The sequence below is a fragment of the Ahaetulla prasina genome, chromosome 3 (genome assembly GCF_028640845.1).
Source record: "Ahaetulla prasina isolate Xishuangbanna chromosome 3, ASM2864084v1, whole genome shotgun sequence".
Classification (NCBI taxonomy): domain Eukaryota; kingdom Metazoa; phylum Chordata; class Lepidosauria; order Squamata; family Colubridae; genus Ahaetulla; species Ahaetulla prasina.
In genome coordinates, this window is record NC_080541.1 from 225,023,103 (window position 1) to 225,128,872 (window position 105,770).

General features: G+C 45.4%; 1 protein-coding gene across 8 annotated transcripts; it reads left to right on the forward strand.

The window, feature by feature from the left end:
* Positions 1–468: 468 nt before the first annotated feature.
* Positions 469–74,516, forward strand: UCKL1 (uridine-cytidine kinase 1 like 1). Of its 8 annotated transcripts, none has more exons than XM_058175335.1 (15): positions 469–593; positions 21,256–21,449; positions 21,709–21,815; positions 23,175–23,345; positions 25,698–25,769; positions 26,952–27,141; positions 33,307–33,368; positions 52,092–52,111; positions 57,360–57,458; positions 62,331–62,424; positions 63,719–63,781; positions 64,912–65,034; positions 66,083–66,190; positions 72,082–72,238; positions 72,888–74,210. In XM_058175335.1, exons 1-15 carry the CDS (start codon positions 520–522, stop codon positions 72,989–72,991), a joined length of 1,638 nt encoding a protein of 545 aa, XP_058031318.1. In that variant the 5' UTR covers positions 469–519; the 3' UTR covers positions 72,992–74,210. The 8 variants fall into 8 exon arrangements, with proteins under 8 accessions (XP_058031318.1, XP_058031317.1, XP_058031316.1 ...); XM_058175334.1 differs by lacking the exons at positions 469–593; positions 52,092–52,111; positions 72,888–74,210 and adding exons at positions 2,028–2,080; positions 38,696–38,712; positions 74,237–74,516; XM_058175333.1 differs by lacking the exons at positions 469–593; positions 72,888–74,210 and adding exons at positions 2,028–2,080; positions 74,237–74,516.
* Positions 74,517–105,770: the final 31,254 nt, after the last annotated feature.

Consider the following 105,770-nt stretch of genomic DNA (forward strand, 5'->3'; position numbering starts at 1 on the left):
ACTCCCAGAATCCCTCAGCCAGCAAAGCTGGCTGAGGAATTCTGGGAGTTGAAGTCCACAAGTCTTAAAGTTGCCCAGGTTGGAGACCCCTGTGTAGACCCTCAGATAAACGCTGAGGAAGCTGCACACAAAATGCCTGGAGTCTTGAACGGTCACTAAACAAGCCGTTTTAAGTAGAGGACTCTGTGGTATTTCCTTTCTTGGGCGTCCCCATCCCGCCAAAGCGAGGCGCGGTCGTTAAGCGGGGACGGCCCGGCTCTTCCCCGCCCTCCTTTCGCTTTCCTTTCCTTGGCTCCGACCCGCCTTTTCCCCAGCCGGACCGCAAGACTACAACTCCCGTCAGGCCACAGGCCGCGAAGCTCCCTGGGCCGCGTAGTCCCATCGAGGCGCCTCTCGGCGTCGGCCAGAAGGGGTTTTCTTTCCGCGGGCGAACTACGAATCCCAGAAAGCCGCGCGGCGGAACGCGGCTCCGCCCCCTCCCCTTCGCCGCCTGGCTCTCAACAGCTGATCGGAGCGACCATGGCTGCAGCTCTCGCCGCCGCCGAGCAAGGAGCGACCGACGGGGCGGGCAGAGGCGACCGAGGGGACGGCAGGTCAGAGACCCCGATGGGCTTTGGGGCGGGGGGAGGGGGCGCGGCGGTGTATGTGGGGGGGACGCTCCGAGGGGCTTCCGCTTCGGGCTCTGGGTGCGAGAGCCTCCCTCTTGGACGGGACGGGCGCGGCGCTCCGGGACGCCTGTTGCTCGCATTGCTTCCTCCGGGGCGCGGCGGAGGCGCCTTTTTTTTTTTTTTTTTGGCTGCAACTCCGGTTTAGGTTCCTAAAATCCAGGGGGGGAAATTCTATTCTATTCTATTCTATGCTATGCTATGCTATTCCATTCCATTCCATTCCTATTCCTATTCCTATATTCTACACACTGAGAGCATATGCACCAAGACAAATTCCTTGTGTGTCCAATCACACTTGGCCAATAAAAAATTCTATTCTATTCTATTCTATTTCTATTCTTATTCCTTTATTCTATTCTATTCTATTCTATTCTATTCTATTCTATTCTATTCTATTCTATTCTATTCTATTCTATTCTTATTCCTTATTTCTTTCCTATCCTATCCTATCCTATCCTGTCCTGTCCTGTCCTATCCTATCCTATCCTATCCTATCCTATCCTATCCTATCCTATCCTATCCTATCCTTATTCCTTATCCCTATCCTATCCTATTCTATTCTTATTCTATTCTTATTTTATTCCTTATTTCTATCCTATCCTATCCTATCCTTATTCCTTATCCCTATCCTATCCTAAAACGCCTTTCCTCATTGGGGAAAAACGCCTTTCCTCATTGAGGTTGCAGGGTAGACTGCCCCTGGAGGTGGAGGCTCTACCTCGGGGAGGGGGAAGCGAAGGGGAAAGAAAAGAAAAAGCGGGGTTGGGATGGAAACCTATCGAGGAGAAGAGAGGAGAGGAGAGGAGCAACCTGAGAATGAAGCAAGGAGAAATTTCCTGAGGGGGAGAACCAGCGGAACAGCTTGCCACCAGAGGTTTGTTGGGGGGCTTAGCCTCCATCACCGGAGGTTTGCGAGAGGGATTGGACCGCCGTGGTCAAGAATGTCTCTATGGAGATGCTCGGGCATCCGCGTCATGGGGCATTTTTGGCAAAAGGCAACTGGACTTTCTGGGATTTTTTTTTCTTTGAAGATGTTTCGCTTCTCATCCGAGAAGCTTCTTCAGCTCTGACTGGATGGTGGGGAACGGAAGGATGTATAAGCTGGTTATTTGCATTCTTTTAGAGGGTCGTTGGAGATTTATCTGTGTCCTCAGGGTCACCTGTGTACAAGTATCATTTGTCAAAAAAGGGTATAGTATAGGGTCTCCTGCTTGGGCACAGGGTTGGACTAGAAGGCCTCTAAGGTCCCCTCCAACTCTGTTTTTTTTTCTTCTGTTCTGGGCTTTTCTGTTCCTCCTCTCTTTTTTTTATCCCTCACCTCCTAGAAGCCTCTCATCGACGCAGGAGGACAGTGAAATTGTGGTTTGGCGCCTGATGCAGCTGGCCTGGCTTTTCTTTAACAGCAAATCCGTGTGAGACAATAGAGGATTAAAATAGTTAATGTGTTGAGTTTGGCATGTTGTCTCTTGGGGTTGTGTGGATGTCTTGTCAATTTAGGTGTTTTGGGTACAAAAGTCCAGAGGGGGCTGGGAGGTGTGGAGTTCTTGTTTGTGGAATTATTCCTGTTGTGTCCCCATTCATTCATTCAATCAATCAATCAATTTATTATATTTCTTTATTAGGTTAATTTAAAGGTAATCCTCAATTTACAACCAACATGTGTTAATGACCGTTTGAAATGACAATGGCATTGAAAAAGTGACATGACCGGTTTTCATTCAATAGTTGCAGCCCATTCATTCATTCATTCATTCAATCAATCAATCAATCAATCAATTTCTTTATTAGATTAGTTTACGGGTAATCCTTGATTTACAACCATTTGTTTAGTGACCATTCAAAGTTACAGTGGCAATGAAATAAAGCAAATCTGCCGTGATTCGCTTAACAACTTGTGGCAAAAAAAAGTCGTAAAATGGGGCATAGCTCAGTTAACAACTGCCTTGTTAAGCAACGTAAATTTTGGCCTCCATTGTGATCATCCCTTGAGGACTACCTGTATATTTATTTTGTTCGTTTTGGGAAAGGGAAAAAGGAGGTGTGAAGTTGTGGTTTTGAGTCAAACTCTTCCCTCCAACCACAACAGAAGCATGGATTTGCGGGCACTTGTTCTAAACGTTTATATGATTCACTGAGCATTCAATTAATTCATTTTTTTGAGTTTTCACAACATAAGACAGTGGTAATCAACCTGGTCCCTACCACTCACTAGTGGGCGTTCCAGCTTTCATGGTGGGCGGTAGGGGTTTTGTCCGATAATGAAGCACTTTCCTTTTTTTTAATTTAATTGACTTTTTAAAAAAATTTCATAGCATTATTTAATAACATTTTCATTAGGTTTTCATAAAATTCCCCGTGACAATTTAAATTTCTGAAAATATACTATTTGTATCGCCCGCGCATAAGTTTAGTTCACGTTGCGTAAGTGAAACTAAATGGCGCTATAGTGCGACCGCAAACAAAAGAGCCTCGTCCCAGAATAGCTCGCGCGTCTCCCCCCACACCACCCAGCTGTAACAGACAAGCAGAGCTGGTAGCCGGCGCGCCCCCCCAAACCTAATCCACGATGCGCGAGAGGCATGCGCAGACGATACACGGTGCATTACTATGGAACCAGTGGGTGGTTAGAAAATTTTACTACTAACAGAGATACAAAAGTGGGCAGTAGGTATAAAAATGTTGACTACCCCTGACATAAGAGATCCATCAATCCACTAAGCAGTGTTTGTGTGATATGCAAAATGAAAATGAAAAGTTATTGAGATTTGTCCATTGTTCATTTGAGTTACTAATTTGGAGCCAGTTTTCTTTAGTGGTTAAGGTACAGGGTGGAAAGCAGGAGACAGTCAGTTCTATTCCCGCATTAGGCACGAAAGCCAACTGGGTGACTTTGAGTCAATCACCAGCAGATGATGAATTCTAGTCTTGTCTTAGGCGGGAAAGTCAGGTGACTTTGGTCCAATCACCAGGAGACAGTGAGTTCTAGTCCCACTTTAGGCTTAAAAGCTGACTGGGTGACTTTGAGCCAATCTGAAGACACATCTTTTCATTCGCGCGGGGCTGGCTTGAATTTTATTGAATTTTATTGGTTTTTTAAATTTTTAAAATTTTTAATATTAATCTTAAATGGGATTTTAGTTTTTATATATTTTAAAGTTTCGGGCTAATTATAATAAGTTTTTTAATTCACATTTTAAATTGTACATTGTATTGTCTTTTTTACTTTTGCCTGTACACCGCCCTGAGTCCTTCGGGAGAAGGGCGGTATAAAAATCAAATAAAATAAATAAATAAATAAATAAATAATCACCAGGAGAGTTCTAGTCCTGCCTTAGGCCTGAAAGCCAGCTGAATGACTTTGGGCCAATCACCAAGAGATGGTGAGTTCTAATTCTGCCTTGGGCTCAAAAATCAGCTGGATGACTTTAGGCCAATCACCAGGAGACCGTGAGTTCTAGTCTTGCTTTAGGCATGAAATTTTGGGTTCAATCGTGGTCGTAAGTCGAAAACTACCCATATATATTTATTGTTGTTATTCTTTTGCCTTTCTCCATCGTCAAGTTTTTGTGTAATTTCCAGATTCTGCAGAACACGGTTTGAAATCCCGGTTTACGCCTTCCTCCACCGTTCATTGCCGCGCTTGATTTATGACACCGCATTAGCTTAATACAAGCTGTGGCCTGCCACCCCTGAATGGAACAAAGTGCATTTCTTTTCTACAATTACAGAAAAACAGAGGAGGTAGAACAGCCGTGTTGGCACTCCTGGGAATAGACAGACATCGTGTTTTTTTTTCTGACGTGTTAAATTTCGCTCCATGCTGTATAGTTTCCAACCGGAATTAAATTTGGCCTTCTTGGCTCTCTCTTGATTATGGCTTGTCCTCTACTGACGACCATAATTGAGCCCAAATTTAGGTTGCTAAGCAAGACATTGGTTAAGCCCGGTTTGGCCCCGTTTTCCGGACTTTTCTTGCCATAGTTGTTAAGTGAATACTGCAGTTCTTTAATTACTTCTTTAAGTTAATAACTAATTGGTTATTAGAACTGGTGGGATTCAAATAATTTAACAACTGGTTCTCTGCCTTAATGACCAGCTGGGTAGGCGTGGCTCGGTGGTCATGTGACCGTGTGGGCATGGCCAACTCAACATCACTCACGTCGATGGGTGCTTCGCCTTAGCTGTTACAATGTAACAAGGGTTAAGCAGAGAGGCAGTTTCTGTAAGCAGGGCAATAAAGATGAGGCTAGAAACACCAGAATGTTTCCTTCCTGCCTTCCTTACAGGATTACATTTTTATACCGCTTTATCTCCCGAGGGACTCAGGGCGGTTTACAGCCTATTAAAAGCACAAAAACACAAATATAAATAGAAGATAAAATACTAATTAAAAAACTTATTGAATAAGGCCGAATTTAAAATTATAATTAAAATACCAAAACCCCATTAAAAACTGAATTAAAATTTACATCCTAGCCCAGTCCTGCGCAAATAAATAGATGTGTCTTAAGCTCGCGGCGAAAGGTTCGAAAGTCGGGAAGTTGACGGAGTCCCGAGGGAAGTTCGTTCCAGAGGGTGGGAGCCCCCACAGAGAAGGCCCTTCCCCTGGGTGTCGCCAGTCGGCACTGCCTGCCGGACGGCACCCCAAGGAGTCCCTCTCTGTGAGAGCTGCACACAGTCCCCCCCGCCCCCGACTCTGTTTTTGCTAGCAGAGGGCTATCAAAACAACCTAAAAACAAAACCAAAGGAGAAACGTTTCCCCTTTTGCATTTTGAGCATCCAAGAAAGGACAGGAAAGGAGAAAAGGAAAGAGGAAAGGCGAAGAAAAAGAAGGGAAGATGGGAAGAGAGCAAGGAAGGAAAACGAAGGAAAGAGGGGAAGGAAGAAGAAAGGAGAATGAAGAGGGAAGGAAAAAGAAGAAAAGGAAGGAAGGAAAGAAGGTGTCAGGGTTCCAAGTATCACCCCCCCCCCTCAACGAAAGAAGACTCCGATGCTTGAAGTTCCTCGAAGTTCCATTTTATTAGAGATGTCATATTGGCACATCTGGGAAAACCCGAATCTGAAAGCTTCCAGGTTTTCCCCACCCAAAAGAAAGTCCAAGTCTCTTCCCCCTGCACCCACATGTCCATCAGGGACAGGAAAGGAGAAAGGGAAAGAGGAAAGGCGAAGAAAAAGAAGGGAAGATGGGAAGGAAGAAGAAAGAATGAATGAAGAGGGAAGGAAAAGGGAGGGAGGGAGGGAGGGTGAGAGGAAGAAAGGAAGGGAAGGAAGGAAGGAAGGAAGGAAGGAAGGAAGGAAGGAAGGAAGGAAGGAGATTATAACAGTGGTGAAATCCAATTTTTTTTACTACTGGTTCTGTGGGCCTGGCATGGCTTGGTGGGCGTGGCTTGGTGGGCATGGCAGGGGAAGGATACTGCAAAATCTCCATTCCCACCCCACTCCAGAGGAAGGATACTGCAAAATCTCCATTCTCACCCACTCTGGGGCCAGCCAGAGCTGGTATTTGCTGATTCTCCGAACTACTCAAAATTTCCGCTACCGGTTCTCTGAACTGCTCAAAATTTCCGCTACCAGTTCTCCAGAACCTGTCAGAACCTGCTGGATTTCACCCCTGGATTATAATGAGAGTGAGGGAGGGTCTCAGGAAAGTCGTGCCCTAGCACTTGGCCACCACAGGTGACCCCGACATGAGTACTGTGTCATGCCCACCATGGCCACGGCCCACGGCCCTCCGAGGTCAAGCACAACCCTGATGTGGCCCTCCATGAAATGGAGTTTGACACACCTGTTCTAGGCCTTTCTCACCTATTGTTAAAGGAAGTCCTCAATTTACAACCACAATTGACCCCCAACATTTCTGTTGTTAAGCAAGACATTTGTTAAGTGAATTTTGCCCAGGCGTGTTAAGCGAATCACTGCCGTTCCTAAATTAGCAACCTGGTCATTAGGTAGAATCCGGCTTCTCCCTCGCCCCCACCTCGTCAGAAGGTCACAAAAAGGGATCACGTCACAGGGACCGTCATAAATACGAGCCAGTTGCCGAGCGTCTGAATTGTGATTGCAAGGATGCTGGAGCGGTTTGTAAGTGTGAAAAACGGTCGTAAGTCACCTTATTTTTTTTTTCAGTGCCGTTGTTAACTTTGAACGGTCGCTAAATGAACTGTTGTAAGTCAAGGACTACATGCAGAGTACACCACTTGCTCTTTCTTCTGCTATGCCGTATCAGGGGCTGCCTGTATCTGCCACTAGGGGGCAGTTTAATCCTTCCACTGATTAGAAAGCAAAAGTGAATCGTAAAATGAAATAGAGATTTTTCTGCCACTTGTCCCAAATCCAGAACCTCAAAAGATTTTTATCAACCTCTCTTCCCTTCAGTTGTGTTGCCATGTTGTTGCCTTCGCACACAGGCCACACATCTTCAGGTTGCCAAGATTGGGGGGGGGGGGGAACTGGCATAGATTAGAATCCTGTGCTTGTTTTCTCCCCCAAAATACCAGGGAAGGGGATCATTTAGCAGTTGTAAAGATGAGTGCCGTTCTTGCTTCCCCGCTTCTCCAGTACAAGGTAGTCCTTGATTTACGACCACAATTTGAAGCCACACATTTCTGTTGTTAAGTGAGACATTTGTTGGGTTCTGCGGCCCATTTTATACTTATATTTTACTTCATTGGCATTGCACCTCGTACAACGAAATTAAATACCATCTTCAGTGTACATTATAGTTATAAAAATCAAACAAAAAGACACATCCGTCACCTTCTATGCCAGGGGTCTCCAACCTTGGCAACTTTACGACTTGTGGACTTCAACTCCCAGAATTCCTCAGCCCTGTTCTTTGCAATTGAATTGAAAAGCCCCTGATACTGCATCGATATTTTACTATACAGTAGAATTCAATATAGTTACTGCTCTGGGATAGAATCTGTTTTTCAGCCGATTTGCCCTTGTTTTTATTTGCCCTGTACCGTCTGCCAGATGGTAATAGTTCAAAAAAAAAAAAAAAAAGGTACGCAGGATGAGATGGATCTTTAAGTATGTTTTGAACTTTCTTAAGGCAGTAGGAGGTATAAAGCTCCTCCAAAGAGGGGAGAGGGCAACCAATGATCCTCTGGGGCAGGGGTCACCAACCTTGGCAACTTTAAGACTTGTGGACTTCAGCTCCCAGAATTCCTTAGCCAGCTTTGCTGGCTGAGGAACTCTGGGAGTTGAAGTCCACAAGTCTTAAAGTTGCCAAGGTTGGAGATCCCTGCTCTGGAGGGCAATGATGTTAACCAGTGGTGGGTTTCAGATATTGTTACCCCCAGTTCGCCTCATGCACATGCACATTTTGGGCACGTACACGCTTTCCACACATACGCCCGGCCTTCCGCTCATGAGCCCAGCCTTGAAAACGTGCCTAAATAGGATGGCATAGTGTCAGGGCAGGTGGGCAGGCCCACCCGCAATTTCCGCTACCGGTTTGGGTGAACCGATCCGAACTGGCTGAATACCACCTATGACCGTGATGGGGGACCTATTGGCACACGTGCCACAGGTGGCACGCGGAGCCATATTGGTGGGCACGTGAGCTCAGCTCCGCTTTTGGGCCTTCTGGGCCCACCAGAAGTAGGGAAACAGGCTGTTTCTGGCCTCTGGAGGGCCTCGGGGGGGTGGAGAAGGCTGTTTTTGCCCTCTCCAGGCTCCTAGAAAGGCTCTGGAGCCCGGGATTGGCGAAAAATGGGCACACGGTGGTATTGCGTGTCAAAAGCGGGGGGGGTCACGTGCACATGCGCGGGAGGGCCAGGTGCATAGAATTATGGGTGGTGTTCATGTAGGCACACGACACCCCCTCCCCCGCGCTCCCCCCTGCTTTTGGCACACAATGGCAAAAAGGTTAGCCATTACTGACCTATGATGCTAACCTTCTGGAGCGCTGTCCGATCTGCCACTGTGCAATTGGCAAACCGTAAACAGGTATGTATGTATGTTATGTGTGTGTTCCGGCTTTTCTTGTCACAGTTGTTAAGTTGAATCGCTGCATTCGTTAAGTTAGTAACCCGGTCGTTAAGTGAATCCGGCTTCTCTATTGACTTTGCTTGTCAGAAATTCGCGACCTGTGACCTCGAGGCACAGCGGCAGTCATAAATACGGACCAGTTGCCAAGAATCTGAATTTGGACCACGTGACCTTGGGGATACTGGCAAGGTGGTAACTGGGAAAAAACGGTCGTCAGTCGCTTTTGTTGAGTGCCGTTGTAACTTTGAGCGGTCACTAAATGAACAGCTGTAAGTCGAGGACTACCTGTAACGAAGGGCTAACTTCAGTAATCAAGTAATTGAAGTAATATTTAACTTTAAAGTATTAAAGTTTAAAATCAGTGGTGGGTTTCAACATTTTTTACTACCGGTTCTGTGGGTGTGGCTTGGTGGGCGTGGCTTGGTGGGCATGGCAGGGGAAGAATACTGTAAAATCTCCATTCCCACCCCACTCCAGGGGAAGGAGACTGTAAAATCTCCATTCCCACCCCACTCCAGGGGAAGGAGACTGTAAAATCTCCATTCCCTCCCCACTCCAGGGGAAGGTTACTGCAAAATCCCCATTTCCTCCCGATTACTGCAAGGAGTTCGATCCTGACCGGCTCAAGGTTGATTCAGCCTTTTGTCCTTCCAAGATGGATAAAATGAGGACCCAGATTGTTGGGGCAAATAGGCTGACTCTGTAAACTATCTTAGAGAGGGGCTGCAAAGCACTGTGATTCATTATATACGTGCTATCTCTATCGCTATCGGTCCATTGCCACTTGACTTGGAACAGATTACCTCCTGCCACCATATCTTTTAACGCCACCCAGCCTCCACATCTGCCAGGGTCCCAGGGAAGGACTCCAGAGGCACACAACATCTGGCTGACTGGGCAACGCGACAGGCTGTCCCCATCCTATCTCTAGCAGACGCCGCTCCCTTCTTCAAAGAGGCTTGCAAACAGCCGGTCCTCGGAGGAACGATGTGTCGCCCCGAGAACCGCGCGATCTGTTTGCAATGCCTTCCCTACCCGTATCCTTCCCCTCCGGCCTTAAGATCTGGTCTACATGCCCAAAGCAATCACACCTTGGTCTCTCTCCTTGGTGGTGGGTTGTTGGTTGTTGTTTTTTTGGGTGCCTCTGCTGCACCATAAGGGACTTCAGGCCGAGCTGCCTTTCTCTGGCTAAAGCCAGTGCTATTAATATATCAGGTAATGAATCTAATCTCTAGGTTAAAGCTATCCTCTTAGGCATGCTGGTTGATCCGCTTCTTGGTCGCTGCTCCGCTGACTCCCTTTTCCCCCTTCCGTCCTCGATGAGACAACATCGGGTCTCTTCGGGTATCCTGGCTGGGCCCTAAATTTGCACCCCACAAGAAAAAAAAGGACGGCGTCTAAAGACCCCGAAGGCTTCTAAGGCTAGGATGAGATCTCAAGGCAACGGGGTTAAGACCACAACCTGAATCAACCCTTCTCCCCCATAGAAGTTTTTTTCTCTACCAAACACCCCCCCCCATTCTCCCCCCCCCCCCCGTCCCTTCCCATCTCTCTGGGAATTAACCGAGATGAACCAATCGCCGGCGGCGTATTCAGGGGTCAGGATTTCCGGCTTTAGGGCTTTGGGAGCTGACGGTGGCGGGTGAGTATCGTGCACATCCAAAGCGTGGCTGAACCTCAATATGGTCGTGTTTTTTGTTTCCCTAAACTTGTTTTTCCTGGCTTTCTGAAAAGGAAATGCGTGCATTTTTTGGGTTGTTGTTGTTTTTAACAGGAAGTCTTGAAGCGGAGTGGGAGAGCCCCCCCCTCCAAAAAAAAAAGGAAATATAGGTTGTGGTGCTTAGCTTAAAGCTGGGGTTACATCAGACCAGGGGTTTTGAATCTTTGTATTTATTTATTTTATTTTATTTATTTGTCACAACAGTATATATAAGCATAAGCAAGAAATAACTACGATATATAAGCATATATATAAGCATAAGCATGAAATAACTATACAAATTGGATACAATCAAAGGGAACATTAGGACAGGAACGGTAGACACATTGGTGTTCTTATGCACGCCCCTTACAGACCTCTTAGGAATGGGATGAGGTCAATAGTAGATAGTTTTTGGTTAAAGCTTTGGGGATCACAGAGTCAGGTAGTGCATTCCAGGCATTAACAACTCTGTTACTGAAGTCATATTTTTTGCAATCAAGATTGGAACGGTTCACATTAAGCTTAAATCTATTGTGTGCTCGTAGTATTGTTGCGATTGAAGCTGAAGTAGTCTTCAACAGGAAGGACGTTGTAACAGATGATTCTATGAGTTAAACTCAGGTCATGTCGAAAGCGGCGGACTTCTAAATTTTCTAAACCCAGGATTTCAAGTCTGGCATAAGGTATTTTGTTGTAATCAGAGGAGTGGAGAACTCTTCTTGTAAAATATTTCTGGACACGCTCAATTGTTTTAATGTCCGAAATGAGCTGCGGGTTCCAGACAAGCGAGCTGTATTCAAGAATTGGTCTAGCAAATGTTTTATATGCTCTGGTTAGTAGTGTAATCTTTCTGGAGAAGAAGCTACGCAAGATTAAGTTTACAACTCTTAAAGCCTTTTTTGCGATGTAGTTGCAATGGGCTTTGGCACTTAGATCATTTGATATGAAAATCTTTTTGGGGATCTATGGCAGAAGGTTGAATGTAGCCGTAGTTTTGGGGCGTACCGGAAAGTTAATAATCGTAGATTTTAAAAGTGTAAGATAGGAGCTCGGGGCAAGTTATAATCATATTTCTTTCTGGCTTCTGCGTTTATTTATTTTATTTATTAAATTTATTTTAATAAAAAATAAATTTGCATTGCATTTGCATTGGAAATAGGGATTATAAATAGTCTTCGAGTTACGACCACAGTTGAGCCCCGAATTTCTGTTACTCAGTGAGACAGTGAGTGAGTTTTGTCCACTTTTCTGACCTTTTGCCGCTGTTGTTAAGTGAACTGCTGTAGTTGCTAAGTGAATCATGCGGTCGTTAAATGAATCTCACTTCTCCCTTTGACTTTCTTGTCGGAAGTCAGTTGCCAAGTCCCGAAAGATTGATCACAGTACCACGGGGATGCTGTGATATCATAAGTGCGAGGACTGCTCGAAAGTGACTTTTTTTCTTTTTAGTGCCATTATATCTTTGAACGGTCGCTAAATGAATGGTTGCGAGTAGAGGAATATGGGTAGTCCTCAACTTACAACATTTCCTTTACTGACCATTCAAAGTTGCAACGGCACTGAAAAAAGGGACTTACGACCGTTTTCCACATTTACGACCGTTGCAGGTCACCTGATCAAAATTCAAACTCTTGGCAGCTGACTCATATTTACGACGGTGGCAGCGTCCCTGGGATCATCTGATCCCCTTTTGCGACCTTCTGATGGGCAAAGTCAATGGGGAAGCCCGATTCACTTAACAACCCTGTCGCTAGCTTAATAAGTGCAGAATTACGGGTACGGGTCTGGATGGGGAGAAACAGACTCAGGCTCAATCCCTCCAAGACGGAGTGGTTGTGGATGCCGGCACCCCGGTACCAGTCAGCTGACTGTTGGGAGGCGAGTTAGTGGCCCCAAAGGAGGTGGTTCGCAACTTGGGTGTCCTCCTGGATGGACGGCTGTCCTTTGATGAACATCTGGCGGCCGTCTCCAGGAGGGCTTTCTACCAAGTTCGCTTGGTTCGCCAGTTGCGTCCCTTCCTTGACCGGGATGCCTTATGCACAGTCACCCACGCTCTGGTTATGTCTCGGTTGGATTACTGCAATGCTCTCTACATGGGGCTGCCCTTGAGGTGCACCCGGAGGCTACAGTTGGTCCAGAATGCGGCTGCGCGAGTAGTAACGGGAGCCGCTCGTGGCTCCCACGTAACACCACTGCTGCGTAATCTGCACTGGCTTCCTGTGGTCTTTCGGGTGCGCTTCAAGATTTTGGTTACCACCTTCAAAGCGCTCCATGGCTTAGGACCCGGGTACTTACGAGACCGCCTGCTGTTACCTTATGCCTCCCACCGACCCGTACGCTCTCACAGAGGGGGTCTCCTCAGGGTGCCGTCCGCCAAACAGTGTCGGCTGGCGGCCCCCAGGAGTAGGGCCTTCTCTGTTGGAGCATTGACGCTCTGGAATGAATTTCCCCCTGGCCTACGTCAAGTGCCTGATCTTCGGACCTTCCGTCGTGAGCTAAAAACATATTTATTTATTCAAGCGGGACTGGCATAATGGTTTTTATAGTTATAATCTTAAATTGGGGGTTTTATTGGGTTTTTTAAATTTTTTATAATTTTAAATTTAAACTTTTAATTATCAGCCTTTTGAAATTTGCTTGGTTTTAATTGTTGGTTTTAATTGTATATGTATTGTGTTTTATCTTTGGCTGTACACCGCCCTGAGTCCTTCGGGAGAAGGGCGGTATAAAAATTTAATAAATAAATAAATAAATAAATAAGAATTTAATAGCTTGCGGCCAGAAATGAGGCCAAATTCACTTAACAAATGTCTCACTCAAGTTGGGCTCATTTGTGGTCATAAGTCAAGGACTGCCTGTACCTGCAGAGGGGGTGGTTTCGGCCAAATGAGAAGACTCCTGCAGTTTTTATTAATTTAGGGGCATCCCACTGAAGAACTGTTGGCTGTGAGTTGCGTTAGGGCAAGAAGATGTTGTACGTTTGTAAGCTGTTTTTCAAGAGGCAACGGGACTTTCCGGTTTTTCTTTTGAAGACGTTTCACTTCTCATCCGAGAAGCTTCTTCAGCTCATCCGAAGGGATGATATACCGAGCTGAAGAAGCTTCTCGGATGAGAAGCGAAACGTCTTCAAAAGAAAAAATCCAAAGAAAGTCCAGTTGCCTCCTGCAAAAGCACCTTCGGGACAACCGTGACCTGGATGACTGAGAATCTCCATAGACTATTTTGGATGTCTTTTTGCTGAAGTGGTCCTTTGCTTCTCTGCTCTGCAACCTTACCCTGGGAACAGAAACTTGGCATCCGAATCTCTAAGCCAACTCAAGGCTGCTGTAAACAAATATATCCTTAAGATACTCGCTGAAATGCCGGGCGTTGGCTTGCTACTCTTTTCCAACCTGGTACCCTTCAGCTGGGGCTTGCAGATTTCCCGGGAATTTCACAAAATTCAGGATTTTGCTAGGCCCTGAGTCCCAACTGAACTGGGGAAAAAGGCTGAGGAAAGAAAATCTTTTACACATGCATAGCATGTACCCGATTAAAATAAAAGTTGCCCGTTATGTGCAATTCTGCATCTTTTAGGAGTTTATTCCTCTTTCTGTGTGTACACACACGCACATCTTCTTTGATTCGGCTGTTGCACACTTGTATCAGGCCCATATTTGACCTAGTGGGGAATGTGATCGCCTAGAAACCAGGAGACGGTGACTTCTAGTCCCGGTTTAGACATGAAAGGTGGCTGGTGATTTTGGACCAATCACCAGGAGACAGGGAATTTTAGACCCGCCTTTGGCATGAAAGATGGCTAGGTGACTTTGGGCCAATCACCAGGTGACAGTGAGTTCTAGTCCCACCTTAGGCATGCAAGCCAACTGGGTGACTTGGGGTCAGTAGCCAGATGACGGGGAGTTCTAGTCCACCTTAGACATGGGAACTGCCTAGGGGACTTTGGGTGAATCACAAGGAGAAAGTGAGTTCTAGTCTTGCCTTAGGCATGAAAGCTATATAACATAACATCATAACAGAGTTGGAAGGGACCTTGGAGGTCTTCTAGTCCAACCCTCTGCTCAGGAAGGGCTACACCATTTCAGACAAATGGCTATCCAACATTTTCTTAAAAATTTCCAGTGTTGGAGTATCCACAACTTCTGCAGGCGAATTGTTCTACTGATTAATTGTTCTCATTGTCAGGAAATTTCTCCTTAGTTTTAAGTTGCTTCTCTCCTTGATTAGTTTCCACCCATTGCTTCTTGTCCTGCCTTCATGGGAGACATTTTGTTGAATACCAGGAGACAGTGAATTTTAGACCCGCCTTTGGCGTCAAAGTTGGCTAGGTGACTTTGGGCCAATGACCAGGAGACGGTGAGTTCTAATTCACCTTAGACATGTGAGCTGCCTGAGTGACTTTGGGCCAATCACCAGGAGAAAATGAGTTCTAGTCCTGTCTTAGGCACAAAAGCTATATGGGGGATTTGGGGTTGATCACCAGGAGATGGTGAGTTCTAGTCCTACCTTAGACACGAAAGCTGGCTGGGTGACTTTGGGCCAGTCCCTCTCTCTCCGTCCAACCCACCTCCCAGAATTATTGTTGTGGGAAAAAGAGGAGGAAAAAGTATTAGGTATATTTGCCACCTTGAGTTACTTACGTAGTGAGTTTAAAAAAAATCTAATTTATAAAATAATAAATTACACACAAATGGAAAAATCAGAGCTATTTATAAACAAAACAAAACAAAACCGGGCCCCACAGCAGCGTGCATAAATTACCTGTAGATATTGGTCTAGGCCAGAAGTCTCAAAGTCCCCTTTGCAAACTTAGTTGGGTTGAAAATCTAAGCAAGCATCTGGTGCATCAATAAGTCACAAATATTCCGGGCACCGATTTGTTCGCGGCATCGTTTGCTCTTCTTTGACGTCACTCTGGGAATAACAGACGGTTTGTTTACTGGTCGTGGAACAATTTAAAGCATTTGGGGGTTTGGCTTTCGCTCTCCAGTTCTCCCTGGGGGACTTTGCTGGTTGCTAAATACTTTGCAGATGAAAAAGGAAAATAATCATTGGATCGCTTTTTCTCCCAGAAGGGATTTTGATTTGTGTTGGGAATGGCGGAAGTTTTCCCAATTATTTTTCCCCAAGTTGTCGCCTTTGTGTTTGGTTTGCTGAAATTTAGAAATTTTAAAAGATTGTGTCAAAACGTAGCGGGTTTTTTTGGTTGCCTGTTTCTCCTAGTGCGCTCATGGCAATTGCATTTGTGATGGCGATTTAGCGTGTCAAGCACAGGTTTTGCAAATATTTTCCTTCAAAGAATATAGGAAAAACAGAGTAGGAAGGGACCTTGAAGGTCTTCTAGTGACTAGTCTAATACCCTGCTCAAGCGATGCCATTTCAGACAAATTCTTCAAAACTTCCAGTGTTGGAGCAGTCACAACTTCTGGAGGCAAGTTGTTCCACTGGTTAATTGTTCTCACTGTCAGGAAATTTCTCATTAGTTCTAGGTTGCTTCTCTCCTTAGTTAGTTTCCATCCGTTGCTTCTTGTCCTGCCCTCAGGTGCTTTGGAGAATAGCTTGACTCCCTCTTCTTTGTGGCAGCCCCTGAGATATTGGAATGCTACTATCATGGCCCTCCTAGTCCTTCTTTTAATTAAACTTTTTGTTGTTGTTAGTCGCAAAGTCGGGTCCGATCAGGGGTGAAATGTAAAATTTGTTACTACTGGTTCTGTGGGCGTGGCTTGGTGGGTGGGTGGGTGGTATGTTTATGTTTATGTTTATGTTTATTTAAATTTTTATACCGCCCTTCTCCCGAAGGACTCAGGGCGGTGTACAGCCAAGATTAAAACAATTAAATATACAGAATTAAAATAGCAATTAAAATACATATTCAATAAATGGTCGAATTAAAACCGTCAAATTGACCGATACGAAAATACCCCAATAAAATTATTAAAAAATCAAAAATTTAAAAATTTAAAAATCAAGCCAGTCCCGCTTGGGTAAACAAATAAGTTTTCAATTCACAGCGAAAGGTCCGAAGGTCAGGTAATTGACGCAAACCAGGGGGAAGTTCGTTCCAGAGGGTAGGTGCTCCAACAGAGAAGGCCCTACCCCTGGGGGCCGCCAGCCGACATTGCTTGGCGGACGGCACCCTGAGAAGACCCTCTCTGTGGGTCACATTACTCTGTGGTAATGTGACTGGGTGAGCGTGGCCAACTTTTTTTTCTTTTTTTTCAACTTTTAAAAGCATTTTTGTACAACCTCTTTGACCAAAGAGGTTTTAAAAGACTCTGATGAGCCCAGCTGAGCCACACAATCATCAGAGGCTTTTTTTTTTTACATTTAAAAGCATTTTTTCAGCTGAAGAAAAAATGATTTTAAAAGTAAAAAAAAAAACCTCTGATGATCGCGCAGCTCAGCTGCGCATGGGGTGGGCAGGGATTTTTGCTACCGGTTCTCCGAACCACCTGCCGCCATCGCTACCAGATCAGGCGATCCGGTCCGAACTGGGAGCATTTCACTACTGTGTCCGACCCATCGCACCCCCATGGACAACATTCCTCCAGGCCTTCCTGTCCTCTACCATCCTCTGGAGTCCATTTAAACTCATGCCGACTGCTTCAGTGACTCCATCCAGCCACCTCGTTCTCTGTCGTCCCCTTCTTCTTTTGCCCTCAATCTTTCCCAGCATGAGGCTCTTCTCCAGTGAGTCCTTCCTTCTCATTAGGTGGTCAAAGTATTTGAGTTTCATCTTCAGGATCTGGCCTTCTAAAGAGCAGTCAGGGTTGATCTCCTCTAGGACTGACCGGTTGGATCGCCTTGCAGTCCAAGGGACTCAAAGGAATCTTCTCCAGCACCAGAGTTCAAAGGCCTCGATTCTTTGGCGCTCAGCCTTTCTTATGGTCCAACCTTCACAGCCATACATTGCAACTGGGAAAACCATAGCTTTGACTATACGCACTTTTGTTGGCAGGTGATGTCTCTGCTTTTTAGTACGCTGTCTAAATTTGCCATAGCTTTCCTCCCCTGGAGCAAGCGTCTTTTAATTTCTTGGCTGCAGTCCCCATCTGCGGTGATCTTGGAGCCCAGGAAAATAAAATCTGCCACTACCTCCATTTCTTCACCATCTATTTGCCAGGAATTGAGAGGGCCGGATGCCATGATCTTAGTTTTCTTAATGTTGAGTTTCAAGCCAACTTTTGCACTCTCCTCCCTCTCCCGCATCAAGAGGCCCTTTAGTTCCTCTTCACTTTCTGCTATTAGAGTGGTATCATCTGCATATCTGAGGTTGGTGATTTTTCTCTCGGCAATCTTAATTCCAATTTTTGATTCATCTAGCCTCACCTTTCTCACGATGTTCATTAAATTAGACATACCAAATTCCATCAACCGTTCTTCATACTTTTTAGCCTCCAGTCTCCTAATCATCTTTGTTGCTCTTCTCTGCATTCTTTCTAGAGCCTCAACATTTTGTTTAACACCATGGGGGCCCACAACTGGATGCGGTATTCCAAGTGTGGCCTTACCAAGTATAAAGTGGTATTAACACTTCAAATAATTCATTTGTTTCACTATTGTCATCCACATTTTTATGGTCAATAAATTTCCCGTAATTTCTTTCTTTTTTTTTTAATTGTGTTTGTAAAATAAAGGAAATGGTGAATTTGGAAGAACTTAATTTTGCTTTGGGTATTTTACTTTGTGCACTGAAAATTGAAATGCAGACTGACTCTAATATCCAACAAGATGCAATTCAATGGTAAGACTTGTAAGAACATGGATTTAGGCACGAAAAACCAAATGTACAGGTGTAGAATAGGTGGTACTTGGTAACTGTGAGAGGGAACTTGGAATCCTAGCAGACAATCAGTTAAATATGAGCCAGGAGTGTGTTGCAGCTACCAAAAAAGCCAACACAGTTCTAGGCTGCATTAACAGAGGGATAGAATCAAGTATGGCTAATTTAATGAAAAGGAGGACTAGGGGTGACTTGATAGCACTGTTCCAGTATCTAAAGGGCTACCACAAGAAAGAGGGAGTCAAACTATTCTCCAAAGCACCTGACGGTAGAACAAGAAGCAGTGGGTGGAAACTAATCAAGGAGAGAAGCAACCTAGAACTAAGGAGGAATTTCCTGACAGTTAGAACAATTAAATCAGTGGAACAACTTGCCTCCAGAAGTTGTAAATGCTCCAACACTGGAGAGTTTTAAGAGGAGATTGGATAGCCATTTGTCCAGTCTTCTTCTCTAGCAGGGGGCTGGACTAGAAGACCTCCAAGGTACCTTCCAACTCTTGTTATTCTGAATTCTGAAGAGCCTCTGTGGCAGGAAATTTTGCAGGCAAGACTTTTGGGTTCAAATTTCCACAGTGACCTTGTTTTGATCTCTTATCCTGCCAGCTGGCCAGAACCCAACCTGTGGTCAGACCTTAATCTCATTTTAGCTGGGTGGAGGTTTCCTTTTTTATTTGGGTCTCCATCTGGAATCGACAGATAAGAACGACCTCGCTTAAAAGCAACCCAGAAAAAAACCCATTTCCTGGTTTTTAACTGCTGTTCTGTCTTTAATAACCCAACAGCAAGCAGACTATTTAAAACAGAAATAAAGATAAAATTGTATGTCTAAAAAAAATAAGAAGAAGAAAGGCTTGACCAATGCAAATTCTATGTAAGAGGTAGCTATTAAGAAATCCCCAGCAAGTAACTAATCCTAAAAAGGAAAATTTGAGTCCATTTTGAGGTCTGTAATCTTTTAAAACCTAAGGGTTTTTTTTTCCCTTTCGTTCACGTCCAGTTGAAATTCTTGAATTAGAGGCACATTTAGCCATTGAAATCCTGAAAGGATACAATTTCACTTATCTTCCATCGATAAAGGAAAGATTTTTACCAGGAAACATGACATGTTTGTTGCTTTTACAAATGTTTCTACTTTTTTTTTTTTACATTTTTACAAAACGTTTTGCTTTTACTGAAATGTTTTTTTGTTTTTTTGTTTTTACAATATGATACGTCCGTTGCTTCTTGTCTTGCTTTCTGGTGCTTTGGAAAATAAGTTGACCCCCCTCTTCTTTGTGGCAGCCCCTCAAATACTGGAAGACTGCTATCGTGTCCCCCTCCCCCAGTCCTTCTTTTCTCTAGACTGGCCAAGCCCAAATCCTCCAACCAGTCTTCTTATGTTGTAGTCTTCAGTCCTTACTGCATGCTTTCTAGAGTCTCAAGATTTGTTTTTCCGAAAATGGCCTTCCCCACCCTCCCCCCGGAGGCCGGAAACGGCCCGTTTGCCAACTTCCGGTGAGACCGGAAGACCCATTTTTTGCTCTCTAGAGCCTTTCTAGGAGCCTGGGGAGGGTGAAAATGGCCTCCCTCCACCACCACTACCCCGAGGCTCTCCGGAGGCCGGAAGGCTGTTTTTAATAATAATAATTATAATAATAATAATAATAATAATAATAATAATAATAATAATAATAATAATATTTTAATTTTTATACCGCCCTTCTCCTGAAGGACTCAGGGCGGTGAACAGCCAAGTAAAAACAATACAATATATTACAATAAAAACTATTTAAAAAACTTATTCAATGTGGCCTAAATTTAAATATAAAATACATAATATAAAATAATCCCATTCAAAACTGAATTAAAACCCTATCAAGCCAGTCCTTCTTTTCTCTAGACTGGCCAAGCCCAAATCCTCCAACCAGTCTTCCTATGTTGTAGGCTTCAGTCCTTACTGCATGCTTTCTAGAGTCTCAAGATTTGTTTTTCCGAAACGGCCTTCCCACCTCCCGGAGACCGGAAACGGCCCGTTTGCCAACTTCCGGTGAGACCGGAAGACCCATTTTTTGCTCTCTAGAGCCTTTCTAGGAGCCTGGGGAGGGTAAAAATGGCCTCCCTCCACCACCACTACCCCGAGGCTCTCCGGAGGCCGGAAAGCTGTTTTTAATAATAATAATAATAATAATAATAATAATAATAATAATAATAATAATAATAATAATAATAATAATAATAATAATATTTTAATTTTTATACCGCCCTTCTCCTGAAGGACTCAGGGCGGTGAACAGCCAAGTAAAAACAATACAATATATTACAATAAAAACTATTTAAAAAACTTATTCAATGTGGCCTAAATTTAAATATAAAATACATAATATAAAATAACCCCATTTAAAACTGAATTAAAAACCCCTATCAAGCCAGTCCTGCTCGAAGAATAGGTACGTCTTCAGCTCGCGGCGAAAAGTCCGGAGGTCAGGAAGTTGTCGAAGTCCTGGGGGAAGCTCGTTCCAGAGGGTAGGAGCCCCCACAGAGAAGGCTCTCCCCCTGGGGGTCGCCAGCCGACACTGTTTGGCTGACGGCACCCTGAGGAGACCCTCTCTATGGGAGCGTACCGGTCGGTGGGAGGCATGTGGTAGCAGAAGGCGGTCCCGAAGATATCCCGGTCCTATGCCATGGAGCACTTTAAAGGTTTTGCCCTCCCCAGGCTCCTAGAAAGGCTCTGGGCCATTTCTGGCCTCCGGAGGGCCTCTGGGGAGTGGGAAAGGCAATTTTTGCCCTCCCCAAGCTCCTAAAACGGTTCTGGAGCCTGGGAGAGAGAAAAACGGGCCTACCGGGCCCATCGGGCCATCGCGTGACAGAAGCGGGGAGGAGTGGGGGAAAGTTGCATGCGCATGCACGGGAATGGGGCGCATAGAATTATGGGTGTGGGCACGTGACCCTCCCTCCCCTCGCTTCTGTCATGCGATGGCAAAAAAAGGTTAGCCATCACTGCTATAGGGTTTCCTGCTTGAGTAGGGGGTTGGGCTAGACGACCTCTCAGGGTCCCTTCCAACTCTGTTATTCTGCTATTCTGCCTGCTGACAATCAAGGACTGACCTCGATCTCTCTCCTCCTTTTTAGCAACCACAGTGCAGATACCTTAGACAGGCTGCTGCCCGCAATAGTCGGAACCAAATCCCCCCGGAAGCGCACCACCAGCCAATCCAAATCGGAGCCTCCCCTCCTACGTACCAGTAAAAGGACCATCTATACCGCAGGCCGACCCCCCTGGTACAACGAACATGGCACACAGTCAAAAGAGGCATTTGTTATCGGTAAGGGGCGCCAGGTTGGTTTGGGAGGGGGGCACTTCGGGACAGGAGGTGGTTAGGCCCCAATCCCAGGAATTCTGGGAATTGAAGTCCACAGGTCATAAAATCGCCCTAGTTGAAGCAACGGCAGCCAAGTGATTCAAGGTAAGGTTTACAGGTTGGAAAAAGTCTCCCTTTTCAGCGGGCTAGACAGCATTCTTGATCTGAGCCTACCTTGCAAGACTGTGGTCAACATTCTGCCTTGGGCTTCGCTCCTCTTCAGGTCTGGGAGGGGGCAGCGCTTCCGGGAAGACCACGGTGGCCAGGATGATTATCGAGGCCTTGGACGTGCCGTGGGTGGTCTTGCTTTCCATGGATTCCTTTTATAAGGTGAGAAGAGCCACAGAGATGCTCCGGGGTTTGAAAACCCAGGCAGGCAGGCAGGATGAAGGGGCCAGCAGTGAGAATCCTCCCCTTCAACAGCTCAGGTGTGGGTACCGAGGAGTCAGGTGTAAGGAAAGAACAAAGAGAAGAGCCACAAAGATGATTAGGGGACTGGAGGCTAAAACATGCAAAGAACGGTTGCTGGAATTGGGTATGGCTAGTTTAATGCAGAGAAGGACCAGGGGTGACATGATAGAAGTTGTGGCTGCTCCAACGCTGGAGGTTTTTAAGAAAAGATTGGACAGCCATTGGTCTGAAATGGGATAGGGTTTCCTGCCTAAGCAGGGGGTTGGACTAGAAGATCTCAAGGTCCCTTCCAACTCTGTTGTTCTATTCTAGTCTAGTCTAGTCTAGTCTAGTCTAGTCTAATCCAGTCCAGTCCAGTCCAGTCCATATCATATCATATCATATCATATCATATCATATCATATCATATCATATCTCATATCATATAATATCATATGATGGGTTCAATTGTGGTTGTAAGTCAAGGACTACCGGTACCTGTATAAGGCTGTTCATCATCCCTCTCCCCTAAATCTCATTTTTTGGGGGACAGATTCTATGCTATGCTATGCTATGCTATTCTTTTCCTTTATTCTATTCTATTCTATTCTATTCTATTCTATTCTATTCCTCTATTCTATTCTATTCTATTCTATTCTATTCTATTCTATTCTATTCTATTCTATTCTACTCTACTCTACTCTACTCTACTCTACTCTACTCTATTCTATTCTATTCTATTCTATTCTATTCTATTCTATTCTATTCCTTATTCTATTCTATTCTATTCTATTCTATTCTATTCTATTCTATTCTATTCTATATTCTATGCTATGCTATGCTGTGCTATGCTATTTTTATTCCATTCCATTCCATTTCATATGTTGGGCTCAATTGTGGTCGTAAGTCAAGGACTACTTGTAGAGGGCTGTTCAGCACCCCTCTCTCCTGAATCTCCTTTTTTGGGGGGACAGATTCTATGCTATGCTATGCTATGCTATGCTATTCTTTTCCTTTATTCTATTCTATTCCTCTATTCTATTCTGTTCTATTCTATTCTATTCTATTCTATTCTATTCTATTCTATTATTTCTTGTTCTGTTCTATTCTATTCTATTCTATTCCTTATTCTATTCTATTCTATTTTATATTCTATGCTATGCTATGCTGTGCTATGCTATTTTTATTCCATTCCATTCCATTCCATATGTTGGGCTCAATTGTGGTCGTAAGTCAAGGACTACTTTTAGAGGGCTGTTCATCACCCCTCTCTCCTGAATCTCGTTTTTTGGGGGACAGATTCTAACGAAAGAGCAGCAGGAACTGGCCGCCAGCAACGATTTCAACTTTGACCATCCGGATGCCTTTGATTTCGACCTGATGATCGCCACTCTCAAAAAGCTCAAGCAAGGGAAAAGCGTCAAGATCCCCGTTTATGACTTCACCAGCCACAGCCGCAAGAAGGAGTGGGTGAGTCAGGCTTCTGAGGGGGGGGAGGGCTTGGTTTTAGCCCCGCCCCTAGCCCCACCCCCTAGCCCCGCCCCCTTAGCCTGAAGAACCTCTCGGCTTTCTCCCTCAGCGGCTTTTATTGTGAATTCTTGGTTTCAAGAATGGTTGGCGATTCACCCAGTGTTGGCAGTTGGGCAGCATACAGCTTTAATTTAATTTAATTTAATTTAATTTAATTTAATTTAATTTAATTTATTTTTTTATTTTTTATTTGAATTTATATCCGCCCTTCTCCGAAGACTCAGGGCGGCTTACACTGTATTAAGCAATTTTATTTTATTTATTATTTTATTTTATTTTATTTATTTATTTTATTATTTTATTTTATATTTATATTTTTATTTTATTTTATTTTATTTTATTTTTATTTTTTACTTGTTTATTTTATGTTATGTATTTATTTATTTATAAAACAACAACAACCCTGTGAGGTGAATTGGGCTGAAAGGGAGACATTTGGCCCAGAGTCACCCAGCTGGCTTTCGTGCCTAGGGCAGAACTAGAACTCCTAATCTCCCAATGATTGGCCAAAGTCGCCCAGCTGGCTTTCGTGTCTAAAGTGGGACTAGAACTCCCATTCTTCTGGTGTTTGGCATAAGTCACCCAGCTGGATCTCATGCCTAAAGCGGGACTAGAACTCACAGTCCCCTGGTGATTGGCCAAAGTCACCCAGCCGGTTTCCATGCTTGAGGCGGGACTCGAACTCACAGTCAAATGATAATTAGCCAAAGTCACCCAGCCGGCTTTCATGCCTAAAGCGGGACTAGAACTCACAGTCACCTGGCGATTGGCCAAAGTCACCCAGCCGGTTTCCATGCTTAAGGTAGGACTCAAACTTCTCTTCTCTTGGTGATTGGGGAAAGTAAATCCAGCTGGATTTCATGCCTGAGGTGGGACTAGAACTCCCGTTCTTCTGGTGATTGGCCAAAGTCACCCAGCTGGATTTCATGCTTAAGACGGGACTAGAACTCACAGTCTCCTACTTTCTAGCCTGGGGACCTTATCCACTTGACAAAACTGGCTCTCTTGTTTATTTAAGAAAATTTATATGGCCGCCTACCTCACTCTTGGTGACACTGGGCGGCTTACAAGGATAAAAGCCGAATACAAGGACAATAGAAAAGCAACGACCTCCCATCTTCTTGGTGATAATCATCAAATGAACCACTTGGTGGGCTCCGTTCCACTCTGGGATCCCCAGGCCCCTTGTCAAAACCATGTCTTGATGGGAGGGAGCCACCATGGAGAAATCCCTTCTTCTTGGTCTCGCTAGATGGGCCTCTTAAAGAGAGGGGACCATTTCGCAGGATCACGAAGGGCCTTCTCTGTGGTGGCTCCTCCATAAAACATGCACTCTGTTGGCAACTAACAGGGAGGAGCTGCTTTCACCCTCTCTCTCACACACAAATTATCTGGCCTGAATTCTCTCTTGCTCCTCTGGAATGCAGCCCCTCCCTCCCGGGAATCCAGACTACATTCCATCACAGCTAGTGAGCCAGCTCAATAAAACAACTTTCAACCTTTCGTCGCATCTTCGGCTCCCGAGCCAGGCCTCCTGGCAGAGAGTGACTCCAAAGAGTGAGGGGGAAGAGCCGACAGGGCTTCCCTCTGCAGGACCTTCCTCTCTGGCTCCGCTCCAGGTCCCAGAGGTAGGCCAGGTGGAGGAGATGATGAGGCCTCTTTCTCCTGCACCTTCCCCCTCCCAGGCAACGTCTCAAGACCCAGCTGCTGACAATCAGTCCTGGTTAAATCCCAGGTATTGCAGAAAGGAGAGGCGGGAACAACAAAAGAAGGGGTGGGGCAGGCCTAGAGAGTGCTGAGTCACGGAGCCACACCCCACAGGGTATAAAAGCAGGAGGAGCTGCTCTATAGCTTCTTGTGACGGTCAAAAACTGACTCTTGGAAACTTTGGCTGCAATATTTCGAGACTAAGAATTTGGCTTCTGGATTTCTGTTTATTTCTGAACTCTTGGTTGCTCCAACAACGAACTGCAGTTACGCTGGCTTCTGAGGAGATAAGAGAACTTGGCAGGCAATCTCAGGTTTGTTGCCAGAACTGATATCTGTCGTAGGAATAAATTGCTGGCAAATATAGTCAGCTCGCGTGTCTTCTTGGTTGTGGTTGGTGGGGGACAGAACACTTTCGGCTAATGATCTCTCAATAAACCACATTAAACCAGTCTTTTCCTACATCCAAGCTAGGTTTATCTATAAAGTAATAAAGGCGGGATTTTTTTTAAAAAAATCAATCAATCAAACAAACAAACAAATCACATGTTTTAATCAAACTCTGTGCACAATTCTTGCTTTCAGAAAATGCTTTATGGAGCCAACGTGATTATATTTGAAGGGATTATGGCATTTGCCGATAAGGACCTCCTGAAGGTAAGTCTGGGTTTTTAGCCTTTTTCCCTGGGGGTTAGGATTGGGGGGGTTATTATTGGTGGCCCCCGACCAGGGGTAAAATGCTCCCAGTTCGGACCGGATTGTCCAATCTGGTAGAGATGGCGATGGGTGGTTCGGAGAACCGGTAGCAAAATCAGAAGTGTTTTTTTTTTTTACTTTTAAAAGCATTTTTTCTTTGGCTGAAAAAATGCTTTTAAAGGTAAAAAAAAAAAAAGCCTGATGATCGCGTGGCTCAGCTGGGATCGTCAGAACCTTTTAAAAGCATTTTTTTTTACAACCACTTTGGCCGAAAAAAAATGCTTTTTAAAAGGTTCTGGCGATCAGGCAACTCAGCCGAGATTGTCAGAACCCTTTAAAAGCTTTTTTTCCTCTGGCCATCCCAGCTGAGTTGCCTGATCATCACAGGCTTTTAAAAGCATTTTTGTACAACCTCTGCGGCCGAGGTTCTTTCTCCACTTCCCTTTCCTTCCTTTTTTTGTTCGTTTGTGTGTTCCTTCCTTCCTTCTTTCCTTCTTTCTCTTTCTTTCTCTCTCTCTCTCTCTTTCTTTTTCTTTTTTGTCTTTCCTTCCTTCCTTCCTTCCTTCCTTCCTTCCTTTCTTTCTTTCTTTCTTCTTCCACTTTCCTTCCTTCCTTCCTTTCTTCCTTCCTTCTCTTTCTTTATCTTTCTCTTTCTTTTTTTGTCCTTCCTTCCTTCCTTCCTTCCTTCCTTCCTTCCTTCCTTTCTTTCTTTCTTTCTTTCTTTCTTTCTTTCTTTCTTTCTTTCTTTCTTTCTCCCCTTTTCTTTTCCTTCCTCTTTCTCCTTCCTTCTCCCTTTCAGCAACTCTAGATAGCTCATCTAGCACGCCCTCTTCCTCATTTCCCAAATAACAACAACCTTGTGAGGTTGGTCCATGGGGGGAGGTGGGGAACTGGCCCAAAGTGACCATACCAGAAGTTCTGAGGCGAGGGGAGCAGAGTCCACTTCTAGTCCAACCCTCCCACCCCAAATCTCCTGGCATTTCCTAAAGCTTTAACATGCACGGACTTCAACTCCCAGAATCCCCTGGTCAGCTGTGAATTCTGGGAGTTGAAGTTCCATGTTAAAGCTGCCAAGGTTGAAAGACACAGCTCCACCCCCAAATGCTACTTGGCTTCCCTTGTTTTGTTTTTTTTCCTCCGCAGCTTCTGGATATGAAAATATTTGTGGACACTGATTCAGATATCCGTCTGGTTCGGCGTTTGCGCAGGGACATCAGTGAGCGAGGCCGAGAGATTGACGGGGTCATCAAGCAGTACAACAAGTTTGTCAAGCCAGCCTTTGACCAGTATATCCAGCCCACCATGCGAGTGGCCGACATTGTGGTCCCACGAGGTGGGCGTCCTCTTTCTATTGGCCGCTGGCCCGGCTGGATTCCTGACCTGGGGATCCCTTCGCCAGATCTCTTGCTCAAATTGCCCTGGCTTTTCGCTTGCTGAAAGTGTTTGGGAATCCGGTTCCAGCCACCCAGCAAAATAAAAAAAAAAATACTTGAAAGGATTTGGTCTCTGGGACATTAAGGTAGAGTGCCACTGAATCTGGAGGTTCTATTGTCCGCGTTGTGCTGGCAGCTGCCAACGGACCACTCCAGCCTGCCCTGGAATTTGCAAATTAGCCTTGCCATAATTTCAGGAATGTAATTTTAATATATATATATATTTATTTATTTATTTTTATTTGATTATATATCCGCCTTCTCCGAAGACTCAGGGCGGCTTACACTGTATTATTAATTTTATTTATTTATTATTTTATTTTATTTATTTATTTTATTATTTTATTTTATATTTATATTTTTATTTTATTTTATTTTATTTTATTTTATTTTTATTTTTTACTTGTTTATTTTATGTTATGTATTTATTTATTTATAAAGCAACAACAACTCTGTGAGGTGAATTGGGCTGAAAGGGAGACATTTGGCCCAGAGTCACCCAGCTGGCTTTCGTGCCTAGGGCAGAACTAGAACTCCTAGTCTCCCAATGATTGGCCAAAGTCGCCCAGCTGGCTTTTGTGCCTAAAGTGGGACTAGAACTCCCATTCTTCTGGTGTTTGGCATAAGTCACCCAGCTGGATCTCATGCCCAAAGCGGGACTAGAACTCACAGTCCCTGGTGATTGGCCAAAGTCACCCAGCCGTTTCCATGCTTGAGGCGGGACTCAACTCACAGTCAAATGATAATTAGCCAAAGTCACCCAGAGCGGGACTAGAACTCACAGTCACCTGGCGACACAAAGTCACCCAGCCGGTTTCCATGCTTAAGGTAGGACTCAAACTTCTCTTCTCTTGGTGATTGGCGAAAGTAAATCCAGCTGGATTTCATGCCTGAGGTGGGACTAGAACTCCCGTTCTTCTGGTGATTGGCCAAAGTCACCCAGCTGGATTTCATGCTTAAGACGGGACTAGAACTCACAGTCCCCTACTTTCTAGCCTGGGGACCTTATCCACTTGACAAAACTGGCTCTCTTGTTTATTTAAGAAAATATATATGGCCGCCTACCTCACTCTTGGTGACACTGGGCGGCTTACAAGGATAAAAGCCGAATACAAGGACAATAGAAAAGCAACAACCTCCCATCTTCTTGGTGATAACCATCAAATGAGCCACTTGGTGGGCTCTATCCCACTCTGGGATCCCCAGGCCCCTTGTCAAAACCATGTCTTGATGGGAGGGAGCCACCATGGAGAAATCCCTTCTTCTTGGTCTCGCTAGATGGGCCTCCTAAAGAGACCATTTCACAGGATCACGAAGGGCTTCTCTGTGGTGGCTCCTCCATAAAACATACACTCTGGTGGGAACTAACAGGGAGGAGCTGCTTTCACCCTCTCTCTCACACACAAGTTATCTGGCCTGAATTCTCTCTTGCTCCTCTGGAATGCAGCCCCTCCCTCCCGGGAATCCAGACTACATTCCATCACAGCTAGTGAGCCAGCTCAATAAAACAACTTTCAACCTTTCGTCGCATCTTCGGCTCCCGAGCCAGGCCTCCTGGCAGAGAGTGACTCAAAAGAGTGAGGGGGAAGAGCCGACAGGGCTTCCCTCTGCAGGACCTTCCTCTCTGGCTCCGCTCCAGGTCCCAGAGGCAGGCCAGGTGGAGGAGATGATGAGGCCTCTTTCTCCTGCACCTTCCCCCTCCCAGGCAACGTCTCAAGACCCAGCTGCTGACAATCAGTCCTGGTTAAATCCCAGGTATTGCAGAAAGGAGAGGCGGGAACAACAAAAGAAGGGGTGGGACAGGCCTAGAGAGTGCTGAGTCACGGAGCCACACCCCACAGGGTATAAAAGCAGGAGGAGCTGCTCTATAGCTTCTTTGATCAAAACTGACTCTTGGAAACTTTGGCTGCAATATTTCGAGACTAAGAATTTGGCTTCTGGATTTCTGTTTATTTCTGAACTCTTGGTTGCTCCAGCAACGAACTGCAGTTACGCTGGCTTCTGAGGAGATAAGAGAACTTGGCAGGCAATCTCAGGTTTGTTGCCAGAACTGATATCTGTCGTAGGAATAAATTGCTGGCAAATATAGTCAGCTCACGTGTCTTCTTGATTGTGGTTGGGGGACAGAACACTGCTAATGATCTCTCAATAAACCACATTAAACCAGTCTTTCCTACATCCAAGCTAGGTTTATCTATAAAGTAATAAAGGCGGATTTTTTAAAAATCAATCAAACAAACAAACAAATCACATGTTTTAATCAAACTCTGTGCACAATTCTTGCTTTCAGAAAATGCTTTATGGAGCCAACGTGATTATATTTGAAGGATTATGGCATTTGCCGATAAGGACCTCCTGAAGGTAAGTCTGGGTTTTAGCCTTTTTCCCTGGGGTTAGGATTGGGGGTTATTATTGGTGGCCCCGACCAGAGTTCGGACGGATTGTCCAATCTGGTAGAGATGGCGTGGGTGGTTCGAGAACCGTAGCAAAATCAAGTGTTTTTTTTTTACTTTTAAAAGCATTTTTTCTTTGGCAGAAAAAATGCTTTTAAAACTAAAAAAAAGGCTCTGATCGCGTGGCTCAGCTGGGATCGTCAGAACCTTTTAAAAGCATTTTTTTTTACAACCTCTTCGGCCGAAAAAAAATGCTTTTTAAAAGGTTCTGGCGATCAGGCAACTCAGCCGAGATTGTCAGAACCCTTTAAAAGCTTTTTTTCCTCTGGCCATCCCAGCTGAGTTGCCTGATCATCACAGGCTTTTAAAAGCATTTTTGTACAACCTCTGCGGCCGAGGTTCTTTCTCCACTTCCCTTTCCTTCCTTTTTTTGTTCGTTTGTGTGTTCCTTCCTTCCTTCTTTCCTTCTTTCTCTTTCTTTCTTTCTCTCTCTCTCTCTTTCTTTTTCTTTTTCTTTTTTGTTCTTCCTTCCTTCCTTCCTTCCTTCCTTTTTTCTTTCTTTCTTCTTCCACTTTCCCTTCCTTCCTTTTTTCCTTCCTTCCTTCCTTCTCTTTCTTTATCTTTCTCTTTCTTTTTTTTGTCCTTCCTTCCTTCCTTCCTTCCTTCCTTCCTTCCTTTCTTTCTTTCTTTCTTTCTTTCTTTCTTTCTTTCTTTCTTTCTCCCCTTTTCTTTTCCTTCCCCTTTCTCCTTCCTTCTCCCTTTCAGCAACTCTAGATAGCTCATCTAGCACGCCCTCTTCCTCATTTCCCAAATAACAACAGCCTTGTGAGGTTGGTCCATGGGCGGAGGCGGGGAACTGGCCCAAAGTGACCATACCAGAAGTTCTGAGGTGAGGGGAGCAGAGCCCACTTCTAGTCCAACCCTCCCACCCCAAATCTCCTGGCATTTCCTAAAGCTTTAACATGCACGGACTTCAACTCCCAGAATCCCCTGGTCAGCTGTGAATTCTGGGAGTTGAAGTTCCATGTTAAAGCTGCCAAGGTTGAAAGACACAGCTCCACCCCCAAATGCTACTTGGCTTCCCTTGTTTTGTTTTTTTTCCTCCGCAGCTTCTGGATATGAAAATATTTGTGGACACTGATTCAGATATCCGTCTGGTTCGGCGTTTGCGCAGGGACATCAGTGAGCGAGGCCGAGAGATTGACGGGGTCATCAAGCAGTACAACAAGTTTGTCAAGCCGGCCTTTGACCAGTATATCCAGCCCACCATGCGAGTGGCCGACATTGTGGTCCCACGAGGTGGGCGTCCTCTTTCTATTGGCCGCTGGCCTGGCTGGATTCCTGACCTGGGGATCCCTTCGCCAGATCTCTTGCTCAAATTGCCCTGGCTTTTCGCTTGCTGAAAGTGTTTGGGAATCCGGTTCCAGCCACCCAGCAAAAAAAAAAAAAAAAAAAATACTTGAAAGGATTTGGTCTCTGGGACATTAAGGTAGAGTGCCACTGAATCTGGAGGTTTTATTGTCCGCGTTGTGCTGGCAGCTGCCAACGGACCACTCCAGCCTGCCCTGGAATTTGCAAATTAGCCTTGCCATAATTTCAGGAATGTAATTTTAATATATATATATATATTTCCACATCGAATCGAATTTATATTAAACAATGCTTGGGAGGGCTTCCCATCCATTTTTATTTTTCTTGCTTCCAGTAGAAGAGAATTTTTACTTCCTGAGGTTTGCATTCCTATATTTACAAAATACTTTACAATGTTTTTGCCAAAAACTGACATTTACTTCCAAAATCGGCCCACAGTGAAAAATGGGTTCGTTTCATGACCGTGGCGGTTGCTTACGATCGCAATCCTTTGCTTAACAACCGCTGCAAAAATGATTGTAAAGTTGGGTTCTTCATCAGGGTGCCTCGTTTTACGGCCGCCGTGAATTACGACTGTAATGGACGGGCTCCATTATGGATGTAAGTCGAGGAATAGCACTGCAGGTCCTCCTCGACTTACAACCACAATCAAGTCCCAAATTTCTACTGCTAAGCAAGTTTCCTAACCTTTCTTGTCACCGTTGTTAGGTTGAATCACTGCTGTTGTTAAGTTAGTAACACGGTTGTTAAGTGAATCCAGCTTCCCCATTGACTTTGCTTGTCAGGAGGTCGCAAAAGGGGAACACGTGACCCTGGGAGGATGCGAGCGTCAGAAATACGAGTTCGTTTCCAAGCATCTGGATTTTGATCACGTCGTTAAGTGTGAAAAACGGTTGATAAGTGTGAAGAGGTTGGTCCCTTTTTTCAGTGCCGTTGTAACTTCGAACGGTCACTAAACGAACTGCTGTATGTCGAGAACTACCTATAGTTGCGAGCTTGTTAAGTAGGAAGCTGGTTTGAAAAAAAGTGCAACGTAATTTTGAACCAGGCTTCTTGCATAGGTTCTGTAGGCTGCTTGCGCCCTCTAGGGGATATCCTGGGTCATTAGAATAGAATAGAATAGAATTTTATTGGCCAAGTGTGATTGGACACACAAGGAATTTGTCTTGGTGCATATGCTCTCAGTGTACATAAAAGAAAAGATACGTTCATCAAGGTACAACATTTGCAACACAATTGATGGTCAATATATCAATATAAATCATAAGGATTGCCAGCAACAAAGTTACAGTCATACAGTCATAAGTGGAAAGAGATGGGTGATGGGAACGATGAGAAGATTAATAGTAGTGCAGATTCAGTAAATAGTCTGACAGTGTTGAGGGATATATATATATATATATATAATATTTGTTTTCTGAGGTTTTCACGGGTGTTTGTATATAGGTCTTTGGTTGTTCGGGTTTTCTCCCGTGTAAAATTGGAAGTGTCTTGGCGACGTTTCGACGAAGTCTCATTCGTCATCTTCAGGCTTCAGCTTCGTGCTTCTGGGAGCAATGTGTGATCGCAGCTGTTTCTTCCTTTTAACTGCTAGTGGGGGTTTGAACTGATTGGGTGGGAGCTTGGCTGTGCTCTGATTGGATGGGGTTTTTTCTGTGCTCTGATTGGCTGGGGGTGTGTCCTGTGTTGGTGGGGGCTTGGTTGTGCTCAGTCTAGTCTGTGCTGCAGGGGGATTTGAGCTGGTGAGCTGTATAGCTGTTGTTTGGCTTTGTGGTCGAAACGTCGCCAAGACACTTCCAATTTTACACGGGAGAAAACCCGAACAACCAAAGACCTATATATATATATAATATTATATATAATATATAATATATAATATATAATAATAATAATAATAATAATAATAATAATAATAATAATAATAATAATAATAATAATAATAATAATAATAATAATAATAATAATAATAATAATAATCAGAGTTGGAAGGGACCTTGGAGGTCTTCTAGTCCAACCCCCTGCCAAGGCAGGAAACCCTACACCATTTCAGACAAATGGTTATCCAACATTTTCTTAAAAACTTCCAGTGTTGGAGCATTCACAACTTCTGGAGGCAAGTTGTTCCACTGATTAATTGTTCTAACTGTCAGGAAATTTCTCCTTAGTTCTAAATTGCTTCTCTCCTTGATTAGTTTCCACCATTTGCTTCTTGTTCTACCCTCAGGTGCTTTGGAGAATAGTTTGACTCCCTCTTCTCTGTGACATTTGACTCTTTCTCTCTCTCTCTTATTTTTCTTTCAGGTAGTGGAAATACCGTTGCTATTGACTTGATCGTCCAACATGTGCACAGTCAGTTGGAAGAGGTGAGACCTGATGGATGTTCAGGGAAGACCCTGCATTGGGTGGTATCAGGTTTTCTTCTTTGCTCTAAAGCCCTGGTGGCGCAGTGCTATTGTATGCAGGCTAATTCTGCCGACTGCGGGCAGTTCGATCCTAACCGCCTCCAGGTTGACTCAGCCTTCCATCCCTTCCGAGGTTGGTAAAATGAGGTCTCAGGTTATTGGGGGCAAGAGGCTGACTCTGTAAACCGCTTAGAGAGGGCTGGAAAGCACATTGAAGCGGTATATAAGGTCTAAGTGCTATTGCTATTGCCATTGCTTGGATTAAGAGATGTAGCTGGAATGACATTGGGTGGTATATAAGTCTTAAGTGCTATTGCTATTGTGTTGACCACCTTGCTGCATAGTTCAGGATCTCTTCCAACTTTGTTATTCTTTTTCGGTCTCGCTTAGCAACACAAATGTTGGGCTCGGTTGTGGTCATAAATTGAGGATTACCTGTATCCCATGTTTTTTGGGGGGAGTAAAATTGCCCTATACTGTTAGCGGAGACCCTCTGTTTGGGGCCACACAATTTAAGAGCTCTAGGGCAAATTGGAAGAATTCTATCAGACAAAATTTATTTATGAGACAAATTAATACGGCCGCCCAAGCTCACACGTGAGTGAGTCTGGGTGCTTTGCAACATTTAAAAAACCACAAACTGGGCAACGTGGTATATGCGGTACAATGCAGTGAGCCATTTGCAGATCTGTACATAGGGGAAACAAAACAGCCACTTCATAATCTCATGGCACAACATAGGAGAACAAACCCATCAGGACTAGATTCAGCAGTCCATCTGCCTTTAAAAGATACAGGCCACTTTTTTGAAGACAGCAAAGTCCACATTTTGGACCGAGAGGACGGCTGGTTTGAAAGAGGGGTCAAAGAGGTTATCTATGTCAAAATTGAACGGCCCTCCCTCAACAGAGGGGGAGGGATATGATATCACCTATCTCCAGTCTACAACACAATCCTTTCAGCAGTTCTAAGAAGGCTCCACACCCATTTGCACCACTCGGGTGACCCTGAGGTCACAGATAAAGCTCCAAGCGGCCTCAATGTCTCTCTAAAAAGGATGCAAATGACCAGCTGTCTGCAAGGAGTAGAAATCCTTCCCTTCCCCACCATCCAGTCAGAGCTGAAGAAGCTTCTTGGAGGAGAAGCGAAACATCTGAAGATGGGCTTTTTTCAAGAGGCAACTGAATGTCCAGTTGCCTGTTGAAAAAAGGACATTTGGGGCAACCATGACCTGGATGACTGAGAATCTCCATAGGCATGAAAAAAAAAATCCCATCTCCACTCCCCACAACATTACAATCAAACCAACCCCTTGATCTCCCTTCAGGGTCCCCAAGGCCCGTTTTATAACCTTTCTTGTCACAGTTGTTAAGTGAATCCCTGCGTCTGTTAAGTTAGTAACCCGGTTGTTGAGTGAATCCGACTTCCCCTGTCGTCAGAAGGTCGCAAAAGTGGGATCGCACCTGAACCCAGGAACTGTGACTGTCATAAATATGAGTCAGTTGCCAAGCACCTGAATTTTGGGGATGCTGCAACAGTCGTAAGTGTGAAAAAAACGGTCGTAAGTCCCTTTAAACGATGTCTTTGGGGCCTTTCGTAAAAGTAGCAGGATGGGGGCCAATAGGGTGAAATTCAGACAGGTTCTGGAGTAACGATAGCGGAAATTTTGAGTAGTTCGGAGAACCGGCAAATACCACCTCTGGCTGGCCTGAGTGGGGTGGGAATGGAGATTTTGCAATATCCTTCCCCAGGAGTAGGGTGGGAAGGGAGATTTTGCAATATCCTTCCCCAGGAGTAGGGTAGGAAGGGAGATTTTGCAATATCCTTCCCCAGGAGTAGGGTGGGAAGGGAGATTTTGCAGTATCCTTCCCCCGCCGCTACCACCAAGCCACGTCCGCAAAGCCACGCCCACAAAGCCACGCCCACAGAACCGGTAGTAAAAAAAATTTGAATTTCACCACTGGGGCTAATCCTGCCTCTGTGGGAATGATGCTCCATAAAGAAGGGGCCACCACCGAGAAGGCCCTGTTTTGTGGTCCCACCAGGTGATAATCCCTAATCGATGGGACCCATAACCTGCCCTGCCTTCCCACACCTGGTGATTCAGTTATGAGATATTGACTGGGAGAAGACAGTCCTTCAAATAACCTGGCCCCAAGCCATGTAGGGCTTTGAAGGTGCCAAACAGCATCTTGACTTGGCCCCGGAAGCAGGTTGGCAGCCAGAGCAGTTCCTGCAAAAGTCCTAAAATTAATCTGTTGGACCCAAAACCACAAGAGGAGAAACCAGGCCTGGTGAGACGGAGGAAGAAGAGGAGGATAACCAGGAATAGAATAGAATAGAATAGAATAGAATAGAATAGAATAGAATAGAATAGAATAGAATAGAATAGAATAGAACGGGACCTTGGAGGTCTTCTAGTCCAACCCCCTGCTTAGGCAGGAAACCCTATATACCATTTCAGAAAAAATAATTTGCACCTTCTGAGATATATTAGAATTCTTCTTAAAATGTAAATTTGGGGAAAGCACCAAAACAGGAAAAAAAAACAAAAAAACCCGGGCAGTCCTGAACCCAGAATTTATGTTGCTAAGTGAGAAATTCCTTAAGTGAGTTTTGTCCCATTTTACGACCTTTCTTGACACAGTTGTTAAATGAATCCCTGCAGCTGTCAAGTCAGTCACACGGTTGTTAAGTGAATTTGGATTTCCCTGTAAACGTGACCCCGGGGCCCCTGTAACCGTCATAAATAGGAACCAGGTGCCAGGTGTTTGAATTTTGATCACGTGACCGCAGGAATGCTGCAGCGGTCATAAATGTGAAAAATGGAAATAAGTCACTTTTTTCAGTACGGCTGTAAGTTCAAACAGACACTAAACAAGCGGCTGTAAGTGGGGGACTAGTGTAGAGGAGGTCCTCGACTTACAACAGTTCATTTAATGTCTGTTCGAAGTTACAGCATCACTGAAAAAAGTAACTTGTAACCATTTTTCATACTTATGACCTTTGCAGCATCCACGTGGTGACGTGATCAAAATTCAAACGCTTGGCAACTGGTTCGTATTTATGACGGTTGCAATGCCCCGAGGTCACATGATCCCCTTCTTGCGACCTTCTGACGAGCAAAGTCAGTGGGGAAACCAGATTCACTTAACAACCCATGTGTCCACTCGCAAAGCATCCCTGACCCGCTCTTGAGTTGCCATAGGCAAGGGCATGGGAAACCGACGAAGCAGCACGGCAGCTAAAAATGGAAGCACATTCCAGACCTCTCTCTCTCAAGGCTGTCTCCCAGGGTTACCCACAGCGGCCGGAGGGGAGCGATCTGTACAACCTGTGAAATTGCTCCGTTGGCGAATGTGATTGATGACACACCCTGGGGGGAGGGGGGAACAGGGTCATGATTGGGGTGTAAATTAAGTGGGGTCACAGTTGGCTTCACTTGGAACCTGCCGACATGAAGCTCCTAATAAATAACTGGCTTTCTTTTGAAGCTTGGCTCGAGGGGCATCCATCGGCACCCTGACACCATGTTACTGACTTATAACTGCAGCCGTTCACTTAACAACTGCAGCGAGAAAAGTCATAAAATGAGCCAAAACTCATGTAACAAATTTCTCACTTAAAGATATACATTCAAGGCTCAATTGTGGTCGTAAGTTGAGGAGTTCCTAAAGCTTCATGAGTTGCATTAATCTCCAGGAGTCACTTTCAGACTAACAGCATGGATCAGTCGGGCATGGGGTGGATGAGAAGTGGGTTGCGTTGATTGCCCAGGTTTGCTCAGCAGGTATCTCAGCCAGGCTGCTCAGCCCCATCTGTGGGGTATCTTTGACCCTCACTTGAGATCTAGTCCACGCAGCTTCCATTGGGCCTTCAAAAAGCTCCTGAGAGCTAATTGGTCTAGTGTTAAGCCTCTAGGCTAGAAAGCGGGAGACCGTGAGTTCTAGTCCCACTTTAGGCATGAAAGCCACCTGGGTGACGTTGGGCCGAACACCAGGAGCCGGTGAGTTCTAGTCCCGCATCAGACATGAAAGCCAGCTGAGTGACTTTGGGCTGATCACCAGGAGATGGTGAGTTCTAGGCCCGCCTTAGGCATGAAAACTGGCTGAGTGACTTTGCGCCAGTCACCAGGAGACGGTGAGTTCTAGTTTACCTTAGTGATGTGAGCTGCCAGGGTGAAACTTTGCGCCAATCATCAGGAGCAAGTGAGTTCTAGACCCTCCTTAGGCATGAAAACCAGCTGGGTGACTTTCGGCCAATCACCTGGAGATGGTGAATTTTAGTCCCATTTTAGGTGTGCAAACAACTGGGTGACTCTGTACCAACCATCAGGAGATGGCGAGTTCTAGTACCACCTTAGATATACGAGCTGTCAGGGTTGCTTTGGGCCAATCACCAGGAGACTGTGAGTTCTAGTCCTGCCTTAGGCATAAAGGCCGACTGGAATGCCTTGGGGCCAATCACAGGAGACTGTGAGTTCTAGTCCCGCCTTAGGGATGAAAGCCGACTGGGTGACTTTGAGTCAATCACCAGGATACAGTGAGTTCTAGTCTCTCCTTAGACACAAAATCTGTCTTGAGTGACTTCGGGCCAGTCCCACTCTCTCAGCCCAACCTGCCTCACTGAGTTTTTGTTACGAAGAAAATAGGAGGAGGATGGTATGTTGGATATCTGCACCATCTTGAGTTACTTGTTAAAAATAATAATAATAATAGTAAAGGCAGATTAAAAAGGTAAAGGTTCCCCTCGCACATACATGCTAGTCATTGCCAACTCTAGGGGGCGGTGCTCATCTCCATTTCAAAGCCGAAGAGCCAGCGCTGTCCGAAGACGTCTCCGTGGTCATGTGGCCGGCATGACTCAACGCCAAAGGCACACGGAACGCTGTTACCTTCCCACCAAAGGGGGTCCCTATTTTTTCTACTTGCATTTTTTACGTGCTTTCGAAACTGCTAGGTTGGCAGGAGCTGGGACAAGTAACGGGAGCTCACCCCGTTCCACGGCAGCACTAGGGATTCGAAGGCAGATTACAAACAAACAAACAAATGGCAACCGATCGAATCCAACACTGAACCAAATGATTGCAAAACTGAGCCCGTGACTCCTTTAAGCAAAAAGGACTTTAAAAACCATGAATTTTGCAGGGCAGTGAATATGGAAGACTTATTCTTGTTTTATTTTGATTTTTTTTTAAAAAAAAATTAACTTCCTTCCTGGCTTCCTGTTTCCCTGCTGGTGTTTTAATAACTGATTTCACTGATTTCTTTGTTGTGTTATTCCCGCAGCGTGAACTCAGCGTCAGGTAAGGATGGGTGCCTGTTTTCTCCTTTGCCATGTCTCCTCCCTTCTGCATCCCCCTCGAGGCATTTGAAGCACAAGACGGAGGCCAGCTCAGTTTCCTTCTGGCTGCCAAAATCTAGCAACCTGTATAAAAATATATATATATTTCTCATACATTTTTTTTATTGAAAAAGTTTTACATATAACAAATTTTTAAACCATCATTTCCCCCCCCCACACCTTCCCCCCCTCCCTCCTCCTTCTCCCCGAGACTTCCCAGAACAAAATGCAGGGTATAACATTTTACAATCATAAGCTAAAATACCACAAAAATCTACCTCATATACACGCTCTCCCAACACCCCCTTAATTCCCCTTTCCCATTTAAACATATACGGTAATATATACCATTCATAACATTATGAACATTATAGACTATTTAGTCCAATACTTGTTTTGAACATAATCAATCCACCTTCTTCACTCCAATACATATTTTTCTTGTGAGTGTTCTTTCAAATACGCAGAGATCTTTGCCATTTCTGCTAAGTTTGATACTTTAAGTGTCCATTCTTCAACCGTAGGTAAATCTTCTCTCTTCCAGTATTGTGCAACCAAAAGTCTCGCTGCTGTTATTAAATTTAGAATCAACTTAGTCTCTATAACTGTACAGTCTCTAATTATACCAAATAAAAACAACTGTGGAGTAAATTTTATTTATGAGATATTTCTCATACATTTTTGAGGATACAAATCTTTGTCTCTGGGTCTACAAACCCCCTTGCGTACTTGGGTCTGGGGGGAGGTAGACTTCGCATTGACATTCTGTGGTCTGGCTGGGCGACAACTCATAGCCAGCCTGGCTGATTTCAAAAAGGAAATTGGAGCCGGGACCTGATAATTAACAGGATGGGAGACCACTAGGAAATGCAAAGTTTTAAGACAGGCAGATCGGAAAAAAAAAATATCCTGGGAGAAGAGAGTACAAGTAGTCCTCGACTTAGAGCCGCAGTTGAGTTCAAAATATCTGTTGCTAAGCAAGACAGTTGTTAACCGAGTTGTGCCCGATTTTGCGACCTTTCTTGCCCCAGTTGTTAAGTGAATCACTGCCGTTCTTAAGTTTATAACCGGTTGTTAAGTGAATCGGGCTCCCCCGTTGACTTTGCTTGCCAGGAGATCGCAAAAAGTTATCGCCTGACCTTGGGACACAGCAATGGTCATAAGTCTGAGTCAGCATCTGAATTTTGATCATGGGACCACGGAGATGCTGCAACGGTCGTAAGTGTGAAAAAACGGTCAGAATTCCCTTTTTTTCAGGGACATCGTAACTTCAAATGGCCATTCAGTGAACGGTTGTAAGTCGAAGGCTGCCTGTAGTTAAACACAGGAATTGTACTCGGCTCATCTTGGCTGCCCCCACCTCTCCCAAAACCAAGCAGGGCTGACCTTAGTTAGAACCTGGATAGGAGGCCACCAGGAAATCTTGCAGCTGTAGGCTAAGCTGAGAAATTGAGGACCAGCCTGTAAAACAGGCATTGGCGATGTGTTTTGCATTGCTGCCCTGAAGAGTTAATGTCATAAAATCATCAAGGAGGTGATCTACACATGAAAGAGACCTGCCTTTGATCTTTTTTCATCCTGTGAGGACTTTGATCATTTAATTGCAATCCTAGCTGGCGGCTGAGATTTTGACAAAAAAAAACGATTTAATCTCCAGAGATGCACCTCTGATTCCTGTGTAGCCCATTCTAGTCAGTATTATAATGAGGAGGGAGGGAGGGCGGAAGAAGAGAAGAAGAAAGGAAAGAGGGAAGGAAAGAAGAAAAGGTAGGAAAAGAAAAGAAAGGAAAGAGAAAAAGGAAAGGGAGAGAAGGAAGGAAGAGAGGGTGGGTGGGCAGGAGGAGGGAAGGAAGAAAAAGAAAGAGGGGAAAAATGTTGGAGGTGAGGGAGAGGGAAAGAAAAGGAAGGAAAGAGAAAAAGGAAAGAGAAAGAAGGAAGGGAGGGTGGGCAGAGGGAGGGAAGGAAGGAAAAGAAAGGAGAGAGGGAAAAAGAAGGGAAAGGAAAGAAAGAGGGAGGGAGGGAGAAAGGGGAAGGAGCGAAGAAAAAGAGGGAAGGAGGGAGAAAGAGAGGAGGAAGGAAAACATATTGTAGAAATAGATTTTCTTGGGATCCCCTGTCTCTTACTGTAGGGCCTTGAACGGTTCGAAATATTTTAGTTGCTGATGATTTTATCAGCTGCCTGTCAGTTTTGGAAGGCAATTTTCTTTTTGCTTCTTAACTGCCACTGTGTTTCTAGGATTGTTGATTTTAATGGGGTTTTTTTAAAAAACGCTTTTATTTTTATGTTGTAAGCCACCCAGAATCCTTGGATGTGAGCTGGGCGGCAAATAGATGTCATAAATAAATTTCATAATTAAAAACAAACAAACAAACATATATATATAAGTAAATAAATATAATATATGAATAAATAAATATAACCAATAAAATAGATTTCATGATAAATAAATATAATAAACGTAATAAATAAATTTCATCATAAATACATTTCATAGTAAATACATTTCATAACCAACGAGCAAAGATAATAACCGCCCTGGTTCAAAAGACGAGCCATCTTCCAGGCAGCCTCCGTCTTTGCTTGAAATGCCTCAGTCGGTCGACGTCGTTTTATCTCCTTGGCTTCGGGTTTTTTTTTTTTTCTTCCGTTTCTCTCTTCTTGCGATCAGAAGTCTCTTTGCTTGCACTTTCCGATTCAAACTTCGTTCTCGTGAAGGGAAGCGGAGGAGGGAGGACCGAACCGCCACTTTTCAAACGGGAAACTGAAACACCAAAGCAGAAAAAAAACAAAAAAAAAACCACAGGAACCATAGGGCCTCTGGTGGCTCAACAGACTAAGACAGTCTGTTATTAACACAGCTGCTTGCAATTACTGCAGGTTCAAGCCCCACCAGGCCCAAGGTTGACTCAGCCTTCCATCCTTTATAAGGTAGGTAAAATGAGGACCCAGATTGTTGGGGGCAATTAAGTTGACTTTGTATATAATATACAGATGGATGAAGACTATTGCTTGACATAGTGTAAGCCGCCCTGAGTCTTCGGAGAAGGGTGGGATATAAATTCAAATTAAAAACAAACAAAAAAAAAAAAAAACACCACACCAAATGACCAGAATTTTCCACCACCTCCTACCTCTCATGTATCATAAAAAGTGTTCCACGGTACAGGTAGCCCGCGAGTTACGACCACAACGGAGCCCAAGATTTATGTTGCTGAGTGAAATGTTCGTTAAGTGAGATTGTCAGGGGCTGGATAGCTCAGGCTGGTAAGGCCTGTTATTAAGAACACAAAGCCTGCAATTACTGCAGGTTCAAGCCCGGCCCAAGGTTGACTCAGCCTTCCATCCTTTATAAGGTAGGTAAAATGAGGACCCAGATTGTTGGGGGGGCAATAAGTTGACTTTGTAAAAATATACAAATAGAATGAGACTATTGCCTTATACACTGTAAGCTGCCCTGAGTCTTCGGAGAAGGGCGGGGTATAAATGTAAAAAAAAAATAATAAAAAAAAAATTTACGACTTTTCTCGCGATGGTGGTTCCTGTGAATCCTTGCATTTGTTAGTCACGCGGCTGTTCAGCGAATCTGGCTTCCCCGTTGACTTTGCCTGTCGAAAGGAGGTCGCAAAAGGAGATCACGTGACCCTGGGACACTGCGACTGTCATTCGTATGAGTCAGTTGCCAAGCGCCTGAATTTTGATCGAGCGACCATGGGTGGGATGCCGCAACGGTCGTAAGTCTGAAAAACAGTCGTGACTTCCTTTTTTTTCCAGTGCCGTTGTAACTATGAATGGTCGCTGAATGAACTGTTGTAAGTCGAGATCTACCTGTAACCTTCCAAAACAGTGATTGCAGGTATTCCTTGAGTTACAATCGTGTTTAGTGACTATTTATATAAACAATGCTGTGGTGGGCCCACCAGCTGCCAGCAGAGCTGGTGGGAGACTCGGATGATGAGGAGGTTGGGGAGGAACTTGGGCCTGTTCTGGAGTCTGGGGAAGGCTCTACGTCGGACACAGAGACACAGGTCTGGATGGGGAGAAACAGACTCAGGCTCAATCCATCCAAGACGGAGTGGCTGTGGATGCCAGCACCCCGGTACAGTCAGCTGTAACCGTGGCTGGCTGTTGGGGGCGAGTCATTGGCCCCAACAGAAAGGGTGCGCAACTTGGGCGTTCTCCTGGATGGACGGCTGTCGTTTGAAAACCAGTTGGTGGCCGTCTCCAGGAGAGCTTTTTACCAGGTTCGCCTGGTTCGCCAGTTGCGCCCCTTCCTTGACTGGGATGCCTTATGCACGGTCACTCACGCTCTTGTCACTTCTCGCCTGGATTATTGCAATGCTCTCTACATGGGGCTACCCCTGAAGTGCACTCGGAGGCTCCAGTTAGTCCAGAATGCAGCTGCGCGGGTGATTGAGGGAGCCACACGTTGCTTCCGGGTAACACCGCTCCTGCGCAGTTTGCACTGGCTACCTGTGGTCTTTTGGGTGCACTTCAAGGTGTTGGTTACTGTAATGTATCTTTAAATGGTTTTGGCGGGAAACAAGCACGTTGCTGATTGGTTAAAGCCGCTGGTAGAACTGTATATAAGGAGAGGTTTTTCCCCAGCCTGGTTGCTGGGTTCACCATATATTAAAGAGCTGTTGTCACTACCCTGGTCTCCAGCCTCGTTACTTCCCGAACTTAACACTGGCGACGAAGGTGGGATCTCGAGGCTAAGAGCACCAGGAACGAGCTGAACGCACGGAGAACCGAACCCAGCAAACTCAGGGCAGAAACGCGGAGATGGCCAGCTACACTCCGCCCGCACCGTTTGACCCAGCCAGGGAGAAATGGGGAACGTACATGACCCGTTTCGAAAGCTTCCTAGAAGCAAACGAACTGCAAGGAGTTCCAGACAACCGCAAAAGGGCATATTTCCTGAGCCACTGCGGTCCGAGGTCATCGACATTGCGGAAGCCCTGGCAGAGCCAACGCCGTACAATCGGTATCGTGGCAAACTCTGCAAAATCTATTGAAGAACCATTTCGCCAACACCGTCCAAATACGTATGGCGTTTTGAATTTGGAGCGCAGACAGCAAGAGGCGAATCCATCAGCGATTACATGGCCGCCCTGAAAAGCCTCCAAGGACTGTGGGTACCGAGACTTGGATGAGGAGCTGTTAGAGCAACTCATCCGTGGGGTCAGAGACATGCGTTTGCGGGCGGCTGCTATCAAAAAGCAATCTAACGCTGGCAAACGCTCTGGATGAAGCCAGAGCTCATGAGATGTCCACCCAAGCGCGGAAACCCTGCAAAGCCACTCACGCCAACGGCGAAGCGAAATCAACCCCGGTCCATAGTGAAGAAATCCAGCCCGAGTCAGACGGCGAGGATGAGGAAGGAGTTTGCCTCACCGAGAGAAGGGGAAAAGAAGACCGGGATGAATGCGGAAGTTGCGGAGGGCAACACCAGCGTCAACGATGCAAGTTCAAGGACGCTACATGTCGGCGGTGCGAGAAGAAGGGGCACCTGGCTCAAGTCTGTCGAGCACCCCAACCTTCCCGCCGAAAATTCAAACCAACCAATCAGAGCGCGGGATCGGCAAGGCGACCCGCGATTGGTCAAAACAAAAAGGGCGCGAACTCAAATCGAACGACCGTGATCATAGGCCGTGCAGCAACCCGCGTCGAGAAGAAAATTTTCACTAAACCGAAAATCGAAGGAGTGCCGTGCCGACTAGAAGTGGACACCGGGTCAGCGATCACAATCATGTCCTGGGACACTTTTGCAAAAGCTTTGCCGAGAATCGCCAAACGCAAACTGCAAACACAACGGCTACGAGTGCACGACTACCAAGGGAATCGCATCCCTGTTCGAGGGACCACCTCCGTCCGCGTCGAGTACGGACCACACAAGAAGACCCTGCCCATCACGATAGTCGAAGGGACCCTGCCAAGTCTGTTGGGACTAGACTGGTTCCGTGCATTGGGCATGGGAGTGACTGGCATCTACAGAAGTGACTTTAACCTAAAAGACACACTCATGAACGAGTTCGAAGATGTCTTCAAGGACTGCCTGGGCAAGTACAAGGGGACCCCTATTTCCTTCAATTTAGACCCCCAGGTAGCCCCCATTAGGTTAAAGGCAAGGAGAGTCCCTTTTGCCCTTAAACCTAAGATTGACAAGGAGATAGACAAGCTCATCAGTCAGGGGATTCTGGTGCCAGTCGATCACGCAAAGTGGAGACGCCAATCGTCACCCCAGTAAAACCAGATGGGTCAGTTAGAATCTGCGCTGACTACAAGGCGACGTTAAACAAAGCCTTGCAGAAAGCGCTTACCGGTCCCGTGGTGCAACATTTGCTGCACTCGCTGGGGCAAGGACACGTCTTTGCCAAGTTAGATTTGGCTCAAGCCTATCAACAACTGCCCGTGACGCCAACACAGCCAAGCCCAGACGATTGTGACTCACAGAGGTGCTTTCAAGTGTACCCGTTACAGTTTGGGGTGAGTGTGGCACCTGGTCTATTCCAAAATTTAATGGAGCGACTTCTGCAAGGGCTCCCGGGGTAGTCCTATTTCGATGATGTATTGGTATCAGCCGAAAATTTAGAAGAATTGGGGGAGCGTTTGAGAAAAGTTCTGGGCATTTTCCGGTCAGCCGGTCTAAAGGTTAAAGTGAACAAATGCCAGATAGGGGTAGAATCCGTAGATTTCTTGGGCTACAGAATAGACAAGGAGGGAATTCACCCCACTGAAAGCAAGCTCAGGCAATAAGAAAGGCTCCTGCGCCCAAAAACAAAACAGAGCTACAGGCATTCCTGGGTCTAGTGAATTTTTACGGTCTTTTTAAAAATAAGGCAACCGTTGCCGAGCCGCTACATAAGTTACTGGGAAAGAATACTGTTTGGTCTTGGGAAAGTCGGAAGCCAGGGCTTTCGAAGCAGTAAAAAACCTACTCTCGAGCGATAGCTTACTGGTTCAGTATCATAGCTCATTGCCATTGGTATTAGTCTGCGATGCTTCCCCTTACGGGGTGGGGGCTGTGCTCAGCCACAGGTTTCCAAATGGCACAGAAGCCCCAATAGCCTTCTACTCCAGAGCGATGTCCTCGACAGAGGAACTATAGCCAGTTGGATAAGGAAGCGCTAGCTATTGTGTCAGGGGTAAAAGTTTCACGAATACGTTTTGGTAGAGACTTTGAAATTGTGACAGATCATAGACCACTGTTAGGGATACTGGCTGGCGACCATAACGCCTGTGGCACTGTCGCCACGATTGACCCGATGGACTATCTTCTTAGCCGCCTATTCCTACAAACTGCAGCATCGGCCGGAAAGAGGTGGGGCATGCGGACGCATTAAGCAGATGCCCACTACCAGGGCGATCGAGGACCCCACTCCGGGGACACCCATACTGTTAATTGACTCTCTGGACTCTGGCCCAGTCACATCTAAGGAGGTGGCTCGGGCATCATACCGGGACATTACTTTGAGAACTGTACTCGGTTGGGTACAAAGAGGGTGGCCCGCTGTGCCGGGCGAGTGTTTTAAGGAATTTGTAAAAAAACGTGGGGAACTGTCGGCTCAAGGGGGGTGCCTGCTATGGGGGGATAGAGTGGTGATCCCAGAAAAATTGAGGAAAAGGGTGTTGGACCTCCTCCACGAGGGTCACCCAGGGATCGTTAGGATGAAGGGTCTAGCGAGAAGCTATGTGTGGTGGCCCTTAATGGACTCAGAAATTGCTGAAAGGGTAGGGAAATGCCAGGCCTGCCAGGAGTCAGACCGCTACCCCAACGGCCCCGGTTCGAATGGGAGAAACCCCAGGGCCCCTGGTCTAGAATACACATTGATTTTGCCGGCCCCTTCCACGGCCAAACCTTCCTGGTCGTAGTAGACGCCTATTCCAAATGGCTGGAAATCATCCTCATGAGATCCATGACAGCCGAGGCCGTGATCTCAGTCCTAAGGCACCTATTTGTAACCCATGGGTTGCCCGACACGCTAGTGTCCGATAACGGCCCACAATTCACGGCAACCCAATTTGAAGAATACTTGGCAGAGGAGGGCATCCGACATGCCCTCTCGGCGCCTTTCCACCCTGCGACGAATGGCCTTGCAGGCGTTCCGTCCGGGCGCTAAGAGGCATTGTCCAGACTTAAGCCAGGCGACTGGCAAACAAAATAGATATTTTCCTGGCAGTCCAACACAGAACCCCTGTGTCACAACCGCAGAAGCCCAGCCGAATTGTTAATGGGCGAAAGCTCAGGTGCCCCTAGACCGTCTACATCCAAACTATACGCCGGAGGGTTACAAGAGGAAATAGGAAAAACAAGAGAAATGGACATAGGCGACCGAGTGTGGGCACACAACTATGGTGAAGGCCCAACCTGGATAGCAGGACAAATCCTAAACAGAACAGGTCCCAAATCATACTTAGTAGAATTAAGGGACGGCCGAGTATGGAGGCGCCACATAGACCAAATACGAAAACGCATAGCTGAACAATCTGAATCAATAGAAACGGGCCCTGACTACACAATGTTTGATTCCACAGCTGACTCAAACCCGGAGAACTCGCAGGACTTAGCTGAAATTCCGGAGGTCCAGCGACGCCCACAGGTTCCAGTAGAAAACAGCAGGGACGACTCTGCTAATAATCCAGGGCCGGATGGCCTAGAGAAAGAGCTGAGAGGAGCAAACAGCCCCTCCGGTCAGCTCGACCCACTCCCAGGGAATGTACTGCGCAGGTCCGAAAGAGTCAGGAGATGCCCGGTCTATTTGCGTGATTACGTTGAAAAATAATATGTAAATATCATGTAAATAGGGGTAAAGTGTTTTCTGGGGGGAAGGAGTGTAATGTATCTTTAAATGGTTTTGGCGGGAAACAAGCACGTTGCTGATTGGTTAAAGCCGCCGGTAGAACTGTATATAAGGAGAGGTTTTTCCCCAGCCTGGTTGCTGGGTTCACCATATATTAAAGAGCTGTTGTCACTACCCTGGTCTCCAGCCTCGTTACTTCCCGAACTTAACAGTTACCACCTTTAAAGCGCTCCATGGCTTAGGGCCCGGGTACTTACAGGACCGCCTGCTGTTACCCTATGCCTCCCACCGACCCGTACGCTCACACAGAGAGGGTCTTCTCAGGGTACCGTGCCGCCAAGCAATGTCGGCTGGCGGCCCCCAGGGGAAGGGCCTTCTCTGTTGGAGCACCTACCCTCTGGAACGAACTTCCCCCTGGTTTGCGTCAATTACCTGACCTTCGGACCTTTCGCCGTGAATTGAAAACGTACTTGTTCATCCAAGCGGGACTGGCTTAATTCTTAATTCTTAATTTTTAAATTTTGAATTTTTTGAATTTCAATAATTTTAAATTGGGTATTCTGTTTTATTGGGTCAAATTTGACGGTTTTTAAATTTTTCGGCCATTATAGAATATGTTATTTTAATTTGTTTTTTTTAAATTGTATATTGTATTGTTTTAATTTGGCTGTACACCGCCCTGAGTCCTTCGGGAGAAGGGCGGTATAAAAATCTAAATAATAAATAAATAAAATAAAATAAATAAGATAGAGCCAGGTCTGCCCGACATTTCCCAGCCACCGGAGAGGCAGCTGTCTTTGGAGGCTGAGAGGAGTGAGGAGGAAGACCAGCTGGGGCCTGTTCCAGATGCATGTATGCGCAGAACAGTTAGGAGAGGAGAACAATGGAGGACAAGGAATCGACTCGGGAAGCAAAGCCCACGTGGACGCTGAATGGCCCCTCCCTGGCTGGGGAATAAATAGAAGGAAAGTGGGAGACAACAGTTTGTATTTCTGAAGATTTGGCTCATTGTGTTTCGTGCCTCAGAGGCTGCTTGCCAGAATTTAATTTGTGGCTGTCAAGCTCCGGCCTGGCAATTATCTCAAGGAACTGATAAGATCTGTTACTGCAGTTAACTCCTTGAAGGACTTTTGCCTGGACTTTTTGTGGGTGAATGCAAATAATTTGGAGTCTGTTTCTTGATTCTGCTAAGGCTGGGTCGGAACAGATGCCTGTTGTGGTCCGCCAGCAGCCTGCGGAGCTGGCAACTGAGTCGGATAGCGATGAGGCTGAGGTGAGGCCAGGGCATCAGGGAGTGAGGTGTGGACTCCAGAGCCTCCAGAGGCTGATAGTAGTGAGGCAGAGGAACAGGAGGAGCCTGTTCCTAATGCACGAATGAGAAGAGCTGCCAGAAGGCAAGAGCAGCTCAAGCAAAGAAGACGACTCGGAAATAAGGCCAAGAGATGATCGGCCCCTCCCATAAGGCTTAAAACAGACCAGCAACGGTGTTTGGGCTTTGCCGGAAAACAACATTGGTAGCTTCGTCTTCTGCTTTGTCTACGTCTTGCATTTATTTCTGTGACTTCTTGCCAAGAAAGGCCTTTGGCAGTTTGCCTAATTGGACCAAGGTTTGCGATAGGACTGAGGAATTTGTGTTGGGAGGAATTTGCTTTAATTTAGTTGAACTACGCTGGGAATGAAGTAATTCTCAGCTGTTTGAATAAAGTAAGTTTGTTTTATCACTGACTGAGTTTCCTACTATCTACTTGGGCCTGGGTCAGAACAGATGCTGTGCTTCAGTGCTTAGATGGCCCAGACCAGGGGTGTCTAACTCAAGGCCCAGGGGCCGGATCCGGTTCTGCGGGCCGCTCTGGAACTAGTGAAGGACCAGCTCGTGGTGCCTCTGCCAGTAAAACAGAGCTCATGAGGGCCGCGCGTGGCCCTCCCGAGCTCCATTTTCGCTGGCAGAGGGTTGCAGGAGGCCGTCCCAGCTGAAAACGGAGCTTAGGAGCCCGTTTTTGCTGGCAGAGCACTCGGGCCACCACGGGTGCCCCCCCCCGACACAAATGATGTCATGCTGGCCACACCCACCGTGGCCACGCCCGCCCACCCCGAGGTCAAACACAAACCTGATGTGCCCCTCAATGAAATCAAATTTGATACCCCTAGACATTGATATTTGAACATAGATTTTTTTTTTTAACATTTATATTTTATTGGGTTCCACTAATCTGCATTCCTAGTCCATGTAGGACATGCCATACGTTAATTAATAATAGGGATTCTTTGAAGTTACAATGGCACTGAAAAAAGGGAATTTTGACCACGTTTTACACTTAATGGCCATTGCAGCGTGGTTGTGGTCACATGGTCGAAATCCAGGTGCTTGGCAACCGGCATGTATTTATGACCGTTGTACTGTCGTGGGGTCATTGCATTCCCTTTTCATGACCTTCCCAGCCGGTTTCTGACAAGCAAAGTCGATGGGGGAGAAGCGAGGTTCGTTTAACGACCACATGATTCGCTTAACGACTGCAGCAATTTGCTTAACTGTGGCAAAAAGGCGTAAAATGAGGCACAGCTCACCAAACTGCCTCATTTAGCCGTGGAAATTTTGGATTCAGTTGTGGTCTTACGTTGAGGACTACCTATATTTGATTTTTTTGGCTGTGTAGCCGATGCTTCTGAAGGTTTGGCTGTCTTCCTAAAGTTCCTTAGGATACAAAATTCTTATCAGAAGCATCTTCTCTTTTTTTTTTTTTACATTTATATCCCGCCCTTCTCCGAAGACTCAGGGCGGCTTACATTGTGTAAGGCAATAGTCTCATTCTATTTGTATATTTACAAAGTCAACTTATTGCCCCCCCAACAATCTGGGTCCTCATTTTACCTACCTTATAAAGGATGGAAGGCTGAGTCAACCTTGGGCCTGGTGGGACTAGAACCTGCAGTAATTGCAGGCAGCTGTGTTTTAATAACAGGCTTCTTACAGCCTGAGCCACACCGCGGCCCTCTCAATCACAGATATTTTTGGATGGGAAGCTCGGTGGTGGAACCCCCAAAGTGCTTTTCTTCCAAAGGCAACTGGGCTTTCTTTGTTTTTCCTTGAAGACGTTTCGTTTCTCATTCCAGCAGCTTCTTCCGTTCTGTTCTTCCGTTCCGTTCTCTAGAACGGAAGAAGCTTCTTGGATGAGAACCGAAACGTCTTAAGCAGGGGTGACATGCTCCCGGTTCGGACTGGATTGCGCGATCCGATAGCGATGGGGGCATGTAGTTCGGAGAACCTGTAGCAAAAATCCCTGCCCACCCCCACCGCCCACAGCTCGCTGTTCCTCTTCTCTGTCCCTGAAGCTCTTGGTGGTGATATAGTTGCAAACGGCCTTAAATGACTGCCGCAGCGCTTCAAAGGGCTGCACTACAGCTGATCAGCGCTGTAGGCGGCTAGTAGACCGGTGCCCCTATTTTTAAAGGAGATAGACCGGTGCCTCCCAAAAAAAGGCAATTGGTAGACCGGTGCCCCTATTTTTAAAAGAGGTAGACCAGTGCCTCCCAAAAAAAGGCAATTGGTAGACCGGTGCCCCTATTTTTAAAAGAGGTAGACCAGTGCCTCCCAAAAAAAGGCAATTGGTAGACCGGTGCCCCTATTTTTAAAGGAGGTAGACCGATGCCTCCCAAAAAAAGGCAATTGGTAGACCGGTGCCCCTATTTTTAAAGGAGGTAGACTGGTGCCTCCCAAAAAAAGGCAATTGGTAGACCGGTGCCTCTATTTTTAAAGGAGGTAGACCGGTGCCTCCCAAAAAAGGGCAATTGGTAGACCGGTGCCCCTATTTTTAAAGGAGGTAGACCGGTGCCTCCCAAAAAAAGGCAATTGGTAGACCGGTGCCCCTATTTTTAAAGGAAATAGACCAGTGTCTCCCAAAAAAAGGCAATTGGTAGACCGGTGCCCCTATTTTTAAAGGAGGTAGACTGGTGTGCTCCCAAGTTTTGTGTACTTTTTATTATTATTTATTATTATTGGCCATGCCCATTCAGTCACCTGACCACCAAGCCACGCCCACCAATTAAGCCACGCCCACAGAACCGGTAGGGGAAATTTTTAGATTTCACCCCTGGTTTTAAGGGAAAAAAACGAAGTTAAGTCCGGTTGTTTTTTTTTGGGGGGGGGGGAAACACCTTCAGGACAAACCGTGACCTGGATGACGGAGAATCTCCATAGATGTTTGGTGGTGGAACCCTTCCTTCCTTATCCCGTCTAGCTTTCACGCCGGAAACTTGAACCCTGAACATCTCAACAGGACGTCGATGGCGAAGGTGGTGGCCTTGGTAGAACCTTCACGCCTCTACCTCTGTTTCTACCTACCTCGGATGCCAATTTTAGCCGTTCATTGGAGTGTTCTCATTTGACTTCTTTTTCCTTTGATTTTTCTCTCTCTCTCTCTCTCTCTCTCCTCCCACCTTCCCACCCCCCTCCCTAAACCTGAATTCTTTGGGATGGGGATTGCTCGGTCGGTTTTCCTACCTGGTTTCATCCCAAATGCCTCAATCCATCCTGACGAACAGAGGAAGCTGCGCTGGGATATGTGAGGAACCAGTTGGCATCCTGGTTTGATTTGAGTACTAAATTGTGTGAGCTTCTTCTGCTGGTGCTCAAAAGGATGCATGGGAAGGAGGACCCCGGGGCGTGGGGTCAGCTTGTCCTTCCTCTAACCCCCCCCCCCCGCTGGTGTGGTTTTTAGGGTTGGCTTCCCTAGCAAACACAGGAGGGTCTGCGCAGGGGTGAAATGTCAAATTTGCTACTACCGGTTCTGTGGGCGTGGCTTGGTGGTGGCGGGGTGTAATGTGACTGGGTGGGCGTGGCCAACTTTTTTTTTTTACTTTTAAAAGCATTTTTTTCTACGACCTCTTCGGCCGAAGAGGTGGTAGAAAAAAATGCTTTTGAAAGGCTCCTCTGACGATCCCAGCTGAGTTCGCCTGATCGTCAGAGGCTTTTCTTTTCTTTTAAAAGCATTTTTTTTAAAAAAAAGACCCCCCCAAAAAAAGCCTCTGACGATGAGGCAACTCAGCTGGGATCATCCGAGGAGCCTTTTAAAAGCATTTTTTTCTACCACCTCTTCGGCCGAAGAGGATTTAAAAGCCTCTGACGATCCCAGCTTATCCGGTAGTGATGGCGGCGGATGGTTCGGAGAACCAGTAGCAAAAATCCCTGCTCCCCCCCCAATGCCGAGCTGAGCTGTGCGATCATCAGAGGCTTTTTTTTTTTACTTTTAAAAGCATTTTTTTGGCCGAAGAAAATTAAATTATTTTTTTTAAAAAAAAGGGATTTTTGCTACCGGTTCTCCGAACCTCCCACCGCCATCACTACCGGATCGGGCAATCCAGTCCGAACCGGGAGCATTTCACCCCTGGTTCTACGTCTGTGGCGGGGTGGGCTGCTGGAGGTTCGGGAGAACCTCTAGCTAGGATTCTGTGCAGTCTGGAGAACCCCCAAATCCCACTCCTGGCTGGCCCCGCCCAACCCTTCCCTCCCAGGAGTGACTCGTTTTAGATGCAGGTAAATGCAGGGTGCACATAAAGGCTCGGGGAGGGCAAAAAATGGGCGTACCGGAAATTCAGGAAGGCCAGAAATGGACCCGTTTTCGGCCTCCAGGGTGCCTCCAGAGCCTGGGGAGGCCATTTTAGCCCTCCCAGAGGCTCAAGAAAAGCCCTTGGAGCCCAGGGAGGGCAAAAACACCCCACCCACCCTGCCACTGTGCAGGAGGCTGACTAGGCCACACCTAGCATGGCCACGCCCACACAGCAACCGGGCAGAGAACCCCTTGCTAAAATTTTTGAAGCCCCATCCCTGGTCTGTGGTCCTCTCCCCTCAACGAAGTAGACCTGCCAACGATGGTATCATTAGGAGTACATTTGGAGTAGGGTTCCGAGTAGTGGACCTAACCTCAACTTGTTTAGGTAGCTTCTGGAGACCCATCAACATGATGAGGCTATTCCATGGACCTCAGAAGGTCCGTTGACAGGGCTGGGAAGGAGAAGAAGGTGAGCAGGTCAGTGCTTCCATTCCAGATAGCCTCCATCTTACAGTAGTGGCCAAAATTGTGGAAACCTTTTGGGAAAAGTGTATTTTTGCGGTATGATGGCTAGTAACACCACTTTTTTTTTTTTGAGTTTCAAGATAATCCTCTTCCACTGCTGGAATGGCCTGGGAATAGCCCAGCCCTTCACCTAATTGAAAATCTATGGAGCCGACTAAAGAAGCGACCCAGCAATAAAACCCACTTAATAGAAGCCATCATTCAATCTTGGTTTCACATGATAACAGCTGCAGAACTCAAAGACTTGGTTCACTCCATGGGAAGACGTTGTAAGGCCGTCATTCATGCTTAAGGTTACCCAACAAAGTATTCACTTGACGTGGTGATCATTTTTGTATTTCTCCTTTTTTTTCTATGGTGATCATTTTTGTATATCTCGTTTTTTTTCTACGTGTTTCACTTTTCTTCTTTATATTGTAACTGCTATACTAATAGCAAATCCTTCATGAAAGGTATTGCGTTACAGTCTTTTTTTTTTTAATAAAAAAGTTTTATTTTTACATTCATATCCAACAACTCATCCAATGTACAGTCATATACAATTAGTCAGGCTTGCCCAGTCACCTCCCCCTCCTTTTAAATCTCTTCCCTCTTCTACCTTCTTCTACTTTCCAGACCTTCCTCCCCTTCTCTTATCTACATCCTCTCCTCCCTCCACCCTACACCTTCCTTCTCCCTCTTCTCCCCCTCTTCCTTCCTCTTCTCCCTCTTCTATCCCTCTTCTCCTCTTTCCTACCTCCTACTCTCTCCTCCTTTCTCCCTCCCCACCATTCTAAAATGGTAGCTGGACAGACCCGACCCTACATTAATTATATTTATACATCTTCAAACGTTACATTCTTGATTAAATTATCTTTCCGTTGATATATAATTTTATGATACTACTCCAAAAAAAAAAAAAGTGTTATTAGCTAGTTTTAGAAAATATACTTTTCCCAAAAGGCTTCTACCATTTTGGCCACTACTGTAGCTTCTGGCGACCCATTAACATGATGGGTTAATTCCATGGACATGGAATCAACATGATGGCAGCGTGTGGAAGCTTTCGGCTATGTTTGAACTTTGAAAGATGTTTGCTTTGGAGTCTTTTCTGCAGGAGGGGTTTTCTGGAACGCTGAAACATGATTTAGAAAGTCCATTAATAGGGCTGGAAAAGAGAAGAAACCCAAGTCAGCACTTCCATTCCAGATAGTCTCCATCTTAGGTGGCCTCAAACATAGATGTGATGTTCGTGGCTGTCTTTGAGAAGATTTAAGATGGTAGAATTCAGTAGAAGACCATGGAGGCTGTCCAGCAACCTTGTTTTTAAGGGAGTGATATCTTCACAGAGAGAGGGTGTAACATGTAGTTTGGCCCTGTTCTTTCCCTTGAAAACAAAGCACGAGAGGCTTTTGGTGAGGTGGAAACTTGATGTTATAGGGCAGGGGTCTCCAACCTTGGCAACTTTAAGACTTGTGGACTTCAACTCCCAGAATTCCCCAACCAGCAAATATTATCTACAGAACAGTGGTTTTCCTCAAACGTGGCAACTTTTAAGACGTGGGGACTTCAACTCCCAGAATTCCCCAACCAGCAAATATTATCTACAGAACAGTGGTTTTCCTCAAACGTGGCAACTTTTAAGACGTGGGGACTTCAACTCCCAGAATTCCCCCCCCCAGCTAGCCAGGAGGGAATTTTTAAAAACCGGTGATGCCAAATGGACCGAAATGCAGATCTTGATTCCCCCTCGTTACACGCTAACGCTTTCCGAGAATTTTGCAAATTTATTTGGGACTCCCGATTAATCCACGTGGTTGGGATTAATCTCTGTCTGTCTGTCCGTCTCCCTGCCTGTTGCTTTGAAACCAAGTCTGGCATCTGCTTTTGTTCTGTGTGGGTGTTGTTAAAAATCTTCAGCATCCTCTTTTCTTGCAAAACTCCGGGATTGAGCGATGCACGGGTTGTCCTTGGAGCCAGCCCAACCAACCACACAGAATTGGCCGGGCGGCTGACCCATTTCATTTTCCTGGTTCGGTTCCCGGTAACCACCTTTGAGGCAGAGTAGGGTGGGCAGCCCACAGATTTGAGGAGGATCAGAATAAGACTTTTACTCCTTGAATAAATTCTTGTAAGTTTTTCAAAACTTCTGGCCAGTCCCCTCTTCCGTTGGTCCTTGTTGTCTCCCTTCCCTCTATAATTATTGGCAGTCTGAATTCTTGCATGGTCTGGATTTCACCGTTGTTCTCGTAAAAATGATTTTTCCCACCTTGTGTCCTCAGAATTGCCATCTTCTGGAGAGCTGAATCTTGCTTTCCCCCCAAAAAATTTGGGGTCCTTGGTGCTCTCTGAGCTTGGTGGTTTTCTTGCAGACGTTTCATGACCCAACTACATAACGTAACATCATTCGTGCAGTGGTCTTCAAGAAAACCACCAACAACCGAGATCCCTAAGAACCCCACAGTTGTCATCTTCCTCCTCCTCTCTACAAAACCCCACTCCCTTCTAGCACTGATGATGTTACCTAGTTGGGTCATGAAAAGTTGCAAGATAACTACCAGCCTCAGAGAGCCCCAAGGATTCCAAATTTTGGGGGGGGGAAAGCAAGATTCAGATCTCCAGAAGATGGCAATTCTGTGGGGACAAGGTGAAGAAATGACCTCCTTCTCCTCCTCCTTCTCTTCCTCCTCTTCCTCTTCTCCTTCTCCTCCTTCTCCTCCTCCTCTTCTTCTCCTCCTCCTCTTCTTCTCCTCTTTCTCCTCTTCTTCTTCTCCTCCTCTTCTTCTCCTCCTCTTCCTCCTCCCCCTCTTCTTCTCCTCTTCCTCTTCTCCTTCTCCTCCTCCTCTTCTTCTCCTCTTCCTCTTCTCCTTCTCCTCCTCCTCTTCTTCTCCTCCTCCTCTCCTCCTCCTCCTCCTCCTCCTCCCCTCTTCTTCTCCTCCTCCTTCCTCCTCTTCCTCCTCCTTCTCTCTCCTCTTCTTCTCTTCCTCTTCTCCTCCTCCTCTCCTTCTTCTCTTCTCCTCCTCCTCTTCTCCTCCTCTTCCTCCACTTCTCTTCCTCCTCGCCTTCTTCTATTCCTCCTCCTCCTTCTTCCTCCTCCTCCTCCTCTCCTTCTTCTCCTCCTCCTCTTCTCCTCCTCCTCCTCCTCCCCCTCTTCTTCTCCTCCTCCTCCTCCTCTTCCCCTCCTCCTCTTCCTCTTCTCCCTCTCCTCCTCCTCCTCCTCCTCTTCTTCTCCTCTTCCTCTTCCTCTTCTCCTTCTCATCCTCCTCCTCCTCTTCTCCTCCTCCTCTTCTCCACCCTACCTAGTTGGGTCATGAAATGTCTTCAAGAAAACCACCAAGCTCAAAGAGCAGCAAGGATCCCACAGTCTTTCTCCATCTCCTTTCCCCCTTCTCTTTCTCCTCCTCTTCACTCTACCCCCTCCCCCTTCTAACACTGACTATGTTACCTAGTTGGGTCATGAAACATCTCCAAGAAAAGCCACCGAGCTCAGAGAGCAGCAACAACCCACAATTCAACCCTGAACTAGAAATACTCATTTTTCAAAATATATGACATGGAGCCATGTTGAATGCTTCCTACTTAACCTGAGTACCATGCGAGACTTAAACCTGTACTTGGCTCCAAGAAGGAACGGAGACTTTTCTTTGGATGGTCCGGGAAACGTGGCCAGAAATCTGTGTGGTTAGTTCGGATGGGGAAAAGGAGACCTCGGGGAGATCTGTCTTCAAGCTGACCCGTACTTCTCCTTCCTTTGCAGGGCAGCGCTGGCTTCTGCTCACCAGTGCCACCCCCTCCCCAAGACCCTCAGTGTCCTGAAGAACACACCGCAGGTCAGGGGGATGCACACCATCATCCGGTGAGTGTTCGGCCTCCGAGTTGGTGCAAATGCCCATCCTCTCCTTATTCTCCCTCCCTCTTGTTGTTGTTAGTTGCGAAGTCGTGTCCGACACATCGCGACCCCATGGACAACGTTCCTCCAGGCCTCCCTGTCCTCTATCATCCTCTGGAGTCCATTTAAGCTCACGCCGACTGCTTCAGTGACTCCATCCAGCCACCTCGTTCTCTGTCATCCCTCTTCTTCTTTTGCCCTCCATCTTTCCCAGCATTCGGCTCTTCTCCAGTGAGTCCTTCCTTCTCATTAGGTGGCCAAAGGATTTGAGTTTCATCTTCAGGATCCATCCTTCTAAAGAGCAGTCAGGGTTGATCGCCTCTAGGACTGACCGCTTGGACCGCCTTGCAGTCCAAGGGACTCCCTCCCTCTACTCCAGCGGTCCTGTTGTGTCTTGCCCGCTCTCACCGCAGCCGGGGTCTGCTTATCTGCTTCCGAACGCTGAAGAATGTCCTCCCGGCCCCAGCCCTGGCTCCATGCCCAGACAGGCTGAGGAGGGGGCATCTCCCGACCCCAGCCCTGGCTCCATGCCCAAGCAGGCTGCAGAGGAGGGAGCACCCCCCAGCCCCAGCCCTGGCTCCATGCCCAGGCAAACGGGGCAGCTAGACCCCTCCCCCTCCTCCACAGCATGTGAGCCTGAGGAAAGTTTATTTCCAACAGCTGCTGACCCTCGCATCAGAAGACTGGATAGGCGGAGGCAACAGAAGGAAGGGAGGGGCAGGCCTTAATGAGTGCTGAGTCATGGAGCCACACCCCATGGCCTATATAAAGGATCTGCTTTCTGGCAGTCTCTGAGTCAGGCAAAGTCGAACTTATCTTGCTGAAGTCACTTTCTGGTCTCCTGCCTGCTCTGAGGACTTTGCTAGGACTTTGGGCAGAGCTGCAGAGGCAAGCCTGATTCGGATTTCCCTGACCCGGCTGTCAGCGGAGGAGTGGGACACGACAGGTCCCCAACTGGTGGTCCATGGATCACTGGTGGTCCGTGAGAAAATTCTGGTGGTCCGCAGAAAAATTATTTGCATTTTTTATATTGCACTAAATCAGGGGTCCTCAAACTACGGCCCCTGGGCTGGATACATGCAATGAACGTTTGTGTTGCTGCAGAGAGTCTCCCCCTTTGGGGTCTTTTTGTGCGGGTCGGAGGGGGGCAGAAATTCCAACTTGGGGTCTGCTTCAGCCTCCTGGTGTGGGGCTTTGGGCAAAGGCTGGAGGGAAGTGCCGCTGGTGGTGAAGAGCCGGAGGGCCTCGTTCCAGTGGGACTGCATCATGGCCTGGAACCAGCCGACCATCTCAGCCCGCTGAGCCTCCAGGCGCCGGTACCTGGTCTTTCACTCCCGCAGGTCTTCCCTCTGCTTGGAAAGCCTATGCTCCTAGTCCTCAGTGAGATGCTTCTGCTGAGCCTCCTTCTCGGTCAGATCCAATTCAAACTGAGCTGTTTTGCCAACTCTCTCTCCTGGTGGCTGCTTAGCTCCAGCAACTGCTTCCTGTTGTGGGGCCCTAAGGAGCCCGGGCAGGCAGGCAAGGAGTAGCGAGTAGAGGCTGGCAAGATGCCCCTCGATGTGAGTGACATTGAGTTGGCCCTGCCCACCCAATCACATGACCACCTAGCCACGCCCACCCACCCGGTCATTAGGCAGATCATATTAGTGGTCCACGGGATTTAAAATTACGAATTGAGTTGCTCTAATCCGCTATAAACTCAGGTGTGTGGGAAATACAGGTAGGCCTTGACTTATAGCAGTTCATTTAGGGACTGTTCGAAGTTACAAAGGCACCGGGGAAAAGTGACTTAGGACTGTTTTCACACCATTGCAACACCCCCCCGTGGTCACGTGATGAAAATTCAGACGCTTGGCAACAGACTCATACATATGACATATTGTCGTGTCCTGGGGGTCATGCGATCCCCTTTTGCAACCTTCTGACAAGCAAAGTCAATGAAGTGAAAGCAGATTCACTTAACAAGCGTAATTGTGAAAAACCGTAGTAAATCACCTTTTTCAGCGCCGTTGTCACTTCAAGTGGTCGCTAAACGAACTGCTGTAAGTCAAGGACTCCCTGTAATCTCATTCTAATTTATTATCAAGCTGCATTAACCGAATCTGGCAAGTTTCAAAGTACAATTTGTCAGAGTACATTCATAGCCTGGAATAGACATGGTAACAGGACAGCCAATGGGGACTGTTTGGTAACTGAAACATAGTATTTGTTGTATGGGGCCACAAGAGACAGTTTGGAGCCTGGGCGTGGCTTAAGCTGTTCTGCATATAAGCTTTGAGGGCACTAGCTTTTTTTTTTTTTTTAATTTGCATTTATACCCCGCCCTTCTCCGAAGACTCAGGGCGGCTTACACTATGTTAAGCAATAGTCTTCATTCTATTTGTATATTATATACAGAGTCAACTTATTGCCCCCAACAATCTGGGTCCTCATTTTACCTACCTTATAAAGGATGGAAGGCTGAGTCAACCTTGGGCCTGGTGGGACTTGAACCTGCAATAATTGCAGGCAGCTGTTGTTAATAACAGACTGTTTAGCAGTCTGCGCCACTCAAGGACCCTTTTCCCTCCTCCATTTTCCCTTCTCCATTTTGTGCTTCCATTTTGTGCTGTGTTTTGTAATTCCTATTTTTTTTCCCTCTCTGCAACGTGGGAAAACCTACAATGGTTTTGTATATAAAGAGGAATCTGTAGAGGAATCCTGCAGAATTATTTAATTGTGTGTCTGATTGTGTTCTGTTGCAACAAACTCTGACTCAATTCCCTGACCATCAACTTTGCAGCAGGGGTGAAATGTAAAAATTTGTTACTACCGGTTCTGTGGGCGTGGCTTGGTGGGGGGCGTGTAATGTGACTGGGTGGGTGTGGCCAACTTTTTTTATTTATTTTTTTTACTTTTAAAAGCATTTTTTCTACAACTTCTTCCTCAGAGGAGCCTTTTTAAAAGCATTTTTTACAACCTCTTTGTCCGAAGAAAAAATGCTTTTAAAAGTGAAAGAAAAAAAAAACCTCTGATGATCGCACGGCTCAGCTGGGCATTGGGGGGGGGAGGGATTTTTGCTACCGGTTCTCCAAATCACCCGCTGCCATCGCTATCGGATCGGGCGATCCGGTCCGAACTGGGAGCATTTCACCCCTGCTTTGCAGCCCTCTAACTTGGAGCAGGGATCCACACACCCCAGGCTGTAGCCCACTATACCGGGCCTTGAGCCATTTGGAACCCGGGACATGGATATGGCAGGCAAGCGCATGCACGCACATCCCCACTTGCACGAGTAGCGGGAAGGCATGTGTGTGTGTGCACATACGCCACTCATCAGGAACCATCCCCTCTTCCCCCCTCCCCGGTCTGCAAAGCCAGGAACTCTGACTTTATCTCTTCTGAGTTTCTTCTTTTTTTTTTCTTTTTTTTTTAAGGGCAAAATTTTTATTTTCCATAATAATTCCCACAATTTGACCAGTGTACAATACAATCACTTATCTAACAATCAATCCTATACTCAAATTATACTCAATCAGGGCTGCTCGACTGCCACTCCCTCCCTTAATCCTTTCTTCCCTTCTCATCCTTCTTCAACTTTCCCCACCATCCTTCTCCTCACTTTCCTACTTCCCCTCCTCTTTCCCACTTCTCACTACCATCCTTTCTAACCCTCTATCTTCTCCTTCTCCTCCTCCTCCTATCCTTTCTTCTCCCTCCCTTCTTTCCTACCTATCTACCTACCTACCTACTTTCTTCCTTCTTTACTCCTCTTTCCTTACCCTTTCCCTTCGGGAGTGGTTACCAAGCAGTCCCGACTTTACACCATTCCAACTTGTTTAATTCTACCATTATTCCTGTACAATGGCAATCAATCAATTTATAATCTTCCCCTTCCCCCCATTTCCCCCCTCCTCCCCCCCCGAGACTTCCCAGAACAGAATACAGGGTATTGTAATTAACAAACATAATCTAAAATATAACATAAAACATATTCCATTTCACACCATCACACTATCAATTCCCTTCTTTCTTAAACTAATACATAGCAATTCCTAACTTCACTCAAAAACTAATTGATATTTTTTAATCTGATACTTATTTTGAATATAATCAATCCACTTCCTCCATTCCAAAATATATTTTTCTTGTGTATAGTCTTTCAAGTAGGCAGAAATTTTTGCCATTTCTGCTAAATTTGATACTTTACTAATCCATTCTCCAATTGTAGGTAAGTCTTCTTTCTTCCAATATTGTGCAATCAATAGTCTTGCAGCAGTTATTAAGTTCAAAATCAATTTTGTCTCTATAACAGTGCAATCTGGAGTTTCTTCTTATATCCATTATGCAGCTGTGGGCTAGATGTCCTTTTATCTGACCGTTTCATAGGCTAGCATGTCTTCTCTCTGTCTCCATTCTCACATACTGTTACCCCCTCCAATTGTCAGGGTTCCGACAGATGCCCAAATTAAATCATGAACCTCGAGCCAAGCTTCAAAAGAAATCCAGTTATTTATTAGGAGCTCCATGTCGGCACGTTCCCAAGGGAAGCCAGCTCTGACCCTACATAATTTAAGCTCTGATTATGACCCTGTTTCCCCCCTTCCCCTAGGGTGTGTCATCAATCACATTCGCCAACGGAGCAATTTCATGGCTTCTACAGATCACTCCCCTCTGGCCGCTGTGGGTAACCCTGGGAGACAGTCTTGAGAAAGATATGTCTGGAATGTGCCTCCTGTCTTTGGCTGCCCTGTTGCTTTTTCGGTTTCCCATCTGCTTTGCCTTTGGCAACTCGAGAGCAGGCCCGGGATCCTTTTACGAGCTGACACATATTTGTCCTGTCCCTTTTCTTCTTTCCAGAAACAAGGAGACAAGCCGGGATGAGTTTATTTTCTACTCCAAACGGCTAATGCGCCTTCTGATTGAGCACGCGTTGTCCTTTCTGCCCTTCCAGGTAAGTAACCCACGAGAGAGACCGAAGAAATGCTTTATAAGTTTTGGTTTAATGATGGAGGCCTGAATATCTTAGAACACTGGGCCTTATCCAACAAAATTCAATTCAGTGGTGAGAAAATTAAGGCTTTACTCTTAGCCAAAAAAAAACCCAAATGCGCAGGTGTAGAATAGGTGGTCAAAGGGACGCGGCGGCTCAGGAGCTAGGATGTTGAGCTTGTCGATCGAAAGGTCGGCAGCTCGGCGGTTCGAATCCCTAGTGCTGCCGTATAACGGGGTGAGCTGCCGTTACTTGTTCCAGTTTCTGCCAACCTAGCAGTTTTGAAAGCATGTAAAAATGCAAGTAGAAAAAATAGGGACCACCTTTGGTGGGAAGGGAACAGCGTTCCGTGCGCCTTTGGCGTTGAGTCATGCCGGCCACATGACCACGGAGACGTCTTCGGACAGTGCTGGCTCTTCGGCTTTGAAACGGAGATGAGCACCGCCCCCTAGAGTCGGGAACGACTAGCACGTATGTGCGAGGGGAACCTTTACCTTAGAATAGGTGGTACCTGGATCAATAATAGTAACTGTGAGAGGGATCTTGGAGCCCTAGTGGACAATCGTTTAAATATGACCCAGATGTGTGGAGCAGCTGCCAAAAAAGCCAACACAATCCTAGGCTGCATCAACAGAGGGATAGAATCAAGATCACATGAAGTGGGCCTCTGTGGCTCAGACTGGTAAGACAGTCTGTTATTAACAGCAGCTGCTTGCAATTACTGCAGGTTCAAGCCCCACCAGGCCCAAGGTTGACTCAGCCTTCCATCCTTTATAAGGTAGGTAAAATGAGGACCCAGATTGTTGGGGGCAATAAAAGTTGACTTTGTTTATAATATACAAATGGATGAAGACTATTGCTTGACATAGTGTAAACCGCCCTGAGTCTTCGGAGAAGGGCGGGATATAAATGCAAATTTAAAAAAAGTGTTAATACCACTTTATAATGCCTTGGTAAGGCTACACTTGGAATCCAGTTCTGGTTGCCATGATACAAAAATGATGCTGAGATTCTAGAAAGAGTGAAAAGAGGTATAAAAATAATGATTATGAAACTGGAGGCTAAACCATACGATGAGCAGTAAATAGAACTTTGAAAGATGCTTGCTTCCGAGTTTTTACTTGGAGTGGGGTTTTTTTTTCTGGAACGCTGACACAAGGACCTTATTTGGCATCCGTCGTAACTTGGAACTGTTGCTAAGACAAGGACCACCTGTATTTATTATTAATTTATGCCATTCTCCTTTTGGTTCCAGAGCTGCACAGTGCAAACGCCTCAAGGCGAGGACTACGAAGGCTGTACGTATAGTGGGAAACAAGTAAGCCCAAGCAGCAGCAAGAGATCCTTGAAAGGGAAATTGTGTGACCGTTTGTTAACATGGTTTTTTCTTTTTTGTGGATTGTTGGCACAAAATTTAGGTTCAATCTCATTTTTAATCCGAGAGCCTTGAGCAATTCTTAGAGCAGTGGTATCACAGAAAGAGAGAGGTGGGGGAGAGGGAGGGAGGGGGAGAGAGAGAGAGAAAAAGATTTGAAAACAGCTAATTTAGTTTGATATATCTTAAATTTGGTTTTTTGCCGTTGCCCAAAGTTACTGTATTGTGAGATGGGGAAGGGAAAGGGAAGGGAAGGGAAGGGAAGGGAAGGGAAGGAAAGGAAAGGAAAGGAAAGGAAAGGAAAGGAAGAATGGTGGGAGGGAGGGAAGGAGAGAAGAAGAATGGTGGGAGGGAGGGAAGGGGAGAAGGGAGGGAGAGGAAGGAAGGAAGGAGAAGGAAAGGAGAGAGGGATGGAAGGTGAGAAGAGAGTGAGGAAAGGAGGAAGGAAGGAAAGGAAAGGAAAGGAGAGAATGGTGGGAGGGAGGGAAGGGGAGAAGGGAGGGAGAGGAAGTAAAGGAGGAAGGAAGGAGAGAAGAGAAGGAAAGGGAGGAGGAAGGAAGGAAGAAAAGGAAAGGGAGGAGGGATAGAAAGGGAGAAGGGAGGGAGAGGAAGGGAAGGAAGGAGAGAATGGTTGGAGGGAAGGGGAGAAGGGAGGGAGAGGAAGGAGGAAGGCAGGAAGGAGAGAAGGAAAGGGGAGGGAGGGATGGAAGGTGAGAAGAGAGTGAGGAAAGGAGGAAGGAAGGAAAGGAAAGGAGAGAATGGTGGGAGGGAGGGAAGGGGAGAAGGGAGGGAGAGGAAGGAAAGGAGGAAGGAAGGAAGGAGAGAAGGAAAGGGGAGGGAGGGATGGAAAGGGAGAAAGAGAGGGAGGAAAGGAAGCAAGCAAGCAATGAACTACAGGTGTTGTTCTCTTTTCTTTATAAAAGTGACACTCTGGGGTTCCATAGACTAGAGGAGATGGTTGCCTGCCTGGAGGCGACAAGCAAAAAAGAGAAATATCATCCTCTGAGCTTTTACCGCAAAGAGCGTCTGGTTCTCTGAAGCGCTGTTTCAACGGCACCTTCTTTCTCTTCCAGATCACGGGGGTCTCCATTTTGAGGGCCGGAGAGACCATGGAGCCAGCCCTGAGGGCTGTTTGCAAAGATGTCCGGATTGGCACTATCCTCATTCAGACAAACCGATACACAGGGGAGCCTGAGGTATTATAAAGCGCTAAAAATTGGAAAAGACGAGGAAGCCCAAGGATGTTTCATGACCCTTTGAAAATACTGTTCACGATTTATTGGTTAGATTTATCCTCTCATCTTTTCTCAACCTCAGCAACTTTAAAATCTGTGGACTTCAACTCCCAGAATTCCCCAGCCAGCCATGCTTGGTCTGTTTAATGTTTCTCTGTCTGATAGCCTAATATCCTGTTTTTTAAAAATTTCAAAATTGTACACAGTATTTTCTGCTTGGTCATTAAGTCGCTTTTTTCAGGGCCGTCGTAACTTCGGACGGTCACTGAACGGACTGCCATAAGTCGAGGACTACCTGTACATAAATAAATACATACGTAAATCTGTCAGCCTCTCCTTGTGTCGTGTCCCACTCCCACTCCGACGAACGAGTCAAGGAAGTCCGTAACAAACTTGGCAACGAAGCCTCTGCAGCTTGCCAAGTTCCTTCGAGGTTTATCAGGGCAGGCAGGAGTCCAAGTTGTGACTTCAGTGATAGAGTCCGATATCAGCAAACTAGATAAGACTTTGCTTGACTCAAGGTTGGAATGCCAAAAGCAGGTCCTTTATATAGGCTGTGGGGTGTGGCTCCATGACTCAGCATTTATCCAGGCCTGCCCCACCCTTCCTTCTGCTGGCGTCGCCTCTCAGATCTCCGGAAGCGAGGGTCCGCCCACACTGAATTGTTTTCAGCTGGATCTGCTGTCAGCGTCTGGGAAAGGGAGGGGTCAGAGGGAGTAGGCCCGGTTAATTCCACCACCTGGCTGGCTTCCTGCTCTGAAGGCTGAGCCAAAGGAACACACGCTGTATGAGTGAGGTTTATCGGGCTTGTCCTTTCACTCCTGGAATCCTCTCCCAGCATGGGGCCAGGGCCGGGGGCTGGAGTCATGACAGCCCGTTCATCTTCATTATCAGACTCCGAGTCTGATAAAAGGCCCGGTTGGAGACGGGAGGGGCCCGGCTGAGGAGAGGAGGGAGGACGAGTCACAACACCTTGCTTGCACCCTGACGTCTTTCTCTTCCCTTCCAGCTACACTACCTGAGGCTCCCAAAGGACATCAGTGAAGACCACGTGATTTTGATGGACTGCACCGTCTCCACGGGGGCAGCGGCGATGATGGCCGTGAGGGTGTTGCTGGTAAGGAGAGTGAGAATCTGCGTGGTCCTCCACTTACAACGGGTTGGTTAGCGGCCGTTCAAAGTTACGATGGACTTACCTGGGGGCTACTTATGACTTGGATTCAAAGGCACAGGTAAACCTCGACTTGCCACCACCAGTGGGAGAAAAAAATTCTGTTGTTGTTAAGTGAGACATTCTGTTCTGTCCTCCCTCGCCTCCGTCTGAGCGATGGCTTAATTAGCCGGCACTATCAGCCCTGGCAGCAAACTAGCAAGCGTCTGCCAAGTGGCTCCGTTATCTCCCTCAATGCCGATAAGTCAAACAGTACTTCAGCTCTTAGTTCAGCAGTTAATTTGCCTGCTACGAAGAGGCACAGCAGCCCTTGCTGCCTTTATATCCTGTGGGGTGTGGCTCCATGACTCAGCACTTCCTAGGCCTACCCCACCCCTGCTTCTGTTGTTCCCACCTCTCCTGCCTACGAAACCTAGGGTCCAGCCAGGCCTGATTGCTATCAGCTGGGTCTGAAGGCGTGGCCTGGGGGAGAAAGTCAGGGGATGGAGGCCTCGTTATCTCTTCCACCTGGCCTGCCTCTGGCTCCTGGAGCTGAGCCAGGGAAGCCGGTGTTCCCGAGGTAAGTCCTGATGGCCCTTCCCCCTCACTTTCCAAGTCACTTTCTGGCAGGGGGCCCGGCTCGGGGGGGGCGCAGACACAACACATTCGTTAAGTGAATTTTTGCCCCATTTTTCCACCTTTCTTGCCACAATCGTTAAGTGAATCACTGCAGAGTCGATCGAGTAGAGAGTAGAGTGGAGAATACATGATAGGATAGGATAGCGTAGAATGGAAAATATGGAGTGGAGCAGTGGTGAAATCTGAACCGGTTTACTACCGGTTCGCTGGCTGCGAACCAAATGCGAAGTGCCCGCACGCACAGTGCGCGCCAAAAGGAGGGATGGGGTAAGTAGAACAGCGCACATGGGGGGGATGCAGGGGGGATCAGCTGTGGCATGCAATCTTTTTTTTTTTACTTTTAAAAGCATTTTTACAACCCGTTCAGCCGAAGAGGTTGTAAAAAAAATGCTTTTAAAAGTAAAAAAAAAAGGCTCTGACGATCACGTGGCTTAGCTGGGCATGGGTGGGGGAGAAGGAGGGGCAGGGATTTTTGCTATCGGTTCTCTGAACCACCCGCTGCCATCCCTACCGGATTGGCTAAACCGGTCCAAACCAGGAACATTTCACGAGTGGAGTGGAGTGGAGTGGAGTAGAGTGGAGTACAGTAGAGTACAGTAGAAAATATGGAATGGAATGGAATGGAATGGAATAGAATAACCTTGGAGTTCAACCCCCTGCTTAGGCAGGAAAACCTACACCACTTCAGACAAATGGTTGTCCAATCTCTTCTTAATTATTTATTTATTTATTTATTTATTTATTCATATTTGTATACCGCCCTATCTCCCGAAGGACTCAGGGCGGTTCACAGGCAAATAAAACATTTATGTACAAATTAAGATAACCATTAAAAAACTTATTCTAATGCCAAATTATTAAAAATATAAATATAAACATTAAAACCAATTTAAAACCCCTATAAATTTAAAATCTAGTCCAGTCCTGCACAGATGAATAAATGTGTCTTGAGCTCGCGACGGAAGGTTCGGAGGTCCGGAAGTTGACGGAGTCCTGGGGGGAGTTCGTTCCAGAGGGTGGGAGCCCCCACAGAGAAGGCCCTTCCCCTGGGCGTCGCCAGACGACACTGCCTAGCTGACGGCACCCTGAGGAGTCCCTCTCGGTGAGAGCGCACGGGTCGGTGAGAGGTATTCGGTAGCAGCAGGCCTTCCAATGTTGGTTGGTGTCGTGTCCCACTCCTCCGCTGACGGCCGGGTCAGGGAAATCCGAATCAGGCGTGCCTCTGCAGCTCTGCCAAAGTCCTAGCAAAGTCCTCAGGGCAGGCAGGAGACCAGAAAGTGACTTCAGCAAGATATGTTTAGACTTTGCCTGACTCAGAGAATGCCAGAAAGCAGATCCTTTATATAGGCCATGGGGTGTGGCTCCATGACTCAGCACTTATCCAGGCCTGCCCCTCCCTTCCTTCTGTTGCCTCCGCCTATCAAGTCTTCTGACGCGAGGGTCACTCCAGTCTGCAGCTGTTGGTAATAGACTTCCCTCAGGCTCACATGCTGTGGAGGAGGGGGAGGGGTCTAGTTGCTCCGTTTGCCTGGGCATGGAGCCAGAGCTGGGGGCTGGAGGTATTTCCTCCTCTTCAGCCTGTCTGGGCATGGAGCCAGGGCTGGGGCCGGGAGGCATACTAGGACATTCCTCCGTGTTCGGAAGCAGATAAGAAGACCCCGACTGTGGTGAGATCGGACGAGACACAACAGTTGGAGCATTTACAACTTCTAGAGGCAAGTAGTTCCACTATTAATTGTTCTAACTGTCAGGAAATTTTTCCTAAGTTGCTTCTCTCCTTGATTAGTTTCCACCCATTGCTTCTTGTCCTGCCCTCAGAATAGCTTGACTCCTTCTTCTTTGGGGCAGTCCCTGAGATATTAGAAGACTGCTATCAGGTCTCCCCTAGTCCTTCTTTTCATTGGCAATTGGCAGTTGATAAGTTAGTAACACAGTTGTTAAGTGAATCAAGCTTCCCCCATTGACTTTGCTCGTCAGAAGGTTGCAAAAGGGATCACCATGACCCTGGGGTGCTGCAACCGTCATAAATATGAATCAATTGCGAAGCATCTGAATATTGATCACATGATCATAGGGATGCTGCTAAGTGTGAAAAACGGTCATAAATCACTTTTTTCAGTGTCATTGTAACTCTGAACAGTCACTAAAGGAACGGTTGTAAGTCAAGGTACAAGGTACAATGGTCAGACTGCCCCCTGTTGTCCCGTCACTGAACTTCAGGTGCTGGATCTCAGTTCTCTAATCTGCAGAATGGCCATAATAATAATTCTGGCCTTTTAAAGGATTTTCAGTAAAACAGTATGAGAAAGGAGGAACGTCACTGCAAATAGTTTGAGTACCACTAAATTGTATACAGGTAGTCCTCGACTTACAACCATTCAAGGTTGTCACTAAGGGCGAACTGACTTAAACGCAGTCAGCAACAGAAATTTTGGGCCTCCATTGTGGTGGTAAGTTATGGACTACCTTATGAGGCCTGGTTACTCAGTGGTTAGAATACAGCACTGCAAACTACTTCTGCTGACTGCCGGTTGCCAGCAGTTTGGCAGTTCGATCCTGACCGGCTCAAGGTTGACTCAGCCTTCTATCCTTCCGAGGTCGGTAAAATGAGGAGCCAGATTATCGGGGGGCAAGATGGCTGACTCTGTACACTGCTTAGAGAAGGCTTTAAAAGCACTGTGAAGCAGTATATAAGTCTTAAGTCAGGCGTGGCATTCAGCCGGCTTGGACCGGTTCAGGAGAACCGGTAGTAGCGTCCGGGGCACAATCCCATCCTATATCGCAGTGATGGCTAACCGTTTTGTCATCGCGTGCCGAAAGTGCACGTGTGTGTGTGCAACAGTGCACCCGCGTGCCTGCACCCATAATGCAATAGTACTCCCCACGCCACTCCCTCCCGCGCATGGGTGTGCAACCCCTCCAACCCTGTTTTGGGCCTAGCTGGCCTCCCTGCAGCCTCCTGAGACCAAAAATGGTCCGCGAGGGGCGTGCCACAGGAGGCTTCAGGGAGGCCTGTTAGGCCCAAAACGAGCCGCAGGGGGGAACAGTGCGTCCGGGGCACAATCCCATCCTATATCGCAGTGATGGCTAACCGTTTTGTCATCGCGTGCCGAAAGTGCACGTGTGTGTGTGTGCAACAGTGCGCCCGCGTGCCTGCACCCATAATGCAACAGTACTCCCCACGCCACTCCCTCCCGCGCATGGGTGTGCAACCCCTCCAACCCTGTTTTGGGCCTAGCTGGCCTCCCTGCAGCCTCCTGGGACCAAAAATGGTCCGCGAGGGGCGGGGCACAGGGGGGTTCAGGGAGGGCTGTTAGGCCCAAACGAGCCGCAGGGGGAACAGTGCGTCCGGGGCACAATCCCATCCTATATCGCAGTGATGGCTAACTGCTTTGTCATCGCGTGCGAAGTGCACGTGTGTGTGTGTGTGCAACAGTGCACCCGCGTGCCTGCACCCATAATGCAATAGTACTCCCCACGCCACTCCCTCCCGCGCATGGGTGTGCAACCCCTCCAACCCTGTTTTGGGCCTAGCTGGCCTCCCTGCAGCCTCCTGAGACCAAAAATGGTCCGCGAGGGGGGTGGCACAGGGGGCTTCAGGGGGGCCTGTTCGGGCCAAAACGAGCCGCAGGGGGGAACAGTGCGTCCGGGGCACAATCCCATCCTATATCGCAGTGATGGCTAACCGTTTTGTCATCGCGTGCCGAAAGTGCACGTGTGTGTGTGTGCAACAGTGCGCCCGCGTGCCTGCACCCATAATGCAACAGTACTCCCCACGCCACTCCCTCCCGCACATGGGTGTGCAACCCCTCCAACCCTGTTTTGGGCCTAGCTGGCCTCCCTGCAGCCTCCTGAGACCAAAAATGGTCCGCGAGGGGCGTGCCACAGAAGGCTTCAGGGAGGCCTGTTAGGCCCAAAACGAGCCGCAGGGGGGAGCAGTGCGCCCCCCCACGCTCTCCTCACCTGCGCACACGTTTCCTGCACATGCGTGGCAGAGACCCAAAAATTAGCTGGCTGGTAGGGTGGAGCTGAGCTGGGCGACGGCTTGCGTGCCCACAGAGAAGGCTCCCCGTGCCACCTGTGGCACACATGCCATAGGTTCGCCATCATGGCTACATCGCTATGGTTTTGACGCCACACACGTGTGCGGATGGCGCGCACGAGTGAATTGCCGTGTTGTTTGATGTTGCGTGCATGTGCAGATTGACGTGTCTTGTGACATTGCACCTATGCGCAGACACACGTGCTTACATATCGTATAATTATTTCATGCTTATGCTTATATATACTGTGTGACAAAATAAATAAATAAAATAAAATAAAATTTCTGGTGCTGGGTGAACCGGTTGCTACAGTATATGAATCCCACCATAATACCTTGTGGGTGGAGTCTGGGCAACTGAATGGAGCTGAGTGTTTCCTGGCCGGATGCCTTTCCTGTTGCCAGTGCGGAGTTTTGTTCTGCAGATATATTCTCGTTGTACCCACAGAGAGAGAAATACCTGCGTCTAACCTAGGATCGAACTCACAGCCTCCTGATTGTGAGGCGAGAGCTCCACCTCTAGGTCACCGCACCACTCATAAGTCTTAAGTGCTATTGCTACCTGCAAAAACGGAAAGTAAAGCTAGGAGTGAAAGAGAGGCTAAACGTTGTGGTCCGCCAGCAGCCTGCGGAGCTGGCAACGGAGTTGGACAGCGATGAGGCTGAGGTGAGGCCAGAGTCATTAGGGAGTGAGGTGCAAACTCCAGAGCCTCCAGAGACTGATAGTAGTGAGGCAGAGGAACAGGGGGAGCTTGTTCCTAATGCACGCATAAGACGAGCTGCCAGAAGGCAAGAGCAGCTCAAGCAAAGAGGACGACTTGGGAGTAAGGCCAAGAGATGATTGGCAACGGCATTTGGGCTTTGTCGGAAAACAACATTGGTAGATTCGTCTTCTGCTTCATCTTCTGCTTCGTCTACGTCTTGCATTTATTTCTGTGACTTCTGAACGTTTGCCAAGAAAGGCCTTTGGCAGTTTGCCTAATTGGACCAAGGTTTGCGATAGGACTGAGGAATTTGTGTTGGGAGGAATTTGCTTTAATTGAGTTGAACGATGCTGGGAATGAAGTAATTCTCAGCTGTTCGAATAAAGTTTTTTTGGGTTTTTTTTCACGGACTGAGTTTCCTACTATCTACTGGGGCCTGGGTCACAACACTAAAGTCCCTTTGTTTTCTTTAGGATCACGACGTTCTGGAGGAAAAGATTTTTCTTCTCTCCTTGTTGATGGCCGAGATGGGCGTCCACTCCGTCGCCTACGCCTTCCCGCAAGTCAGGATCATCACAACTGCGGTGGACAAGAAAGTGAACGACCTTTTTCGCATCATCCCTGGAATTGGTGAGTGGTTTCATCAGGGATGTAAAATAAGGATGGACATAAGACACGAACGCAATGGGCGGATTTAGGGAAAAATGGAGGGGAAAATACAAGTAGTTCTCGAGTTACAACAGTTCATTTAGTGACTGTTTGAAGTGACAATAGCGCTGAGAAAAATGACTTATGACTATTATTCACACTTAATGCACATTATAGGGTAGGGTACAGTAGGGTAGGGTAGGATAGGCTCGGATAGGATAGGATAGGATCGGATCGGATAGGATAGGATAGGATAGGATAGAAATAAGGAATAAAATAAGAATAGAATAAGAATAGAATAGGATAGGAATAAGAATAGGATAGGATAGGAATAAGGAATAAAGATAGGATAGGATAGGATAGGATAGGATAGGATAGGATAGGATAGGATAGGATAGGATAGGATAGGATAGGATAGGATAGGATAGGGTGAGGTGAGGTGAGGTGAGGTGAGGTGAGGTGAGGTGAGGTGAGGTGAGGTGAGGTGAGGTGAGGTACGATAAGATGATAAAGTAAAACAAGAAGATAAGGAATCCATGATTCCTTGAGGGGTGGAGTCTGGGCAACTGAATGGAGCTGAGAGTTTGCTGGCCGGATGCCTTTCCTGTTGCCAGTGTGGAATTTTTTTCAGATGATGTGCCCAGAGAGAGAAATATCTGCCTCTACCTAGGATCGAACTCACAGCCTCCTGATTGTGAGGCGAGAGCTCCACCTCTAGGCCACTGCACCACGTAAAATACAAGATTGATGAAATAAGGTAGATAAGATAAAGGTATAAAGATATAAAGATAAGGTAAGATAACCTTTACTGTCACTTCTCTGTATGCACATGAGCCACGGTGGCACAATGGTTAGAGTGCAGTACTGCAGGCTACCTCTGCTGACTGCCGGCTGCCTACAATTTGGCAGTTCAAATCTCACCAGGCTCCAGGTTGACTCAGCCTTCCATCCTTCCGAGGTGTTTAAAATGGGGATCCAGATTGTTGGGGCAAGAGGCTGACTCTGTAAACCGCTTAGAGAGGGCTGGAAAGCACTGTGAAGCGCTATATAAGTCTAAGGGCTATTGCTGTTGCTACACAATGGCTGTTGTGACTCCAGCCCCTGAACCTGGCCCCATGCCCGAAAGTGACTCCGAAAGTGAGGGGGAAAGGCCGGTAAGGCTTACCTCGGGAGCACCGATTCCTTTGATTCGGCTCCAGGAGCCAGAACCAGACCAGTCAGAGGACGTAATGAGGCCGTCATCCCCTGATTCCTCCCTTCCCCAGGCTACGCCTTCAGACCCAGCTGATAATAATAATAATCAAGCTTGGCTTGACCCGCGCTTCAGAAGATTAGAGAGGCGGGGTCATCAAAAGGAAGGGTGGGGCTCCACAGGATATATAAGGAGCTTTGGGACTGCTCTCACTCCACGGGAAGCAAAAGTTTAGCTGAACCGTTTCAAAAAGAGCTGAAAGTCTTGCTACGTGAGTCATTTGTTTGAATTTTGGCAGGCAGCTGCGATTTCTCTGCCAGGACTGATAAGAGCCGTGAATCCACTGGCTGAAGGCTAGCTTGTGGGTCTGAAGTGGGGAAGGAGACAGAACAATGGCACACATTAAAATGAAATCCTGATGCCTGCTCTCAAAAGATAGATAGATAGATAGATAGATAGATAGATAGATAGATAGATAGATAGATAGATAGATAGATAGATAGATAGATAGATAGATAGATGACTTTGCTTGTCAGAAGATCACAAAAGGCGACCCTGGGACAGCGCATCCATCACATGACCCTGGGACAGCGCAACTATCATAACTATGAGTCAGTCGCCAGTTTTAATCACGTGACCAACAGGGTCGTAGAGAGTGAAAACGATCCTAAGTCATAACTTTGTTCAGGGCCATTGTTTCTTTGAACGGTCACTAAACCAACTTTTGTATGTCGAGGACCAGCCTGTAAATAAATGTGAATCTCACTGTCTCTCCCGCTGTTTTCTAGGAAATTTTGGAGACCGTTACTTCGGCACAGATGCCCCGCCGAATTGGAGCGATGAGGAAGACACCTTGGATTCCTGACAGCGTCTCTTTTCTAGAAACTTCTCTGAAGGAGTGTTAGATTCTGCACCCACACCTTCATCCACGCCTTCGTGCACTCCTCCGTCGATCTCCAAACGCGTACAAAAAAAAAAAAAGAATATTTGGCAACGCAGCTGTTAATATTTTCTCCTGCTTTGTTTTGCATCGGAAGCTGAAAGAGTATTTTTTAAGAGGGGGTGGGTGGGTTTGGCAGGGTAAGAGAGTGGCTCCTGGCTGCGGTTTTTGTTTTTTGTAAAGTATGCACGAGTGTCGGAAGCAGTTTATTTTAATTTTTAAAAAAATTAATATAACTTATTTTATTAAAAAAAAACGAAAACAAAAAACACCACTTCCTTGGCAAAACTGTGAGGATTTTACTCCGGTGTCTGTCATTCCTTACTCAGAATTGCAAAACCAGATTGAGTCAAGATTTGTTTGCTGCCGGCAGTGGTGGGATTCAAGCTGGTTCGCACCATTCCGGACGAACCGGTTGTTACATTGCTGGCTGTCCCCTCCCCTCCCCGCCCCTTCCTGAAGTCACCAAGTGGCACATGCCCCGTTTTGGCTCCCAGATAAGGCCTAAAGGTAAAAGTTCCCCTCGCACTACAACATGATGACATCCGGGCGGGTGGGCGGAGCCTCAGGCCGCCGGTAATACCAGTTTGCTTGAGCCGGATAGAACCGGCTGAATTTCACCACTGAGTTGAACCAAAAAGTGGCATTTAGTTCTGGTTTTGCGCAAAACTGGCCGGTAGCAAATCGTAGGTTCGCTTAATGATGCAGCATTTGGTTAACCCCACCCACCTCCAAAAGGTCATAAAATAGTGTGACTGACTCACTTTAGGACCATCGTGACTTATGACGGTGGTAAGGTAAAGGTAAAGGTTCCCCTTGCACATATGCGCTAGTCGTTCACGACTCTAGGGGGCGGTGCTCATCTCCGTTTCAAAGCCGAAGAGCCAGCGCTGTCCGAAGACGTCTCCATGGTCATGTGGCCAGCATGACTCAACGCCAAAGGCGCACGGAACGCTGTTCCCTTCCCACCAAAGGTGGTCCCTATTTTTTCTACTTGCATTTTTACGTGCTTTCGAAACTGCTAGGTTGGCAGAAGCCGGGACAAGTAACGGGAGCTCACCCCGTTACACAGCAGCACTAGGGATTCGAACCGCTGAACTGCCAACCTTTCGATCGACAAGCTCAACGTCCTAGCCCCTGAGCCACCGCGTCCCTTAGATAATAATAATAATAATAACAACAACAACAACAGAGTTGGAAGGGACCTTGGAGGTCTTCTAGTCCAACCCCCTGCCCAGGCAGGAAACCCTACACCTAAGATAAGCCTACAGATAAGGCCTACTAGGCCCAAAATGGGACGCTGGGGGGTAGCGCACTCCCTCTGCGGCCCATTTTTGCTCCCCAGGAGGGGGCAGGAGGCCAAGTGCTGCCTGTCACACCCTCTGGCCACGCCCACTCTGGCCACGCCCACCCAGCCAGTTATTACGGCAGAGAACCGTTGTTAAATTATTTGAATCCCACCACCGGCTGCCAGCAAACAAATGAACAAACACATCTGGAGACCTCGACTTAACAGCCGTTCATTTAGTGACCGTTTTAATGGCAATGAAAAATGTGACTTATCACTATTGTGGTTTTTTTTTTTAATGCTTTCTACCATTGCAGTATCCCCGTGATCAAGGGATCAAAATCCAGACGTTCGGCAACCCATGGTCAGGTGGTCCCCAAATTCAGACGCTCGGCAACCGACTCATATTTTTGACGGTCGCCGTGTCCCCAGGGGGGGTGTCACGTGATCCTCTTTTGCGACCTTCTGATAAGCAAAATCCAGGGGAAAGCCGGATTCACTTAACAACCGTGCTACTAATTTAAGTACTTGCAGTGATTCACTTAACGACTTCAGCAAGAAAGGTTGTCAAAAATGGGGCAACGTTCACTTAATGTTTGTCTCGCTTAGTGACTAAAATTTTGGGCTCAGTTGTGGTCCTAAATCGAGGACTACCTGTACAGCCATGCCTGATGTAAATTGAAGGGCTCAGATACAAATACAGATTAACCGAGTTGGAAAGGACCCTGTAGGTCATCTAGTCCAGCCCCCCACCCAAGCAGGAGACCCTACACCATTTCTGACAAATGGCAGTCCAGTCTCTTCTTGAAAGCCTCCAGGGATGAAGCTCCCACAACTTCCGAAGGCTTCCAACTTCCATTGGTTGATTGTTCACTGTCAGAAAATTCCTCCTTATTTCTAGGTTGAATCTCTCCTTGATCAGTTTCCATCCATTATTCCTTGCCTGGCCTTCAGGTGCCTTGGAAAATAATTAATGATTAATCATTCTCAGTGATGAGAAAATCTTTCAGGCATTAAAAATGAAAAATTAAAATGTAAACCACTCTACATTATTTACATTACTCCTTGTCTGGCCTTCAGGTGGTTTCTGGTGGCTCAACAGACTAACGCAGTCTGTTATTAACAGCACTGCTTGCAATTACTGCAGGTTCAAGTCCCACCAGGCCCAAGGTTGACTCAGCCTTCCATCCTTTATAAGGTAGGTAAAATGAGGACCCAGATTGTTGGGGGCAATAAGTTGACTTTGTATATAATATACAAATGGATGAAGACTATTGCTTAACATGGTGTAAGCCGCCCTGAGTCTTCGGAGAAGGGCGGGATATAAATGCAAATTTTTAAAAAAAATAGCTTGGCCCCCCACCTCTCTGTGGCAGCCCTTCAAATATTGGAAGACGGCTATCCTGTCTCCCCTGGTCCTTCTCTTCACTAGACCAGCCAGGCCCAGTTCCTGCAACCGTTCATCCTATGTTTTAGCCTCCAGTCCCCTCATCATCCTAGTTGCTCTTCTCTGCACTCTTTCTAGAGTCTCAACATCTTTTTGATAGTGTGTTGACCAAAACTGGATGCAGTACTCTAGGTGTGGTCTTACTGAGGCTTTATAGAGTGGTATTAATACCTCATTTGATCTTGATTGTATCCCTCTGTTAATGCAATTTAGGATTGCATTGGCTTTTTTGGCTGCCGCTGCACACGGCTGGCTCCTATTTAGCTGGTTGTCCACTAAGACTCCAAGATCCCTCTCGCAGTCCCTGTATTAAGCCTGGCTTCCCCCAGTCGATGTGCCTTGCTTTCTTTTGACTTTTTAACGCAGCTCGGTGCCGACAGTTGCAATGGAAAAAATGTGTGGGCGGCTGCTGGCCATAGCAGCGAACGACGCCCTGTTCGACTCTCGCCTTACCTTTCCTCTTACTTACCAGTGACCAGAAAAACCCAGTCACTGAAAGAAGTCAAGCAAAGCCAAGATACCAATCTCACCTCTCTCACTTTGAGCATTGAAAGAGAGACCCAAAAAAAACAAAAAACCACGATCAGCTGAAAAGCCTCTGAAAAGCAAAGCCTCCAGAATGGAAAAAAAGAAGAAAAAAAACACCCCGAAAGAGATTTGGCGTAGGCGGAGGGTGGCTTGGACGGAAAGGCGTTTCACTTAAGCAAAGAGGGTTGTTCAGACAATGTTAAGCACAGCAGAACAGAGGGGGGGAGGCTGGAAGTTGAAGTCCGCGCAAAACTGGTTTGGGGGAATTCTTTTGGGTTTGAAGTCCGGCTGCGAAAGTCTGAAGAGCTGAATCCTCCAGCCGCCATGTGTGATTTTCAGCTCCCGATTGTCCCTTTCCTCCCAGAATTCCTGAGCCAAGAGAAATTTGAATGGACCGGTCGTAAATCAAGGACTACCTGATTACTTCAGTGTAATTGGTTGCAAATAATCCCCACTACGCTAGCTGGGGAATTCTGGGAATTGAAGCCTACTATGGTACCTGGGAGATTCTGAGACTTGAAGTCCACTATTATAGCTGGGGGATTCTGGGACTTGAAGTCCACTATGATAGCTGGGGGATTCTGCGACTTGAAGTCCACTACGATAGCTGGGAGATTCTGGGAATTGAAGTCCACTATGATAGCTGGGGCATTCTGGGACTTGAAGTCCACTATGATAGCTGGGAGATTCAGGGAATTGAAGTCCACTACGCTAGCTGGGGGATTCTGGGAATTGAAGTCCACTACGCTAGCTGGGGGATTCTGGGAATTGAAGTCCACTACGATAGCTGGGAGATTCTGGGAATTGAAGTCCACTACGACAGCTAAGAGATTCTGGGAATTGAAGTCCACTATGGTAGCTGGGAGATTCTGGGAATTGAAGTCCACTATGATAGCTGGGAGATTCTGGGAATTGAAGTCCACTATGATAGCTGGGGGATTCTGAGAACTGAAGTCCACTACGCTAGCTGGGGGATTCTGGGAATTGAAGTCCACTATGGTAGCTGGGGGATTCTGGGAATTGAAGTCCACTATGCTAGCTGGGGGATTCTGGGAATTGAAGTCCACTACGATAGCTGGGAGATTCTGGGAATTGAAGTCCACTACGATAGCTGGGAGATTCTGGGAATTGAAGTCCACTATGGTAGCTGGGAGATTCTGGGAATTGAAGTCCACTATGGTAACGGGGGGATTCTGGGAATTGAAGTCCACTATGGTAGTTGGGGGATTCTGGGAATTGAAGTCCACTATGATAGCTGGGGGATTCTGGGAATTGAAGTCCACTACGACAACTGGGGGATTCTGGGAATTGAAGTCCACTATGATAGCTGGGAGATTCTGGGAATTGAAGTCCACTATGACAGCTGGGGGATTCTGGGAATTGAAGTCCACTATGCTAGCTGGGGGATTCTGGGAATTGAAGTCCACTATGATAGCTGGGGGATTCTGGGAATTGAAGTCCACACATCTTTAAATTGTCAAGATTGAACCTTGTAGAGTGGTGAAACCACAAAGCAACATTTTGGCTTAACAGGATGGGCTGCCTGACACAAGAAGCTGAACCACAAAGTACCATTTTCTTTTTTTGGCTTTCGGTGTGACTCAATGTTGACCCCTGAGTTTCACAGCTCAGTGAGTAAATGAAAGCTGCTATCCCACCCTCATGAGCCCCACCCATGACCCCCCACTTGCCCTATTTGGGAGGCACCAGAAAGTTTGTATATATTTCCTCCCCATTTTCTTTCCTGTGACATATTCTGCTCTAAACAGATGATAGATAGTAGATATAGATGGACAGACAGACAGATTATAGATAGTAAATATAGATAGACATACATAGGTAGATATAGGGAGATTAGATGATATGTGATAGATATAGATAGATAATTGATAGATGCTAGATAGCTGGATAGCAGAGAGAAAGAGAGAGAGAGAGAAAATAGAGAGCGAGAGAGAGCGGGGGGAGAGAGAGAGTGGAGAATGGAAGGATTTATATTTAGGCAAAAAAGAAATGCACAGATACCGTATATGTGGTACCTTGCTCAATAGTAGTACCTGTGAGAGGGATCTTGGAGTCCTAGTGGACAACCACTTAAATATGAACCAGCAGTGTGCAGCAACTGCTAAAAAAGCCAACACAGTTCTGGGCTGCATTAACAGAAGGATAGAATCAAGATCACGTGAAGGGTTAATACCACTTTATAATGCCTTGGTAAGGCCACACTTGGAATACGGCATCCAGTTTTGGTCGCCATGATGTAAAAAAGATGTTAAGACTCTAGAAAGAGTGCAGAGAAGAGCAACCAAGATAATTAGCGGACTGGAGGCTAAAACATACGAAGAACGGTTGCAGGAACTGGGTAGGTCTAGTTTGATGAAAAGAAGGACTAGGGGAGACATGATAGCAGTCTTCCAATATCTCAGGGGTTGCCACAAAGAAGAGGGAGTCAAGATATTCTCCAAAGCACCTGAGGGTAGAACAAGAAGCAATGGATGGAAACTGATCAAGGAGCGAAGCAACTTAGAACTAAAGAGAAATTTCCTGACAGTGAGAACAATTAATCAATGGAACAACTTGCCTACAGAAGTTGTAAATGCTCCAACCCTGGAAGTTTTTAAGAAGATGTTGGACAACTATTTGTCTGAAGTGGCGTAGGGTTTCCTGCCTAAGCAGGGGGTTGGACTAGAAGACCTTCAAGGTACCTTCCAACTCTGTAATTCCATTCCATTCCATTCCATTCCATTCCATTCTATTCTATTGCTTGCTGTCATCTGATCGCTCTCTGAGAGTCGTTGAGGCCACTTGGGGATTTCAGCAGTCCCAAGAAGGCTCCACACCCATTTGCACTATTCAGGTGAACTTGAGGGCACAGATAAACCTCCAAGTGGCCTCAGGGAGTCTCAGAGAGAGTACTAACGACCAGAGGACTGCAAGGGATATAAATCCTTCCACCCTTCACCGTTCAGTCAGAACTGAAGAAGCTTCTCAGATGAGAAGCGAAACGTCTTCAGGGGAAAACCAAGGAAGTCCACTTGCCCTTTGAAAAAGCACTTTTGGGACAGCCACGATCTGGATGGCGGAGAATCTCCACGGACATTCCTCCAGTCGGGCTTTTAGCCATCATCTTAGAGCGGGAAAGTCCCTAAGCCTCTTTTTTGGAAAACAGGCACAGCAGAACTTTTAAAATTATCATTACAAATGCGAATTTAGAATTACATTTTAAAATTCAATTACATTTTAAAATTCAATTACATTTTAAAATTAAATTTAAAATTTTAATGAAAAAACGTTAACGTTTTAAATATTCAATATTTTAAAGAAACTCCTTTTCAGTGTCTGCCCCAATATCTGTTTTAACGTGAACCCTGTGGCAGTGACTCAAATTCTCCACTTGGTCTATTTAAAAACCTCCCTTTCTTTTTCAAAACTCTCGCTGGGGTGTGTTTTTTTTTTCTTGTATCGGCTGGGTTCCCCTTTCAGTGCTGAGATACATTTCTTTTTAAGGCACGATTATCCCTTTCTAGAATCAAGACTCTGTCTAGAGACAGTGTCTAGAGACAATGGGCTTTGGCACTTGTCTAGTGCCAAAGCCCACTGTAACAACATCGCCAAAAAGGCATTAAGGGTTATAAACCTAATCTTGCATAGCTTCTTCTCCCGTAATATCAAACAACTAACCAGAGCATACAAAGCATTTGCTAGACCAATTCTCGAATAGAAGCTCGTCTGTCTGGAACCCCCACTGCATATCGGACATTAATACAATTGAACGCATCCAGAAATATTTCACGAGAAGAGTCCTCCACTCCTCCGCTCACAACAAAATACCTTATGCCACCAGACATGACATTTTGGGCTTAGAAAATTTAAAACTACGCCGCCTTCGATCTGACCTGAGCATAGCTCATAAAATCATCTGCTACAATGTCCTACCTGTCAAGGACTACTTCAGCTTCAACCACAACAATACAGGAGCAGACAATAGATACAAACTTAAAGTGAACCGCTCCAAACTCGATTGCAGAAAATACAACTTCAGCAACAACATTCAATGCCTGGAATGCCCTACCTGACTCTGTGGTTTCATCCCAAAACGCCCAAAATTATAACCTTAGACTGTCTTTGTTGTGACTTGTCCTCCCTCCTCTCCTTAACCGGGCCCCTCCTGTCTCCAACCGGGCCTTTTATCAGACTCCGAGTCTGATAATGAAGATGAACGGCCTGTCATGACTCCAGTCCCCGGCCCTGGCCCCATGCCCGGAGAGGATTCCAGGAGTGAAAGGAAAAGGCCGATAAACCTCACTCATGCAGCTTGTGTTCCTTTGGCTCAGCCTTCAGAGCAGGAAGCCAGCCAGGTGGTAGAATTAACCGGGCCTACTCCCTCTGACCCGTCCCTTTCCCAGACGCTGACAGCAGATCCAGCTGAAAACAATTCAGTGTGGGCGGACCCTCGCTTCCGGAGATCTGAGAGGCGACGCCAGCAGAAGGAAGGGTGGGGCAGGCCTGGATAAATGCTGAGTCATGGAGCCACACCCCACAGCCTATATAAAGGACCTGCTTTTGGCATTCCAACCTTGAGTCAAGCAAAGTCTTAGCTAGTTTGCTGATATCGGACTCTATCGCTGAAGTCACAACTTGGACTCCTGCCTACCCTGAGAAACCTCGAAGGAACTTGGCAAGCTGCAGAGGCTTCGTTGCCAAGTTTGTTACGGACTCCCTTGACTCGTTCGTCGGAGTCGGAGTGGGACACAACAGTCTACTGTTGACCGCACCCTATTCCTAAGAGGTCTGTAAGGGGCGTGCATAAGAGTACCAGCGTGCCTACCGTCCCTGTCCTAATGTACCCTTTAATTGTATTCATTTTATGTATTCAATTCATGCTTATACATATATAGTATCTAATACATACTCGACAAATAAATAAATAAAAATAAAATAGAGACAGTGCACCTGATGAAGAGAGGAAACCTCATAGAAACCTCCTGGCTGCCTTTTACTAAAGCCTGATTCGGCTAGTCCTTGACTTACGACCGATCACATAGCAACCGTTCCAAGTTATGACGTACAGGTTCAAAGATCCCACAGTGGGGAGGGGTGGTGGTGTAGTGAACGTGGGGTGCTTGACAGCCAGGCCGCATTTATGGCCCCGTGTGGCATCTTGTGTTCATGTGACCCCATTTTACAACAGTTTAACCACTTAGCTTCGCTACCGGTTCGCAAATGTGAGCGCGCGCACCTCCACCACGCATGCGCAGAGCCTTCTGCACATGCGCAGAGGATAAAAAAATGGGACTTGATGACATCCGGGTGGGTGGGCGAAGCCTCCCGCAGATTGTGCTACTGGTTTGCCTGTAGAACCGGCTGAATTTCACCACTGAGTTGAACCGAAAAGTGGCATTTACTTCTGGTTTTGCGCAAAACTGGCCGGTAGCAAATCGTAGGTTCACTTAATGATGCAGCATTTGGTTAAAAAACCCCCCCAAAAAAAGGTCATAAAATAGTGTGACTGACTTACTTTAGGACCATTGTGACTTATGACTGTAATAAGGTAAAGGTAAAGGTTCCCCTCGCACATACGTGCTAGTCGTTCCCGACTCTAGGGGGCGGTGCTCATTTCTGTTTCAAAGCTGAAGAGCCAGCGCTGTCCGAAGACGTCTCCGTGGTCATGTGGCCGGCATGACTCTACACCAAAGGCGCACGGAACGCTGTTCCCTTCCTACCAAAGGTGGTCCCTATTTTCCTACTTGCATTTTTTTAAGTGCTTTCGAACTGCTAGGTTGGCAGAAGCTGGGACAAGTCACGGGAGCTCACCCCATTACGCGGCACTAGGGATTCGAACCTCTGAACTGCCGACCTTTCGATCGACAAGCTCAGTGTCTTAGCCACTGAGCCACTGCAGCCGTTTATGACCGTAATAGACATATTCCATATTCCAACTCAGAAAGCTCAAACTGCCCAAGGAGCTGCTGATTCAGTTCTACAGAGGAATTATTGAGTCTGTCATTTGCACCTCTATAACTGTCTGGTTCGGTTCTGCAACCCAACAAGACAGACACAGACTTCAGAGGATAATTAGAACTGCAGAAAAAATAATTGCTACCAACCTGCCTCCCATGAAGGACCTGTATACTGCATGAGTCAAAAAGAGGGCTGTGAAAATATTTACAAACCCCTCGCATCCTGGATATAAACTGTTTCAACTCCAACCCTGATGCTATAGAGTACTGCACACCAGAACAACTAGACACAAGAACAGTTTAATTCCCTCAACACTGTCAAACTAGTTACTAAATCTGCACTACTATTAATCTTCTCATCGTTCCTATCACCCATCTCCTTCCACTTAGGATGGTATGACTGTAACTTTGTTGCTTGTATCCTTACGATTTATATTGAAATTGATTGTTTCCTGACTGCTTATTTGTACCCTATGACTATCATTAAGTGTTGTACCTTATGATTCTTGACGAACGTATCTTTTCTTTTATGTACACTGAGAGCATATGCACCAAGACAAATTCCTTGCGTGTCCAATCACACTTGGCCAATAAAAATACTATTCAATTCAATTCAATTCTATTCTATTCCATTCCATTCCATTCCATTCTATTCTATTCTACACACACAGAGCTAAGTGTAATGAAACCTTTTCTAAGCAGGCAATGAGGAAGGAAGGAAGGAAGGAAGGAAGGAAAGAAGGAAGGAAGGAAGGAAGGAAGGAAAGAAGGAAGGAAGGAAGGAAGGAAGGAAGGAAGGAAGGAAGGAAGGAAGGAAGGAAAAGAAAGAAAGAGGAGAGATTCGATAAAATGAATAGGATAGAATTATGGAATTACAGAATTCCATAGAATTCCATAGAATTCTATAATTCTATAATTCAGAATTATAGAATTACAGAGTTGAACGCTGCTGGCTGAGTATGATCCGAGCTGTATGTGATGGAAATCCAGTATATTTAAGAATAAATAGAAATAAATACTTCAACACCGAGCGGAGAATAAGTCAAGGATGTGTGGTGTCTCTTTCACTGTTTAAAGTCTTTAAGAGTAAAACAAAACAAAACAAAACAAAAAACATATACATACAATATCTGGATATCGAGAGTATCATTCTAAAGGAGTTTTTTTGGCCAGTTTTTTTAAAAAAATCGACTGTCCAGTTCTTATCCCATCAGAGGTAGGAATTGCAAAAAAAGAATCATCCCTAAAAATACAATTGACACAATTTCAAACAAAGAAGTGGTTGGTGGGGAATCCCCAAACCCTGTTGAGACCAAGCAGAAGATTCCAAGTAGATTCACCACACAACCACCAACCTGTCGGTCTTATTTACACACCTTCCAGATCTTACAGGCAGCTGTTAAAATTTTACTTACAGCCACTGAAAGGAAAGATTCATTGAATTTTTTTGTGGGTTCGCTGAATCACTGCACAACTTAGCAATGGAAAATTCTCCTTTCTGGTCCTATGTTTGGGCTGATCTTGGGAGTTTCTAACCGGGAGAGACTGGGTTAGTATCTGAATAGTAAACCACTGAGAAATGTTGACTAAGCTTGGAAGATGTAGAGAAATTGTAGAAAACAACAGAAGACGTTTCTGGATCAAAGACATCTACCAGAATACTAGAGCAGGGTTCTCCAACCTTGGTCCCTTTAAGACTTGCGGACTTCAACTCCCAGAGTTCCTCAGCCAGCTTTGCTGGCTGAGGGGCTCTGGGAGTTGAAGTCCACAAGTCTTAAAGGGACCAAGGTTGGAGACCCCTGTACTAGAGTAATAGAAAACAGGTACTCCTCGACTTACAACCATTTGTTTAGCGACCGCTTGAAGTTACAACAGCACCGAAAAATCATTTTTTTAACACTTTTGACCATTGCAGCATGGTCGTGCGGTCAAAATTTGGACGCATGGCGACGCATTCATCGTTATGACGGGTCGCAGGGTCAGCTGATCAACTTTTGCGACCTTCTGCAAAGTAAAGATGGTGGGGGAGTCAGATTCACTTAACGACCGTGTTACTAATTGAACAGCTGCTGTGATTCGCTTCACAACGGTGGCTGAAAAGGCCGTAAAATGGGGCAAAATTCACTTAATCAGTGTCTCGCTTAACAACAGAAATTTGGGGCTCCGTTGCGCTCATTAGTTGTACCTGTAGTCTCTACCTGTAAGAGAGCAACAGAATAATAAGAGAACAAGAGAATGACAGAGCTGGAAGGGGACTTGGAGGTCATCTAGTCCTACCCCGCTGCTCAAGCAGGAGACCCTGTACCATGTCATTCCATATTCTCGAAAACAGTTAAAATAGAAGTGCCAATCCGGATAAAATTATAATGAAAAGGTGAGGCTATGCCCTCATCTCTTCCCTCATATGCCCACAGCAAATATTTATTTATTTATTTATCTATTTGTTTATTTATTTATTTATTATTTAGAATAGAATAGAATAGAATTTTTTATTGGCCAAGTGTGATTGGACACACAAGGAATTTGTCTTGGTGCATAGGCTCTCAGTGTACATAAAAGAAAAGATACGTTCATCAAGGTACAACATTTACAACACAATTGATGGTCAATATATCAATATAAATCATAAGGATTGCCAGCAACAAAGTTACAGTCATACAGTCATAAGTGGAAAGAGATGGGTGATGGGAACGATGAGAAGATTAATAGTAGTGCAGATTTAGTAAATAGTTTGACAGTGTTGATCGAATGATTTGTTTAGCAGAGTGATGGCCTTCAGGAAAAAACTGTTCTTGTGTCTAGTTGTTCTGGTGTGCAGTGCTCTATAGCGTCATTTTGAGGGTAGGAGTTGAAACAGTTTATGTCCAGGATGAGAGGGGTCTGTAAATATTTTCACAGCCCTCTTAATTATTATTAATGGAATTATTTAATTAATTAAATAATTAATTTCATTAATTATTTAATTGTTTCTTTCTCTCTTTATTATTTATTTGTTTGTCAAGCATGTATAAGATAACAGTTATAAGCATAACCATGATTATGAATACAGGAAATGGATACGAAATATAATATAAAATATAAATATAATATGAAATATAAGAAAGTATACTTTCTTCACCTAAGTTTGTTTTACAACTTAGTGTGTGGTGTGAATGGACCAAAGAGGTCACCATCATTCATTTTGTGTTTTTTTGTTTTGTTTTGTTTTGTTTTTAAGGCAAAGTCACGTGCACTTAAGGTTGTCGGGATTTTTTTAAAAATTATTTATTATTAATTTTTATGCTGTCCATCACCTCAGCCAAAGTGACTCTGAGTGGCTTTCCACTGCAGTAAAAATAATTATAATATAATATAACATAACATAACATAACATAACATAACATAACATAACATAACATAACATAACATAACATACAATACTACACTACACTACACTAATATAGTATTAGTATTAGTATTATTAGTATTAGTATTAGTATTAGTATTAGTATTAGTATTAGTATAGCATAGCATAGCATAGCATAGCATTGGTATTGGTATTGGTATTGGTATTGGTATTAGTATTAGTATAGCATAGTATTAGTATTAGTATTAGTATTAGCATAGCATAGCATAGCATAGCATAGCATAGCATAGCATAGCATAGCGTAGTATATATCTGATCAGTCTCCATCTTATAGGCCATTCCTGCATATAAAAAGAATATTAGGGGAAAGAAAGTATAATCCATGATAAACCTGAAAAGTAATAATGAAAATAATCTGACAGCCAGTTGTGCCTAGTGGTTAAGGCACCAAGTTAAAACCTGGGAGATAGTGAGTTCAAATCTTGCCTTAGGAATGAAAGCCAGCAAAGTGACTTTGGACCAATCATTGGGAGATGATGAGTTCTAGTCCCGCTTTAGGCATGAAAGCCAACTGGGTGAGTTTAGGCCACTCACCAGGAGACGGTGAGTTCTAGTCCCGCTTTAGGCATGAAAACCAAATGGTTGACTCTGGGCCAATCACCAGGAGACGGTGAGTTCTAGTCCCGCCTTAGACATGAAAACCAACTGGGTGACTTTGGGCCACTCACCAGGAGACAGTGAGTTCTAGTCCCGCTTTAGGCATGAAAGCCAACTGGGTGAGTTTAGGCCACTCACCAGGAGACGGTGAGTTCTAGTCCCGCTTTAGGCATGAAAACCAACTGGTTGACTCTGGGCCAATCACCAGGAGACAGTGAGTTCCAGTCCTGCCTTAGGCATGAAAGCCAGCTGGGTGACTTTGGGCCAGTCCCTGTTTTTTAGCCCAATCTCACTGGGTTGTGAGGAAGGAATATTACTGGGGTAATATTCACTGGGGAAAATAGGAGGAGGAAGGAATATTAGGTATGTTCTCCGCCTTGAGCTTTTTGTAAAAATAATAAAAGCGGGATACAAATAAATAATGAATAAAAGCAGAATAATCAGAAAAGGAGGGATGAGAAGAAGAAGGGGAAAAAAAGCTAGCAACCCTTCACCCGGATAGAAATTTTTTAAAAAATGGGTTTTTCACTCAACTCAGCTACCACTTATGGGGAGAACTGATGGACTAGCCGAACAGAGAGCGATCGGTTTGTGGGGTGAATCACAATTGAAAGCCCATAATGTGTGAATCATCGGAATTATATAGGAAACAGAAAATTGGGGTGGGTAGGTGGGAATTCGGTCTTTTTCAGCCTTCTTTTGCTTTGTCCTATGTTTGGCTTTTCTGAATTCATCCCAGAGGTCGTTCACGCTGAGTCTTTGGGTGTCATGGAAATTTCACCCCAGGCGTTTCTACGAACAAACAGGAAACCGGTGGTGGGTATCTGGCGCGACACAAAACACCATAAAAGCAGATTACCTGACAGAAGAGAAGAGGCAGCAAACACTACGACGAAAGAAATGAAATGGGAGGGTTTTTTCCGTTTTATTTTTTTGCAAGCCTGTTCCCCAACCACCAAGTTTCCCTTGTGTTCGCCTCCAGGTAAGTTAAGACGAGGATAAATTCAACCCCTTTTGCAAACCTGGTCCCTGAGTTTGTGGGTTTCTTTGCGAAGGCTGCTTTTTTGTTGTTGTTGATACTGTTTTTATGGTGAATAGAATAGAATAGAATAGAATAGAATAGAATAGAATAGAATAGAATAGAATAGAATAGAATAGAATAGAATAGAATTTTTTATTGGCCAAGTGTGATTGGACACACAAGGAGGTCTTCAAGAAAAGATTGGACAACTATTTGTCCAAGATGGTGTAAAAGACTCCTGCCTTGGGGCAGAAGTTGGACCAGAAGACCTTTAAGGTCCCTTCCAGCTTTATGATTCTTTGAAGAAGGATAATGGAACCATGCTATATAAGAGAAGTATATCTGTATATCCCACATCACCTGATTGGTTGACCATCGCTCTCTAATTGTGTTTGTATGACTGTGAAGCCAGGTTAGTTAGAATGGCCGCCAATCCACATGCAAAATCACATTGCTGTCACGGTTGAGAATGTCTTGTGGGACTTTGTGTATTGTGACAGCCTAGAATATTTTGCTGATCGACCCTGGGGAAAACAAACCGGCTGAGTAATTAAAGTAATATAATTTATTAATGAAAAACCATTAATGAATTCATTCTTTGCACAACTCTTTCTGCTTAGAACAGGTTGTCCAACATTGGCAATTTTAAGACATATGGACTTCACCTCCCAGAATTCTAGGAGTTGAAGCCCACAAGTGGTTATGACTTAAAACATAGCCTTTATTTTTGTATCAGAAAAGGAAAAAGACAGCTATGCTGAAGACCCAGTTTTTTAAAAAATAAATTTTTAAAAAATGAATCAACTTGGAGTTGATGAACTGCACAGAATTCCTCAGAAAACCTCTTTAAAACTATTGAAGTCTAAAGTCCAGATGGTTTTAGATTTGTCATTCTTAGATCTTGATGAACTTATCTGGAGTTTGCAAACTTGGTCTGCCTTTAAGGTTCAGTTGTCGGCCTGCAGTGGGAGGTCAAAAAAACTCAAAATGGCGTCCTACATCTTAATAGATCTGATTGCCAGCTGCAGAGCTACAGATGTTCAGTTTTATTATTTTTATAGGTAAGGTTGGTCTGGAAACGACGCTTATTCCCATTGCTGATTTCCTTTTCCCCCATTGTTGCTTGATTAAGTATCAATCAAGAAATGTGGTCATTAAGTATCAATTAGGTATCAAGTAGCTAATGAATTATCAATAGCCGCTTAATTGTTTGCAGAGCATCAAAGGCATACAAGCTAATTTTCATTACAATCTTCTCATCACTGATGCTGTAGGGACTTAAAAGAAAAAACGTTAACCGTGCAGATTCATTTCAAAGATAATTAAGAAAGAAAGAAAAATACAGGTTTGTTTGTTTTTTTTTAAAAAAAACCTAGGATGTTGAAGTGGCTATAGGGCATAGAACTGTAGCTAAGGATAGCGTTTTAAAAAGACATTTTTATTATGGGCTTCCTAGCTAAAATAATACGCTTGCAAGTTGCAATAACATGCCAGCGTAAAACCTGATCTGTGGACTTCAAGTCCCAGAATTTTGAAAGACAAGTTCACCCCAAAAAATCAGCAGGTTTCAGACTGAGGAGTGATTCTTTGCAAGAGAAAAAATACTGAGAAAAGCTGTGTCAAGTTTGTAAAATCGAACTAGATTTGGAGAAAGAAAAAAACATATTATAGCGGCTAAGAATTTGGAAAGTCTGGAAAAGGAGAAATGACGTTCAGCGGCTTGGTAAGCCGTAGTCTTGTCTATCTGGAGCACTTTATCCGTTCTTTTACTGATTTCTTATTTTAGAGGTTTTATTTAATTTGGTTTTTTTACTTTCAATGCATGTGTTACTCTCCAGTTGCAGATAAAATAAGTTAGGAATGTATGGAATTTTGGAGCATTTCATGGGCAGGTGACATCTTGCAAGAACCTGAAATGTAGATTTTTTTTTCTTTTGATAGCAAAATGAGAGGAGCAGAATGATGGAGGGCAATATCTCTCAACTATGACAATGTTAAAATATGTAGGCTTCAGTTCCTAGAATTGCCCAGCCAACTGAACGGCTGAAGAATTGTGGAAGAATTGTGGAAACACCAAGAATGAATGAATGAATGAATGAATGAATGAATGAATGAATGAATGAATGAATGAATGAGGGACGGAGGGAGGAGGGAGGGAGGGAGGAAAGGAAGGAAGGAAGGAAGGAAGGAAAGAGGGAGGGAGGGAGGGAAGGAAGAAAAATGGGGAAGGAAGGAAGGAAAATAAGGGAAGGAAGGAAAATGGGGAAGGAAGGAAAATGGGGAAGGAAGGAAGGAAAGAAACGAAGGAAGGAAGGATAGGAAGAAACAAAGGAAGGAGGAAGGAAGAAAGGAAGAAAAGAGGGAGGGAGGGAGGGAAGAAAGGTAGGAAAATAGAGGAGGGAAGGAAAATGGGGAAAGAAGGAAGGAGCCAAAAGAGAAAACAGAAAGAAAGGGAGAAAAGGAAGGGGGAAAGAAGGAGAGAAGGAAAGACATGGAGGAAAGAAGGCTAACAATTCCTAGTAGGATCAGCCATTGAGCACAAATATCCCAACTGATGCCTTAGGATGCTCAAGAGGAAGGGGAAGATGGAACTGAGACCCTCACAAAGAAGAGGGGAGACAAAAGGCAATATTTGAAATGGGGAAAACAAGGACGACAGAAAGGGGCGGAGTGGTTGAATGAATGATGCTGGTATAAAACTTAGCTCTGTCTCCTTTCTTTCTTTCTTTCTTTCTTTCTTTCTTTCTTTCTTTCTTTCTTTCTTCTTTCTTTCTTTCTTTCTTTCCTTTCCTTTCCTTTCCTTTCCTTTCCTTTCCTTTCCTTTCCTTTCCTTTCCTTCCTTCCTCTCTCTCTCTCTCCTCCCTCCCTCCCTCCCTCCCTTCCCTTCCTTATCAAGATCTTCCTCCTTGCCTCCCTCCTTTCCCTTTTCCCTTTCCTTTCCTTTCCTTTCCTTTGCTTTGCTTTGCTTTGTTTTCCTTTCATCCAAACCTTCCTTCATCAAGATCCTCCCTTCCTTCCCACCCTTCCTTCCTCCCTCTCTCCTTCCCTCCCTCCCTTCCTCCCTCCCTCCCCTTCCTTCCTTCCTTCCTTCCTTCCTTCCTTCCTTCCTTCCTTCCTTCCTTCCTTCCCTCCCTTCCTTCCTTCCTTCCTTCCTTCCTTCCTTCCTTCCTTCCTTCCTTCCTTCCTTCCTTCCTTCCTTCCTTCCTTCCCTCCCTCCCTCCCTCCCCTTTCTCCCCAGTCCTCACAAAAGACACAAATGACCCCGCCAGGTGCCCACCATATTTCAGACAACCAAGGCTCTCAACTAATGCAGATCAGTAATGCTGGATAAGGTGTAGGTTACGGTAATTACACCGTCAAGGGATGCAGCCTCCTGTGTGAATAAGTACAGCTAGAGCAGATGAGTTCTGACATATTTGGGTCACTGTGCCATAAGCGCAGAGATTGGTTTTACCTCAGGCCAAGTTCCTCCTCTAAGCAGGAAAAGTTCAGCTTTGTGGTCTAGAAAGGATCTTGCAAGATCACTGTTTTCCCGCCTGCAACCAAGCGAGGAGCCGCATGTGTTACATACGATGCGTTTCATAAATGGACATTTTTTTAAAAAATCAAAAATATCATTTTTTTTACATCCTCGTTCGTCTTCTGCTCCTGGTGCACCGTTTACCACTATGTAAAAGCATGAAGATTTTCTTGCAATGTTTAAAAGATTCCTTTACGGTAATTGTACCGCTGGTCTTTTATTCTGCAAGATTTTCTTGCAATGTTTAAAAGATTCCTTTATGGTAATTGTACCCCTGGTCTTTTATTCTGTTTGGAATTCAAGCTGTAAATAAATCTTGGATCAATCGATTAATAAATGCATTTAATAAGAAAGAAAACTAATTTTTCCTCCCAAAATATCAAATGTTTTAAAAATAGAAATCCAGACAGTTTAAAACAGGATCATGGAATCTTAATTTTAAAATTAATGGAATTGAATTTTTTGGGAATAAATAAAAGGTTAAGGCGTCTGATTTTTCTGGAAACACATGGATGGTTTTTTCAATTTGGTGTTGCCTTAACAGCAGTAGAGGAAAAGACTTTTCTGAATTTTAGTTAAATGTATTTCATAATATTTCATAATAACAGAGTTGGAAGGGACCTTGGAGGTCTTCTAGTCCAACCCCCTGCTCAGGCAGGAAATCCTACACCATTTCAGACAAATGGTTATCCAACATTTTCTTAAAAATTTCCAGTGTTGGAGCATTTGCAGCTTCTGCAGGCAAGTCGTTCCACTGATTAATTGTTCTAACTGTCAGGAAATTTCTCCTTAGTTTTAAATTGCTTCTTTCCTTGATCAGTTTCCATCCTTTGCTTCTTGTCCTGCCTTCAGGTGCTTTGGAGAATAGCTTGACTCCCTCTTCTTTGGGGCAGCCCCTCAGATATTGGAAGACTGCTATCATGTCTCCCCTAGTCGTTCATTTCATTAAACTAGACATCCCAGTTCCTGCAACCGTTCTTCATATGTTTTAGCCTCCAGTCCCCGCATCATCCTGGTTGCTCTTCTCTGCACTCTTTCTAGAGTCTCAACATCTTTTTTACATCCTGGCAACCAAAACTGAATATGTTTCTCTTTTAAGGATGTCTCTCTTTATTTCATTGCTAGTTCCTGTTACAACAAGAACAAACCTTGTGTATTGCTTTTAAATTTTTAATGGGCTTGCTTTTAAAGTTTTAATATGATGATATAGGCTGTTTTAAGTTTTGATTGGGAGTTGCCCAGAATTGGTGAGAAGATCTGGGGCTATACAAATGTTTAAAACAAAATAGAGTAAGTTTTAAAATAAATTCAATTCAAAAGAAATTTAAAAGAAAATAAATTCAAAAGAAATGTAAAAGAAAATTAAATATTCCCAGGTCTGGGGCTTGGGATAGGTTACTTGGTTTTACTATTAGTTGATTAATCATCACGGCTACTGTTTATACCTATTGATTTTTAACATAACATAACATAACATCAGAGTTGGAAGGGACCTTGGAGGCCTTCTAGTCCAACCCCCTGCCCAGGCAGGAAACCCTACACCATCTCAGTCAGATGGTTATCCAACATTTTCTTAAAAATTTCCAGTGTTGGAGCATTCACAACTTCTGAAGGCAAGTCGTTCCACTTATTAATTGTTCTAACTGTCAGGAAATTTCTCCTTAGTTCTAAGTTGCTTCTTTCCTTGATCAGTTTCCACCCATTGCTTCTTGTTCTACCCTCAGGTGCTCTGGAGAACAGCCCAACTCCCACTTCTCTGTGGCAGCCCCTGAGATATTGGAACACTGCTATCATGTCTCCCCTGGTCCTTCTTTTTGTTAAACTAGACATACCCAGTTCCTGCAACCGTTCTTCATATGTTTTATCCTCCAGTCCCCTAATCATCTTTGTTGCTCTTCTCTGCACTCTTTCTAGAGTCTCAACATCTTTTTTACATCGTGGCGACCAAAACTGGATGCAATATTCCAAGTGTGGCCTTACCAAGGCATTATAAAGTGGTACTAGCACTTCACGTGATCTTGATTCTATCCCTCTGTTTATGCAGCCCAGAACTGTGTTGGCTTTTTTGACAGCTGCTGCACACTGCTGGCTCATATCTAGATGGTTATCCACTAGGACTCCAAGATCCCTCTCACAGGTACTACTATTGAGCAAGGTACCACATATACGGTACTGGTGCATTTTGTTTTTTTGGCCTAAATGTAGAACCTTACTTTTTTTCACTGTTGTTTTGTGGATGTTTTAATGTCTTTTAAATTGTTTTGTTTTATAGTTTTAGAATTGCAAGCCACCCAGAGTCACTGGGCTCAGCTGGGCAGCTATGGAAATCAAAGAAAGAAAGAAAGAAAATTTGAAATAAATTTAAATTAAAAAATAAATAGAAAATAAATAGAAAATAAAAATAAATGTGAAATGAAACCTAGCAGGGTCTTGGGTTCAGAATGCGTTAAGAGCTCCGTTACTTGACTTTACTATTAGTTGGTTAACCATCCCAGCTGCTGTTTAGACTTATTGATTTTTCTAGACGTTCTTATTGTTTTAATAAGATGCTTTAATAACCATCTTTTAAATGGTTTTCATTGTTCATTTGGTTGAGTTGGGCAGCTATGGAAATTGAATAAACAAATAAAAATAAACGTAGAACCATACAGTAGAATTTGAGAAGTGGGAAAAGATGTGGAGAACAAACATGAAATTGACAATAGCATAACATTGGCATAACATTGGTATTGGTATTGGTATTAGTATTAGTATAGCATAGTATTAGTATTAGTATACAGAGGAATTATTGAGTCTGTCATTTGCACCTCTATAACTGTCTGGTTCGGTTCTGCAACCCAACAAGAAAAACACAGACTTCAGAGGATAATTAGAACTGCAGAAAAAATAATTGCTACCAACCTGCCTTCCATTGAGGACCTGTATACTGCACGAATCAAGAAGAGGGCCGTGAAAATATTTGCAGACCACTCGCATCCTGGACATAAACTGTTTCAACTCCTACCCTCAAAACGACGCTATAGAGCACTGCACACCAGAACAACTAGACACAAGAACAGTTTTTTCCCGAAGGCCATCACTCTGCTAAACAAATAATTCCCTCAACACTGTCAGACTATTTACTGAATCTGCACTACTATTAATCGTTTCATAGTTCCCATCACCAATCTCTTTCCACTTATGACTGTATGACTATAACTTGTTGCTGGCAATCCTTATGATTTATATTGATATATTGACCATCAATTGTGTTGTAAATGTTGTACCTTGATGAAGGTATCTTTTCTTTTATGTACACTGAGAGCATATGCACCAAGACAAATTCCTTGTGTGTCCAATCACACTTGGCCAATAAAAAATTCTATTCTATTCTATTCTATTCTATTCTATTCTATTCTATTCTATTCTATTCTATTCTATATCGACAGCATACAAGGAAAACCAGATGAAGATGTTTCATAGATGGCATCTTCCACCAGCTAGAATAGCAAAGATGTTCCCTAGTAACTGACAAAGTGTTGGAAGTTTAAGAGTAACTATGGAACATATTACCATCTTTGGTGGACATGCCCAGTGGCAAAACAATTTTGGGCTAAAATTAAAAAGTGGTTAGAAGAGATATTACAGAAATCAATAAAGGGAGAGCCAGAACAATTCCTATTAGGGATCCCAACAGAAAACCACACAAATGGTACACAATACTTAATACTACACATATTAACGGTGGCATGTATAGCGCAAAATTGGAAAAAAGAGAACCCACCAACAGAGGAAGATTTAATTAAGAAAATTCTAGAATGCGCTGAGATGGATAAACTCACAAAAGAAATCAAAGGAAAAGAAGATACAGAATATTATAAGGTCTGGTGTAGATGGTATGAATGGTTAGAAAATAGGAAAGATAAGAAAACTGAATAATAGGGTAGAATGTAGATGAAATAAAGGAAGATCATAAAAGTAAAATAAGATAGGATTAAAATAGGTATATATAGTAAGAAAGGACCGCTTTGAATAGCTGATAAGAAATAGTGATATATATATATATAAATGTTGTATGTTTGTCTTATGTTTTAATGTATATAAATAAAAAAAATTTAAAATGTAAATTAGATAACAAATAAGTAAAATAATAAAATAAAAAATATAAATTAATGGAATGGAATAGAATAATAGATTATTATTATAAACTATAGTCTAGTCTAGTCTAGTTTATAATAATAATCTATTATTCTATTCCATTCCATTTATTTATTTATTTTTATTTTATTATTATTTTATTTTTATTATTTTACTTATTTGTTATATAATTTATGTTTTTTTTAATTTTTATTTCTATCGGCTAGAGTTGAGCTGAATTGAATTTAAAAACTCAGCCACCTCTTCAACCACCAATCTCTTTCTTGTATTTCAGGGAGGGTTGCGAAATAGGGTATCTGGCCGTTACTGAGTGGGCGGGAAGAATAACGCAGAATCTGCACCCAATCAGATTTGAAACTCTGCGCGTGCTTTTGTGACCTCCCCACTTGCTAGATAAGGAGACTTGCATCTCCTCCTACCTGCAGCCTTCACAGTCTTCACCGACGATCGTTGCTTGTTGACCTCCTGGCCACTCCTGCTTTCCCATCCCTATGATGTCTTCCACCACCAACTGAGGTGGGAAGAACTGGGGCCGAAGACAAGCTGGGGAGCGTTTCAAGGACTGTCTAACCTGAGAATGGTGACACCTAAAGCTCAATCTCAGGTCCGTCAGCCCATGAGACGTTCCTTCAAGAACATCGGAGAAGATAGAAGCACCTGGGATCTTCTGCGGAGAAGCAGGTGGACTAGGTGGACTGTTCTCATCTTCCCTCACTGGGTGAGTTATTGTTCTGTCTCCTTCCCCACTTCGGATTAATGAGCTGGCCTTCAGCCAGTGGATTCACGGCTCTTATCAGTCCTGCCAGAGAAATCGCAGCTGCTTGCCAAAGTTCAAACAAATGACTCACGTAGCAAAACTTTCAGCTCTTTTTGAAACGGTTCAGCTAAACTTTTGCTTCCCGTGGAGTGAGAGCAGTCCCAAAGCTCCTGCCCCACCCTTCCCTTTGATGACGCCGCCTCTCTAATCTTCTGAAGCACGGGTCAATCTAAGCTTGATTATTATTATTATCAGCTGGGTCTGAAGGCGTAGCCTGGGGAAGGGAGCAATCAGGAGATGACGGCCTCATTACATCCTCCGACTGGCCTGGTTCTAGCTCCTGGAGCCAAGCCAAAGGAATCGGTGCTCCCGAGGTAAGCCTTACCGGCCCTTCCCCCTCACTCTCGGAGTCACTTTCAGGCGTGGGGCCAGGTTCAGGGGCTGGAGTCACAGCAGTTATCTACACAAACCGAAATCCATCACCTCAGTGGGCGCCTTCCTTCTTTCTTACCAAGCCTACAAGGTCAGTTGGACTCTTAACCAACTTACTGGTCCTCCGGTTAAATTGGGCTTCAACCTCAATGGGTTCAATCAACCTTTAATTAAGTTGAGTGTTGACAACTGGACCAGATCGCAGTGGCATGGACGGTTCTGGAGATCCATGTCCCTGTGAGACGCCAACTGTCATAAATTACATACCGGTTGCCAAGTGCCCGAATTTTGATCACGTGACCCGTAGACCCCTTTTTAAATCTATCAATCAAGGAGACATAAAGTTAAATGATTCACAGTCAGGATGCCTATTCTTTGAAGCATCTGAAGGCAGGATGAGAAATGATGGATAGAAACTAATCAAGGAGAGAAGCAACCTAGAACTAAGCAGAAATTTCCTGAAGTTAGAACAATTAATAAGTGGAACAACTTGCCTCCAGAAGTTGTGAATGCGCCAACACTGGAAGTTTTTAAGAAGATGTTGGATAACCATTTGTTACGGTATCGGGGCTCCTATTTTAGCAGGGGGTTGGACTAGAAGACCTTCAAGGTCCCTTTATGGCTAATCAAGGGCAGTGATGGCTAATCTTTTTGCCACCGCATGCCAAAAGCAGGGGGAATGCGGGAGGGGGGTGTCACACCCACGCTACCTGCCGCTCTGCATGCACGACCCACCCTGCACTCCCCCCGCTTTTGGCACATGATGGTAGGCCCGTTTTTGCCCTTCCCAGGCTCCAGAGGCTTTCTACACCGACCCATGCGCTCTCACAGAGAGGGACTCCTCAGGGTGCCGTCAGCTAGGCAGTGCCGTCTGGCGACACCCAGGGGAAGGGCCTTCTCTGTGGGGGCTCCCACCCTCTGGAACGAACTCCCCCCAGGACTTCGTCAACTTCCGGACCTCCGAACCTTCCGTCGCGAGCTTAAAACACATCTATTCATCTGCGCAGGACTGGATTAGATTTTAAAATTTATATTGGTTTTAATGGGTTTTATTATTTATATTGTTCTTTTAAAAATTCGGCCATGTAGAATAAGTTTTTTAATTGTTATTTTATTTGTATTTATATGTTTTTTTACTTGCCTGTAAACCGCCCTGAGTCCCTAGGGAGATAGGGCGGTATATAAATGTGATAAATAAATAAATAAATAAAATAAAAACGGACTTCCCCACCTCCCCAGAGGCCCTCTGGAGGCCGGAAACAGCCCGTTTGCCAACTTTCGGCAAACGGGCCGTTTCTGGCCTCCAGAGGGCCTCAGGGGAGGTGGGGAAGGCCGTTTTCGCCCTCCCCCGGCTCCTAGAAAGGCTCTGGAGCCTGGGGATAGAGAAAAACAGGCCTTTCTATCCCACCAGAAGTTGGCAAACAGGCCGTTTCTGGCCTCTGTAGGGCCTCTGGGGGGAGAGAAAGACCGTTTTCGCCCTCCCCAGGCTCCTAGAAAGACTCTGGATCCTGGGGAGAGCGAAAAATGGGCCTTCCCCACACACCCCAGGCCCTCCAGAGCCAGGAAGCAGCTTGTGTCCCTACTTCCGGTGGGCCCAGAAGGCCTGAAAATCAGCTGGCAAGCTGAGCTCAGGTGCCCACCGATATGGCTCCACGTGGCACCTGTGGCATGCGTGCCACAGGTTCGCCATCACGGTTCTTAGAGTCTCAACGTCTTTTTAACATCATGGCGACCAAAAGTGAATTAAATGAATGGTTGCAACTTCAGGCCCACCTGTAGCTTTTTGCGGTCTCCGTAATCATGAACGGTCATATTGTGACCGATTGTAAGTCACAGACGACCTGCACAACATCTACGTTGCTAAGTGAGGAATTTGTTAAGTGAGTTTTCCCCCAGTTTATGACTTTTCTTGCCCCATTTGTTAGGTGAACCGCTGCCGTTGTTAAATTAGCAACATGGTTGTTAAGTGAATCGGGCTTCCCCATTGACTTTGCTTGTCAGAAGGTCACAAAAGGGGATCGCGTGACCCTGGGACGCGGCAACGGTCATAAATAGGAACCAATTGCCAAAAGTCTGAATTTTGATCACATGAGTGTGGGAATGCTGCGACGGTCGTTCAGCGTGTCAAATGGTCATAAGTCACTTTTTTCCGTGCTGTTGTAACTTCTCACAGTCACTAAGCAGGGGTGAAATGTAAAATTTGTTACTAATGGTTCTGTGGGCGTGGCTTGGGGGGGTTTAATGTGACTGAGTGGGTGTGGCCAACTTTTTTTTTTTTTTTACTTTTAAAAACATTTTTTCTACCGAAGGCTCTGACGAACAGGCAACTCAGCTGGGATCGCCGGAGCCTTTTAAAAGCATTTTTTTTTAACGACCTCTTCGGCCGAGGTTGTTAAAAAATGCTTTTAAAAGCCTGTGATGATCAGGCAACTCAGCTGGGATGGCCAGAGGGAAAAAAGCTTTTAAAGGGTTCTGACGATCCCAGCTGAGTTGCCTGATGGCCAGAACCTTTTAAAAGCATTTTTTTCTACAACCTCTTCGGCCGAAGAGCTTTGAAAAGGTTCTGACAATCCCAGCTGAGTTGCCTGATCACCAGAACCTTTTAAAAGCATTTTTCAGCAGAAGAAAAATGCTTTTAAAAACTTTTTTATTGAAAAAGTTTTAACAAGCAAAACATTTTCCCCCTTCCCCCTTCCCCCACAAAACCCTTTCCCCTCCTTCACCCCCCAGCTTTCTGGGTCAATCACAAGGTATTGTTAGACATAAACCAAACATAGAGTAAAATTTTCCCTTCTAATCCAATTAACCTCATCCAAATCTTTTCATTTCCCAACCCCCCCATTAAATAAAATAATACTTCCTAATTATTCAAAGGCAATCTGATATTTCTTAATCTGATATCACTCTGCTAAACAAATAACACTGTCAGACTATTTACTGAATCTGCACTACTATTAATTGTTTCATAGTTCCCATCACCAATCTCTTTCCACTTATGACTGTATGACTATAACTTGTTGCTGGCAATCCTTATGATTTATATTGATATATTGACCATCAATTGTGTTGTAAATGTTGTACTTTGATGAACGTATCTTTTCTTTTATGTACACTGAGAGCATATGCACCAAGACAAATTCCTTGTGTGTCCAATCACACTTGGCCAATAAATTCTATTCTATTCTATTCTATTCTATTTTGTAAATAATCAATCCATTTTTTCCATTCAATTAAATATCTTTCCTGCGTATTGTCTTTCAAAAAAGCTGAGATTTTAGCCATCTCAGCCAAATTAATAACTTTCAATATCCATTCTTCTATTGTAGGTATCTCTTCTTTCTTCCAGTATTGTCCAATCAATAGTCTTGCTGCTGTTATTAAATTCAAAATCAATTTAGTCTCAATCCCTGTACAATCTGTTATAATTCCCAAAAGGAAAAATTGCGGCAGGAACTTTATCTTCTTCTTCAGGACATTTTGAATAATCCACCAAATTCTTATCCAAAAGGCCTTAATTTTCTTGCAAGTCCACCAAAGATGAAAATATGTAGCGTCATCACAGTCACACCTCCAACATTTCGCTTGGATATCAGGATACATACATGATAATTTTTTGGGATCTAAGTGCCATCTATAAAACATCTTTTTTTTAACTTTTAAAAGCATTTTTTCAGCAGAAGAAAAAATGCTTTTAAAAGTAAAAAAAAAAAAAACCTCTGATGATCGCGCGGCTCAGCTGGGCATGCAGGGGACGGGGGGGGCCAGGGATTTTTGCCACCGGTTCTCCGAACCACCTGCCACCATCGCTACCGGATCGGGTGATCCGGTCCAAACCAGGAGCATTTCACCCCTGTCACTAAGTGAACTGTTTGTTGTAAGTCGAGGACTACCTGTGTCTCTGTTCCCATGTTAAGTGGCAAAAATATCTCAGACTGGTCTTAAGTGATTCCTGTTCTTTGCCCTTCATTTCTCCTTTTTTTTTTTTCCTTTACTGCGATGGTTGTGTGAAGAAGTAATTTTGCACCCCTTTGGGGCGGAGACCCAAGAGACGAGACAGCGTGACTCAGTTTCCCAGCTGGCGAGGAGAAGAGCGACAATGTTCTCCAGAACCGGAAACGACAAGAGTCTCTATCAGTGGGACCACATTAATTGGCAAGTCCCACGGTCCCACGAGAGCTCCACGCATGTTTTTGCCACCCACTCCTAAATGCGTCAATGGGGGGGGAGCAGAAATGTTACCGCAAAGATGCTTTGAGGTCTTGATTACGCGGTATTTATTTCTTCCGAAGACGGCCCTTAGCACCTCACTGTTGCGGCTTCCATTTATTAAAAAAGTGGCATTTGATATGCCTAAATAGACATCCGTTTCTAATTAATCCCTGGGGGTTCCTTGTTAAATCCACTGCTTTCCTGTCCAAGACAGGAGATGAGCAGAGGGGGGACTGGAAGGGGCTCAAACCCAGATATCGCCCGTGGAAAACCAAACAGGAAATGTGTTTTTTTTCGGGGTGACCAAATGTTCTAAGCAAGGCGTGTGACGTTACTGCCATGGTTCGCCGGTCTCGGAAACTCAAGAGCAATCAGTCCTGGCTTCTGAAAAACTTCATTTAGCTTTTTTTTTTTTTTCAACCTGGGTTTAAAACTGTTGCATGCTAAGGAATGCACGAAGTCTTCGCCTTACGACCACAACTGAGCCCGCTTAACCGTACTGCAAATTGAAACAGTGGTTAAGTGAGTTTCCCCCCATTTTACGACCTTTCTTGCCACCGTCGTTAAGTGAATCTCTGCCGTCGTTAAAGCTAGTAACCCGGTTGTTAAGTGAATCTGGCTTCCCCCTTGACTGGGCTTGTCGGAAGGTCGCAAAAGGGGGATCACGTCAGAGGTGGGTTTCAGCAGGTTCTGATCAGTTCTGGAGAACCGGTAGCGGAAATTTTGAGTAGTTCGGAGAACCGGTAGTAAAAATTCTGACCGGCCCTGCCCCCATCTATTCTCTGCCTACTGAGTCCCAGCTGATCAGGAGGGAATGGGGATTTTGCAGTAACCTTCCCCTGGAGTAGGGAGGGAATGGGGATTTTGCAGTAACTTTCCCCTGGAGTTGGGTGGGAATGGAGATTTTACAGTATCCTTCCCCTGCCATGCCCACCAAGCCACGCCCATTAAGCCATGCCATACCCACCAAGCCCACCAAGCCATGCCACACCCACCCACCAAGCCACACCCACAGAACCGGTAGTAAAAATTCTGATTGGCCCCGCCCCCATCTATTCTCTGCCTCCCGAGTCCCAGCTGATCAGGAGGGAATGGGGATTTTGCAGTAACCTTTCCCTGGAGTAGGGAGGGAATGGGGATTTTGCAGTAACTTTCCCCTGGAGTTGGGTGGGAATGGAGATTTTACAGTATCCTTCCCCTGCCATGCCCACCAAGCCACGCCCATTAAGCCATGCCACACCCACCAAGCCACACCCACAGAACCGGTAGTAAAAATTCTGATTGGCCCCGCCCCATCTATTCTCTGCCTCCCGAGTCCCAGCTGATCAGGAGGAAATGGGGATTTTGCAGTATCCTTCCGCTGGAGTAGGGAGGGAATGGAGATTTTACAGTATCCTTCCCCTGGAGTGGGGTAGGAATGGAGATTTTACAGTATCCTTCCCCTGCCACGCCCACCACACCATGCCACGCCCACCAAGCCACACCCACAGTACCGGTAGTAAAAAAAATTTGAAACCCACCACTGGATCACGTGACCCCCCCAGGATGCTGCAACCTTCATAAATGCGAGTCGGTTGACAAGCATCTGAATTTGGATCATGTGACCATGGGGTGGGGGGTGGGGGATGCTGCTATAGTCATAAGTACGAAAAATGTCATATGTCATGTTTTTTTTGAGTGCTGTTGTAACTTTGAACGGTTGTTAAACCAGACTGTTGTAAAGTGGAGGACTTCCTGTATAAGTGAAGTTCCATTTGTGGGCTCCAGATTCTAACGGGCCCCGTAGGACAGCTTCATCTGCTTTTTACATTCTATATTGATTAATGTTACTTGATTTTGCATGGTTTAATAATAATAATAATAATAATAATTTAATTTATAGACCGCTCTTCTCCTGAAGGACTCAGGGCGGTGAACAGTCAGTTAAAATACAGGAAAACAGACAATATTAAAAACAACCCTTAAAAAACTCATTCAATTGGCCAAAACTAAAACACAGTTACACCTTATAAATTATAAAAAATGTAAAACATTTAAATTTAAATTTAAACATTTAAATTTAAAATTTAATCAGTCATCTATTGTTGGTAGATTTTATAGGGCCTGGATCTTATTACATTGTATTATTATACTGATAATCCTCAACTTACGACCGTAACTGAGCCCCAAATTTCTCTTGCTTTCTTAAGAGAGTTTTGCCCATTTTACAACTTTTCTTGCCACGGTCGTTAAGTGAATCATTGCAGGTGTTAAGTTAATAACCTGGTTATTAAGTGAATCTGGCTTCCCCATTGGCTTTGCTTGTCGGGTTACTGGCCCTAGGACATTGCAACGGTCGTAAATATGAGTCAGTTGCAAAGCATTTAAATTTTGATCCCATAACTCTGGGGATGCTGCAACGGTCATAAGCATGAAAAACCGTCGTAAGTCACTTTTTTCAGTGCCGTTGTAACTTTCAATGGTCACTAAATGAACTGTTGCAAGTGGAGAATTACCTGAATATTATATGATATTATATATTATTTTCGTTGTAAAGTGACAATCCGCTTGGTATTGTTGAGTCTCAGCAAAGCTGGCTGAGGAATTCTGGGAGTTTGAGTCCACAAGTCTTCAAGTTGCCGTGGTTGGAGACCCCTGCTTTAGTATTTATTTCATTTATTTTTATCCTGCCTTTATTTTATTTATTCCACCTTTATTAATTTATAAATAGCTCAGGGCTGTGAAAATACCAAATACTCTTTCCTCCTCCTGTTTTCTTCATAACAACAATCCTGTGAGGTGGGTTGGGCTGAGAGAGAGAGAGGGACTGGTCCAAAATTACCCAGCTAACTTTTTTGGCTAAGGTGGAACTGGAACTCACAGTCCCCTGGTGATTGGCCTAAAGTCACACAGTTGGCTTTTATGCCTAAAGCAGGACTGGAATTCACTGTCTCCTGGCGATTAGCCCAAAATCACCCAACTGCCTTTCATGCATAAGATGAGACTAGAACTCACCGTCTCCTGGTGATTGGCCCAAAGTCACCAGTTGGCTTTCATGCCTAAGGTGGGATTAGAACTCACTGTCTCCTGATGATTGGTCCAAAGTCATCCAGTCGTCTTTCATGCCTAAAATGGGACTAGAACTCTCCGTCTCCTGGTGATTGGTCCAAAGTCACCCAATCGTCTTTCATGCCTAAAATGGGTCTAGAACTCTCCGTCTCCTGGTGATTGGTCCAAAGTCACCCAGTTTGGCTTTCACAAGGGTGGGAGTGAAAAAATTTAGCAACCGGTTCTCTGCCTGGTTGCTGGGTGGGTGTGGCCATGGGGGCGTGGACTACTTGGCCTCCTGGGTCTCCTGCACCACAGTGGGAGGGAGGAAGTTTTTGCTCTTCTCAGTCTCCGGAGGCTTTCCTCAAGCCTCCGGGAGAGCAAAAACGGCTTCCCCCAGGCTCCAGAGACACTCCAAAGGCTGGAAACAGGCCCATTTCTGGACTTCCAGTACTTCCAGTAGGCCCCTTTTTCACCCTTCCCAGGCTCTGGAGGCTGTCTTGGAGCCTCTGAGAGGGCAAAAACTGCCTCCCCCGGGTTCCGGAGGCCGTAAACAAGCCCGTTTCTAGACTTCTGAGAGGCCTGTTTTTCACCCTCCCAGAGCCTCCACACGGGCCCTGCACTTACCTCACATCCAAAATGGGCCACATGGAGATTCCTGGGAGAGACTGGGCGGGCAGGGCCAGCCAGTCCTTGCAACGACCAGTTCGGCGAACCAGATGTAAAATTAGCATCCGGTTCTCCCGAACTGGCTGAATCCCACCCCTGGCTTTTCATGCCTAAAGCAGGACTAGAACTCATAGTCTCCTGGTTTCTAGGTTGGAGCCTTTGTCACTATTCCAAACTGACTCCTTGATTATCTCCCACTGGCGTTCTAATCAGGCCTGACTTGTGCTTAACATCTGGAGAATAGACCAGGCCATTTGAGGACAGCCAACTGCAAGGAAAAATGAGAGCAAAATCTGTAGGCATCTGCTTTCGGACAACTCATGGAAAAAATTAGTACATGGTCGAAAGCGGATTTAAACGTTTCCAGATTCATCAAAAGTGTGACGT

What these genes read in the sequence shown, in the direction of transcription:
- UCKL1 (XM_058175335.1), top strand. Translation starts at nt 520, where the DNA reads ATGGCTGCAGCTCTCGCCGCCGCCGAGCAAGGAGCGACCGACGGGGCG. An exon ending in ACAGCCGCAAGAAGGAGTGG is followed by an intron (nt 23,346 to 25,697) that starts GTGAGTCAGGCT and finishes TCTTGCTTTCAG; the next exon opens with AAAATGCTTTATGGAGCCAA. An exon ending in GATACACAGGGGAGCCTGAG is followed by an intron (nt 65,035 to 66,082) that starts GTATTATAAAGC and finishes CTTCCCTTCCAG; the next exon opens with CTACACTACCTGAGGCTCCC.